The sequence below is a fragment of the Lolium rigidum genome, chromosome 4 (assembly GCF_022539505.1).
Source record: "Lolium rigidum isolate FL_2022 chromosome 4, APGP_CSIRO_Lrig_0.1, whole genome shotgun sequence".
NCBI lineage: Eukaryota > Viridiplantae > Streptophyta > Magnoliopsida > Poales > Poaceae > Lolium > Lolium rigidum.
This window is the reverse complement of record NC_061511.1, coordinates 105,506,171-105,650,349: the sequence shown is the minus strand read 5'-3', so window position 1 is coordinate 105,650,349 and position 144,179 is coordinate 105,506,171. Positions and strand designations below refer to the sequence as shown.

Sequence of the window (144,179 nt, the reverse complement as noted above, 5' to 3'; positions counted from 1 at the left end):
GAGTGTGACAGCGCCGATGGCGAGCGGAAGAAGGAGAGGCGGCGGGATCACTCGGGATGGAGAGGGATGCGATGGGGAGAGGAGAGGCTCAGGCTCGCGCCTGGTTCGCGAGAGAGAGACGAGAGAGGGGAGGGAACCGTCGTGAAACAAACTAGCGGCGCAGGGGGTGGAAGGAAAAATGCCAGAGGCACAGGTTGGGGCTAGGGTTCCCGCCGGGTTGGGCCAGGTGGGTTGCGGCTGGGCCGGTGCAAGCCCTGGCCGGTGGGAGGTCTCCTCCTTTTTTTATTTAAAACTGTTTCCTTTTTTTATTTGTTTCCTGTTTTGTTTAAGAACCATTTCCAAATAGTTTTATATAGGAAAATAAGCAGAGAAAATATATTTTAATTTGATATAAAAAAGAGGGGATTAATTTAGCAATAAAATAGAGTTTAATAAAATAACTTTGGAGTTCAAAAACATGCATGATGCCATGATTATGCATAAAAGAAAAAGAGCAGACAATATCTAATAGGGGTATATCCGGGTGACATAGGCATCCCCAATGGGCCTGCCGAAGAAGGTACCCGGGGTTTAATAAAGGCCCATAACCCGAAGAACAAGAAGGTTCGGAAGCCCAAGATACTATTAAGGAAAGCTAGAGTTGTAATAGGAAGTATTACTTGTAATCTTGCGGGACGGGTTAGAAACCCTCCCGGACTCTGTAAACTTGTGTATTACGAAATCCTCGGCTCCACCTCCTATATAAGGGGGAGTCGAGGGACAAAGAGAGGATCGAATCTACAGTCAATACAACCCTAGTTTTCATATTCGTCGAGTACTTTTCGGCTGAAACCTTCGAGATCTACTTGCCCTCTACATCCAACAAAACCCTAGTCTACAATCTGTAGGCATTGACAAGTTAATACCTTGTCAATTGGTGCCGTCTGTGGGATTTAGAGGCGACAAGGAGCTGATCTCGATGGCACGTTCAAAATCATCGACTTCGTCAGTAGCAAGCAACGCGATGGATCGAGGGAGATGACGCTGGGAAGATTCCGATTCTGCGTCGGGAAAGAAGGGTCATATCGTCTCGAAGTTCCGATGTCGTCGGGATCATCAGCGATCGACCCCGATTTCTCATCAGATGAAGTAGAGACTTCGTCTCCACGCTTCATCATCGCCATGGCAAGTGAAAAGCTCGCCAAGATCTTCGGTGGCATGTCCTTCGAGTCGTCTGCGGACTCTGATATAAGCAGCGACTCAGACAGCATCGACAGCTTCAACTTCATCGATAGATCTGTCGTTCTCGAAAAGGTCCTCACCAATCTATACGATGGTGTCACCAATCCTGATAAAAATCAAAATTCAAAATATCATCAGATCTACGCAATCGAAGAAACAAACCGAGCAGGGCCGGAGACGTCAGAGGCTTTCGACAATTTGGGAAACCCATACGTTGATCCCGCTGATCTCAGAAGAGGTCTAGGCACTAAATACGTCGGGGCTTCACCACGTGAAAGAGTTCAAATCCCGCAAGCAGCATGGGATAGAGCCGCAAGAGCCATGGATGGTACTGAACCAATGACTACAACTGCGACATCAGAAGAATTGCAAGCTTATCAATATAGACTCGCTCGTGTTAGCAGAGAGTTAGAAAAACAGACAGCTGAATTAAATAGAAGAAAATAGGCAGCTTCCGCGTCAAGCAGACGAAGAGCAGAACTAAGTCGACAATCAGGAAATTCGGGAGATAGTCATAGAGAAGCTCGAAGGAGAGCAAGATCTCGACTACAAAATATACCTGAAGCAGAGAGGGAGCATTTGGTTCAAAACCTCGACATGTCTTTTATGACAATCGACACAAGGAGAAATATTATCCCTAAAACACCGGAAGCTGGGTATATGGCAAAGCAAGCTTACATCCTCGCATCCAGACCACCTCCTGGGGATCCGAGGGAAGCGTTGTATAACATGGCAATGGCAGGAGTTGGAGTCATGGGAACAGCGTTCGCAGCTACACCTCCCGAAGGAAATGCAAGGCAAAATAGTCCGCGACCCACCACGAGCGAGTGCAAGATCCACCGAGAGCAAGTGGAGCAAGGGATTCAGCGGCTCAGGCAAGGGTGGATAGAGCGCGACAAGAAAGAAGGGAACATCGGCAGTCACCAGAAGTTGCCGAGGAAGATATGTGTGGGCTCCCGTGCTTTACGAGACGAGTTCGAAAAACTAGAGTCCCATCAGGATATAAACTACCCGAGAATTTCAAGAAATTTGACGGCCTACAGGATCCCGAAGATTGGCTCGTTGATTATCTCGAGATGGTGAAATTAATAGGCGGAACCAGAGCAACAGCCATGCAAAGCATCCAAGTACATTTAAGTGGAGCCGCACGATCTTGGATAAAGAAACTTCCCCCAGGTTCCATCGATAGCTGGGACAGTTTTGAAGATATCTTCGTCAGGAATTTCCGGTCCACCTGCAAAAAAACCGCATCACTAGAGGAGTTGAGGGCGTGTAGACAAAAACATGATGAGTCAATGAGGAAATATATACAGAGGTGGAACATTATCAAAAATTCGGCAGAGGACATATTTGACGAGAGGGCAATAGACGCGTTCGTGGCAGGAATTCGACGAGGAGATTTCGTTGAGGACCTAGGGAGAACCATCCCAAAAACAATTTCAGCACTGATGGAAATAGCAAACAGGTGGGCAAATGGAGAAGATGCTATACATAACAAGCGACATAGGTCGCCAGAGGAGGACCGCAGTCGAAATTTCCAAAATAGAAGGCGATTCTCTCGACAGTTCTATAGTAATGATGCTCCTGGCCATATATCAGCTGGTTTCCGAGGAAACACTGGAGGGAACAGTCGAGATGACTATCAAAGGAGTAACGAGCAACAAGGCGACAACAGGGGTGATACCCGCAATTACAGGCAAAATAGTGGGCCAAGGTTTCAAAGACCATATGTGTCTCCCGAGGATATGATGAACGGGCCATGTCAGATGCATTTTTATCTCGACAATAATGGGAAAAGGCAGCCAGGACATCTGCAGAAGGATTGTCGCAATTTTCAAGCAATGTTGAGGGCCGCAGGGATGGCCAATGCTCAAGCAATGAATAGAAACCCCCAGGGGCCAAGGAGCGAGATCCACCTCCCACCCCCTCCCGCAATTACGGACGAAAATCGGCACCAGCTCAGAATAGCGGCAGCACCACATCCACCTCCGTACGTTGATCCCAACTCCAATGGTGCGGTCTCGATGATTCAGAAAGCTAGGCCATCCAATAGGGCGCAGAAAGTAATCTCGCGGCAAGTGTTCATGGCAGAGAAGATGCCTCCACCAACGGTTGAGTACCTAAATTGGTCGGGGCAGGACATTGGCTTTACAATTGCGGATCATCCGCAGCAAGTTCCTCGACCAGGGCAGTCAGCACTTATCTTACCAGCGGTGATTGCAGGATTCGATGTATCTCGAGTTTTCATAGATGGAGGCAGCAGTTTAAACCTTATGTATGCAGATACATTAAGGAAGATGAACATATCCTTGGCAAATCTAAAACCAACTGATACACGTTTCCATGGAATCACGCCAGATAACCCGAGTTATCCATTGGGAAAGATTAATCTCGACGTTCAGTTTGGGACCCGAGAAAACTACAGGATAGAGAAGCTGGAGTTTGAAGTCGTGGATTTTTCGTCGCAATATCACGCCTTGTTGGGACGACCAGCATATGCTAGGTTTATGGCGGTACCACATTACACATACCTATTGTGGAGGTTACCTGGACCTAAGGGACCAATAACGGTCAAAGGAAGTTTCGCATTAGCTGATAAATGCGACAAGGATTTCCATCGACTGTCAGAAACTTTCGGGATGCAAGCAGAATATATGGCGTCAAGGCTTACAACTGACTATGATGTGTTGCCAGATTCAGGAAGGCCACTCAAGGAGCCAACCTTTAACACTACTAAGGACTCCAAGGAAGTGTAGATTCACCCGACAGATCCAAAGAAAACGACATCCATTGCAACAAACATGGACCTCGCATAGGAAAACGCGCTCGTCGAGTTCCTCCGTGAGCACTGGAAAATCTTCGCATGGTGTCCAGCTGACATGCCAGGAGTACCCAGGGAACTTGCCGAGCACCACCTAAACTTGGATCCAATAGCGAGACCAATCAAGCAACCTCTGCGGCGTTTTTCGGAACCAAACCGCAAAGCCATGCTGTCAGAAATTGATCGACTCAGAGAAGCTGGTTTTATTAAAGAGATATCTACAGAAGCCACTTGGGTAGCTAACCCAGTGATGGTGCCGGAAAAAAAACACGAAAGTCCTTCGCATGTGTGTCGACTTTACGTGTCTCAATAAACACTGTCCAAAGGATCACTTTCCCCTCCCAAGGATCGATCAAATCATCGACTCCACGGCAGGATGCGAACGTCTTTCCTTCCTGGACGCGTATTCTGGTTATAACCAGATCAGATTAAAAGAAGATGACGAAGCCAAGACAGCGTTCATAACACCTTATGGCGTGTTCTGTTACAGAACAATGCCTTTCGGTCTGAAAAACGCGGGATCAACATATCAGCGGATGATGCAAAAGTGCTTAGCAACACAGATTGGTAAAAACGTACAAGTGTATATCGACGATGTCGTTATAACTTCAAAAAAGGGGACAACGTTGATCGAGGATCTGAAAGAAACTTTCGACAACCTTGACAAGTTCTGCCTTAAGTTGAACCCGACAAACTGTTCTTTCGGCGTTTCTGCGGGAGAACTACTCGGATTCCTAGTATCAGCAAGAGGGATCGAAGCCAATCCAGAGAAAATCCAAGCCATCGTAACAATGAGGAAGCCAACAAAGTTGAAAGAGATACACCAATTAACTGGGCGAGTCGCAGCTTTAAGCAGATTCGTCGCCAGGCTGGGAGAAAAGGCGCTACCGTTCTATGTCTTAATTAAACAAGGAGAGAAGTTCCAGTGGAACGAAGAGGCAGATAGAGCTTTCGAGGATCTTAAACGCACAATTTCGACACCACCAATCTTGGTGGCGCCAAAAGAGAAGGAACCCCTCCTGTTATACATTGCGGCTACACCCTAGGTGGTCAGCACGGCGCTAGTTGTCGAAAGAGAAGAAGAAGGAAAACTCCATGGAGTGCAGAGACCGGTATACTTCATCAGCGAAGTTTTATCGCCTTCAAAACAGCGGTACCCGCAGTACCAGAAGTTAGCATATGGAGTGTTTACAACCGCAAGAAAATTGCGGCACTATTTTTCGGCGCATCCGATAATAGTGGTCAACGAGGCACCTCTATCCAATATATCTAAACAGATTAAGGCTGTTGTGATTGTTTTTTTTTTTTGAGAAGTCACAACCGTCACATTATTCAACAGTAATGTTCATAGGGATACAAAATTCATCCGGCATTTGTCCTAGCCAGAGATGACGGCCTGCATCACGCGACACCGAAGACCTTGCAAGTCCATGTGCCTCTGTATTCGAAGCTCTCCGCTCATGCACGAAAGAAGCCTCAGCGAAGTCTAGAGATCTTGATTTAATCTCGTGTAGCACACTACTGAATTTGCCCATATAGATACCATCAAGACTGTTTATCACCTCCACACAATCTGATGCCACTTTGATCCGAGTGAGCTGGAGGTCTGCTGCTAGCGCCAGAGCCTCTTTACAAGCCACTGCCTCAAGTGTGGCCGCATCCATCATGCCATGAATCACCACAGCCGACGCTCCTAGGAAGGCGCCCTCTGATGACCTGCAGACAGCAGCCACAGAGCCTATACATCCCGTCTTCTTCACCGCCGCATCCACGTTGATTTTTGCTACTCCTGTTGGTGAAGCGATCCACCGCTGCGCCGCCGCTTGCGGTGTCTCCAATTTCTGCTTCTTCTTTCTTCCTGGGACGCTTTCTAGATCACGCAGAAAAGACTCCACGAAAGAATACGTGGATAGCGGGCTCTGAAAAATTCCCTCATGGATTGCCTTGCGTCGCGCAAACCAAATCGCCCAGAGCATGACTAGGCATCGAGTGAGATCATTCTGATCTAGGGAATTGATCATCGTAAATATCCATTGCTTGGCATCTGGTTCGGTTGTCCTCATCATATGTTCAGTGATGTGTTCTGGGGCAAGCGCCCAGATGCTCTTGCTCATGTTGCACTCCAACAATGAATGTCGCCAGGAGTCCACTACTCCACACAGGCTACATGAGCTATCCGTAGCCATGTTGCGATGATGGCGGACGTCGCCTGTGGGAATCGAGTGTTTTGCGGGGCGCCAGAGAAAGACTCGGATTTTCGACGGAACCTGGACCTTCCAAAGTGCCGTCCAGTTTCTCTCCTCTCTTTGGTGCTCTGATCCGGTTGCTGTGCTTTCTAGCCACGCCCCCCGTCGTGCTCGACAGTTTATAATCATCCGGTATGCTGACCGCACCGAGAAAACTCCCTTGCGCTCATATTGCCATGCCCAGAAATCATCAAACCGGGATGTTCCAATGGGGATGGACTTGATCACTTCTATATCCATTGGTAAGAAGAATTCTTCCAAACGAGATACATTCCAAGTGGCAGAAGAAGCGTCAATAAAATCTGCCACCATCAACGGTGGATTATCTTTCTTGCAAGCGATTGGCCTAAGCATCATGTCTCTAGGCAGCCAATTATCATTCCACTCACGTGTATGCTCACCCGTACCAATGCGGCGAATCAGACCTTGTTGCAAGATTTCTCGTCCCTCCATGATTGATCGCCATATCTGAGAGGGGTGAGATCCGACCTGCGCCTCCAAAAACTCACCATTTGGATAATAAACTGCTTTGAGGATTTTGGCACTTAACGTCTCTGGATTTTGTAATATTCTCCATGCCTGCCGCGCTAGCAACGCTAGGTTGAAGAGCTCGATGTCTCTAAACCCCATTCCTCCAGCATACTTGGGTGTTGTCATGTCCTCCCAAGAGACCCAACATGTTTTCCTCTTGCCCTCACGATAACCCCACCAAAAATTCCGAAGCAAACCATTGATATGCTCACACAAACCAATTGGCAATTTGAAACATGACATAGAATATGTGGGTATTGCTTGAGCAACAGCTTTGATTCAAATCTCCTTGCCACCCGCTGAAAAGAGTAATTCTAGCCAACCTTGTACCTGTTTCCATACCCGATCTCTCAAGTATTTGAAGGCCCCATTAACAGAACGCCCGACATCAGATGGCATGCCTAGGTACATTTCGCTGAGCGACTCATTCTGGACATTTAACTTGTTCTTGATAGCAGCACGTGTCACCTCGGGACAGCCTTTACTAAAGAAGACCGAGGATTTTTCGAGATTTATCCTCCCTGAAGCTTGGCAATATGATTCCAACACTTCAGAAACTTCTCCCGCTCCCTCCACACTCGCTTTCACAAACAGCAGGCTATCATCCGCGAAAAGAAGGTGGTTGACTGCCGGGGCAGAATTGGCCACCTGTAATCCTTGTAGGTTCAATGATGGTATAACACTTCTTGATTTTAAAAGGCACGAGAGGCCCTCTGCTGCGAGCAAAAACAAATATGGTGAAATAGGATCCCCTTGGCGGATGCCTCGTGTGGGCTTAAAAGCTTCAGTCGGCGATCCATTAAACAAGACTGAGAAAGTAACCGAAGAAACCATTCTCATCACAAGATTAACCCAAACTGGATTAAAACCCATACGCATCATTTTGGCTCGGAGATAGGACCACTCCACCCTATCATATGCTTTCCTCATATCCAACTTAAGAGCACAGTGCCGGTGTTTCTTAGCCTTGTTTCTCTTCATGAAGTGCAGGCACTCGTAAGCTGTAATAATATTGTCTGTAATCCATCTCCCAGGCACAAAAGCAGACTGTTCCTGTGAAATAATATCTGGCAAGATCTTTTTCAACCTATTAGCTAACACTTTAGAAGCAATTTTATAAATAACGTTGCATAAGCTAATTGGACGAAACTGACCAAGCTCGGCCGGGCTTGCCACCTTCGGGATGAGCACAATGAAGGTCTCATTTATTTCCTCCGGGCTCTCTTGGCCATGAAGTATTCGAAGAACTGCTGCTGTCACCTCGACACCACATAAATCCCAATTTCGCTGGAAGAAATGGGCTGGGAAGCCATCAGACCCTGGAGCCTTTGTAGGGAACATCTGGTAAAGAGCAGTCTTAACCTCATGTTCAGAATATGGAGCCGTCAAGCCCTCATTCATTTCCCGAGTAACCGAGGCAGGTACTGACTCTAAGACCTCCTCCATCCCGCTTGTTCCTTCAGATGCGTACAGATCATGATAGAAGTCTCGAGTCATGGAGCTTAACTCCTGCGGGTTTTCAGTGAATTCCCCTTCAGGTTTCTGTAGACGAGAAATTTTATTCTTCTTCTTCCGTCTACTCGCTCGTTGGTGGAAAAAATGTGTATTTCTGTCGCCTTCCGACAGCCACTGTATGCGGGAGCGCTGTCGCCACATCAATTCCTCACGATGATGCAACTCAGCAATATGATCACATATTTTGATTTCCCCATGAGTTGGCGCCATCCTATTCGGCACAGAGCGCATACGCTCTAAAGTCGCCTTGAGCTGGCGTAGCTTTTTCCGAACGCTACCAAACGTATTTGTGTCCCACTCAATGAGGCTGCTCGATACTGCTTTTAGTTTTGACTTCACGTCTGAGACACATGCAGTTGTTCCTTCTGCTTTCCACGTATCTGCCAAGAACGTGTCAAAATGTTCATGTTCCTCCCACATAACCTCGTAACGAAAAACTCGCGGTCCAGCTTGAACATATTCCCGCGGTACCATCCTCAGAAGTATGGGTGAGTGATCAGAGGTAGCGGCCGTCAAATGTTCAAGAGTTGCTAGGGGGTACCGTGCACTCCAGCTTGTGGTTGCAAGAGCACGGTCGAGGCGAGAGCGACAGTACGTGCCACCCGCCACTTTCTTCTCAAAAGTCCATGCTAGACCTGAGTAGCCAAGATCAGCGAGACCGCAAATGTCGATTGTATCTCGAAAAGCTGCAATTTGTGCCGCACACCTCTCGTTTACACCGATGTGTTCCTCAGCGCTTTGACGGTGCATTGGCTGTGGCCTGTGGGCCTATGCTGATCGCTGTGGCCGGTGGACGGGTATCTTTGACCCCCAACCCCCACTAGCATCTTCTCCATGTCTCAAAAAAAAAAAAAAACTCGCATCTTCTTGCAAAGCTCTAGCCTAGGGTTTCTGGCCGCCGCCTATCTCCGGCCGCCAGCCCGCGCAGCCGCGCCTCCTTTTGTTCCCTCCTTCGGCCTCAACACGACCACCACACAGCAAGGCACATGGGGGTTGGGGAAGTGCTGCTCCAGGCGGGGGTCATGGGGCCAAGGTGGCGCCGTGCAGAGGACGAATCGGCGGTTGCAGCTTGGCCTCTCCCGGTGACGCCGCCATGGAGGAAGGGGATTCCGCTATCATGGAGGAGAGGAAGAAGCCCTGCGCCGCTGCAGCGGAGAGGGACCGAGGGAGCAGGCCGACCGGCCAGGGCGGATAATAGCCGGCGCCGGAAGGGACGACGACCATGCCGCCGGGGAGGATGCCCAGCGGCAGCGGAAGAGAGGAAGACGGCGCCTCCACCATCCCGATGACATCTGGTACAACTTGATTCCAGACGCCCACTGAGGTATACCGTTCAGTTTGTTCTCTGCAATTTGACACAGTACGTGTGGTCAAGGTTCTTTGTGTCCAGCGATCATTCAAGAATTGGTATTTTAGCTGCCCCTCGCACTAACATTTGCTACCTTGCCTGTTCTTCATGGGTTCCGAATTAATTGGTTCCTCTTATGCCTAATTCAGTTCAAGTAATTTTTCCAGATTTTAGCCAGAGCTGGTGCTCCCAAATGCAAGTAATTATTGAGGTCAAAATTATTATAATATGTCGCGTAAATAGTACATATATATCATATATAAAAGCTAATCAATTTAGCTCACTCCATATTTATTTGGGTACTGTAGAGAGGGTAATTTCCTTTTATCTGCTCCAGTCGTTAGTTGAGTCGTTAGTTGACACGTGTTTCGCCCTTGGATCTCCGGACTAGGTTGGTCGTGTGTCTCCTTTTTTTTCGAGCAGAGAGGCAACCGGCTACCGGCTGAGGCGTTCTTTTTCTTCCTATCTATGTGGGACTCTCCCGGTTGCATTCCATTGGCGGTCAAAGCGGTGCGGCCCACCATCAAACAATCTGGAGACTCCACGTGTCGTTGCCTAATCGACGGTACCTCGGACGAGGGATCCTCACGAGGGGGAGAAGAAGTAGGGGCCATAGGGCGGAGTGCACACGGGACGATGGTACGCGAGTTACCCAGCTTCGGAACACCTGCACGATGACAGGGCCTACTGCTGCTTGTCTGGAATTATCTGGGCGCTTTCGCGTTGTTACAATGAGTTGTGGTTGTGCCTCTAGGGCTCCCAGGATCCGGCTTATAAAGGCGCACGGATCTAGGGTTTACATGGAGAGTCCTAGCCAGAATACAAGTTGCCTAACTACGGTACAATGTCTTGCCGTGTACGTCAAGGATCCGCCTTCCTCCAAGTACGTGCTGGATCCGGATACTTTATGGGCCGTCACGGATCCGGCCTCCTTCGTAGGTCGGTAAAGATCCGGCTTCCTGTTCCTGGGCTGGACTTCATCCTTCAGGATCTACAGCAACTGGGCCGCCCGATGGGCCACATGCCTCACCACCATCTATGGGCCACCCGGGCTTGCCGGATCTAGGCCATGCCGTTGATATACCCATAAAGTATACCCACAACAGTAGCCCCCGAAGTTCTCCGAGATTCATCATTCCTCCGACTTCATTCAGCTCGGATCCGAAGAGAATCTTGAAGAGCTTCAAAAACTTCTACTTGATTCCGAGTTCATTCACTCGGAATTCCTTCGTCTTCAGATTAAGTATCGCAACGGAGATTCCGTTTTTCCCGCGCACAACCTCCTTTTTTCCCGCGCTAAATTTTCGCAGATGCGAATCTTTAGCCGGAAATTTCGGGAGCGCATGGTCAAGTTACCTCCACGTCGTTTTACCGCATTTGACCTAACACACGTGTCATTCATCCGACGGTGCGACCGTTCCGTTTCCACTGTTGGATCCGAATCCCGAATCTCCGCGCGTGGCCTATAAATACCCCCGCGACTCGGTAATTCCTCATTCTTTCACCGCATCTCACCACTTCGTCTTCCTCCTCTCGCCGCGCCGCCCGTTAGATCTCATCTCCGGCGAGCCTTGCCACGGCGAGCTTCACGCATCGCCGGCCCAGGCCTCCCCTCGTGCTAAGATTGCTACGGTTGAACGGGAAATTCCGTCCGCCGCCGATTCGTGGTCACGCGAAGCGATTCCCTGCACGTCCGGCGACCTCGCCTCCACCGGAGCTCCGTCGAGCCACCGCGCCATTGACGGTACGTGCGCCGGCCTTGTAGAAGAAGAAGTAGCTGTAGCATAGATTTTCCGGTTACTCAAACTAGCTCGCATGGGTGCAGCCGGAAGCATGCCTCACGGTTCTCCTCACTGCACTGGTAGTTCTCCGAGTAACCCGGAACCCAGTGCCGTGGAACCAATTTGCCCGGATCCCATTGCGTTCCTACCACCATATGTTTCCGACATCCGGCTTGCTCAACCATTTTCCGCATCTTCCAGCACCACTCCAGGCCGGATCCCTTCCCTCAAAGAACTCCAAGAAGAACTTGAAGGTCAAGCAAGGATGGCAACCAAGGTGCAGGAAGCGGAAAACAAGAGGGCTTCAAAAGCTCGGATCCGCGAAGGAGAACGGGGTCAATGGTGGCCCTGTGAAACCACTGATGTGGAGCTTAGAGAGCTTCAGAACGAGAGCTGATGAAGTGGTTATGACCAAAGCTTGGGTGGAGCGCGGATTGTCACTCCCCCGTTCAAAGTTTTTCCTCTCCGTCCTCAGCACATATGGGCTCCAGCCGCACAACATTTGCCCAAACTCATACCTCCTCCTCTCCAACTTCGTTACACTTTGCGAAGGGCACCTCGGAATCCGTCCGGATATCAAGTTATGGCAGTTCTTCTTCCGAGTGAAGAAAGAAACGAAGGAAAAAGTTATGGTGAACTGTGGGAGCATGACGTTCATGCTCCGACCTGGACGCATGTATCCGCCTCATGACTCGCACGAATCCGTCCGGTACTGGAACGCCGGATGGTTCTATGAAAAGAACATCTCAGTTTCGAACGTCCACGACGGCCTGCCCAAGTTCATCAACGAGCCTCCGGAGGAACTTGCGAGCTGGAGCTTCGTTCCCTCACTCGCCCAAACTCCAATCTTGGAGAAGGCAGCGCGGAGAATATCTTGGCTAGTCCATGATGGGCTAACCGGAGCTCAGCTTACACTTAGCTGGTTCACCCGGCGGATCCAGCCTCTGCGGCATAACGCGCGATTGATTTGCGCATACACCGGGGCGGACGACCTGCTCCGGGCTACCCGCCACGACCTTCCGGCTGACTCTCTGAAAAGGAGAATCAAGACGCTCGTGAAGATAGGCCGGGGCCAACCGGTCCCGAAATTGATCAAGGACATCTACACCAACGACCAGTGTCCTCCGGTAAACCTCAGTTTCCTTTGTTACTTCAATCTTCACAAGTTTTCAGATATTGATCTTATGCTTATATGCTTATTTCCTCCAGCTCGATACTCTGGCGGAGGAAAACCTTCGCACCATACTTCGTGTTCCTGTCAGCGACGACGGGGCGGAGGAGGATCCGGACGACGAAGAAGAGGAAGAGGAACAGGCACCCCGCAAGGCAGCCCCTCGACCTTCGAAGCGTCCCCGCGCCAAAGCTTCCGGCTCAGAAGCCGGAGCCAGCGGCGAGGCCTCCGCCAAGAAGCCAAAGACCGTGAAGCCCCCTCCGCTAAATTCGAAGAGAGCGGAGCAAGCACGCTTAAAAATGCTGGCAACAGCTGGCAAGCGCTCGCGCCCCATCATCCCCGGTGCCCCGTAAGTTTCCGAGTACGGTACATCTCTATTTGGATAAAGTTGTTTATAACGTGAGCCCCTTCGCTTGCATGTAGGAATCCAAACACCGCCGCCACCCGGACCACCAACCAAGAGCCCATCACCAAGTACATGAAGAAGTCTCCGGCCGTAGGTCCACCCACTCCAGCTCCGCCAAGCACGTCTCATACTGCTCCTCAAGCATCCCCTTCTCAAGCTGATCGTTCTCCCCCTCCTGCCGCCAACACTCCACCGGAAATAGTTCCGATTAGCAGCGAAAAGGTGGGCGGAGAAGATCCCAAAGACAAAGGACCTGCTCAAGATGAAACCGGAGCACAAGGTCAAGGAGAAATTGAGGTTACTTCTTCCGAAAGAACCGGAGCTGGTACTGGCGACGTTGTCGTATTTCCGAAGAACTTTGGAGATCCGAGTGACCTCACCTCCACCCCCAAGGCATACGCAACTAAGTTTTTCAATAAACTTACTGAGGCGGAGAAATGGGATCTTGAACAAGACTTGCTCAACGCCATGCTGGACAATGCCTGGGGGAAATATGATGTCGCCACCGCGGAGATTCAGGACTTCAAGAAGAATGTCGGCCATTTCCTCGACAAACTCGTCTGCAAGCAAAAGGTACTCCCCAGTAGCCCCCAAGCATGTAAGCGGGAACGTAGATGTACGTTAGCGCTTAAATGCTTAGACAAATATCACTTCTGGAAAGATTTTAAGTCGATGCAGTAGCCCCCAAGCATTATGGCGGAAAAGTTCCGGCAATAATGCTTTAAAGGAATCCACTGAAGCAGGCGGAATTCTTACTCCGGTTCTGTCTAACTTTACAGGAACAGCAGGCGCTGCATTATGAGCTGCACAAAAACATTGCCCTTCAGCGCCGCGTTACCCTGAGTCAGGCGGAAAATATCCGGACTCTGAAAGATGCGAATGCAGATCTGACCAAACAACTGGCGGAAACCCAAGGTTGGTTTCCGCCCCGTGCTTATCACTGAATTCGTATTGCGATTTTAACTTGTGTTATTATAGGTGCATCCTCGTCCCTTGCTACAGCCTCTTCGGAGCTTGAGAACCTGCGCTCCTCGTACCAAGCATTGGAGACGAAGCTAAAGGAGGCGGAACTGAAAAGGAACAGGCCGAGAAACAGCTGGCGGAGAAAAATTCCGAGCACGCCAGGGAAAAGGGCGAATTTGTATTGAAGAGAAATGCTGACAGCGAGACCATCAAGAGGCAGCAAAAAGAACTCACTGGGCTCCAAAAATATATGGAAACCGCGGAACATCATTGGGACGTGCTTAGTGAGAACGTTTTGGGTACTATTCTAGAACCTGCCGGAAGACCTTTTCTCCGACCTTTCTCGTGTGCTCAAACTGTAAACTTATATCCGATTATCTCGTGCGGAACCTCTTGGGTATCCGGAGAAGCGTCGGAATTTGTTCCCCGGGACGATCTCCTTCAACTTGCGGGCGATGATTGCAAAGACCTCATTTCCGCCTCCCGGAAGATATGCTACAACTTGTCCATCAAAAGGAGTCGTACTTGCAAAGTGCGCAAGCTTATACAAAAGATGGACGTTCTTCCGGAGCTGGTGACGGATCTTCAAGCATCATCAGCCCGAGGCGCAGCTGCGATGGCCTTGACCATGTGCTTGGCGCATAACCCGGAGCTTGATCTTGACCAGGTGACCGCCGGAGTTCCTTCGGACACGGATGTCAATGCGCTGTTAGATGCAGTAAACGGCTATGACACCCGCATCGCGCGCAGGATCCGGCATGAAGAATTCTACGACAAGTTCGTGCTTCCCGCGGACGAACCCCTGGAAGCAGAACTTCAAGAGAAGCGTGACGCGGAAGCACGTCCTGCGGAATCCGGATCCCAGTTTACCTGGACCAGCTCCAAGGATGCTCCCCAAGAGGAACCCAAGGACGGCGCCGCGTCTTCGTCGGAAGAAAGTGACGAGGACGTGTCGTCTCCGGCAAAGGATGCCGAGAAAAGTGACCCAAAGGGCAAGGCTTCTCCTGCTAAGGGGGAGTGAAAACTTTCTTCCTGCGGAAAAAACAATGCATCATTTTGGCCCCGAAGTGGGTTTGTAATAAGACTTAAATTCTTAAGTAGCTAGGGACGAAAATATTATGCATGGGCGGAAACAACTTATCCTGCTATCCCTTAATATTATTCTGCATGTTTCGTTTTATGTTGGAAAGCAAGTGCTGATGTCGTTGTTTTCCGGCTTGCTCGCTTGACCTTCCGCGAGCCGGAAGACCTTAGCCGGAAACGCTCGCCAGCGGTGACGAAACCCAATGGTAATCCGTCAATAACCGCGGAAACAAGCCCCCAAGCATAGGTGCCGGAAATCGCTACTAGGAATCCACGAGTTCGCAGCAGATAACAATTTAATCAGAAAACTTAAGCTTACGTCCTGAGGGACGATTTTTGAAAATCACAACTTTCATACACGCCTAGGCGGAAATATCCAGCTCTGCGGTTTTAGTCGAAAAACATACACGATCTAAAAATGAACAAGTAAAGGAGGTAAATGACTCATAGAGTGAACCAAAAGCTTTATTTCATTGATCATGTATAATATTGTTACAAGGTATGTAATTCTATGCTAAGTGTGGAAAGGACATAGCTGTGCAATGTTCCAAGGGCGATCTGTCTCGTCGTAGATATCATCCGGATCCTCACGCTTGCGTTTCCGGCGCCAATTAGCAGGTCTATCCCTCAGCTCTCGGAAATCAACAAGGTAGTACGATCCGTTGTGAAGCACTTTGCTAACGACGAAGGGTCCTTCCCATGGAGATTGCAACTTGTGATCTTTCACCTGGCGAAGGCGGAGAACCGGGTCTCCGGCCATGAACGAGCGATTCCGGACTCGACGGCCGTGATATCGTCGGAGCTTCTGACTGGTAGATGGCGGAGCGCTGGTCGGCTAAATTCCGAGCTTCTTCGATCGGGTCCACGAGATAGGCTGTCCGGCCTCGTCGATCTGTTTCTTCATTATAGGCGGAAACTCGCGGCGAATCGTGGATGATGTCGGAGGGAATCACGGCTTCGGATCCGTATACCGGGAAGAATGGGGTAAACCCTGTTGACCTGTTAGGGGTAGTTCGCAAACTCCACAAGACGGCGTCCAACTCGTCGGCCCAAGCTCCGGCTGCTCGTCGCGGCGGTTCCTCGAGGCGTGGCTTGATTCTCGATAATATTAGACCGTTCGCCCTTTCAACTTGACCATTGGATTGTGGGTGAGCCACGGATGCGAGGTCCAATCGAATCCCCATTGTCTCACAATAATCCTTCAATTCTCCACTGAGCGAAGTTTGTGCCATTATCCGTGATTATGCTTGTGTGGGATGCCGAATCTCATCACGAGGCTGCGAGACAAATTTTAGTGCCGTAGCACCGTCGGCTTTTCTCACCGGCTTTGCCTCGATCCACTTGCTGAATTTGTCAACGGCGACCAATAGGTATTCAAAACCGCCGGGAGATGATCTTTTTAACTTACCAACCATATCGAGCCCCTGGACCGCGAATGGCCGGGTGATAGGTATGGTCTTCAGCTCTTGGGCTGGAGCGTTTGGTTGAGTAGCGTAGTACTCGACAACCTCGGCGGGTCTTGACTATCTTGTCGGCATCTTCTTTAGCTGTGAGCCAATAAAAACCTAGCCGAAAAGCTTTTGCAACGAGTGACCTGGGAGCGGCATGGTGCCCGCAATCCCCTGCGTGGATCTCTCTGAGGATTTCAATGCCATCTTGATTAGAGACGCATTTGAGAAACACTCTGTTGCGCTTCGTTTGTAGAGCTGTCCGTCGACAATTGTGTAGGATCTTGCTCGTCCGATGATCGCGCGCGCGAGGACCTCGTCCTCCGGCAACTTCGATCGATGAGGTAGTCCGGGAAAGGCTGTGTCCAAGCCGGAATGGTAGCCAATACCTCTTTGGCCGGAGACACTCGCCACCTCCGGGTTTTCCGGGTTAGCGCCCTTCACCGAGGGTATCCGGAGATGCTCCGGGAAAATTCCGGGCGGAATTGGCTTTCTGCCGGATCCGAGCTTGGATAGCATATCTGCGCAGTTGTATTGTCGTCTCTCCGGACATACTTGACTTCGTATCCTAGAAAGCACTTGGCGATCTCGTCAACTTCGTCTCTGTAAGCCGCCATGACGGAATTTACGGCGTTCCAGGTTCCGGCTACTTGCTTGTGCCACGAGGTCGGAATCTCCACAGCGGATGATGTGCTTGATCCCTATTTCCTTAGCGATGCGCGATCCGTGTAGTAGAGCCTCGTACTCCGCCATGTTGTTTGTAGCTTCGAAGTGGATCTGCAGAACGTCTTGCGGTTCTTCTCCGGTAGGGGACTTCGAGGGTGACTCCGGCTCCTGAGCCTTGATGCTGCTTGGATCCATCGAAGTGCATAACCCATGTCTCCGGTTCCGGCTCCGGACTAGCATCCGGAGCTTCGTCCAATCACGCAACGAAATCCGCCAAGACCTGTGATTTAACCGCGAGTCCTGGCTTTGTAGGCGATATCGAAGGCGGATAATTCAATGCCCCATTTTGCTGTGCGTCTGTTGCGTCGGCGTTGTTGAGAATCGTTGACAGCGGAGCTTTGCTCACGACTGTTACTGGATGTTCTTGGAAGTAATGTCTCAGCTTCCTGCTGCCCAGGAATACTCCGTAGGCGAGCTTTTGAAAGTGAGGGTAGCGCTGTTTGGATTCTTTAAGGACCTCGCTGATATAGTAAACTGGCCTTTGGACTCCATATTCGTGACCTTCTTCCTGTCGTTCCACCACGATGACGAGGCTGATGACCCTGTTGGTGGCTGCCAGGTAAAGGAGCATAGGCTCTGACTCTCCTGGAGCTGCTAGGATAGGTGGGGAGGTAAGTATCTCCTTCAACCCTTGTAATGCTGCATCCGCTGCCTCGTCCCAGACAAACTTGTCTGTTTTCTTCAATAGCTTGTACAGGGTAGTGCCTTCTCGCCAAGACGGCTAACAAACCTCCTGATTGCTGCGACACAACCAGTGAGCCGTTGCACATCTTTGAGACAAGTTGGCCTTTTTATGCACAAAATTGCCTTGATTTTTTCCGGGTTCACTTCAATGCCCCTGTTAGAAACAATGAAGCCAAGGAGTTTTCCGGCTGGCACGCCAAAGACGCACTTCAGCGGATTCAACATCATCTTGTACCGACGGAGATTCTCAAAGGTTTCTGTGAGGTCGCTGATCAAGTCGGATCCTTTCCGGGTCATGACCGCGATGTCGTCGACGTAGGCGTGTACGTTCCGGCCGATCTGGTCCTTCAAGCACCGCTGCATCGTACGTTGGTAGGTGGCACCTGCGTTTTTCAAGCCAAAGGGCATAGTAACATAGCGGTAAGTGCCAAATGGGGTGATGAATGAGGTCGCCTTTTGGTCGGACTCTTTCATCCGGATCCGGTGATACCGGAATACGCATCAAGAAAACACGGAAGTTCCGCCCCTACCGTCGAGTCAATGACTTGGTCAATGCGCGGCGGGGAAACGGATCTTTCGGGCAATGTTTGTTCAAGCCGGAGTAATCGATGCACATTCTTAGTATTTCAGTGTTCTTTTTGGGTACAAGGACGGGATTTGCGACCCAATCAGTATGTATTACTTCTATTACAAAACCTGCCTCTAGTAACTTTTCTAATTCCATTCCTATGGCGCGGCGCTTCTTATCTCCAAAGCGTCGCATAGCTTGCTTCACCGGTTTAGCCCCGGGTTTATGTTGAGGTAGTGCTCGGCGAGTTCCCTTGGTACTCCGGACATGTCGAGAAGGTTGCCATGCGAAGATATCCATGTTAGCGCGGAGGAACTCGACGAGCGCGTCTTCCTATTTGGGGTCCATGTTGGCTCCGGCTGAGACCTGCTTGGAATCGTCGCCTTCCTTGAAGTTGACTTTCTTGGTCTCTATCGCGGCCCTGAAGGAGTTTTTGTGTTCGGAGATCTGCTTCTTGGTGGTCTGCATTTCAGTCGGATCCACCGCGGCTCTGTAGCCTTTCAGCTCTTCTCCGGATATGACAGACTCTGCGAAGGCGGCTTCGCCCAACTCGCACTCGTGAGCCTTTTTGTAGTCTCCGGTTATGGTGATCATACCATTAGGACCCGGAATCTTGAGCTTGTTGTAGATATAGCACGCTCTTGCATGGAACTTGTGGTAGGTGGGCCGGCCGAAGATGACATGGTAGGAGCTCTTGAAGGGCACAACTTCAAACGTGATCTTTTCTTCGCGGAAATTGTGAACATCGCCGAAAGCCACGGGAAGTGTGATGCTGCCGAGGGAATTCGCCTTCTTACCGGAACCACGCCGTGAAACTCGGTGTTGCTTGTGTTTGAGCTGTTCCTTGGTGAGGTTCATCCGCTCCAGAGTCTCCAGGTACATGATGTTCAAGCTGGCTCCGCCATCCATGAGGCACTTGGAGAAGTCATACCCGTCTATGCGGGGACTTACAACCAAGGCGTAGTATTCTTTTGGCACAATGGCGGGATGATCTTCCCTGTCAAATGTGCACGGAACTTCCGACCACCTGACATACTGCGGCACAGCCGGAACTGTGGCGTTCAGGATCCGGGTAGCTGACTTTGTAGCGCGGACTGTTGGGGTTCCGAGGAAGGTGTGGTAAGCCCCCACGCTCCTTTTCTCGAAGGGGTTGGATTTACCTGCGGATCCGGCTTTGGGATCCGGCGAGTTATCATCCTCGTCCATCGCCTCGGAACCTGTCCTCCTCCTTGTCCTTGTTCTTGCCCTTGCCTCCTTTGCCGCGTGGGCGGTGCTTCCGGGCTCGCTTGTATCCTGCTTCCGGGTCGTTCTTTAGGTCGTTGACCCACTTGCAGTTGCGGTTGGTGTGAGTGGACTTCCCTGTAGCCGGATCCAAGTGGGCCAGGCAGGGCATGTCTCTATACTCCTCGTAGGTTTGCGGAGCGCGGGATCCGCCAGCTGTGACTTCAGTGCCATGCTGCTGACCCCTGCCGGCTCCGCCTCCACGGCCGCGTCCTCTTCCGCCTCTTGAACCTCCGCGTTGGAACGCCATGGCGACCATGTCGGATCCGCCACTCTTCTGGTCATCAGGGTTTTTGCGTTTATGGCCGCTGTTGTTGCCGTTATCACGGTTCTTCTTTTGTTGGTGCAGGGGGATTCTGTAGCTGCGATATCACCGCCCGCATCGTCATCGGCGGCAGTGTGGCCACTGGCAATGGAGATCATCTCATCCAAAGTCGGTTTATTGGCGTTAGCCAAACATGTGAGCTTATGCCTCAGCAATCCTCCTCTCTGCAGTCCACCAATGAAGGCGTACATGGCGGTGGTGTGGTCGACGTTTTCGCACTCGTTCTGCATGCCAACCATCGTGTGAGGAAGTTTCTTGAGGATTCTCCCTTCTTCCGGATACAAGCTTGTAGGTCGCTTGCCGTGGCAGGTCTTTTGTAGGTGCCCCTGAAGTGTTTCTCGAAAGCGGTCTTCGGGTTAAACCGGCAAAAGATGGAGTTTTTCTCGAGGTCAGCGAGCCGGATCCGGGCTGGACCTACAAGGTACAAGCTGGAGCATGCGGCGAGCGATATTAGGGGTTCCTCCGGCGAAGGTTACTTGCATTATAGTAATCCTCAATCCGGGTATCCGACCTTTCGGTGCCATCATAATGCTTCAAGTTTCCGGGTAGCTTGAGGGAGCTCCTTGGCTTTGGTTCCTCTCGAATCATCCTGCCAAAGCACTTCGGTCCGATGTAGTCGGTTATGTATTCGTTGAGGCGTTCCCGCGCGTCGCGCGAGCCGTGACGGGGGGACTGTGAGCGAGAGCGAGATCTCCGGCCACCGCCTCCGCCTCCATCTCCGCCGCCACCGCTAGGTGGTGGTGAGGGAGACCTGCGAGGGGGCCGATCCGATCTCTTGCTTCCGCCTTCAGATTCTCCCCGGCCCTCCCGGTGCTGGCTCCGGCTCCTATGGCTGCCTTCGCCGTGACGCTGGCTGCCCTGGTCGTTCCGGCTCCGGCGGGGCTCCGGGCGCGCTCCTCATTCCGGCTCCTCCTAGGCTCGGGCTCACGATCGTTGTTCTGATTCCGGCGAGGTTCCGGCGTGCGCTCCCTGCTCCTGTTTCTTGAGGGCAGCACGTTGTCGCGGATAACAATTCCACCATGCCCCTGAGGCCTGGTGTTTCCGGCTGGACTACGGCGGCGAGGGGACGCGGGTAACCATTAGGCGGAGGAGAGGCGTTGCGGTACTTATCTCGTCCGAGTACATTGCATCCTTTCCCTTTCTCGGATCGACGGTGGCGTCTTTGATGGTACGGGGATCGGATTTGGGTGTTCCACTGGCTTTCCTTCGCGTTCGAGGATCCGGTTCGCGATTCGTCATCTCGATGGCGATCGTCGTGGGCGTCCTTACGCGCGATGGAGACGCAATGCTCCGGATTAGATTCCAACTTGCGCGAAGTGTACGCCTTGCTCTGTTGTTTAACCGGCTGAAGCGACGAGCGTGCGTACGTAGTCGATGTCAATCTCCTCGTTACTTTTCTTCGGGATCTCTGCGGCTTTCGTCATATTGTCCTTTGGGGTTGCGAACGGCTGCTGCTCCGTTGGAGTTGCGAAGGTGATCTTGCGGGGAGCTATCATCTCACGCCGGACCTTTTCGACCTCCTGGTGAGCTTCAACGATCTTGTCCTCCCAATGCTTTCGGAGTTCCTTGACTTTTGCCAATCCTTCGTCCACCTCCTGCTCACGCTGGATGAAGTCTTCCACAAAAACTGCGGCGTGCTTCCTTTCCTCCAGCATGGCGGCTGCGGTGACCTTGAATTTCTTGGATGTGGCCAGCAGCTCCACTCTTTTAGCTTCTAACGCTTCTACGTCTTCGGGAGTGATGGGTTTGTTAAGAATATCCGAGCGATAAACCGCATCCATGCCTGCTTGTGCGACCATCTCTTCAGGCGACAGGAGGCTCTCCGAGGAAGAATCCCTACGGGGCCGCTCCCGCGACATCGGAGATCCGTGGTGGGATGGGCTGGGGGTCGGATTGGGTGCCTGCCTCTTCGATCCGTTTTCTCCCGGCGCCGCTACGGTTGCAAGTACACGCTTTGGCTGGGCGGAGTCAACTTCGAGCTGTTCACCGTATCCATATTCCTTCACCTTGCGATCGAACTCTTCGGTGTCCATGGATTGGGTGTCTCCGGAGATTGGGCTTAGATTTCCCAAAATCGACTCTTCGGCCGGAGTTCCGCTTTCTCCGACGAGCCTCTTGCCGATCCGGAGCAGCGTTGTTTTCCGGGGCCACGACCTGCTCGGGACCAGCTCCGGCTTCTTGAGGGGCGGTTCCGGCGGTATGGGCCAAGAAGTGCACGAAGTGACACCTTTGCTTCTCTAACACACGGGAGACCCGGGCGGATGCGCATTGGTCTTCCACCGTTATTTCCTGCTCAGGGGCGGATTGGGTGGGTTTTGATTTTTTCAGATCTAAGGCGGAATCTTCGCTGAGAAGTTCCTGCGTCTCAGATCGGATCTTCGCGACTGCGTCCTGCTCAGCGGCGGTCGCGTCAGCGCTACTTACCAGTGGGTTTCCGTCGGAATCGACGGTTTCCCCGATGAAGATGTGTATGCCGCCAACCGGGACGATGGAGAGCTTGACGGGGTCGGTTTTAGCCGGAATCCAACACTCATCCGGAGGGACGATCGACAGATTTCCGGCGTAAAGGACACGCCCCACAGCGATGGTGTCGTCGTAGCTTCCCATGGCGGAACCCTCCCGGTTCCGGCCTCCAGACGCCGCAGGCCCCACGGTGGGCGCCAGCCGTCGTTGCCTAATCGACGGTACCTCGGAGGAGGGATCCTCACGAGGGGAGAAGAAGTATGGGGCCATAGGGCGGAGTGCACACGGGACGGTGGTACGCGAGTTACCCGGCTTCGGAACACCCGCACGATGACGGGGCCCTACTGCTGCTTGTCCGGAATTATCCGGGCGCTTTCGCGTTGTTACAATGAGTTGTGGTTGTGCCTCTAGGGCTCCCGGGATCCGGCTTATAAAGGCGCACGGATCTAGGGTTTACATGGAGAGTCCTAGCCGGAATACAAGTTGCCTAACTACGGTACAATGTCTTGCCGTGTACGTCAAGGATCCGCCTTCCTCCAAGTACGTGCTTTGGATCCGGATACTTTATGGGCCGTCACGGATCCGGCCTCCTTCGTAGGTCGGTAGAGATCCGGCTTCTGTTCCTGGGCTGGACTTCATCCTTCAGGATCTACAGCAACTGGGCCGCCCGATGGGCCACATGCCTCACCACCATCTATGGGCCACCCGGGCTTGCCGGATCTAGGCCATGCCGTTGATATACCCATAAAGTATACCCACAACACCACGATTCGCTGTATCAAAAGTTCAAAACAGCAGGTGAACTGACTACTCAAATCCTCCCGATCGCCGCCTCCCGTATCCTCTCCGCGTGCGAGGCTCGCGGCTTCCTCCTTCTCCTCCCTCTGCCACAGGCCGAGTGAGGCACCCCCTCCCGAGTTGGCCTCCGCTCCAGCGGGGCAGCCCGGAGGTCGCACTTCCAAAGCGGTTGATGGCACAGAGGTGGACATCGGCGCCCTCCTCTCCGTCCATAGGCAACATCTCCTTCGCAAGGATCCTCTCCCTCCTGAGGCAGTGCAGCTATAGGAGGATCTGACGTGGCCGATGCTCCCTTGTGGATGAATGTACCCTCTCTCTCTCTCTCTCTCTCTCTCTCTCTCTCTCTCTCTCTCTCTCTCTCTCTCTCTCTCTCTCTCTCTCTCTCTCTCTCTCTCTCTCTCTCTCTCTCTCTCTCTCTCTCTCTCTCTCTCTCTCTCTCTCTCTCTCTCTCTCTCTCTCTCTCTCTCTCTCTCTCTCTCTCTCTCTCTCTCTCTCTCTCTCTCTCTCTCTCTCTCTCTCTCTCTCTCTCTCTCTCTCTCTCTCTCTCTCTCTCTCTCTCTCTCTCTCTCTCTCTCTCTCTCTCTCTCTCTCTCTCTCTCTCTCTCTCTCTCTCTCTCTCTCTCTCTCTCTCTCTCTCTCTCTCTCTCTCTCTCTCTCTCTCTCTCTCTCTCTCTCTCTCTCTCTCTCTCTCTCTCTCTCTCTCTCTCTCTCTCTCTCTCTCTCTCTCTCTCTCTCTCTCTCTCTCTCTCTCTCTCTCTCTCTCTCTCTCTCTCTCTCTCTCTCTCTCTCTCTCTCTCTCTCGCTCTCTCGCTCTCTCGCTCTCGCTCTCTCGCTCCCTCTCGCTCTCTCGCTCGCTCTCGCTCCCTCTCCCTCCCTCCCTCCCTCCCCCCCCCTCTCCCCCTCTCCCCCTCTCCCCCTCTCCCCTCTCCCTCTCCCTCTCCCTCTCCCTCTCCCTCTCCCTCTCCCTCTCTCTCTCTCTCTCTCTCTCTCTCTCTCTCTCTTGTTTCCCAAGGTGTTTTGATAGTAAATGATTAGGTTCATGGACATATACTGTATTTGCTTTGGATGCATACACTGTAACAGTGTAAAGTGAGGCCATCAAGATTCATGCTCATTTTTTTCAGTTTGAGTGGCAACAAACTTGAGGTTGCTGATCCTGGAGTGCGAATGTTTTCAGTAATTTCCAGTCTAGAACTACAGTGGCAAGGCTTTATATACTGCTTAGTTTGGGAACTTCATTAGTATGCACAGAGTAAGAATTATAATCATATAAAATCAATTGTAGGTTCAAGATCATGTACACGTAAGCAACTGCAGCTTTTCTAGATTTCCAGTATTTAAACTACTTACAAAGGATGGTTCATTTGAAGGCATGCTGTATTTAGTTTGGATGGAAAAACCAGCCGGTGGTCTGTTTTATGTACTTTCTTCAGTAAATCTGTTGAAGACTATCTTCTTTATCTCTGTTCTATGTACAGTGTATTGCTGGATGTAGTTGCATTCAATGAATGTATCGAAGGGTGTCCTCTCTGCATTTATATTGCTTTTATTGTTCAAATTATTTTGCTTAGTGATCACCCAGCGTATGTGTGCAATTTGTTCTACCTACAACTCTTCGCTTTTCAATTATCCATCAGAGTACTAAAGATAAACTTCAGTATAATGTACCAAATGAAAGTAAAATTTAGAGTGTTGCGTGTACGCAGAATGATTTAGTTGCTGTCAATAGTCAACAAGAACAAAGTGCGTATAATACTACAGTGCTTCGGTTCCCTGTTCTAGAATGTGTTATTTCACGGTAACTAGACAGGGAAGAATGACATACCAGTAACTGACAGATCAGTTCGCATTCGCTGAGTAGTCCCGTTGATTATCTCCATCCGCCGCCCCTTGATACCACCGAACCGTTTCTTACCAGTCAGGAGCTTGCCGTCGCGATTGGAGGTGCAAATCTCTCCTGTTACCTCCCCCTCTACCACCGTTTTTTGTTGTTGACACGGCTCTGTAGACTGTATCCTCCTGTCTCACCTCCTCTCTCCATCCACCGCTCCTCCGGGCGAGGTTGACCTTATCCACATTTTGTGCCGCAGTTATCTTGCAAGATGGTTGATGGGCATGTTCTTTCGAAACGCATGCTGGATAGGATAAACGGGGGGCACCACCAGGATGGCGGCGACGTTGAGGCAGAGCGTGTGGGCACGTAGTCCGCTTGGTAGGCAGATCCTGCTTTGTATAGTGTGCTCTTTGTTGGTTGTCCAGGTTTTGCAGCTGTTGTAGGCACGCTCAGTAGCTGGCGTTCTGATGAAATGGATATAGGAATTAGGAATGGTGTATTTTCTGTAGCATGGGCATGTGTGACACCATGTATGTCCGGCTGCGGATGTAGCCATGTAGGCATGGTAATATCAGTCTTGGCTGGTTTTATGTATGCATTGGTAGATGCTCTAATTATGTGCGCTACTCATTCAGATCTGCTGGGCTGGTTGTATATTCAACCGAAAAGTTGCATATGCAACATTTTCTTTTGCATGGGTTGCTGATATACTACACTTAACGAACTCACTAAACCCCATCGACAACAAAACTGACTCACTAAACCCTATCGACAACACTTCACACACACTGTGTCTACACCATGAAAAAGGTAATAAACTGAAAGCCGCACAGGTGAACCACATAGGCAAGGCTATGCGACAACGCTTGACAGACGGCGCGGCGAAGCGCGCCTGCCCATCTAGTACTAAACAATCCAGAAGCTACAGGCCGTGTCTCCCTTTGGGGAATAGAACTTTCTCCTCGGGACATCACGTATGAAAAGAGAAAAGCAATAAAGTCGCACATTTTGCCAGATTTCATCGCAGAGTGGATGGAGCTACAAAATACAGGACCCCCAGACCTATGAAGAACTTGGACCATGAACTTCGATGGATCCAAGAGATTAGAGGGAGCTAGAGCAGGCGTAATACTCATATCACCGAAAGGCGACAAATTAAAGTATGTCTTACGGATGATGTTCCCAAACGCGTCCAACAACGAGGCAGAATATGAAGCTCTTATACATGGGATGAAGATGGCGAAAGCTTGTGGCGCAACTCGACTAAAAATCTTTGGCGACTCACAATTGGTGGCTCAACAAGTCATGAACCAATGTGATGCAGTCAATGATAGTATGGTGGCATACAAGGAAATGTATAACGAGCTGGAGAAACTGTTTGATGGATGCGAGGTAAACCACATCAGCAGGCTAAGCAATGATGAAGCCGATGTTCTGGCAAACATCGGGTCGCAATGCCTCGCGATTCCACCAGGCGTGTTTTGGGAAGAAATAAGCGAGAGATCCACATAACCGACGAAACCAAAGAAGAAGGAGAAGGATGAAAAACCCTCGGGGGCTACAAAAGAAACACTGGAAGAAGAAGAGGAACGTGATCTAGTAATGATGGTGCAAATTCCATGGATGCAGGTGTACATCTCATATATCCTAAGAAAAACAATACCCGACGATCCAGTCGAAGCAAGGCGAGTGATTAGGCGTGCCAAAGCCTTCACTGTGGTCAAAGGAGAATTGTACAAACGAAGTATTTCGGGTGTGTTATAAAGATGCGTTACACCCGAAGAAGGAAGGGTAATTCTGAAGGAAGTACACGAAGGAGTATGCGGTCATCACGCAAGCAGTCGAGCTATCGCGGCCAAGGTTTTTAGAGCAGGATTTTACTGGTTGACAGCAATTGAGGATGCGAAGGAAATAGTGCGAACTTGTGACGCGTGTCAGAGATTTGCCGCGAAACCTCACTCTCCGGCGGCAGAGTTGATGCCAATACCATTATCTTGGCCCTTTGCTCAATGGGGACTCGATATGGTGGGAAAGTTACACAAGGCCTCGCCAGGAGGATACGAGTATATGCTCGCCGCTGTCGATAAATTCACCAAGTGGATAGAAGCAAAACCGATAAATTCACCGGACGCAGCATCAGCAATAAAGTTCGTGAAAAGCATCGTTTTTCGATTTGGAGTGCCTCATAGCATCGTCACGGACAATGGCAGTAAATTCACATCCAAGGAATTCAAAGCATATTGTGCAGAGGTGGGCATCAAATTGCACTTCGCGTCAGTTGCGCATCCGCAAACAAACGGCCAAGTCGAGAAAGCCAATGGTATAATCCGCAATGGTATCAAGAAGCGCTTGCTAGGACCACTAGAAAAAGCTCGACATACTTGGCCAGAGGAGCTGCCGAGTGTGTTGTGGAGTATCCGAACAACACCAAATACAACGACACAGGAAACTCCATTCTTTTTGGTCCATGGAGCTGAGGCAGTACTACCGATCCAAATAGAGCATGATTCTCCAAGAGTCACTGAATATGATGAAGAAGCTTCTAGGAAAGCATTGGAAGACGATGTCGATGCATTGGACGAAGCCAGAGACGAAGTACTGTCGCGGGTCACCAAGTACTAGCAGGACATGAAAAATTACCACAGTCGACGTTTGCGACCAAGATCCTTTCAGGTCGGAGACTTAGTTCTGCGACTCAATCAAAATAGTACTGAAAAACTCGAATCTCCATGGCTTGGCCCTTACATTGTCACAGAAGTAATTGAAGGAGGAGCGTAGAGGATAAAGGATAAGAAGACGGGGGATCTCGAGAAAAACCCCTGGAACGTGGCGCAGCTAAGGCGTTTCTACGCCTAGAATCGAAATATAGTCCTCCTTGTAAAGCTACAATGTACTGAAATGCCCGCGAGTTTTCAGACGCACTCTTTTCCTTTTTCGGGGCACCGAGTGGGGCCGGAAAAAGTTTTTAATGAGGCGGGCTCGCGATGCTGCAATATAATAAAGATAGTGGAATTATATATCTTTTCGACAGGCTCAGGGGCTTGTACCCAGAAGATACAATATATATATACACAATGTCGACGAATACAACTTGCAAAATATCTCGCCTTGGTGCAAAGCACCTCGCAAAAATAAAACGGTGACGCAAAACAGTGATCAACATAAAGCTCGGGGGCTAACGCCTGCAAAAATAGTACTCAATATAATTCTGCCTTGGGTCAACCTTGCATTATAAAAAGAAGAGATCGCCATCAAAACGCTCGGGGGCTTGACAATGAAGAACAACAAATCTAGTGACTTTACAATATAGATTATATCTACAACACACAGGATACAATTCTTGGGCAATAAATTTTCAATTGTTTCCCAGTATGTTATCTATAGTCAACCGTTCATTAGTCACAGCACGAGTACTATGTTCAGCATAGCTGCCCTTCACGAAGAATTCGGCGTCCATCCGAAGAAGCTCGTCCATCATGGCCTCTGCAACAGGGTTCACAACATCATCATACTTGCCGAAGTTCCTCTTCCTTTTCGCCATTTTGGCCAGGCACTTGGGAACAATTTGACCCATGTCTAACTTCGGGCAGCAAATCTTTATCATAATCATAGCAAACCTTGCGCCAGCAGCTAATTGAGCCCGCACAAAGCCATGGATTCGAGGAGCATCCCGAAATTTCTCCATCAGAGCAGAAAGGGTTTCTGGCATTTTATTACGCGGAAACATGGTGCCGTAAACTAAAGACAAGGTCCTCGTACAGAAGTCGAGAAACTCGCGGACCTGAAGCGCGCGATCTTGAAATCTGACGATCTGGCGGGTACGTTCAGGTGTGCCCCAAAAATTAGAACCATGCTCCTTCGCAAGTCTAAGAAGCACAGCGGATCGAGCTTCAACACGTTCATCCTCGGTTACAGTGTCCAAAAAAGAACCTGTTTCAAGAAAAGAATTATCAGACAAAGAGAAGACAAGCAAGAGAAAAATTCAGCATGATCAAGTTAATGAAGCATACCTGCAATATCCAAGCTCGACTCCGCCATCAGTTCAAGCATACAATTTTCTCGAGCAGAAGCCGCAGCAGCCTCAGAAACTGCGTTCTCTTTTGCGGCTATGGCGTCTAGAGCTTGTTGAAGCGCAATTTTTTCCCTCTCGGAAGATTTTCGAGATTGTTCCATTATCATAAGCGATTGCTTCTTCACAGATTGAAGTTGTTGGCGAAGTTCTTCCAAGTCTTGTGCCGAAGCCTTACTCGATGAATCTTCAATATGCTCGACAGCCACATGTTTCTTCCTCAAACAGGACGCAGGAAAAGTATCGGAAGGAGGAGTCGCAGTATAGTTGTCAAAAATCAACTGAAAAATAAAGATTCTCGACATCAATCATCAAGCAAAGATAGATTTCCATTAATTCTTAAAATATATACACAGCTATTTGAAAAGAAGGATTCCTAGTGAGCTAATGAAGCAGTTGTCGCCAAACCTACTAAGGCAACAGCGCCAAAAGAGAGTTAAAACTAGAAGAAAAGGCAAGGTGGTCTACTTGACCTCCGGCTTCGACGAACTAGGAGCAGGAGTTGGATTGTATCCGAGATATGCAAGGATCTTCTTCGAGTTGGGCTTGGCAGCCTTAATCAGTGCCTGCCACTTCTTCGTCTCCATTTCCTCCGTGTCGCCAACTTTTGCCCAGTCGACGTCTTGCTGGCTGTCAGCAACCAAGGCAATTGTACCTTCAACGCCAACTTTTAACCCCTCTTGGCGAAGTTGGAGTCCAAGGTTTTCTTGAGAGCTGAAGCACTTAGCGAGAGCGACAAAAGTCGCGAGCACTTCCTTCTTCTTGAAAAAGTATGGAAAAAGCCACGACAGGCCAATCTTCGCTTCAGTAAGGCCATCGCGGGCCTCATCACCATGGATCTCAAGAAGAGAAAGTGTGTCAAGAAGCTGGTCACCTTCGGGACCTTCCAGCTCATATTCTTGATCGGTTCTCCCTGAATAAAGTGAAAAAGAGTTGGTCAAAGGAAAAAGGGAACAAAAACGACATAGGGAAACAGCAAAGATCTGAGCACTTACTGACAAAACGTCGACATTGTGACTCCAAGCGAGTGAGGATTTCTTGTTCACGAGCAGACTGCTGAGTTCTGTTTTCACTCAGAGAAGTTTCTGCGTCGTGAAGTCTTTTTCGGAGTTCTTCGACAGTGACAGCATCTTCCTTAGCCTTCTTGGCATCCTCTTCAGCTTTCTTGCGAGCCTTCTCGCTTTGCTCTAACTTGGTAGCAAGAGCGTCAGCACGCTTGTTGGCCTCCGCAAGATCTCCTGGCAAAATAAACGACAGTCAAATATCATGACAAAATAATGATACACATGCAACAGAGGAGGAGAATAAAAGTAATACCTTCCAGCTTTTTGGTATGGTCACGGTACCCGACGAATTGGGTACCAAGACGAATAAACTCCTTCATTAAAGGCTGAAGAGATGACCAAGGGAGAAAAGAAGTCAATATAGCCAGTATAAATTCGACAACACTTAGCAAAAAACAAAGGGGAGATGGAAGTATTGAAAGGCTTGGAACTTACATCATCCAATGAAGGTGTCGAAGAGCTACCAGGGAATTGGATAGGTCCTTTGGATGGCTTGACCCTCGCTCTCTTTGGAGAAGAAGCTTGGGGGCTCTCAACTGGTGGTGGATGCTCGGTGTTTTGTTGGGGAGGCGAAGTTTCGTCCCCATCAGGTCGAGATTCAGAAACAACTAAAGTACGGGACGTGCTCGTTCGAGCAGTCGCGTCGATAGGTATATTCTCATCTTCGTCGCCACTACAAAAATAAAGCGACAAAGATAAGAAACAAAACAGAGAATTATCGAAAACAAACAAATATAGTGCATCAAAAAACTTACGAGCTGACAAGAGCAGCCCCGTAAGGGTCAAAGGCTCTCTTTCCAGCATCAGGTGCAGATTCTCCGGCACGTGCATCACCGGCTTCGGAAGTGCCTGAATCGACAACTTCGTCCCTCTTCCTCTTGCTCTTCGGAGAAGCAACTGGAAGAGAAGAGCGTGTCGAGGCAGTGGCCTCAGACTCAGCTTCTTTTTCAAGAGAAGCCGCGGATTTTCGAGATCCCGCGACTTCACTGGCAGGGCGCGAGGTGCCTTGGTTGTCATCGTCGACAACGGTACGGTCTTCAACTTCTCCACCTTCAGGAAGAGGAGGAAGAGAAGCAAGGACGGGGTGGTTCTGAGATAAAGAAAGAGTGTCGACAAAAAGGCGTTAGCAAGATAGTAGTCGACAAATAATAAAACTCGAGGAGACAATATAGCAACTAAAAGGAAAAATTACCTCAGGAAGGGGATTGGCGCTACTATATGGCGCAATGCGGCAAGAGGATGGAACTGAATCCTTCTTGTTGAGCGATGAGATTTTGCGGATAAGCTTTTCAAAATCCTTCAAAGGAAGATCTTCTGAGAGCCTGTCGACATCTTTTTCACCAGCGTACTTCCAGAAGGGATTTTTGCGAGCCTGGAGAGGCTGCACTCTAGTCCTAAGGAAATAGGCAGTAATCTCAATACCCGAAAGTTCCTTGCCGCGCGTGTTCTGTAGCTCGTGGATGCGAGTCATCAGCGCTTCTGTCGACAACTTCTCAGCTTCGGTCGCTTCAGCATCCCAGGAACGGCGGCGAAGGATTTTGGCTTCTGCGTCAAAAGGGGCGATGTTGTCCTCCACTGGATTGGAGCTTTCTTCATGGATATACAACCACTTCTTCCGCCAACCTTGGACGGAGTCGGGGAATTTGACGTCGAAATATTCGACGTCAGAACGAACACAGATAACAACGCTGCCAATGTTGTAGGCGACGTTGTGGGAGCCATTACGGCGGAGGCAGAAGATACGCTTCCACAGAGCCCAATTAGGTTGAACCCCGAGGAAGCACTCACACAGTGTGATAAAAATCGACACGTGGAGGATGGAATTGGGCGTCAGTTGATGTAGCTGAAGCCCATAGACAAAAAGGAGACCACGGAGAAATTCGTGGATTGGGGGAGAAAGCCCTCGGATGAGGTGGTCAATGAAACTGACCCGATAATCGATTGGAGGCCTTGGGTAGCTCTCCTCCTTGGGGAACTGGAGCGAGTTCTCTTTCTTGTTGAATCCCATCTTCTTCAGCATGTTGATGTCTTGGGCAGAGATCTTGGATCTCTCCCACTCGGCGCTTCCCAGATCCGCTGTCGCCATCTTCGACTCTGGCGTGCTGTGCCTAGTCAAACAGATGCGAGGCGGCATTAATGGGCTTGGCGGCGAATGGTGTGAGTGCGGTTGAGCGCTTGAAGCAATGGGAGCAATGGAGGATTTTGCAGAAGAGAAGCAGAAGTGCGGCGCGAGCGAAAGGACTAGAGGAGGAAGACGATACCTTTATATAGAGGTGCGGTGAATCGACGCGCCGTTGGATTGAGAGATTGCGGGACAGATGGTGTACACGTGGACAAGGGGTAAAAAGTAATTTCATACATACGAGAAATGACAGGAGCTACAGTACGTGCACCAGAAAAGGTGGAGGACGTGTGTCCCCCACCTGCACGACGTGTCAATTTAATGGGAAGTTTGGGCCCATGTGATAGCGAGAGACAAGTTCTCGCGTTTTCCCGATACAGCGATCGTGGCTATCGTAAGCAATGATGTCACCTTGGCAAGAAAAAATTTCGACAATGAAGCTTGACAAGAATTTCGACAGTAGAAGATTATTGATTATTTCGGAGCCTTTGATCAAATACAAGTTTTTGCCCAAATGCTCGGGGGCTACTTCGTAAAAAAGAAATATTCAAGTATGACAAAATAGAAATGGCGAGAGCCTATGATCAAATACAAGTATTTGTTCATAGCCTCGGGGGCTACTCCCATCGGGAGCGCTGGTCGCGCACCCGATAGATATAAAAAGCTCGAGAAAGGATAAACAAATATAGCGACATGAGGTACTAACATGTTGAGCCTACAACCAAGTACAAGTTCTTGGCTGTAGCCTCGGGGGCTACTCCCATCGGGAACGCTGTTCGCGTTCCCGATGAAATTATAAAAAAAAAAAGAGGAAGAAGTGAGCATATTTCGAGTTATACAAATAACTCTACATATACTCCCATCGGGAAAGCAAAATAAGTCATCAATTGACTCAATAAAATGTGCTATTCCAACAGCCGAAAAAGCACTCGACAATATATTCTCAGAGCGCCAAAGTAGCGAATAATCTCCGAATGCCGCAAAACATTGCGAAGGTAAGACCCCAGATCCGTTCTGAGCGGCGTGGCGCCGTCTCTGACGTCGGTTTGCTACTTTTTTCCGTATCAACGGATACGAAGAAAAATCCTAACGGACGCGTTAGGTACCCGATAAAATATGACTGGGACTCGACAGAATGGTAAGACCTTAAGCGGCACCTGTCGAAGTTTACACCAGTATCCCGAGATCATGTCCAGGGACGTGATCTTGAAGTAGGTTTTTGCGGATTGCCACTAGAGCAGTTAACTAGTACCTGATCCGTCAGATGAACTAGCCCCAACTACCATTATCCATGTACAATATAGATTTGTGTAGATAAAGATATGTGATGAATTCGATAGATGTATTGAATGAATAAAGTTGGAGATTTTCCCTGACTCTGCGATTCAAGCAAAATCTCGGGGGCTACTGACATAGGCATCCCCAATGGGCCTGCCGAAGAAGGTACCCGGGGTTTAGTAAAGGCCCATAACTCGAAGAACAAGAAGGTTCGGAAGCCCAAGATACTATTAAGGAAAGCTAGAGTTGTAATAGGAAGTATTACTTGTAATCTTGCGGGACGGGTTAGAAACCCTCCCGGACTCTGTAAACTTGTGTATTACGAAATCCTCGGCTCCACCTCCTATATAAGGGGGAGTCGAGGGACAAAGAGAGGATCGAATCTACAGTCAATACAACCCTAGTTTTCATATTCGTCGAGTACTTTTCGGCTGAAACCTTCGAGATCTACTTGCCCTCTACATCCAACGAAACCCTAGTCTACAATCTGTAGGCATTGACAAGTTAATACCTTGTCACCGGGGCTGTTACAATCGACACCACTAACAAGGAACCTCGCCCCGAGGTTCCACGTCCAGGTACGGGGGAGAGAGGTGGACTATCGGATCTTCAGGCGGCGTGTCGATCTCCTCGACACCACTAACAAGAAGTCGTTGTTCCGTTGTCGATGATGCGTTTCTGCTGAGATCCTCCGAAGATTGATCCTATTAGGATAAGGGCACAGATCGTCCAACCCGCGTCAGAACCTAAGACTCGGAGAAGCAGATAGGAGAGAAGACTGAAAACTCGCATAGGTAAAAGGAGAAAGAATTTAGGTAAGGAGAAAATTCAGAGCTAATCAGATCTATCCAACAAATTTTAGAAAATAGTTTTGACACTAGACACAACAACGTCCGTTGGCAAGTTTATCCCACAGGTTGGACTAGTGGGGTACCGTCAACCTGAGCTCTGATACCAACTTGTGACGCCCCGGAACCGGTACCATGAGGATCCCAACGACCCCGCCGAAATCCGCACGATATCGATTCAGAGACGCCCTCCGACACGACGTGCGCGGCGAATCACACACGTGATGCCAGAGGAATTAACACGAGCGGTAACATTACAACTGAATTACAATAGAGCCCACAAGAGACATATATTACAACAACGACTCCAACGAGTCAAGATACAAATATACAAAAGATCCAAATCATACAGAAGATCAAATACGTCTGAGTATGGACAAGATACAAATTGGACTAAGAGTCCTGAAGATAACCAATGGCGTCCATAACCCTGCCCATGCCAAGCCGGAAGGGTAACCTTGCTAACGTCGTCTTCATCAAACATATCTTCATACCTGCCCGGTTATGTCCCGTAGAAGCAGCAATGAGTACGGGTTCGTACTTAACAAGACTTCAAGACGTATAAGCATTCGTCAACCAGTCGTCCTTTGTACTTGAGGCACGCAGGGGACTTAGAGGATGCAAGAGGAACGTCATAGGAAATATGGTGAGGTTAAGCGGCAGCGCGCAAGCACTAAAAACCTATAGAGACACTCTACAACATTCGTCAACTCAGAGAAGGTGAGAGAGCGCGTAAACTAACAGTTTTATACTCTGCAAACATAACACATCCGATGTGTTCCCCCCTCGCAAGGAGGTACTTACAAAGGCACTCACACAGTTGACAAGTTTTAACCATGTATTATTAGAGTTGTGCTAACTTACTACACAAGTTATTATGAATGAAGCAACATGTGTAAGTTGTCTATGGTCGAGTCATACAGCTCCAAGTCGTCCATAACCGCGGACGCGGCTTATCGATAAGATTGTAACCCTGCAGGGGGTGCCCAAATATGCCCACACGCACGCTCAACCCACTTACGACAGGTGGATATCACGACTCGCACTCTCCTTCACGACAACAATGTCCAGGAAGCCACCTAACTAAGTTAACCCGTATCGAAGTCCGGCCGTTCTCCGAAGCGGACTTAGCTATTTGCGTCTACGGCTAAGAGGATCAGAGCCCACTAGAGGATGACCTCTTAACAATACGTACAGCATCCTACGAGCGTGCAAGAGACAACGGGGTTACAAGGCACTCACGGCTTCCCAAAAGTAATATCATATCATCTGACCACAAAGAAACATGCTTGCACGCCCGTGAGAAACAAAACGTTCAAACTAGTTGTGGCCACTAGACAAAGCTGTAGATTCCGGCAGTGGTCGAGGGGAGACCCGGTAAGCATACCCACGTGTGGTTAGAGCGTCTCGGAATAGATAACAAGAACTCGGGGTCCTAAGATATTTAGGAAACACAAGTGAGCCATCACAAAACAAGCAGCTGACCCACCGATGCCTCCGCTAAACAATTATCAACAACTAAAGTAACCATGATTCTTCCCAACATATAACCCGATAAGATAATAATAACGGTAACGAGATAAAACAGCACTAGCATGCACTACGACTCGCAAGGCAGACCCGATAACCAAACAATAGCCGTAGGAGGTGGTGGTGGCAATATAGGCTGCTTGAGGTAACGAGTGGATGGGACACGTGACAAGAACGTAACTTAAGGATAGCATGAGGGAGAATGCAAAATAAAATAGGTGAGCGACTCCTGCAGAGACAGGAGTATAGGAAATGCTTGCCTGTTAAAGATGGTCGAGGAACATCCGGAGAACTCGTCGTATCTCACCGCACCACTTCATGATCCTATCCGGGAAGAAGCAAAGCTGGAACACACATCGGATGCAAATCTTACTACTACGGCAGAAGAATCGGCATGCTCATGACATGGTATGCATGACATGGCAACGATGGTGCGATGCAACTTATCCATATTAATCGGAGTCGAAATCCGAACAAGCAATTATTAGGTTCAAGTTGTTTATCTACCCCCGCATATTAAATGTTGTTAAGCATGGCAAGACATGGCATTGTGCGCTACGCAATTTAAATGGAACCGGGATAAGGTAATATAACGATCCCGCACAATTCCATATTTAATTATTAGGTGTATCACTATTACCCGTACAACCACAAGATATGCAATGCGACATATGTTGATATGATGAATGCAACAAGTTGTAGATGACACATTTAACATTTATAAAATAGGATAGGATGGGCTCGGGGGTCTCACGGTATCGAAACATAGGTGGTCGCCTGTTTCGGGTTCGGGGAGGAAGAAGATGAAACCGAGGTCTTCGCCTCGGATCCGTGAAGAAGAACTTGACGTTCCAGCTTTGGCGTCGGTGGCGAACTTGGAATGACGATGTTGAACATGGAAAGGAAGCCGAGGTTGGCGGCCCTGGTTCGTGAGGAAGAGCTTGAGGGTTTCTCGCACATCAACATCTTCACGTCAACATGTAGCAGCACACAAGGTGAGCAACGTTGGAGGACTTGGCGGACCGTGCACGGGTTTCCTCAACTTTACCACAACACATCACAGCACCACATCACGAGTAGGCAGGCACACGAGCAACACGCTCTGGTGGTTTATCGGCGGCGACGGTCTGCACGCGGAACTTGAAGGCGGCATGACGGTGACGGGGATGCGCGCGGGAAAAGCTCCAGGCGAGCAGTACGGGTTCATGCCGGACCCGGACGCGACCGACATAGGTGTAGGCCAACGAGGCGAAGAGGCTCGCGCGCGGTGAGGACCAGGACATGCTTGGGGAAGCTCCCGCCTGCGGAGAAACGAGGTGGCGACGTCCCTGGCGACGCGAGGTGGTCAAAGCCGGAGCGAGGCGCGCGGCGGAGGGACCTGGAGGCGAAGGCGAGCTCGGAACCGTGGCGAGCTGCAGGGCAGCCATGTCGAGGGCGAGCTCGTGGCGGAGGTCAGGGGCGCGCGGGAGGAAGGCAGGGAAGAGGCGGCCACTGTGAGGAGAGCGAGCGGGGATGGGGCGGCAGCCGGAGCGGAGTGTGACAGCGCCGATGGCGAGCGGAAGAAGGAGAGGCGGCGGGATCACTCGGGATGGAGAGGGATGCGACGGGGAGAGGAGCGGCTCAGGCTCGCGCCTAGTTCGCGTTCATGATGCAACCGGTCGGGTCCGGTTTGTCCCTAGTGTTGGACCTCCAAACCTTACAGAAAATTAGAGGTCCACGGTTCGGACCGATCCTCTCCTTGTAGGGTAAAGGGGTATCCAAGGTTTGCCCCTAAGTATCAATCAAGAATACAAGGAAAGGGGAATTGTGGATGTAGGAGTTGCGGTTCCTGCACCGCAAGCACCGCCGGACCGGTGGCGTCGACGGGGACGTGCAACGGCACGGCGTCGCGTCGACTAGCATCCTCCCTGGCGCAGCCGTCCCCGGAGCGGCGCCGGCGGCCACACCGGCGGCGGTGCTCGCAGCGCGCGTCGCAGCAGCGATACGGAGGGAGAGAGAGGGCTCGGAGGGCGCGGGAGAACCGGCAGCTCGCCCTGGTGCTTCGGGAAGGTCGGCTACGGGCGGGGAGGTCGGAATCGACGACGGCGTCAGCGACCGGCGTCGGGGAAGATGGGCTCGGCGGTGGCGATTCCGAGCGTTCCGGCTCGCGTGGCTTGACGGGGAGGACGAGGAAGACGAGGCGGTGACGATGGCGTGGATGGCTTGGCTCGCCGGGGCTCCAAACCGTGCGGCCCCTTTTTTCGGCGAACCCGCTTCGGCTGATGCGGGTGAAGACGATGGCGGCCGGCGCCTCGTATCGATCGAGGAGCGGTTCTACCCTAGGGTCGTAGGGATCGGAACCTGTTGCACCCTAATTTTTTACGGGCCAAACCTATAACCTGATGGTAACAAAATATAGGTGCGGGACGGAGGTCCATTGGGCCGAACCGGACCAGTTACATCTATAGTTCGCGTGAGAGAGACGAGAGAGGGGAGGGACCCGATCGCGAAACGAACTGGCGGCGCAGGGGGGTGGAATGAAAAATGCCAGGGGCACAGGTTGGGGCTAGAGTTCCCGCCGGGTTGGGCCAGGTGTGTTGCGGCTGGGCCGGTGCAAGGCCTGGCCGGTGGGAGGTCTCCTCCTTTTTTTATTTAAAATTGCTTCCTTTTTTTATTTGTTTCCTGTTTTGTTTAAGAACCATTTCCAAATAGTTTTATATAGGAAAATAAGTAGAGAAAATATATTTTAATTTGATATAAAAAAGAGGGGATTAATTTATCAATAAAATAGAGTTTAATAAAATAACTTTGGAGTTCAAAAACATGCTTGATGCCATGATTATGCATAAAAGAAAAAGAGCAAACAATATCTAATAGGGGTATATCCGGGACCGTTACACCCTCTACTTTCCGTGAAACCCTAGTCTACAATATGTAGGCATTGACAAGTTAAACCCTTGTCAGCGGGCGGAGGCGAGATATGAGAGGTATCATGTGGATAAGGCGGAGTGATGATCGGTTGCCGTGGAAGGGGATCATGGATTGGTAGGAGAGCGTGGGCCAGGGGAGGGGAGTGGGATCTCTATATGGGTTCAACATATTTTGAATTTTGCCCGGATATTGGATAGTGACTTGCGTGGATTTTGGGATTTCTTGAGGATATCGTGCAACCTTCCCCTGAACTCATCAGGGAGGAGATTTTGGGCGTGGGACAAGGGATTGTTGGCTGATTTCTTAGCTAGAGTGATCAATAACTGTGGGACCAAAGGATCTTCCTTGTCTCTCAGAGATTCGCTCGTGGGATCGGTAGAATAGAGGTGGAGTTTGGGATCGCCCTCGGAATTGCCCTCAGGGGCGGGAGAGGTCGTTTAATCATATACTATTAAAGAATGGAAACTACAATTTCAACTAGTAGATGGGAACATGCATCTCCAGACAGTAACCTACAAAAAACCTTAATTCGAGAAAAAAATGGATATATCTAGTATAGAGGAATAAAAGGAGGTGATGCAAGGTGTGACTCCGTTCGGCAACCTCCAAGATCTAGAGAAGCAACTCATCAGCATGGGGATGACCAGCTGAATAAGGCATGAACTATACAAAAACCCGAGGTGGGGGAAATGATTATCAGCCAACCTTAGTCAAAGGAGAAGAAAGACGAGTGCCACCTCCGAGCGCCCTCGTCGCCGGAGGGGACATGTGGTCGAGGTGGAGAAAATTTTGTTGGTCAGTAGAAGAACGACTGTCGTAGAGGGTACACGCCGGAGAGGGGGAAGAGGGAGAAGGACCGACGTATAGGGGACGGTCACCTGCAAAAGGTCGTGAGCTGGAGGTGTCGCACCCAGCACCGCCGCCTTTCTATCACGAGAGAGATAGAGAGAGTGCGTGAGCGCCTCGAGGATTTCGTTTCCCACATACGAACTAGCGGATGGTTCTCCCAGGGAATTTTTTCGAACGTCGAAAGGCCAGGGTCCATCCCCCGTCAACACCCAAATAGCCAGGTGGGCTCGCTCGGGGCAATCCGGCACAAGGTTTCACCGGACATGGAAAACCTGGGGATCTCCTCGGGATACCCTGCAACCAAATGAGCCCTTGAACATGTGGTGAATGTTGGTTTGCATGCGAGGGAAAATGGGCCCGCAATAAAATATGTTTTATTTTTATGACATATAGAAATCATATTTCTAAAATGTGGGAAAAATCGAAAAAATACTGCACGTGCAGAATGAATGGATGAATGAATGTATGTCTGTATGAAGTTTGAAACTTAAATACGGAGTATGTATATTTGTGACCTGTATAAAAAGAAAAAAAATACATATCCTGAAGGTAAGTTCCAAAATTTGTAACTTGTATGTAACTTAATGTATTTACTGTTACAGAAAATCCAACAACTCGCATTAAATACATTAGATTGTGCCCCACGATGTTGGTGTTGCTACGGAAATTAAATGCACGAAATGATAAGCATTTTGCATATATCATATACTTGTTGGAGAATATGCAGTGGATAGTGCGTCCACGAAGAAAACAAAGAAGAACAAATGTAAATAAACAAAAAAATTATCACTGAACGGTTACATGAGGATTTATTTTACCTCCTAAAGCGCTTATCAGAATAGGATTTAAAGAATTACCAAAAACTCATATGATTAAAAGAGAACTCGTGACGATTCCAGCGGCTGGTCTGGCAGCCTGACACGAGGCGTCTGAACGCAACTCCCGCCATTTCCGTTCTTCACCCCCCTCCTCCTCCTCTCAATCCCCCTCCGAATGACCAATTCCACAGCTCCAGATCCCCTACATTTCGCATTAGCACCACCACCACGACGGCGACCGCTGGTTCCTCGCCGTCGCAATGATTTTCTGTCCCGGCACCGCCGTGTGGGTGGAACACCCGGAACTCGCCTGGGCTGAGGCCGAGGTCGTGTCCCTCTCATCCCCGTCCTTCATCATGGTCGTTCTATCTAGCGGCGTCAAGGTAATCGAGCGCCCCTAATTTCTTTCCTACAATGCCAACCGCTAGGTGCAGTGTTTGTTGAATTGCCTGACCGTATGGTGGTGGTCTGGTCAGGCCGTGGTCGATGGGAGGAAGGTGCTGCCTAGGAACACGGAGGCCGACCTCGTGGGCGTCGACGATATGACCAAGCTGGTCTATCTCCACGAGCCTGGGGTGCTCTGCAACCTTGCGCGACGGTACACACTCAATGAGATCTATGTGAGTGTTATCCTCTTTCTGCTCTCTCTTCAGCCCTTGCGTTCTAGCTGTCTTAGATAAGTTACTCTTTTGTTCTATCACGTGGCTAACTCATGTGGGTGGGTGGAGATCATGCTTAGTTCAGAAACCGCAATGCTATCTGCTGTGATGTAGCAATTAGCATGCACGTAGCAATAATCTGCAGCCGTTGTGTGATACTTAATACTGAAGGTAGATGCTCCTGGTCAGTAGGTCCGTTATGCACATGACAAGCAAATCTTCTCTCAGTTGCTTGATCATTAGCTGATCTGATGTCGTATGTTTTTTACCTGCTAATTGGATACCTGTCCTGATGACTCCACTGGTATTTGGTAGACATACACAGGACATATCTTAATCGCAGTAAATCCCTTCGCCAAGCTGCCTCATCTCTATGATATGCATATGATGGAGCAATACAAAGGTGTGCAGTTTGGCGAGTTAAGTCCACATGTTTTTGCAATTGCTGATGCATCATACAGGTATAATACAACAGAAACCTGCTTTCATCCTTTCAAATATGGATTATGGAATAACACTATTTATTCTCTTGTAGAGCTATGGTCAGCGAGGGCCACAGCCAGTCCATATTAGTCAGTGGAGAAAGTGGCGCTGGAAAAACAGAAACCACCAAGCTTATTATGCGATATCTTACTTTTGTTGGGGGGCGTGCAACCGGTGATATCCGTTCTGTGGAGCAACAAGTTTTAGAAGTAAGTTTTCAATTTCCCATGGGGGACAATTACCAGGGTTGTGGAAGGTGGGGGGATTGGGAACCATACTCTGCCTAGTTCCATGAAAATAAGACAGAAACCATCTGTTTCTTTCGATAACCTGGGTAGTTCTTTGGGCTGATTTTGGAACAGTGCTTTCTTGTACAGCACATACAGAATACCTGCATGAGTTCATGTTATTGGTTAAGATTTGCAAAAATGGCAGTTCAAACTTCAAGCAAAATCGTACCAACAACCACCAGGCTTTGCAGCCCATGATATGTTTATCGAGTATGTGACTACTTTAGGACTTCCTACCAGAGCAGAAACTATGAGCTTCTGACCAAGCTACAGTTTTGCACCATTAGTTCTTTCTTCTTTGATTGCCAAAACTAGCTGCTGAACTAACAAAGCCTTTTGGTTGAAAACCCTGATGTTGTGTCTTTCCGTATTTATGCAGTAAACATGCTGGAAGAGTTGAAACCCTTCTGCTCAGTTTGCGCTCCCATTTTCTTGATTGTAGCCACCATGTTCCCAGAAAAGAAAAATAAAATATTCTAGCCACCATCGAATGAAACTAAATTGAGGCCCTAGGTGCATGCCTGCAGACCTCTCCAACACAAATCGTTCTGTCCAGATTAACACAACTATTAAGAGATGGAATCCAAGTGAAGAACTTTCACACCGTAGGGGCACCACAGCTTCCAGATAAAGTAGAGGAGATTGAGCATTCTCAAGATTTAAACTTTGGTTTATATCTTAGAAACAACAATAAACCTATTTCAATGGAGGAAGGATGAAAGGGTGTTTGGTGATGAGGGAATACCTAACGGGGTAGGCCCCGTGCGGCAGTATATATACGGAGTATAGGAGGGAAATATATAGGGAACTCCCTCAGTTAGAGGGATACAATATGATCTTACAGTCTTACATGTACTAATTTTTTGTCGTCGTTTTCATGCAGTCAAATCCATTGTTGGAGGCCTTTGGTAATGCACGAACGGTGAGAAATGATAACTCCAGGTGAATTTTGTTTTATAATTTGTGTATTAATTGATTTATCTGTTATCAAAAGGACAAACATAGGTACCTCCGCTTTTCTTGTCTATGTCTTGTGCATTACGTTTTCATGTTTATTTCATTGCAGTCGCTTTGGGAAATTTGTTGAGATTCAGTTTGACAAATCAGGTAGAATATCAGGGGCTGCAGTTCGAACTTATCTCCTGGAGAGGTCTCGCGTTGTACAAATATCTAAATCTGAAAGGAATTACCACTGTTTTTACCAACTTTGTGCATCTGAGCAGGTTCGTTTGTATGCTTAAAGTAGTATTTTCATGTCTCAGACTTATACCCCTGGTCCTGTAATTCGAAGCTGCAAAAAATAAATCTAGAAATCCATAGCAGTCTTGAGTTCTTTCTATTTACCACATGGTCAGAATTGTCCATAGCAGTCTTGTTGCATTGACCATAATGTTTCGAACTTATCTCCTGGGGAATGATAAGTAATAGGAATTAATAGAGCACTCAAACAGCACACAAAGAGTATTTGAGTAACACTGTGAATGTTGAATCATCGAAGAACTACATCAGTGTTTTGATTTTAATCTTGGCACCACCTTTCACCTCCCATTGTGGATTCTTTCTTAAATACACGGAACATCTTTCGATATTTAAAGACCACCTAAGTTCTGTAAACAAAATAGTGATAAGCTGATTATCTAGTTGACATAAAATTGAATCATTCACATCAAAGTTTGGTATTATTTCCATATTCACATTGTTGCATCATCAGTGAGAAGATATATATTTTATTACACCATTTGGAACTCCTAAGAGTGATGGTGCCCACACGTACGGGCAGCAAGTGTCGCACGCCGGACTGCTAGGTCCATGCAGGCAGCTATGGCATGGGAGAGTGGCGGCTGTGAAGGATGGTGCGGATTGAGCAGCCCTAAAACACAATCCTCCTTCTCCTTTATATAGACCTCCCTCATGGGCTTCTATATTAGATGCCCATTAGGACTCCATGGCCAGTCCAATTTGGATCCTAATCCGAATTAGGCTTCTATAGGTTCAGTCAGATTTAGATATGATGTGTTTGTAGCAGCCTCTAGCAAGGTGTGCCAACTGCTAAACGCACAAAATTAGAAGACTATATCGGATGAACCATCACAGCGTTATGTACATGACATTCCCTTTGCCTCATGATATTCGGTCGAGCTCTTCTGCGCATTTTCTAGTCGCGGCGGTCGGCCTAACACCTAGGGTGGCTCTTGCCATGATTGCTGTCGTGTTTTACCTCGTGCCATTGGCTGACGTGATGGTGGTTTGGGGACGAGTTCAATGGGATTACTGGTTGAGAGCATTAGGCGAAAGCTCTGCACGACCCTGATCTGTGCCAACGACGACGCTGGTGGGTGATGTTCCCCTCCTTGGATGCATCACTCAAGGCCCCTGTTTTGTCAACAATCAGTCCTGCTTGGTTTGCTGGTCTAACGTCTTTTTTCATGGTAAGTGATGTGGATGCAAGTGTGGTTAGTTGGACTTTCTCAGGTTCGGTGCCTCTCGAGTGCAACTGAAGACATGGCTTCATCGTTAGGATCAAGCGAGTTTCATATGTTTAGTGCTTAGATTAGCTTTGCTTGTTTTCCCGCATCTTGTCCGGTCTTTATGTTGTGCTATGTGTTTGTAATGTGTAGCTGGTAACCCTAGCATGAATTTGTAATACTCTTGGCTGGTTGTGGCTTTATTAATTATTAAAGCTGGGCTCACTGAGCCTTCAGTTTAAAAATATATTCAGCCAAGCTTCAAGCTGACCTCTCTTTCTTTTTGTGATCCGGAATCCCTTACTAGGCTAACTCTTAACTTTAAGTAGCATGGCCATGAATTTATGGATTCCGACCACTCGCCCAGAGATATATCTCTCTAAAGTAGAGAGGGGCAAACGTTATTTTGACAGACCGAACAAAGAGCATTGTTGCTATGTTTCAAGTTGGATCAGTCAAACCCCATGTGCATAACATGTGCCTACGTTGTTGGTACAACATCGTCATGTCTATGACTTGTGGAACGTAGTCATAAACCAATACATATGGTAGTCTAATATTCACGTAAATCCTCACATGAACTCCGACTAGCAAACTTTAGAATAATGATACAAGTATAGATTTTGATAAACAAGTCATGTGATTCAAGGAACATTCAACAAATCATGGATACAACGAAATACCATCATCTCTATGATTGCCTCTAGGGAATATTTCTAACATCATCTTCACTTTATATTGCACCATGCCACATTGAGAGTTACTTTGTTAATGATTGATGAATTTACGTTTTTCCTTCATCACCAGGTTGCGGGTAAATACAAGCTTGCTCACCCTAAGAACTTTAACTACTTAAATCAAAGCCATACATATGAGTTGCAGGGGGTCAGCGATGCAGACGAATATTTGAAAACACGGAGAGCAATGGATATTGTTGGTATATGTTTTGCAGATCAGGTTAATCCTAATCTCATTCCTTCCCCAGACAAAAGAGCTATTTAATTACTCTTGCTATTGATAAATGCCATGGAATAAAAAAGCTTTCCTGCACTCCCAGGAAGCCATATTCCGAACTGTAGCTGCCATCCTTCATCTAGGAAATATTGAATTTTCTCCTGGGAAAGAGTTTGATTCATCTGCTGTCAAGGATGCAAAGTCTAAATTCCATCTTCATATGGCTTCTGATTTGCTCATGTGGGTAATCTTTCTCTGTTTTTCAGTCTTATGAACCTCCTACTTCTGTCTATCGGAAAATTTACATGTCTGAACAAGTTACCTTATGCAAAATATGCTGCTCTGCACAGTAGGAAGGGGTGCTAATGATATAAGGTCAACTTGAATGATAGTATTTTTCTTTCTTCTTTATTTTGTTTCCCAGGTTATATAAACCATCTATAAACTGTTAGAAGGTGTTCCTGATCCTGCACTAGAACTTATATTCACCTATAGTGCAATTGCCCGGAGTCCCAGATCCAAAGGAATTTGACCCCCTAGTTTATGCACTCAGATAAAAGACAGCTTTCTGTAGTGGGCTTAATTTGTTTGTTTTGGCCCATTACTTAATGAAGAAACTCGATGTTCTTGTGCTTCATATCGTCGATGCTATAAGGGCTTAACACATCATTCGTTTTGCTTGTACTTGTAGATGCATTAGTTTGTGTTATGCATTGCATTTAGTTTCATCGTGCTCATCAACCAGGGCTTTTCCATATGTGAATGCTAATATCCCTATAGCTTTAACAACTTGATTTTATTACTTTATACACATCACGTACATATTTATCCAGAATTAAATATGGCTAAAACATGTGTTTTTCTTACACACCACTGTATACACCAATTCTTGTTTGGTTGCTTGCAGGGTTGATGGAAGCCTTTTGCTTTCAACACTGTGCTATCGCACGATCAAAACTCCTGAAGGAAACATAATTAAGGCAGTCGACAGCTCTGCAGCTGTAGTCGGTCGTGATACTTTGGCGAAGACTGTTTATGCTCGATTATTTGATTGGTAGGACCATCTCTATATGTGACCTTTTTTATATTTTTTAATGTCGTTCTTATACCATGGTCATTGCAGGCTTGTCGACAACATTAATAAGTCCATTGGGCAGGACATGGAGTCGAGGGCGCAAATTGGGGTATTGGACATCTATGGTTTTGAGAGCTTCACATACAACAGGTCAGATTTTTACTCCTTTCATGCAAGCTGGCATGCAAAAGTCCATTTATGTTTCATCATCATCATCAAAATCTTTTTTCTAAACAAGTTGGGTAGGCTAGATATGAAACCCAACATAAACCTAAGGAAACCAAAACAAGGAGAGAGAAAAAAGTAACCCGCAAAAAGAAGTAAACTAAAGATGCCAGCACATGGATCGCCAATTTCCATGCAGTCCTATCAAGGACACTCCAATTCCTCAAGTCTCTTTTTACTGCACCTGTCCATGTCAACCTTGGTCTTCCTCTGTCTCTCCTAGTGAAAGGATCGTATGCCGCACCTAGAGGGGGGTGCATAGGTGCTACCCAATATTTAGTTCTTTTTCAATTAAGGCTTGACACAAAGGTAAATTCTCTAGATATGCAACTATGTGAATTTCCCTAGATGACAAGGTATACAACTAAGCAAGATATAGCTAGACAAGATATAATAATACAATCAAGGATAGAGGTAACCGAGAGTGGAGCACGCGCAGGCACAAGGGATGATTCCCGTAGTTCCTTCCTTTTGAGGGGAAGTACGTCTATGTTGGAGGGGTTTGGTCGCCACAAAAACCTAACCAACGCCACGAAGGCTTACCCTATTCTCCAATGAGCAACGTCACAAAGGCCTAGCTCACTTGTCCACTAAGGGATTTCCTTGAGGCGGAAACCGGGTCTTTACAAGGTTCTTGGGGCACACATCCACAACCGAATTGGAGGCTCCAAATAGCTGTAACAATAACACAACAACAAGATCAAATCAATCACAAACAACTACAGTTTCCAAATGGAACACTAGCAAAGAGGCCCTCAAGTAAATGAGGGGGAAATGTAAATCGCTTCGGTGAAGATGTAGATCGGGGTCTTCTCCTTCGATTCTCCAAAGATCAAGAGCTTTGGATGGTTGGAGGAGGAGATCAAGTGAATCTTGTGGCTCAACAATGGTGGATGAACTTTGAGGGAGTGAGCAACCTGAGCTTGGGGAAGAAGGGGGGTATTTATACCCCCCACCAAATCGAGCCGTTGCAGAAACTAGGGCCGGAAATTCCGGTGTAAGTTCGTGTCGGAATTTCTGGCCAAATTTCGGGGGGGGGGTATACTGAGAGCCCGGACCTTAAGTCCTTAGCCGAATTTTGGGGAATTTCCGGCCTGTAAATTCCTGTTTTCTTCCTTTCTTCTCCCTTTTCAACAAATGATTCTTCCCTTTTAATTCTTCTCATTTCAAACACAATATAGATCATATCTGCACACTAAGCCATATTAGATTATCACCCATGTTGTCATCAAACACACAAAACCATAATTATGGAGATGTTCTTTCACCTAGTATTTTCCATACTCTTGCAGTGTTAACTAGTGCTTCTTGAGGTCTGTGTTGGATATGACCAAACCACCTTAGTCGGTGCTGGACTAGCCTCTCGTCGATTAATGCCGCCCCTAGCCTATCATGTATTACCTCGTTCCCAATCCGGTCATTTCTTGTATGGCCACACATCCACCGTGGCATTAGCATCTCCACAACCCTTATTTGTTGGTTTTGTTTTATTTTAGTGGGCCAACATTCTTCTCCATGTAGCATGACCGGTCTAATTGCCGTCCTATAAAACTTACCTTTTTAGCTTTTCTGTAACCTTCTTGTCACATAGGATGCAAGATGCTTGTCGCCACTTCATCCATCTTGCCTTGATCCTCTGGCAAACATCCTCATTGATATCATCATTGCTTTGCAGTAGTGATCCCAAGTATCGGAAGGTCTTCTCTTAGGCACTATGTGTCCTTCTAAACTAGCATCTCTGTCTTGGAAACCAACACCACCAAAGTCGCATCGCATGTAGTAGGTCTTGGTCCTACTAAGTCAAAACCCGTTTGATTCCAAAGTCTGCCTCTATAGCTCTAAGGGCATCTCAAACCGATGTACACACATTTAGAGGAGTAAACCTCCGGAGAAAACTTACAGGAGTAAAAGTACTACTCTAACCGAAAGTGGTTTCTAATGAAGTAGAAAACTTAAAGGAGCAAATGTGGTGATCAGTGCAAAATTTGATCAAATTTGACCGAGTTATGATTGATTCAAACTGAATTTGAAACCTACTATTTCATTCAGATTAATTTGTACATATTACACCTAAACCTAACCTAATCCTCATCCCAGTCGAAGGAGGAGTCAATGTCGATGTTGATCACCGTCGTTGACGGCCCCGCATCGACGACGTCCTCCTCCTTCACCGCGTTGGCCTTTCGCTTCCACCGGTAGTACGGTGTGGCCAGCACCGGCAGGTAGTACGGTGTGGCCGGCACCGGCAGGTCGAGGATGTTGGCGGAACGGTCGGGCTTCCACCGGCGCCTCGGTGGCGCCAATCGGAGAGGGGAATGGTGGCGGGAACGGGACCGACGCGGGGCTTCCGCGGGCGGCTGCAGCGGAGGCGAGCGCTGGGTATGCGCGGCGGAGATGGCCGGCGAGATGATCCTACCATCTAGGGGTGTGGGGGTGGCTGTGGTGGCGGCTGGGGGCGTCGGTGGTCGCCGGAGGTGGAGGAGAGGATGAGACAGTGTGAACGCGTGAGGGGGTGGGGGGAGGAATCTTTTACTCATCCGAGTGGTGGAGGAGTTAAAATAGGAGTCGGCGACCGCGATGAGTTAAATATTTACTCCGCTAAACATTTTTGTACTCTGGTTCGGTAGTGGTTAGAGGAGTGAAACGGCATCTTTTACTCCTCTAACCGGTTTTTATACATCGGTTAGAGGTGCCCTAACTTCCTATTTACGCTTGGGTTCATCCCGCAGCACCACATCACCAGCAAAAAGCATACACCGAGGAATATCTACTTATATATTTATGCTTGCTTGTCACAAATCAGAGTAAACAAAATTTGAGGTTTATGTTGGTGTTCATTCTTGTAGGAGCTGTAAGATTCGATATAATTCATACTGCAATAATATATGCATTGCCAGCTATTAATATTTAATTAATACCAAGTAGTTCCAACTTCCAACCGCCACCGGGGTTACCAGAACACCAGTGCACAACTAAAACAATACAAACAATATAATGGAAGTGCTGAGATATCATTGCACCATTTAACAAGTTCTTTATTATAAATATACGTAGCTGTAACCATTATGGTATGAAGCTGGTTTCTTGTCGTGAGCTTTGGTTCACAACCGCTATAATAGTCCAAATACTGGGGATAGGGCAGTCACACTTATCAATCTGCACTGGTGATGTGGAGCATCTGAGGCTTAGTTTAACTCTGCTATTTCATTTGATTTGCAGCGAGGTGCATGGCCTCCTTTTTAGGGAACACTGACTTGTCCCTTAAAATAACATCTCTTTCCTAGCCGTAAAATGCAAGGCACACACAGATTAGAGTGGAATGTAATAATGTAGTTCAGTACAATTTTTTAGAACTTATACTACCTGCATCCTGCTTCCCATTGTGAGTTTATAACTCTATTGCCAATGTTGATACCTTCTCTTTATTTAATCTAATTTATCTTTGTGGGATCTCCGATGACCTTTCCTTCTGCTAGCTTTGAGCAGTTGTGTATCAATTTTGCCAATGAAAAGCTCCAACAGCATTTTAACAAGGTATGTTCTTACTTTTGGTCTCTCACCCTCCCCCCCTCTCTCTCTCTCTCCCTCTCTCTCCCTCCTCCCTCCCTCCCTCCCTCCCTCCCTCCCTCCCTCCCTCTCCCTCTCCCCCCTCTCTCTCCCCCCTCTCAGGCACACATTTGATCTATTTTCTCTCCCAACACAGCATGTTTTCAAGATGGAGCAGGAGGAATACAAAACTGAAGAAATCAGCTGGAGCTACATTGAATTTGTTGATAACCAAGATATATTGGATCTCATTGAAAAGGTAAAGAACTTCAAAGACTTTTCAAATTTATAAACTTACCTCTGAATAATGGTTCTGCAAAACTTTTTTTCTTAACCAGCGTGGTATCTTTATCTTTACCTAATCTATACCTACCTAGCAACATGCCTGCACGTTGCTGCGAAAACATGTAAAATATTAATTTAAAAAAAGCAAACATGCTCTTACTTTGCAACGGAGAGAAAAATCTGCGTTTGCCAAGTGTGTATATACTCGCACTTTTCTAAAAATAGAATACATAGAGCTTTTGGTCAAAGCCAAACTATTTAAAATTTGACAAATTATAAAGAAAAATGTATCAACATTTATAGTCTCAAACCAATATTGTTATAACCATCTTAAAGTACACTTTCATATTGTGTTTGTTTGATATTGTAGATGTTTATGTTAACTTTAATTTTTTGACTTTGACTAAAAGCTACTCCCTCCGTTCTCTTTTATAATATATTTTAGCTCTTTTATAGACTTACTTACTTTAGTTTGTGTCTAGTCTACTTTTAGTGTGTAGATTCACTTATTTTGGTTTATATCTAGTTCACTTAAATATATCTAAAGTGTCTTATATATTATTAAACAGAGAAATTATATGCATCCTATTTTTAAAAAGGAGGACGCACTCAATGTTTTCTTAGCCGAGGTGTAAACATAATTCCACACTTGGCGCGGCGCCACTGATACGTGGGTAACATGAAAAATGTATTAATAGATAGATTGATGGCTTGCCACAAGTATGCCCATACATCTATATATCATGTTCGCTTTTACACCATCTTTATGTCCTGTTACATCTTGCCGTACATGATTACAACCGGTTCTAGATCAAGTCAGGTTCTAGTTCAGCCAGAGGAACTTTTCATACGACCAGAACAACGTCATGATGATGGAATGATGTGTCACGTAGAAATACATATGCTATACCTGAATTCTGGCAAGCAACATCGGCTTAGGGCATCTCCAAAGGGGTGACGCATATCGGACGCTCAAAGTGGCCGCGCGCGTCAGTTTGCGTCGCCCCGCAAACAGAAAAATGGTCGGTTTTGACCACGCGTCCGTTTGCGCCTTGGGGTGCCCCCAACGGGCCGACACATTTGGCCCGTGGAGATGAATATGGATGTTCAAACAGCAAAATAAACAGGTTCAAAGTACTCAGTCATAGAGCCCAGGTGCACCGGCGTCTGACATTGCGCTCGTGGAGGATGGAGGCAGCAGCAGAAGCCATGTTCCGCGTCGTCTGGTCAGTAGCACATTTGTGTGAGAATAATTGAGTCCATTGCAATGTTAATGCAAATCAAAGCGGCAACTTTTTGAAGGAGCTCTCCATGTGGTCATATAAAGAAATTGGCTTTTTCGGTTGACCAAGCTACAAGGAGAGAAGTTGCGGAGAGAACAAGAAAAGGAAGAATAAAAAAATAGAGTTATACCAATTTTGAATCGAGTATTCTATGTGGTAACTGCTACACGAAATGTCGGGCTCGACCTGCTTACACACGGGCATATTTTTCTACCAAAACGAGGAAACAAAGAAATATTTTTTGGTGTATGAGTCCTGTCAAGAAAATTGGAATTTCAAGTAATTAAATTAATTATAGCTGAAAAATATTTAATGAAAAACAACCGTACCAACGCTCGGTCTTCTCCCGGTGCAATGCACGAGCAATTTTGCTAGTATGTATGTATATATATATATATATTATAATAAAGAGAATAAGGTTTCTCTCCTTTTTTTCGTCTAACTTCAAAAAATTTCTAAGTTTCAGTGAAAATTATAGCTGATGCCACCACTTAAGTCACAAAATGGTTCACTTCATTTATTTCCTTCGATCCCTTCGTTTCTTATGTTTCCCGATCGATCAGTAGGTGTGGGCTTGTCCTCGCTCGCACCATCATGGGCCTAGCTGCGCAGCTGGGCTAGCTTTGGATCTCTTGAGCTAGCGTAAACCCGTCGCTACATATAAAAGATGCCTTCCATTAGTTCTTTATATAGTGGGCAAGACATGATCAACAAGACGGTAAATCTATTCAAACTCTAATGTGATATCTAAACTATTGTACTCTTTCCTACCAAAGTTGTTTAATCAACTAGGACTCTTATTAAGGGATAGGACTCCAGATTTGATGGGCTGACCCACATAACAATCCACCACGGTCGTGTAGGTGGAGTGTTAGTTTGTTTCCATTTTCTATCTCTTCAAGAAACTAACATTCTCACAGAATATAAAAAAGGCACTAAACAGTTTTGTGTATCAATATTAATATACCATTTCTCACAAAAACTAATACTCCACCTACACCGCTGTCCACCACGAGGTTATGCCCGGTGACGTACTTGGCCTCGTCGGCCGCGAGGTAGACGACGGCTCTGGCCACGTCCTCCGGCTCCAGCACGGCCCCTTGGAGCTCAGTCATGCCCCTCTCCACCATCCTCTTCAGCGTCTCATCGCCGACGCCCGGGTTCGCCCTCGCCAGCGACCGGACCAGGAGCGGCTTGGCGATGGCGTGCGGGGAAATGGCGTTCACGCGCACGCCGGCGCGCGACAGCTCCTCCGCGACCAGCCGCACCACACCCACCACTGTGGCATTGGCGGAGAGCGAAGGGTCGGAGATGCTCACGTCCCTGCTCTTCCAGGCCAGAGGATGCCGCCGCGCGTGCCGTCCGTGGGCAGGTAGACGTAGTCGTCGAAATCTGGGCCAAGTGCCTCAAGCAACGTGGAGGAGTAAATCCACTCCATCTTCGTCTCTTGGAAGCAAGCTATCGATGCTCCAGAGGTAGCGATCAGCGTGTGTATGGCGTTTCGTCGAGCGCGCGCGTTCAAACCCCGTACGTTCCAAATAATGATCTTAAGTCTGTAATCCATGGAAAAATGATTCGACAAAGGAGCACGGGCTTGGCTAAACCCCTATAGGTCTGCCATCGGGCTGCACCGGAAGTGAGCGGTCGAACAGCGCCGTGATCGCTGCAAGAACAGGGCGCGAGATCGGGGCTGCGAACACGTCCTCGTAAGCCTTCATCTCTGCCGCGGTGATGGTTTGATTGGCGCCAATGCGGGCACGTCTCTTGGCTGTGGGCAGCGCGCCGTCCTTGGAACGTGCCGTCGCAGATCGTCCGCGCCTCGGGTTGAAGTTGAGGGGCTACCTGCATGCCCTTCTTCCAGGTGTGGGGAGGACGGCAGAGAGCTGTTTCGTCGCGGTAGCCAGGAAGTCGCCGAGCGTCCAGTTGTCCGGTGCCTGCAGCTGTGGCGGCGATGGTGCGGTCGGCCTCTGCCTCCTGCGCATGGTGATCGGTGGCGTAGCATAGCGCGCAACAGGCCTGGTCTGGTTCGAGGTTGCCCTAGGAGTGGAGTAGCGGCCCATGGGCCTCTGACAGGTGGCAGCTGGCCTGGGAGGCGGAGTCGCTGTTGGAGGAGTGGTGGGCGGGGTGCGGGGCTCATCGTTGTGGCTGCAGCAAGCTGGGTCCCGTCAACGGTTGTGGCCGAGGTAGAGGACAAGGATGGCGTCGTCGAAGCTCCGCTTTGCCCCGACAAGGGATCAGCCTCGGTCGGCGTCTCCTGAGCTTCTTGCGAGTCGGGGACCTCGCTTTGCATGGACACAACGTGGTCCGGATCCCGGGGCGACAATGGACCAGTCCCATCTAGCAGCGAGGTGGAGTGGTGGGTCACATGCGCGCCGGGGGAGTCGTTGGCGTGGGGAGTGGGCGAGCTCTCCTCCACTGGTGGCGTGCCAGCTGTGTCCAAGGCCTTTTCGTCGTCCTACTGGGTGGGCCCTGCCATGGAGACAGGGGCAGGCGCGGCAGCTTTGGCCCTCCAGATTTTGGCTGGTGGTGGCTGTGTTAGACCTCGTCTTTTTCCCTTTTTCGGACGGCGCCAGTTGTTTGAACGCCAGTGGGACCCAGCCTGGCCGAGCCATGGAGCCATCGTACGGGCGGCGGCATGTTCTGCCGGCGGCGCATCCTCGACCGCACGGCGGCGGGAGGTAGGCCACTCGGCTTCGCATGCAACACCGTCGGTGCAGCCATGGCGGGGTGGCATCCAAGCATCGGCATCCATGGCCATGCCGTCGGCCCTTCCCTCAGGTAGGTCGCTGGTGCGCCGCCGCTTGCGGCTCCTGCGGCGACCGCGACCGGCGTTGTTGCCGTCGTTGCCCCTGGAGGTGCCGCCGCCGCGACTGGCATCGTGGCTGTCGCCGTAGAGGGCGTCGACGTCGATGACGGCGCGCATGATCCTGATAGAGATGGGGTAGGTGAGCGTGCGCACAGTTGGGGGTGAGGCCGTGCCTTGGGCGGGGATGAGCTCGACAATCTCCAGGGTGGAGGAGCGCCGGAGAGGTGGAAGATGGCGAGGTCGTCACGCGTGCGAGTGGCGGGGTAGAGCTTCTCGATCCAGCAACGCACCGAGGATGTGTTCCGCAGTGGAGAGGTGCCATGCTTGCGGTGGGATGCCGTCAATCTCCAGGTCGACGTGGTACTCGAAGTGGCCGGAGCCGGCGTGAGCCAGTTTGCACCAGGGGCGGATCGAGAGGCAGAAGCGGGGCCCGTTGATGAAGTGGTCGCCGGCCATCCGATCCAGTGCCTCCTTGGAGTGGAAGATGATGAGGAAGTCTTCCGGGCGGTGTAGGTGAACCGCGAACTCTCCGTCCCGCAGCTCGAAGGAGTCGTAAAGGACGTTCTCCACCTCCCTCGTCGTGACCACCGGCCTGGTGCCAGTGATGGAGGCGACCATGGCCCGGCGCAGGACCTCCTCGGCGCGTTCCATCTCGACCATGCGCGACAGGATGACGCGCGACGGCATGGCGTTCGTGCCCACCGGCGCGGGAGGCGCGCGCGACGGGGCGGCGGCCGAAGGGGCCCGCCCGGGCACAGCAGCACGCGAAGGAGGATCACGCGCAGGGCGCGGAGCCGTCCTTGGCACGGCTGCGACCGTCGGCGCGGCACGCACAGTGGTGGCCTGTTCGTCGGAGTCGCGGGGGTTCTCGCACTGCCTGGAGTCGTGGCCAAGGTGCAGACACTTACGGCAGCGCACATCGCTGGTGCAGTCGCGGACGACGTGGCCGAGATCAAGGCACCGGAAGCAGAGGCCGGCAGCCTCCTCCGGCGAAGGGCTGCGGCGCGCCCTTGGTGGAGGCAGCGGGGAAGCACGGCGCTCCCGGCGCTTCCTGTCCTTGCGGCGGGGTAGCTCAAAATCGTTGCTGTCGACGGTGCACCGGACCCGGTGGATCTCGGAGCGCGGGCCAACGCGGCCCTTGGCTGAGATGCGGGCAGGGGCGGCGCCGCTTGGTGCGGCGGTCGCAGGTGGGGCTGTGGTCGGAGGCGGGGGTGGGGGAGGTGGCGGCGTAAAGTGAACTTACTTCTGCGCGGTGCAAAGTGAACTTACTCGCGGTGTACAAAGTGAACTACTGTTTTGACCTACGTGAATTTGACAAAAAAATTTATTTTTGGCATGTTTGATAAATCTTAATGTGAACTTCCAATAAAATGATGTCAACTTCTAAAAATCTAGTGAAGTTCTGAAAAGTTAAGTGAACTTCCAACAAAATAAAGTGAACTTCCGAAAATGAAACAAACTTCAAAAGGTGAAGCTAACTTTCGAAAAATGAACTGAACTTATTAGGAAAAAGAAGTGAACTTCCGAGAAAAATGAAGTGAATTTTCGAAAAATGAAGTGAACTTCCGAAAAATGAATTAAACTTCCAAAAAAAATGAAGTGAACTTCCGAAAGGAATGAAGTGAACTTCCGAAAAATGAAGTGAACTTCCAAAGAAATGAAGCGAACTTTCGAAAAAACGAAGCGAACTTCCATGCTGTAAAAAGTGAACTTCCGTTTTGACTAAACCGAATTTCGACAAAAAGTAATTTTCTCGCATGTTTACATTGAACTTCCTCGAGGTGCAATGTGAACTTCCGTATGCTACAAAGTGAACCACTTTTTTTTTGACTAAAGTGAATTTCGCCAAAATGTAAATTTCTGTTGTGTTTAAAGTGAACTTCCATGCGATTCAAAGTTAACTTCCTTGTGGTTCAAAATGAACTTCATTTTGACCAAAGTAAATTTCGACAAAAAAGAATTTTCTCGACGTGTTAAAAGTGAACTTCTACGCGGTGCAAAGTGAACTTCCTCGCGGTGTACAAAGTGAACTATTGTTTCGACCTACGTGAATTTGACAAAAAAGTAATTTTTGGGCATGTTTGATAAATCTTAATGTGAACTTCCAATAAAATGATGTCAACTTCTGAAAATAATAAAGTGAACTTCCGAAAAATTAAGTGAACTTCCAACAAAATTAAGTGAACTTTCGAAAATGAAAAAAAAACTTCAAAAAGTGAAGCTAACTTTCGAAAAATGAACTGAATTTCCGAGAAAAAAGAAGTGAACTTCCGAAAAAAGAAGTGAACTTCCGAGAAAAATGAAGTGAATTTTCGAAAAATGAAGTGAACTTCCGAAAAATGTAGTAAACCTCCAAAAGGAATGAAGTGAACTTCCGAAAGGACTGAAGTGAACTTCCGAAAAATGATGTGAACTTCCAAAAAAATGAATCGAACTTTCGAAAAAACGAAGCGAACTTCCATGTCGTAAAAAATGAACTTCCGTTTTGACTAAACTGAATTTCGACAAAGAGTAATTTTCTGGCATGTTTACATTGAACTTCCTCGAGGTGCAATGTGAACTTCCGTATGCTACAACGTGACCACCTTTTTTTTGGCTAAAGTGAATTTCGCCAAAATGTAAATTTCTGTTGTATTTAAAGTGAACTTCCATGCGATTCAAAGTTAACTTCCTTGTGGTACAAAATGAACTTCATTTTGACCAAAGTAAATTTCGACAAAAGTAATTTTCTCGGCGTGTTAAAAGTGAACTTCTGCGCGGTGCAAAGTGAACTTCCTCGTGGTGTACAAAGTGAACTACTGTTTCGACCTACGTGAATTTGACAACAAAAGTTATTTTTGGGCATGTTTGATAAATCTTAATGTGAACTTCCAATTAAATGATGTGAACTTCTGAAAATAATAAAGTGAACTTCCAAATAATTAAGTGAATTTCCAACAAAATAAAGTGAACTTCCGAAAAATGATTTTTTTTTTCAAAAAGTGAAGCTAACTTTCGAAAAATGAACTGAACTTCCGAGAAAAAAGAAGTGAACTTCCGAAAAAAGAATTGAACTTCCGAGAAAAATGAAGTGAACTTCCGAAAAATGAAGTAAACTTCCGAAAAATGAAGTAAACTTCCAAAAAAATGAAGTGAACTTCCAAAAGGAATGAAGTGAACTTCCGAAAAATGAAGTGAGCTTCCAAAAAAATGAAGCGAACTTTCAAAAAAACGAAGCGAACTTCCGAAAAAAAGAAGTGAACTTCCGAAAAAAAGAAGTGAACTTCCGAAAACTGAAGTGAACTTCCGAAAAATTAAGAAAACTTTGGAAAAAATGAAGTGAACTTCCAAAAAAATGAAGTGAACTTGCGAAAAATGAAGTGAACTTCCAAAAGAAATGAAGTGAACTTCCAAAAGAAATGAAGTGAACTTCCTAAAAAATGAAGTGAACTTCCAAAAAATGAAGCGAAGCTCCAAAAAATGCGAACTTTCAAAAATGGGGTTGGTCGGGTGTGGCTTTGGGAAGGGTCGACGATAGGTCGGCAAGAGGTATGGTGGGGTGGGTCGTTGGGAGGTAGGGTGGGTGGGGTCATTGGGACGCTAGGTTGGTTCCCTGGAAGGTGGGAGGGCGGTGTGGAGCAGGTGAGAGGCGGGGTAGGGTCGGCGGAAGGTGGGCGGCCAGCGGGAGGTGGGAGGTGGGTTGGGTCGACGAAAGGTATGGTGAGTCGACGGGGTGTGGGTGGGGTCAGCGGTAGGTGGTGTGGGTGGGGTCGGCGTCGGTGAGGTGTTGTGGTGTGGGGTCGACGGGAGGTGGGGTGGGGTTGGAAGGTAGGTGGGGTTGGGAGGCGCAGGTGTTTGCATCGGGTTTAGAAGGTCTTTAAAGAGGGGTTGTGGAATACCTAGTCTACAACATCCTGGGGGGGGGTTCTAGAATAGTCCTGCTCTCTCTCTCTATAAGCTCAATTGGGGCACCATGGTGCCCAGGCACCATACATCATGACCGTACAATTACATCGTGGTTGCCAGATTGCATCATAGGTGTATAAAGGAGAGAAAATCACTTTCCAAATATCAACAGGAGAGAGAATGCACTTTCCAATTATCAGAAACAGAGACAAATCATTCCCAGTTTGCTGTGCAGGTTTCCTTTTATGATTCGTGGTGCCCAGGCACCATGGTGCACCAGTTAGTTTACCTATATATATTATAACATGCATATAGAGTCTTTATCTTTTATTTGAAGGAAAAGCAACATAGATAAGAGTTTGGGGCCACAGTACTTGTACTTCTCTTAATAACTTCGCAAAATGTGAACATTGCAGTCTTATGGGAGTGAATTATGAAATATGCACCTAGTGCTGGAATTTCCTGCTATTATTATGCTATTTTATCTGTGTGGATTCATTATTTCATTATTCTAATGCTACTATGTCATGCAGAAACCAATCGGCATAATTTCACTTTTGGATGAAGCATGGTAAGATGTTCACTTTTAGTTATCATACACTTCTGAGTTCCACATTCTGATTTCTTTCTAGTCTTGTTCCACAGCATGCTTGGAAAATCAACACATGAGACTTTTGCAATGAAGTTATTTCAGAATTTTAGAGCACATCCAAGACTGGAAAAGCCAAAGCTCTCGAAGACAGATTTTTGCCTCTCTCATTTTGCTGGAAAGGCATGTCCCGTGAGCCAGAGTTTCCTGTAAGGCATGCTTGGAGTTTTGTTGCTTTTGTTCAGGTTAGAATACATGGCTAACTGGTTTAATCATTTAGGTGTTATACCAAACTGATTTATTTTTGGACAAGAACCGAGATTACGTAATTGCAGAGCATCAGAATCTTCTTTGCTCTTCAAAATGCTCATTCATCTCTGGGCTCTTTGCTTGGCACCAAGACGATCCATCAAAATCGTCGTATAAGTTTTCTTCTGTAGCTTCTCGGTTCAAGGTAGCACATACCTTTTTTATATTAAAGTTAATAAATCCCTTCCTCTCTGTCGACTGGACAAGTGATGGTTATAAACTATTGTCATCTCTTAGGGTTCCTTATCTTTTACTTTCTGATCAGTGTGGTACCACATCTTCATTTTATAACTTTTATGCAAGGTGGTAGGAATAATCTTTACCAGCGACAGCACTAGATGTGATTTTTTCATGGCGTTGCCATTTTTTCTTCCATACCCTTTGTTATCGTTTCCCTTTCAAGGTCAAAAGAAGATAACATGAACTCATGAAGACAATTAAGGAAAACAAAATACTTAAACATGTTTTAAAACTTATATGTGCCGCTATTTAAAAATATAGTTTAGGGAATTTTATTTTCAGGGAGGAATATTTTATTGACTTGCAATGTCTGTGCCTGTGCGCGTGTACTGAGGCACGTGGGCGTATGCGTGTGTTCTTTGAAAGGTTCCATTGCCCTCTTAAATATATATCTGTGAAGTTCATTTTATTTTATTTTGCTTATGATGTGCTTATTTGTCTCCTTTCAACAGCAACAACTTCAAGCACTTATGGAAACACTTAGCTCAACAGAACCTCATTACGTCCGCTGTGTAAAACCAAATTCTCGAAACTATCCACAGAAATTTGAAAATGTTAGCGTACTACAGCAACTGCGTAGCGGGGTAAGTGTCCACTGTATCTTCATTCACCTCAACTCTTGTTATGTTCTGCTATGCTTCGCTGGGAGCATGTCATAGCTTTCTTGGATTTACTCCAGGGTGTTCTTGAGGCTATTAGGATAAGTCTTGCTGGTTATCCTACAAGGAGAACATATGCTGAATTCATTGATCGCTTTGGACTTCTTGTGCCAGAACATCTGATGGCACGGTAATCATTCCCATCCCCGAAAAGTACCCTGAATCTGCTTAGCATATGTCATCTTTCAATAGTACTCCCTCCGTTCCATTCTATAGTGCCTATTGTTTTCTGGCACGAAAATTAGCACAAGAGTGTTCTTTACACAAGACCCCCTAGATTAACGATTTGAGATCTGAGTAAAATGAGGGAAATCGGTAACTTCCTAAATTAACATAACAAATCCCACAAATCTCTCTGGTTGACTCTCCATATATGTGCAGCCAGGTTATATTAAGGAAATAAAAACATTGCTTCCTAAATCTAAGGAATCGTTGGGGTCATGCATTAGGAATCTCAATTAGTTGTTTCCTTTTTGTATGGATTTTTTCCACGCATGTAGAGGGGGTAATTGAAAAAGAGCAAAGCTACAACCTTATATTCTGAAACAAATGCCAAAAATCTATAGGCATTATAGAAAGGAACGGAGGGAGTATTAACTTGCTTTATTTACAAAGATAACATGGCGTCCCAGATGTGAGTGCGCCAGGTGTAGTGTAAGACCCCGTGGCTGATTCAATCGCCAGCGTGAGAAACGAGCTGTCGACGCACGCAAGCATGCGATAGAAGAAAGAATAAAGAGCACAAAGCAGAGGGGAGAGGAGATTTTGCCTTGCAATTCTATTCTTTCAACTTGATTCGAAAATTATTGCATCTGCTTCTTATAACCCGCAGCGCACGCGATAGACACCACACACTCCTTGGCACTCCGGCCCCACATACCTTTAGCACCAACACCCCTGCGCCACCGTTATCTTACTGATAACTCTCAGGTGGCGCTGCTCCATGTCTAAGGCGTGACAGGTTCCCCCTCTGAAACTGTTGCTTGTCCCTAAGCAATGACTTCTAGAATTCTAGCTTTGAGAGTATCCCTGTCTTCCCACATCGCAACATCTTCCGGCAAGTGCGACCACTTGACCTGCACCTGAGGGTGTGCTGCATTGCCCTTCTTCACTAATCTTGACAGACGAAGAAGATATATGTTGCACACCCTCCTTCAGCTGAGAAACATGGAAAACATTGTGTACCTTTGTGCCTTCAGGGAGTTCTAGTTTGTTCGATACCTGACCCACCTTGCTGAGTATCTGGTAAGGCAAAACTACCTGTATGCCAGTTTGGGGTATGGCCGATTGATGACAGCGGCTTGAGCATAAGGCTGCACCTTGAGTAGCACCATATCACCCACCTGAAATGTTCGGTCAGTTCTGTTGCGATCGGCGAACAGCTTAATTCGTGCTTGTGCTGCCTCCAGGTTTTTCTTCAGTAATTCCATGTGTTGTGTTCTGTCTGCGATCAATTCGGCCACAGGTGGATCAGCGACAGACTCCTACTCAGGAAATGCTCCCAGACTGGGCTCGTGACCATACAGAGCCTTAAATGGAGAGCAGCCAATGGAAGTGTGCATAGTGGAGTTGTACCAAAACTCTGCGAGTGGTAACCAGCTGCACCATTGCCTGGGTGAGCCGTGAACCATATAGCAGAGGAACATCTCGAGGCATTGATTGACCTGTTCACTCTGCCTGTCAGTTTGAGGATGATAAGCTGTACTCCGTAGTATATTTCAGCTTGGTGCCCAGAGTTTTGAAGAGCAGGTTCTAGAAATTGCTTGTGAAGAGGCAATCACGATCAGAAGTGATGGATCGTGGCATCCCGTGTAACTTCACCACTGAATCAGCAAACACCCTTGCCACTTGTGGAGCTGTATAAGGATGATGAAGAGGACGAAGTGGGCATACTTCATGAGGCGATCGACGACAACAAGTATCACATTGGCGCCATCAGAGGTGGGTAATCGCTCTACAAAATTCATTGTGATGTCTCTCCATGCTTCGTCAGGTATAGGCAGGGGCTGGAGCAAACCTTGAGGATGTGTTGTCGAGTGTTTAGCATGCTGACAAACACTGCATTGCTTTATGAAATCTTCCACTGCCGCTTTGAGTTCATGCCACGCGAACAAATTTTTGATCCGCTGGTAGGTAGCATGCACCCCGGAGTAGCCACCCACAACACTGGAATGAAGCGCAGAAACCAGCGTTGTCTGTAGCGCTGAATTTTTCCCGAGCCAAAAACGCCCTTGGAAACGAATGATGCCCTGTGTGTCAGTTCATATCCATGCTCGTCCTGGTTGAGAAGTGCTAGTTCTGCGAGCCTGCGCTGCGCGTCAGGATCGGTTGCGTAAAAATTGAGCACCTCCTGGAACCATGCTGGTAAGTTCATTGAGCCGCTGGTAATCTATGCAGAAACGCCAGGAGCCATCTTTTTTCTGAACAAGGAGCACGGGAGAAGCAAAAGGAGACATGCTAGGGACAATGATAGAGGCCTTTAGATTCGTGGACACTTGTTTCTCAATATCATCTTTATGTTTAGGAGAGTATCGATAAGGTCAAGTGTTGAAAGGAGCCGCATCTGGCTTCATCGGGATTGCATGATCATACTCCCTAGCAGGTGGCAGTGAAGTGGGTTCCGCAAACACAGTCTGAAATTCAGTTAGCAGCTGCACCTGATCAGGAGTCTGTACATTGTATGTATGTTGGCTTCGTCTGTGTGCACGACAGCCATGGTCCAGATATCATTGCCCTTGACCTATTTGGCAAGCTGTTCCACTGGAATCTCATAGACAGAGGTAGCACCGGACGACTGAAGTCCTTGCAGTGTTACTTGTTTGCCTTTGTGTGGGAATGACAGGAATTTCTTGTTCTAGTCAGTTGCCATTGGGCTGTGGCGCTTCAAGCCTTCAACCAATCCAGGCCCAAGATGGCATGGTATGCACCTAGGTCGAGGACGCGCATTGGTGTCACAATTGTCGCGCCATGAGACCACCGGGTAAATTCTGGCACCACTTGGGTAGAGTGCATATACTATCCATTGGCTACCCTTGACTGCTACTGCCGAAGCTTCTTTCACTGCACAATTTAGCTTGGACAACATTTGAGCATGTACGAAGGAACCACTACTGCCAGAGTCAACAAGGATCAGCAGAACTTGATTTCGCACCAGTGCCTGCAGTCTAATCGTCTCTGCCCCTTCTGATCCTGCAATGGCATGCAGAGATAAGCTGCGCTGTTGTGCCTCTGCAGTGTCATGCATTTCCAGCACCTCCGAGACCATCACTAGGCATTCGACCGGTTCCATGGCATTGAGAGCTGCTGCTGGTTTCTGACCACAGACATGAGTTGGATCAAACTTATCAACGCATTTGAAGCATATGCCGTTTGCTCTGCTATAGTCACGAAGCTGTCGGTCCTTCCGTAGGTTTCCTGTGGCCAGTTTCAATTGTTCGGGGACTTCTGCACGAGCAGGTGCTGCTTCTGCACGCATGTAGGGACGAGGTGCTCTTGCTTTCGAACCATCTAGCATCTCCTGCTGTACGCGAGCAATCAGGAACGCTCGTTCCAAGGCGAGAGGAACTTGCAATTTGACTATGCTGCGTAGCTCCATGTAGCTCCACCTTAAGCCCTTCCATGAACTGAGGTATGAATAGCTGCTAATCCTAGTTGAGGTTGAACATCAGTACAGTGACAGAAACGCGGTGATGTGCTCTTGCACTGCGCTAGTCTGCCTCAGGTTGAGGAGGGCCTTCATCGAACGCCGCTGATCGTCGGCCCCAAATCTACTTCAATCGCGGTGATGAACTGTGGCCACCCCTGGCCGCATTGCCGTCGAGGTGTAGCGTGGCCGTGGTGTGATGTGATGTTGAACACCTGGAAGTAGTCGAGGCATTGGTCGCAACACACTCGTGGATGCTTGCCGGCGAACCTGGGAAGCTACATCTTTTTTTTTCGAAATTGGGCATCCCCTGCATCAATCGATGCATGCGGCTTTCTTTATTAAAAGCATTCAATTATTACAACCAGCGAAAAACATTCGAACATTATTACATATCATGGATCACTCAAAGTTGCTACAAAAACAAGACATCTAAAAAGCACTAGCATGAAACGCATTTGCATCATCATGTTAGCCTTCGATCAGCACGCCAACCGCACTGGCTGTAAAAATTCCGTGGTACCATTTCCTGTTGGTTGCACCCAATATCCATATCAAGGCGCTCCTCCTCTGGCGCCGCAGATAGAACCACGTATGGATCTAGTGGGTAGCCAAAGGTATAACCTGCAAAAATGATGGAAAGTTTTTTTTTTAAATGCAATTATTGCACATGTTCCATATTGCCCACAGCGAAGCACACACTTCAACTTAATGTGGGCTTTGCTTGTTTTGTCTACCCCGTTTAGCCACTTTCCAAACAAATTAGTTATATTGAAAGGCGGAGGTATACTGAAAGTCATATAAACTATCTTCCAAATCAACTTCGTAAAGGGACACAATATAAAAACATGATGTATTGTCTCATCCTGATCAGAAAACAACATTTGGTAGAACCATTCCAATTACGTTTAGCCAAATTATCTTTTGTAAGAATCACTTTCTTGTGGAGGAACCACATAAATATCTTTATTTTTAGTGGCACCTTCAACTTCCAGATGTGTTTCTTGAGAGAAACGGTGTGTCCAGATAAGAGATCATTCTACATGGACTTTACTGAGAAGGACACCAGAAGCCGTTAAGTTCCATTTGAACCTATCCTCACTATCAGTTAACTGTACCATAATAAGTCTGTGTAGGAGATGTGCCCATCTTTCCCATTTGTTGTCATTTAAAGTCCGTCTGAAACTAATATTGAGATGATTTGACGCAAGCACATTTTCAACCGTGACATTTTTGTGGTTAACAATATTATAGAGAGACGGGTACTCTTCCGCCAAAGATGTAGCACCTAACAAAATGTCCTCCCAAAATCTGGTGTTCTGCCCATTACCGACTAGGAAAGAACCCCGAGATAAAAAATCCTCCTTCACTTTCATTAAACCCTTCCAAAAAGGTGAGTCACTTGTTTTTTCTAAAACTTGTGACAAAGTTTTAGAATGGAGGTATTTCTTAGTGAGCAGCTCTTGCCAAATTCCCTCCTCATTCAAAAGTTTGTAAAGCCACTTGCTGAGCAAACTTTTATTTTTTAATCCAGAACCTCAACTCCCAAACCACCCTGGTCTCTGAGTCTACATATAATATTCCATTTAGTCAACCTATATTTTTTCTTGTGACCATCACTTTGCCAAATAAAACCGAGACCGGAAAAAATCTAGCCACTTCCAACTCCTTTCGGAATCTCGAGGAATGAAAGCATAAACATTGGGATACTAGTTAAAACCGAATTAATCAATACCAACCGATCGCCATATGACAAAAGTTTCCCAATCCAACTATTCCCTCCGATCCATATTAATTGACTTCAATATGGATGTATCTAGAACTAAAATATGTCTAGATACGTCCATATTAGAGTCAATCAATATGAACCGGAGGGAGTACTTAATTTTGTCTCAAACCTCTCCTACACCGGTTTCCATTCTCCGTTTCTTAATTTGCGAAAATGGATGGGAATCCCTAGATATCTAAAAGGAACTGAACCTATGTCACAACCAAAAAGAGTTACTCCTTTATAATCATCCTCCACCTGTTTTGCCCGCCCAAGACAAAACAATTCACTTTTATGAAAATTTATTTTTAAGCCCGACAATTGTTCAAAGATACATAGAACTAACTTCATATTAAGTGCCTTTTCAAGATCATGATCCATAAATAAAATGGTGTCATCGGCATATTGAAGAATAGACAAACCCCAGTCAACTAGATGGGGAATAAGACCCGCCACTTGGCCATCTTATTTTGCCCTCGCGATCAAATTAGCAAGCATATCCGCGACGATGTTAAATAAAATGGGTGACAACGGATCCCCTTGATGCAAACCTTTTTTAGTTTGAAAATAACGAACTATGTCATTGTTCACCCAGATCCCCACACTACCTTTCGCTATAAATTTTTCTATCCATGTAGACCATTTAGGATCAAAGCCTTTCATTCGCAGCGATTGTTGCAAAAAAGACCAATTTACTTTGTCATATGCCTTTTCAAAATCGATTTTAAACAAAACACCATGCAAATTCTTCCTATGAAGTTCATGGATGGTTTCATGTAAAATAACTACACCCTCTAGAATATGTCTGCTAGGCATAAAAGCAGTTTGGGTCGGCTGAACAACATTTTCAGCAATTGTGAAAACTCGACTCGTCCCAACTTTGTTGAAAACTTTGAAACTAACATTTAACAAACAAATGGGGTGATACTGTTGTATTTGAATAGCATTTTCTTTCTTAGGTACAAGAAAGAAAATGCTAATGGAAAGCTACATCTTAGGCATATGAACGCACCCACCCGTGTCGCTTTTTGCCGCTCCTGTTCTACCGCCGCCTGCGCCACCCATGCCGCCGCCCCAACGCCTCCCAGTGCACCGCCACCAGCGCCTCCAAATTCACTGCCACCCACTCCTCCAAATCCGCCACCACCCATTCCTCTGAAATCTGTACCGTGCGCCGTGCTTGACGACGCACCCGCCGTGTTCCCCATGCACCTGGGCGAAGTAGTTTCCAGCATGGAGTGGTGTTGACGATGACCCTGCCGCTCTCTTGATTTGGCTCCTCAGGGAAGGTCGATTCGGCGAGCCGCGCTCGAGGATCTGCAGTTTCGCGAGGAGAGACTGCGTAATCCGAGCCGCGATGTTGTGCTTGGCAGTGTTGGACGCAGTCACTGCCTCCTGGTGCTTCATCTGGGCGCGCATCTGCTGCTGCGCGGTTTCCACTCCCGCTGCCACATCGTGTAGCAGATCCAGGCTCGATTGGAGCTGCGCCAGTGCCACTGCCGTCTGCTCGGCCGCCTCTCCCATCGCCTCCAAGACGAAGCGCGTATGTGCCGAGGGATTTGATGGTGCCGTGATGCCCCGTCCACTAGACCGAGCCAACCGGCGTGAGGATTTACTGCAAATCGACGACTCCGATCGAAATCGAACCCGTCAATTCAGAACCCCACCCTGGAATGACAACTCAATATTCAGAGAGGAATTTGGACCCGCAACAAGTCGCCCAACGAATCGCCCAAATCTGATACCAAGTGTAAGACCCTGTGGCTGGTTCAATTGCCAGCGTGAGGAACAAGCTGTTGATGCATGCTGAAGAAAGAAGAAAGAACACAAAGCAGAGGGCAGAGGAAATTTCGCCTTGCGATTCTATTCTTCCAACTTGATTCGAAAATGATTACATCTGCTGCTTATAACACGCAGCGCACGCGACACACACCGCACAATCCCGGGCACTCTGGCCCTACATACCTTGCTGCGCCATTGTCTTACCCATAACTCCCAGGTGGCGCTGCTCCATGTCTAAGGCATGACATGTAGACTATTCAAACTGTTTTTATATTCATCCCATTCAGAACATGTAAGATATCAATGTATAAGTTTCTTGATAATCTCTCTGGTCTTACAACAATGCCTTAGATACTTAAGAAACCCACTAAAAAAACTGGCAAGATATCACACGCTGTCCTAAAGAATTATCCTGTAGGAAGAATCCTTAGTCATCTGTCATTCTGTTCCTATGAGAAAGTTCATATTATATCATTTCTCCAATTGTTAGTACTTTACACAGTAATCTAAAAAACCCTCTACATAGGCCACTAATGATCCATCAATTATTAAAACATTTTCCATATGCAATATATTATTTGTTGTCTTCAGTTGTACTTATCTCTTGGATTCCATTGATAACCTTTTTTTTTTTTGCTTTGAGCAAATTCTCTCAGTATGAATCTAGTTTGGTGAAGTATTTTGAAGTGTCGTTTTTTTGCTGTTGCAGGGTTGATGAGAAATCGCTGACTGAGAGAATCCTAAAGAAATTAAGTCTTGAGAACTTTCAAGTATAGTTTAAAGTTTTATTTTCCATTTTCGTGTGAATAAATTTCCCTTTTCTCTTTACCTTTGGGTTGAGACTATCTAGTCTACTGCAACTCTTGATCATTCAACTAGGACCAGCCAGTCCACCAGTTATCCTTTTAGCGTCTTTGCTAAATTATGATTGCTCAATGGTTAACAGCAGTTGTCTATGGCAGCAGCAGTAAGGGGGAAATTTGATTAAATTGTTGCTAAATGGTTAATGCTAGATGTTCTGTGTTGCAATTTGTGATGAAAAACATAGGTTTTGGTATTAAACGACTCTGGTAAAAGTGAACTTCCGCTCGAATATCTAAACACCCTTTACATCCGTGAATATAACGTATTGTACGGGCCTTTGTGGCTTGAGGGTGTAAACAATTTGTTACAAGATTGTTGCAGCCTTTACCTAGGATAGCCCATATGAATCATTTAATTATTCCATTCTGGCTCTACTCTTCATTAAAGTAAATATTTTACTACATTTCACAACGTCTATTGCAAGTCTGACTATATTATTCAGCTTGGCAGGACAAAAGTGTTTCTCCGTGCTGGCCAGATTGCTGTGTTGGACTCCAAACGTACTGAGATTCTGGAGAAGGCTTCAAGAATCATTCAGGGCTGTTTTAGAACCTTTACAGCTCGCAACAAATTTCTTTCAACTAGGAAAGCTTCTATGTCGCTTCAAGCATACTGTCGAGGTATGTTGGACACTTACATGTTACTTTTCACTGCATTTGAAGCTATGCTAAATTATTTCTGCTAGATAATATGCCTAATTTCGTTATTGCATACTTACTGGTGGTCAGGCCATACATGTTACCAAAACGACTAAAAAAGTAGCATAAAAATATCAGATTAGAGGGAGCAAACAAAGGATTACATCTTCTGCCTGGATACATCTTATTCACACCCTGCCATTTCTCTCTAATCTCGTATAATGTCATAACAAATAAAATGTATGGGAACTTGCTAATCTGGTGACAGGTGCGCTACGTTCAAACATGTCTGGTTATTGTTTTGCAGGTTGTTTAGCACGAAATGTGCTGGAAGCGAAGAGACAAGTTGCAGCAGCTGTTTCAGTAGAAAAATATGCTCGAAGATGGTTCTGTCGTTGTGCATATTGGCATCTACGTTCTGCAGCTATTGTCATCCAGTCTGGTGTTCGATATATGCTAGCAGTTCAGAGCTTGCTTAACTTGAAGAAGGATGAAGCCGCTACTATTATCCAGGTCCGCTCATCTTTGAGTCTGTTGAACCAAATGAATATTAGTTAACAAAGTCTAAGTGTACCCAACTATTCTTCTTCCCCATCTCTTGCACATTTATTTCGACAAAATGCAAAAGGCCTTTGCATGTCATTTCATTGAAAAAGTAGAAAGTGTAGAGTTACAAGTCTCCTAGGAGGTAAGAGGGGTAAAAAACCCCAGGGTAAATCAGTGGATGTCCCAGGGTGCTCGCAGCAGTACTCGTAACCCAAGACAGGACCTCGTGCCAAACCTGCTGCCAGAACGGGCATGCCATGATCAGGTGATGTGTTGTTTACAATTCCTTGTCACATGGGAGGCAGCACGATTGGTGTATGCACCACTCGCGTTTGTAGGGAATGAGCAACTATCATTCACAGGGGGCCAAAGGTCAACACATGCACATGTGTGTCAAAGTGCAGGAAACCGCTTATAGAGTGGGGATATATAGAAAAGGAGACTATACATCTCTAACACCCCCCTCAAACTCATAATGGAACAACACTGAGTTTGGAGAGGAAAAAGCTATGCTGCGCTCTAGTCTGGGCCTTCGTGAAGAAGTCTGCCAGCTGTAACTCTGAAGGCACATAGTGAAGTGCGAGAACCTGATCTTGCACAGCAGCACGCACAAAGGAGGCATCAACACCTATGTGCTTGGTGAGCTTATGCTTCACCGGGTCACGCGCAATGCTGATAACACCAGTACTGTCAGACAAGAGAGGAGTCGGGGCGGCAGCAGAAACCCCAAAGTTCGCCAGTAACCAATGTAACCAAGTCACCTCTACCGTCAAAAGAGCCATCGCTCGCAACTCAGCTTCAGCACTCGAACGGGAGACTGCAGCCTGTTTTTTGGTCTTCCAAGCAATGAGAGAACCACCAAGAAAAACACAGTGGACAGAAAGAGTCCGACGATCCAATGGATCACTAGCCCACATAGCATCTGAGTATGCATGGAACTGTAAGGAGCTGGATCGAGGAAAGAAAAGACGACGAGAGATGGTGCCCCGAAGATAGTGGAGGACACGGAGGAGGTGACTATAGTGGACTGTGGTGGGAGCAGACATGAACTGACTCAGAATATGGACATGATAGGAGATGTCAGGATGGGTGACAACAAGGTAGACGAGGCTCCCTACCAAGTGACGGAGTCAGGGTACATGAGGAAGGAGAGATCCTCCACAGAGAAGGAGAAAGAGGAGGGACGCGGGTAGAAAGGACGGGACTCATCAAAAATGACATCCCGAGAAATGCGCATCCGACGACTAACGGGATCCCTACACTTATAGCCCTTGTGCTCAGGACTGTATCCAAGAAAAACACACTCAGCTGACTGAGCTATCAGCTTGGTGCGTTCGCGTGGGGCAAGAAAGACATAGCAAGTGCAACCAAATAAGCGAAGGGCTGAATAATCAGGAGAGTGGCCAGTAAGACACTCGAGAGGAATACCACCCTGCAGGCCATGGAGGGCTGAAGGTTGATGAGATAGGTGGAAATAGACACAACCTCAACCCAGAAGTGAGGAGGAAGAGAGATGGCGATAATCATCGCACAAGCCGTCTCAAGCAGATGGCGATGTTTGCGCTCAACCACATCATTCTGAGCATGGGCGCCAGGGCAAGAGTGCCCTGCTCAGCAAGAAAACCACGCAACAGCTGGGAGATATACTCACCAGTGGAGTCAGCCCGAAACACATGGATAGGCGTGGAAAACTTAGTATGGACCATAGCAGGAAAACTCTTATATATCGAGAGGACCTCGCTGCGAGAAGTCATAAAATAAATCCATGTGTGGCGAGAGAAGTCATCGATAAAAAGAACATAGTAGCGATGGCCCCCCTTCGAAGCGAAGGGAGCTGGTCCCCATACATCAGAATGGACCAAGTCAAAAGCACGCTGAGACATAGACTCACTAGTAGGATAAGTTAACTGAGTCTGTTTGCCAAGCCTACAACCTTGACAACCCTGAAGCGAGACATCTCCTGAGACAGACCCCAGAAGACCTCTACGAAGTAAAGACGACAAGCGAGAACCACAAAGCTGACCAAGTCGATGATGCCACTGCTGAAAGGAGGCGGTAGTGGAAGCAGCAAGCACATGTGGATCAGTCGGTGGAGTGGTAGTAGAAGGAACATGAAGCCAGTCGAGCTCCCAAAGTCCTTGGGAGTCACGCCACCGAGGGCTAGCCCCAACCAGTGCCCGAGTGTGAGCATCCTTGACAGAACAAGAATCAACATCAAGAATAACCCGACAACTAGAATCAGTGAGCTGAGCAGCGAAAAACAAGTTCATGGTAAGACGGGGAACATGAGAAATATCTGGAATGGAAAAAGAGGAAGTAGAAAGAGTGCCACGACTAGCAACAAGAAGAGAAGTGCCATCGGCAGTAAGAACATTAACAGGAAGAGAAAGAGGTTGAAGAGAAGAGAGAGCGGAACAATCAGGGGACATGTGAAAAGAAGCTCCAGAATCCAGAACCCACGAAGATGTACCTGACTGTGTAGAAGTACCAACCACAGAGGCAGCAGCGCCTGTCGAAGAAGAGCCAGAGGAGGCAAGGAGGCGCCTAAACCTCGCAATGTCCTGCTCGGTGAAGTCGGTGGTGGAGGGTCCCGAAGAGGGAGCACGAGGACCAGTAGAGACGGTGAGCATGCCACTACGCAAGTCCAGCTGCTTCTTGAAGCAATCAGTCTCGGGGTGCCCGTGCATGTGGCAATACCCACACGGCGGACCAGAACAAGGGCGCCCCCGGCAACGGAAGGGCCGACCTCCACGAATAGGTGGCGTGGGCAAGAGCGGAGGGGCGCTGAAGGGAGTAGGAGCTGGTGTAGCAGGAGCCCGAGAAGCAAGGACAGAGTGGACCCCAAGCAGACCAGCACCACGTAGACGAGTCTCCTCAACCCGGAGCTCAGCCAACACCTCTGAGATAGGGACACGGCCTCGAGCAAAAAACTGAGCACGACGGGGCTCAAACTCCCGGCGAAGCCAAGACAAGAACTCATGGATCGTCTAAAACTCCACATCTGAACGCACAGTTCGACAACACTGGCACTCACCCTCTTGAAGATCATGCTCCTGCCGCAATACTGATAAATATAGAGAATCCCCAGAAGGCTGATAGCGCTGACGAAGGTGAGACCACATCTCAGCGACAGTAGCAATGCCCATAAACTCATAAGAAAACAGTGGCTGAACACTCTGATAGAGAACGGCAGCAGCTCTGGCATCCTCATCACATCACTGAGTAAAAACAGCTAGACTATCACGATAGGGACCAAGTGTCTCTAAATAAGCAAGTATCTGCTGCTCATATGCATCATCATCAGCAGCCTCGGCGGTCTTGGCTGCATCCTGAGCTTGCTAGGTAGCATCAGGGGTAGGAGGCACGAGAGCAATGGGGCGCGGCGGACAGGAGACCTCGCCGGTAAGAAACCCCAAAATCGAAGACCATGCATATGGATGTGCATAAAGGCAGCAACCTTCCCATGGTTGGTGCCATAAAAAATCACCTGGCACCGAGGAATTCTAACATAGACCACAGAAGATGATGCCATAGTGGTAGACTCAACTGTCTGATTTTTTTTACTCACGAGCGAATCTGGTCAACTCTGAGAAATTCTCTCACAGAAGCAGATCGCCCACTCACGAACCAAAGGACCAGCTCGTACACGCACGCAAGAATTGAAGCCAGAGAATCGGCTCGCCTAACGCGCACGCAGGGAAAAGATACAGGCCAGGACAGGTTGTGGCCGCGTGGGATCAGCGTGATCCGGCCGGGACATACGACGACCCTGCGGGAGGAGGGGAGGCCAGGACGATCTGCAGTGGGGACAGGCGGCAGAGGCCAGTCCCGCGGCGGCGTCAGCAGAGAGCCGCGGCGACGGCCTAGAATAAGACCGCGAGGGCGACCCAGTGGAGCTCGATTTGAGCTCGGATTTGACGTGATTTGCCAACAATTTCTTGTAATAGAGTCGATCTCGACCAAGGCAGGCGAGGAGGAAGAGAGAGATGCAGCGACGGCCGGAGAGAGGACGGCGGTGGCGCAGAACAAGCACGGAGTTGCTAGGTGCGGGATTGGCCTAACCGGTTCTGATACCATGTTGGGAATGAGCAACTATCATTCACAGGGGGCCAAAGGGCAATACATGTACATGTGTGTCAAAGTGCAGGAAACCCCTTATAGAATGGGGATATACAAAAAATGAGACTATACATCTCTAACAGCGTTGAACCTCCAAATCAGGCGAGCTGTCTGGTTGGTGAGGGCAGTGCGCTTGATCTCACGCCAAAGCCTGAGGTATTGGCCAATCTCGTGGATGCTGAGGGTGCCATGGATGTCACACACTGATCTCCTGTTGATCTGGGTCCTCCCAGAAGTTAGCCACTTGACCGTCTCCCACGACCATGTAGGTGGAAGCGAAGAAGAGGGCGCGCTCGTCGGCAGAGAATTGGAGTTCAAGGCCACTCCAAGAGCGTCCTTCGTCGGTTCTGCTGAACCACAATCAACGCTCCAGATGCAGCAATATTGTTTCGTTCCATCGCACCAATCAATGGCTCCGTAGTGTTATTTTACAGCTGTGCTCTTATCATTTCAACAACTCTGTAGTTTGTCTCAGCTCTCTCTACTGCTATGAATTCTTGTATTATGGTTCATACCCCTGCCGCCACTGTTTGTGGTTAGGCTCATATGCACCTCTGCAATCGAAGTCTTTCGCTGAAATAAACTCTAAATTGAGGTGTTGTTCGTGTGTTCTGAATATTATTATTTAGATAGTGAGTTTCCTAGTCTAAGTGTGACACCACATCCAACGGTGGCGCAGCACGAAGCCGTCTGCTCCATGTGTTGAATGCCAAGGCCACCATGGAAGATGGGTAACTGACCCGACGCCAGTTGACGTGGCAGTTGCCACCATTCGCGTTGATGCGCCCCACCCAGAGGAAATCTCACTGAATTTTCTCAATCTGCTTGAGGATCTACTTGCACATTTACATATGACTGTTCAATCTAAAGTCTGAAATTAAGCCCCATTACTAAGATTCCCAAGACTTCAATAATTGCATTGATGCTTCCCTAGGAGTTTATTCCGATGGTCAAATAATCGATCATGAAGTCATTCGAGGGACAAGTGTGTTTCTTCCATGCTTTGTATCAGATCTTGACTTTCTTACCTCGCCAGAGGAAGTTAACTTCATCGCTTGGTAGCTCATAGTGGTGAAATACTGTAAATTTGTGCATATGGTTATTGGTTCTTTATTTTTCTCATAAACCAGTTCATGTGCATCTCCACCCAAGTATGTTAATTTTTCAAGCCCCTTCAGAATTTCAGTTTCAAGATAACTGACCCTAAATATTCACCTTTATGGAATGTTTTGGAGTTAGTTCACAAAACTTTTTGTTACACTAAAAGTATACCCCCCTTTCTTTAATTTCCATGAATATGCTATGCTTCTCTATTATTTCCATTGGTCCATCCAGCTACTCTGTACTGACAATCTTTTTCCATCTAATGCACAGGCTTGGTGGAGAATGCAGAAGATCCACAATTTCCATAAGCACTACCGACATGCAACAATCCTCATCCAGTGTTGTTGGAGACAGAAGCTCGCTAAAAGGGCATTGCGGAACCTTAAACAGGTATGGATTTTATACTTATCTAGACTCCCATGTTCCTTCAGTGTGATTAAGGTGTAAGTGGGATCCCACCTAAGTCCCACTTATAGTTCATTTTGCATCTGGTGCAAATTTTGCACTTGTGATGTTGTTGGAATTAGGGTTCATTAGACTGTTTGCAGCAGGAAAACCACTAATTCATTATCCCATTCTCCATACTTTGTATTTTTGAAGCTTTATTTGTTAAATGTATTTAAGTAGTGAAAATACATATATGCAATGAATGGACTTTAAAATGTGCCACTCTCAACCATGAATGGTCTATCGATAGAGAAAAATGGCGCTTTTTACAACGTTGAACTATTGCATAAACTTTTTTTCAACTATAAACTCTAAAACTGTTTTTTAACCTTGATTTCCTTTATCCTCTTGGCTCTATCCGAAACGGTTTTGTGCTGACTGAGAGGACACATAGAATCACATGCCTTGCCATGTCAGCAACTTACGTAAAAAAATTATAGATTTATTAAAAGTTGTGATTTTTAATTATTATTTTACCTGATTTGTTGATTTTTTATGTTTTTATTTAGTTTCTGACATGGTAAGGTGCTGACGGGCATAAGTGTCTCACAAACTAGTGAATTAAGACAGATACAAGTTTCAGGATTTGAGGTGTGAAAAGCATAGCAAAGAATTAAGAAAATAGAGAATTGGATGAGAGAATAGAGATAGCTCTGAGTGCCGGCAGCGGCTAGGGTTTGCTTGTTCATATAATTTGGGAGATAAATATTACAACACGGTTGCACCGGCTTTATAGCATAGCTCAAGCGGGACGGAATTATCACGGAAAGTAGCCTAAAATAACAAAATCTACTGAAACAAGAAAATAAACGGTGGGAATCATTAGCTAACATCATTCAAATGGGACCACCCGATGAACCGGTATCTTGCGATCTCCACCGTTCGTTAATTGACGAAGAAGATGTGTTGACACTTGTGATTTCTCTAAGATTCAGAAATCTTCAGATTTGTGACAATACAATACTCCCTTCTGACGATCACACTTGTCCTCACGTGTGGAAGCTGGGAAAGATATCCCTGATAAATTCAGCATCCTCCCATGTAGCTGTCCTAATTGGTAGGTTCGCCCACTTGATCAACTATTGAACCCCAGGCTTGTTCCTGGGTATTGTTCTCCTTTTCAAGATAGTTTCAGGGTAAACTTGGATATTACCAGCTGAGTCCACCAAAGGTAATTCTGGGATGGGTAATACCTTCTTGCCAATATGCTTCTTCATCTGACTAACATGGAAGGTGGGGTGCAGTTGACAACCTTCTGGCAAGAGAAGCCTGTAGGCAACCTCTCCTACTCTAGCCAGCACTTTATAAGGCCCATAGTACTTTGAGTGCAGTATCAGGGATCTGTGCAAGCTGAGTAAAGTGTGTCTATAAGGTTGTATCCTCAGATACACCATATCTCCCACAATAATCTCTCCCTCCTTCCTATGCTTGTTAGCATACTTCTTTGTTCTTTCTTGTGCCTTTATCAAATTGTCCTTGATCAACTCATTTGCCAGCTGCCTTCTTTGTAGCAGTCCCAATGCTTCTTCATTAGAATTATCTGGCAGGAAACCCATACAGATCCTGGAAGGGTGCCATTTTTAGTGAAGTGTGATAAGAGGTGTTGTACCACCACTAAGCAGAGGATAGCCAGGCATCTCAGATATCCTTCTAGGCATTTGTTGACTCTCGGTTTTCCCATTGGTTGGTGGGTGATATGTAGTGCTCAGGTGCAATTTCACTCCCATTGCCTTGAACAAGTCTTGCAAGAAGATGCTGGTGAAAATCGTGTCCTAATCAGAAACTGCTGAAGAGTTATTGGGTTGTTTTGTACCTTACCTTCCTGGCCCATGTGGCCTAGTTAGAGAGTTACCTTAAGGGGCTATGTAAGGGGCTTTGTTTACGGTTCCTACCCTAGCCCCCACAACATATAATAGATCAGGTTTGCTACTTTCTTTGCTCCACATGGTATCAGATCAAGGGGTGATGGAGGTGGCTATGGCGGTGCCGGCGGCGGAGGTGATGGTGACTATAGCGGCGGCCTAAGGAGTGGCCTGAGCTCGGGGGAGGCAGCACTGGTGGTGCTGCAAGTGGGAAGGAGAGGAAGTTTCATGGAGGAGTGACTGCTGGTGCTGTGCAAGATGGGGTACGAGATCACAACAGCTCTTGAGAAGCTGGCACAGCTTCTTGTGGCCAAGAATGTAGAGAGCACTTTCGCTGATGGGGGTGCTGCTCGTGTTCCACAGGCAGAGGTGGTGCAGAAGGTGGAGCTCATGCCCAATGAAGTGAAGCTAGAAGGGATGAGTAACTACCTGGGTTGGTCGAGGCGAGCATTGCTCATTCTTAGGAGAAAGGGCCTAGCTGGGCACGTTCAGGGAAGCGCTGCTGAATCGAAGGATAAGGAGAGTGCAGATTGGAAAAAATGGAGTATGACAGACTCCTTGATCTTTGCCTGGCTGCTGAACTCTTTGACCCCTTCTATTGCTGCTTCAGCTGAGGGTCTTCCAAATGCCTTGGAGGTATGGAGTACTTCGTCAAAAATGTACTATGGTAAGGGAAATCTGATGCTAATGGCACAAATTGAGGACGTAGTGCATGATTTGCGTCAAGGTGAGAAGGGCCTGGTGGCATATGTGGCTAACTTGTAGCGTCTCTGGGCTGATTTGGATCACTGTGATCCTCTTGACCTCCCTCACTCAGATTGTGTGGTTAGTCAAACAGTACGTGGAACGCCGTCGGGTGATGAAGTTTTTGAAGGGATTATGAGCAGACGTGCTGCCTTATGCACCAACCCAAGCTTCCTTCTCTTGACGAAGCTATTGCAGCCATGTCACAAGAGGAGGTTCGTCTGAAATCTGCTGGAGGCAGCGAACAGCCAATGCAGTCCGCCTTTGCAATGACCACAAGGAAAGAAACAAGAGATTGCTTTACCTGTGGTGAACTAGGGCACATAAGCAGATTTTGTACTGCATCAATCAGGGGAAGAGGAAGAGGATACAATGGTGGTTACAACCAGCGAGGTGGTCGTGGTTGGGGTGGCAACACCAATAGAGGTTGTCGTGGCTGGGTTGCTGGTCCTCAGCCTGGAGAAGGTGCTCACAGGGCAAATATGGATGCACCAAGTGAAGGCAAACAACCAGTAATCGGAGAGCCTAGAGAGGGACCAGAAGGTACTACTTCAAGCTTTAGCAATTTCGCCAACTTTGTCGACACAAATAAAGGTAATACAGAGAATGCATCACTAGCGGCACATTGAGTTAATAGAGGATGGGTTTTAGACTCAGGGGCATCCAAACATGGTATTGGAAATCTGAAAGAATTTGAATCCTATATTCGATATCCCTCCACATATCAGGAGACTATACATACAGCAGATGGCACAACAGTAATCCTGTTATTGAACTATCATCAGTGTTGTATGTGCCTGCCTTTCCTGTGAACTTAGTGTCTCTCAGTGCGCTGGTTGATCAAATTGACTGTGAAGTTACCAACAAATATATGTGCTCGATACAGGAGAGGGTGACGAGTAGGAACCTTGGGACTGGGACTAGGAATAGAGGATTGTGGTACATGGACCGCAGCGTGCCTGGCCAGGATGCGAATCAAGGATTAGTGGCTGCAACTTAAGACAAGGAAAGTAGAGCTCTAATTCATCACTGTCGAATGGGACATGTATCTTTTGAAAAAATGTATCAAATATTTCGTGATGTAATGAGTGGTGTTGACAGAAGGAAGCTCAAGTGTGATGCTTGTGAGTATGCCAAACACACTAGAACATGTGAGTAAGGGGATCAGAAGTATATCTCCTTTTGTGTTGGTTCATTCTGATGTATGGACATGTCCAGTGGTATCTATAAGTGGTGCAAAGTATTTTGTAACCTTTATTGATTGTTACTCATGGATGACTTGGATCTATCTCATGCGACACAAGGATGAAGTGTTCCAGTGTTTCAAAAAATTCCATGCTCTTGTGAAGAATCAGTTCATGTACAAATACAAGCTATTCGCACTGACAATGGTACGGAATATGTTAACAAAATATTTGGTGCTTTCGTGTTTGAGCAAGGAATCTTGCATCAGACATCATGTCCATATACGCCTCAACAGAATGGTGTGGCTGAAAGTATTGGGCTGTTTTGTACCTTACCTTCCTGGCCCATGTGGCCCAGTTAGAGAGTTACCTTAAGGGGCTATATAAGGAGCTTTGTTCAGGGTTCCTACACTAGCCGCCACAGCATAGAATAGATCAGGTTAGCTACTTTCTTTGCTCCACAAAAACTATGGAACTTGGAGGGCCATGTAATTTATGCACATGATCAAGGTACATGTCCCACTTTCTTCACGGTGTAGTGCTCAAGTGCAATAAATGGGCAAATTTAGTGAATCTGTCCACAACTACAAGGATAACATCTTTCCCTTCGGACATTGGCAAGCCCTCTACAAAATCCACAACAAAAGAAGCCTGGTGACCGGGTGTATACGTGAGCACGCATCCATTGGCTGACATGTGTCACGTTTAGCAACCCCGTGTTATCATCATTGTTGGGTTAGCAAACCACATCAGCACTAACAACACTTCCAAATCACGTAGGCACTACCAATCATTGAAACGCGGTTCCCACAACCCACGCCAAGTACGCTTAGCGATGCATAAGACAATGTTAAGGCAACATACCCAATTGACTAGAACCGGATCTCAACGCAGATCTTGCGGCATCTAGAGGGTGCTCACGTATACACCTAGTCACCAAATCCTCTCTCAAATCCACAAATATGTGTGTTCATGTTTGATCAGGAGTTTCCAATGGCAGTAATGTAATCGCATCCTCTCTCTCATCCCAACCCAATGAAATACCAGATTCACCCTTTTGTAGGTGGCAGCTTCCCCAGAATGTCCACCTAGAGCAGAATCATGAAAGGAAGATGTGATTTGTGTTCTCAAGCCATTGTCAGTTCCCACAACTATTTTCTCCTTATATCTGTGAATTCCATTCTTCAGGGTTTAATGTGCTTCAACATATCTATCTATTGTCAGGTTCGCAATAATGGCAAGGCAATGCTCATCATTTTCATAACTTGCAATTATTTCACTGATCCATTTTGTAACTGATGTAGAGATTGCCATGATTGTATGTGCTTGTGGAGCTCTTGACAGGCATCTGCAGCTTTGTTCTCCCATCCCTTCTTGTACTCAATATTGTGATCATAGCCTAGTAATTTAACTACCAGCTTATGTTGCACTCCCTCGGTTAATTTCTGTTCACGGATGTATCTGAGGCTCTGCTGATGATTCCTGATAATGAGTGAGGACCCAGGAAAGTAGTGCTTCCACTTTTTTCGCGAAAATGCAAAAGCCTTGCGTTTCGATGCATTGATAGAAAAGAAGGTTATCTATACAATTCCAAGAAAGGACCAACAACACGCCATACAACTCAACCCAGGAAAGCTAATCTAAGGGAGTAGTTGGCGAAGACCCCGGGCCCGTCTGCCCACTGCCGCGCCTCAGCCGTGATGTCCTCGAACAGGGAAGCCACCGAGGGACGCGCATTGTCGAAGACTGTAGCGTTCCTATGCTTCCAAATTCATGATGTAGTGAGCATGATCAGTGATGAGGTACCCTTGTGCAGCTGGCGAGGGGCGGTCCGCACCATAGCGACCACCACTCTGCGAAGTCACCCTCAACTGTGGGTGGCCCTGAGCTGGACCGAATCCACGACAGGACCTCATACCAGATAGTCCTCTAGAAGGGACATCCGGTGAGAATGTGCGCCATAGTCTCCTCGGATTGGTCGCACAACAGGCATGTGGTAGACCACGACGCGCCAGCCGCTCACTCGTCCAACATCTATCGAGGCAGGCCAACCATATGAATAACTTCACCCTAGGCGGCGCCCAGGATTTCCAGTTCAGCTCCCACGAGCCTGAAGTAACCGCCCCTAGAAGAGGGTGTCATAGCAGGACACCAAGTAGAGCCAAAGGGCTAGGCGCACCAACTATGTCCAAGATCCAACTACGCTCCACCAGCGCCTGCTGCTTGGGGATCAACGCATAAACTTCAGGCGCTATCTCCCTGATGGATTGACCATCCACCCACCTATCCTCCCAAAATAGGGTGGACGTCACATCGCCTACCACCATGTAGGTGGAGCCGAAGACATCCAGCTCTGCCTTGGAGAACTGCATATCGAGCCCACGCCAAGGTCGCAAGGGTTCGGTCCGCATCCTCCACAACCAGCAAACCCTCAGGCTGATAGCGGTGCGGGCAAGGTCCGGGATCACCAATCCACCAAACCGCAGCTGGAGGCACACCCTGGACCAGTTGACGTGACAGTGTCCGTCACTCGCGTTAGCCTGCCCGCCCACAAAAATCCGCGTAGGATCTTGTTCACCTGCTTAAGTGCTTTCTTGTTGAAGGCAAGCACTATGAGCTGGTGCAGCGGTATGGCCGCGAGCACAGAGCCAACGAGTCTCAAGCGCCCCGCCCTAGGCATCATGGATGCCTTCCAGGTAGGCAGCTTGTTCGCCAACCGATCCACCACAGGCTGAAACGCCTCACCCAACAGCAGTCTGATCGAGAGAGGGATGCCGAGATACTTCACCGGGAAGGGTGCCAACAGGCACTCCATAACCGCGGCCGCACCATCGTCCTCCTCCTCCGAGCATGCAATAGGGGAAACCGACCACTTATCGAAGTTGGTATGCAGTCCCGACGCTTCCCCGAAGAGCTTCAGAATGTCGTGGATAGCACGCAGCTCCGTCTCATCCGGATGGCAAAAGATGACCACGTCGTCAGCGTAACGCGAGACCGACGTGACCAGCTCCCTCCGTGCCAGGCGCCGAAGGATCCCCAACTCAATGGCCTTAGCAAGCACCCTGTTAAGCATGTTCATAGCTAGCACGAACAACGAAGGCGACAGTGGATCACCCTGTCTTAGGCCTCTCCTATGCCATATAGGGGGGCCTGGCTCGCCATTGAGCATCACCCTAGTGCTCGTCGTGGACAGTAGAATAGCCACCAACTCGCAGCCCAAACCCCATCTTACGGAGGACCTCAACAAGGAATCCCCATGAGATGGAGATGAAGGCCAACACTATGTCCAACTTGAGCATCACCGCGGCTCCTTCATCCAATTAAGGAACCTAGCTGTCTGCTGAACCAACATGAAGTTGTCGTGGATGCACTGCTTGCGAATGAAAGCACATTGGTTGCGATCCACCAGCGACTCCATCCCGGGGGCTAGGCGAGACGCCAAAGTCTTTGCCACTAGCTTGGCAAACATATGTATTTGGTTTATCGGCCGGTAGTCACCCAACGCCGCCGCATCTGGGCGCTTAGGCAGCAGTATGCCCGCACAACGTGAACAACTTATCGAAAACTGCCATGAAATCCTCTTTCACTATCCCCCAACAGCTCTGGAGGAACTCACCCGTGAACCCGTCTGGGCCTGGCGCTTTGCCATGGGGAAGCCGCCTAACAACCTCGCAGATCTCGTCCTCCGTGAACGCAGCCTCAAGCTCGGATAGGTCAGTGCCTTGGTAAAGGCCAGTGCCTCGGTAATGACCAGCGCCTGCTTGTCATAGGCTGACGTTGCAGCTGCCTTTGGGCCAATGGCCTTGCTCATAAAAGCTAAGGGTTTGTGTTCTTGCATTAGGACTGCACCAATAGCATAGCCACATGCATCAACCTCTAGTATGAAGGGCTGTTTGTAATCTGGCGATGCCAGCACCGGGGCTTGAGTAATGATCAACTTGGGCTTCTCAAATGCGTCTTGTTGTTTTTCTTCCCATACAAAGGCATTCTTCTTTAAGGCTTCAAACAGTGGCTTACAGATTTCTCTATAGTTCTGGACAAATCTCCAATAATATCCTGTCAGGCCTAAAAACCCTTTGAGCTGTATCACATCTCTTGGTGCTGGTCATTGAATCATTGCTTCCATTTTGATAGGATCAGTGGAAACTCCTTCTGCACTAATTGTGTGCCCCAAGTACTCGATCTTGCTCTTTGCAAAATCACACTTGCTCATTTTAGCATTCAGTTAATTTCATGGCATCCTTCTGATATGGAGGTAGCCTGTACGGCCTTTTGTTGTCTGGCTTGCTACCTGCATGGAGAACTATCTCGTGATCACACTCCCTCTCAGGTGGTAATTGTTCAGGTTCAGTCAACACATCTTGAAATTCAGTTAACACCTCATATACTGTCACTGATGTTACTGTAGTACTCTGAGCAGTGTCATTCACAGTGTGTGTATAAAGGACTGCTCCCATTGCTCCTTGCTGTAACAGCCCCATGTCGTCTTTAAGCTTGTCAAGAATCAAGAGGAAAAAGGAATTTTACCTGAAAAGCCTTGTGCTTCTCCAACCTGACCTCAGATCCTTGTCCCAAACGCCTCCACAGTTCCCCTAGTTTAGAATCTTGTTCCCCTTGTCTCCGGAATTTTACAGAAGGATGGGCCTTTCAACCCTTGACTAAGAAGCCAACCGATCTAAATCTAGAGCCAAGGTCGAAGCTCTGATACCAATTTGTCACAAATCAGGAAATTAAGACGACAGATACAAGTTTCACGATTTGAGGTGTGAAAAAGCAGAGCAAATAGATGAGAAAATAGAGATAGCCCCGAGCGCTGGCGGCGGCTAGGGTTTGCTTGTTCATATAATTTGGGAGATAAACATTAAAATGCGGCTGCGCTGGTTTTATACATAGCTCAGGCGAGATGAAATCATCATGGAAAGTAGCTTAAAGTAACAGAATGTATTGAAACAATAAAAGAAACGGCGAGAACCGTTAGCTGACATCATTCAAATGGGATCTCCCGATGAATTGGGATCTTGCGATCTCCACCGTTCGTTAACTGACAAGGAAGATGTGTTGACACTTGTGATTTCTCTCAGATTTAGAAATCTTTAGACTTGTGACAAAGTCATCCAAAACTCTTGGGTAGGGCCGAGGGGGTAAAGTAAAACTGATTCAAGAGTGAAAAGTGAACGTCTGCAATATTTCAGGGGTGAAAAGTGGACTCTTTTCTTTCTTTCATTTTTACCGTGAGATAATTTGTGTCATTTACCTATGTTTAAATATTTTTCATACAGTTGAGGTACCCTTTACAGTTCTTATAATGTTAAGTAAAGACTCAGCTCCATATCATATACAGTGTATATATTTGGTATTATAGACGTTCATATTTTTGTCATATACTTGGTCAAAGTTTACAAAGTTTTTTTTTTTTGCGGGGAAAGTTTAGAAAGTTTAACTTAGAATAAAACAAATATGCACTATATTTTGATGTGGAGAGTACTATATTGGTACCCTTACTTCAAGTCTGCATAATCGAAAACGTTAAATACTGAACTTATCTATTTTCAAGGCTGCTTATGAGACTGGAGCTTTACGTGATGCAAAAGGCAAACTCGAGAGGAGCTTAGAAGACCTTACTTTGAGATTCACCTTGGAGAGGAGACAAAGGGTACTGTTCTATGTGATAAAGATTCCTGAAACAGCATTCTTTGGGGTGCCAAATATTTGAATCGCTCATTCTATACTTATGTGTATGTACATAGCTTGCTGCTGAAGAGGCAAGGGAACTAGAGGTCTCGAAGGTTCTTAAAATCTTGGAATCATTAAAATCCGAGTTAGAGGCTACGGCTGAAGAAAAGAAAAAAAGTTACAAGACAATTGCCTCACTCCAACATAACTTAGACTTGTTGACCAAGGATCAAGAAGCACTTCATAATAGCCTTACTCAGATAGAGGAAGTAAAGAGGGAGAATATTTCATTAAAGGTGTTCTCCACCCATTACATTTCAATGTATTTTATGTCTCTCTTTCAAGTTAGAGATCTATCGAATTTTAACACCACCACTCCAAATTTGACGAATGCGTGAATTTTCTTTAGCTCCTAAATGTCAGGCTTATGATCTTTAACTTTTCTTTGAAGCTCAATTTATGATCATTCATCTTAATATCAAAATATAATGGCATTCTTGACCTTGGACTAGCGGTTTCCTGCAATATGCATTTAGGTGCTTGCCACAAATATTAAAAAAATTGCAACCTTTAACGTGGTTGTAAGCTTATTATTCCTGTAAAATAACTTCATATACAAATTCTGGTACCTGCTATTTAACTATTTCATAGGTTTGTTAAATTTTTCTTGTTCAAAAGGTGTTGAACCTTATCATCTGTGCAGGCAAAGAATATAGAACTAGAGCAAGAGCTCTTGAAGGCTCAAGAATGCAGCCATGATAATATGGACAAGTTGAATGGTGTAGAAAAAAACTACGTGCATCTCCGGGATAACTTAAAAAGGTAAATTATTTTTCCTTACAACAATATCTTTTAGACGGAAGGCTCGAAATGAGCTCGGCTTTGAATTAACGAAGCCATCAAAACACCGAAACCTACACAAGCGCACCAAGCGCACACCGAAACCCACAACAGAAGACAACAAATAAAATGTCAAGCCGAAGCGCCAGCTTGATCCATGAAGAGGGAGCCTCGTCTTGTGTTGCACCAGAGCAATCACGACCGTGTCCATACCAACAAACCTCCACCGCACCAGGACTGCAACCCAAGGGGAACTCAACGACGGGCCGACCACCTAGTAGAGCTTGAGGAACCAAAGGAGGGGGTCTTGCGGCGACGCCTCCAAAAAGGTAAATGGCACAAGAATGCGTCACCGTCGTCGGCAAAGAGACAAAGGTCTTGCAAAGTTTTCACCCAGACCCGAGAGCCACCACCCCTGGAGCTCGGGCTAGGTCTAGACCAAAAACCCAACATCTTCCCCTGGCGTTGGGATAGGCACACCGGCAACAGGTACGTCTAGACGCCGGCCTACCAAAGCCCCCAAGGCGCTAGGGAGGACATCAACTACCGCAACAAGCCGTGTAAAAGCAGCTAGGCCGACGTTGCGAGAGGGCTGTGATGGGATTCGTAGCATAGAAAACAAAAAATTTCCTACCGCAAGAACGAATAACAAGCCAAGATCCAATCTAGAAGACGGTAGCAACGAGAAGATCATGAGACTAACCCTCGAAGATTTCCAAAGCCTACAAGATTAGATCTCGTTGTGGATGTAGTCGATCACTTGCCGCTTGCAAAAGCGCGTAGAAGATCTTGACGGTGCCACAGTCGGGCAGCACCTCCGTACTCGGTCACACGTTCGGTGTTGATGACGACGTCCTTCTCCCTGTTCCAGCGGGCAGCGGAAGTAGTAGATCCTCCTCGGAATCCCGACAGCATGACGGCGTGGTGTCGGTGGCGGTGGAGATCTCCGGCAGAGCTTCGCATAAGCGCTATAGGAGTAGTATGAGGAGGGGGGCGGCTAGGGTTTGGGAGAGGGAGCTAGGGCTACGACTTGTGCACTTCTTGGGGCTCCCCTTGTTGCGTTGTATTGTATGACATCTCATACCAACCAATCTGGTACAAATACCCAAAAATTTCATTATGTGACCAAACAAGGAATACATCCATAACATGTATATCATCTATATACACCTGAGCTAGACTTTCTAGTCTTTTCTTTCTTTCCGCCAAAATATCTTTTGTAGTTTCTCTTTTAGCTTTCCTCATTCTCAGAAAACACTTCACCTTCAATAACTTCTAGGTTTGTTGGTCAAATACCAATAACCTTGAAGTTCTTACTTTGAAGTTGATCATCATATGACAAGTGTTCCAGATTTCACTATTAGTAACTTTGTAATATGATGAACAATTTCACTCATAATTTTATCCATCATATCATGACGACTTTCCGAGACCATGTCTGTACATGCTAGGCTCGTAAAGTTTAACCTCGTATTCGCATGTGCAAATCTGGCTTGCACCCGTTGTATGCACACGTAGAATCTATAACACCCGATCATCACGTGATGCTTCGAAACGACGAGTCTTAGCAACGGTGCATACTAAGGACGATCACTTCATGGATATGCGAATATCGTACGTGCCCAACTAGTTGGAGGATCGGGACGCCTGGCGTCTTCAACCTTCGTACATTCCCATAAAACTTATGAGTTTATGTAGTCTCACTAGATTATATTCTATCATCTTGCAATAAGGTCTCAGATATCACATATATCTCATACCTTGCTTATTTCTGAAAACAAAATTTCCAGCTCCTTACTTTTCAAATGGATTTGAACATCAAGTTTCATGGAGACAAGATGATTTTAGATACTAATTGAAACCATTTCTCTTTGAATTAGCAATGTGAGGTTTACTAAAAGTTTGCAATAGGACTTAATCATTTCTTGATTCTTTAACAATACGGTACCAGTCCGTAAAGTTTCTTGTCAGACTTAACAGTATTTCTATCTCAATTACAAGACTACCGCATGGTAGGAAACAGATGCCAATTCTACAAATTTAATTCAAAATACGATTCAGACTATGTTCATGATAATTAGTTCAAGTTTTAATGTAATTACTAATGAACTCCCACTTAATACAACATCCCTCATAGTTGTTAAGTGGTACACGATCCACATCCAACTACACCAAAACCGATCATCACGTGAGATGATGTAGCTTCAATGGTGAACATCAACATGTTGATCATATCATCCATATGACTCGTGTTCAACCTTTCGGTTTCCTGTGTTCCGAGGCCATGTCTGTACATGCTAGGCTCGTCAAGCAAACCCAAGTATTTCCGCGTGTGCAACATGGCTTACACCCGTTGTATGTGAACGTAGAATCTATCACATCCGATCATCACGAGATGCTTCAAAACGACGAACCGTAGCAACGGTGCATACGAGGGGAGAACACTTTATTATCTTGATATTAATGTGAGGGATCATCTTATAATGCTACCGTCGCGATCTAAGCAAAATAAGATGCATAAAGGATTAACATCACATGCAATTCATAATGTGATATGATATAGCCCTTTAGTCTTTGCGCCTTTGATCTTCATCTCCAAAGCACGGACATGATCTCCATCATCAACGGGCATGATCTCCATCATCGTCGGCGTAGCGTCAAGGTCCATGGCGCCGTCTTCATGGTTGTTCACCGTGTGTAGCAACTATTACAACTACTTCGAAATAATACTACAACATGAAATATAAAGACAACCATAAGGCTCCTGCCGGTTGCCACAATACAATAATGATCATCTCATACATATTCATCATCACATCATGGCCATATCACATCACCAAACCCTACAAAAACAAGTTAGACGCCTCTAATTTGGTTTGCATATTTTACGTGGTTTAGGGTTTTCGAGTAAGATCCAATCTACCTACGAACATGAACCACAACGGTGATACTAGTGTTGTCAATAGAAAGAGTAAATTGAATCTTCACTATGGTGGGAGAGACAGACACCCGCAAAGCCACTTATGCAATACAATACAAGTTGCATGTCGAGCGTGGAGCAAACCTCATGAACGCGGTCATGTAAAGTTAGCCCGAGCCGCTTCATCCCACCATGCCGCAAGATGCAAAGTACACGAACTAAAGACAACAAAGCATCAACGCCCACAAAACAATTGTGTTCTACTCGTGCAACCAATCTATGCATAGACACGGCTCTGATACCACTGTTGGGATTCGTAGCATAGAAAACAAAAAAATTCCTACCGCAAGAACGAATAACAAGCCAAGATCCAATCTAGAAGACGGTAGCAACGAGAAGATCATGAGACTAACCCTCGAAGATTTCCAAAGCCTACGAGATTAGATCTCGTTGTGGATGTAGTTGATCACTTGCCGCTTGCAAAAGCGCGTAGAAGATCTTGATGGTGCCACAGTCGGACAGCACCTCCGTACTCGGTCACACGTTCGGTGTTGATGACGACGTCCTTCTCCCCGTTCCAGCGGGCAGCGAAAGTAGTAGATCCTCCTCGGAATCCCGACAGCATGACGGCGTGGTGTCGGTGGCGGTGAAGATCTCCGGCAGAGCTTCGCATAAGCGCTATGGGAGTAGTATGAGGAGGGGGGCGGCTAGGGTTTGGGAGAGGGAGCTAGGGCTGCGACTTGTGCACTTCTTGGGGCTCCCCTTGCCCTCCTTTTATAGGTGGAAAAGGTCCTTGGGTCATCCAAGACCTGCCCCCAAAGTTTGGGAGAGTTCCGGTAGGTTTCTGTCAGCCGAAACCTACTAGAACTAGGACTCTTTTGCCGAATCCGAATCTGCCTTAGGGGAAACTTCTTAACCCTTAAGGAAAACATGGATACACCTATTATGGAACCCTCTGGACTTCCTTAGACAACCCGGGTCGTCCCAGACACTTCCGGAACCTTCCACAATATTCCGGACTATTCCGGTCCTTCCAAAACCTTCTAGAAGCTCCGGTCAAAACACCGGACTTTTTCCGAACTCCGGAAAATGACTTCACATATATGAATCTTATTCTCCGGACCATTCCGAACCTCCTCGTGATGTCCTGGATCCCATCCGAGATTCCGAACAACATTCGAACTCCATTCCATATTCCATATCTACTTAAAACGACATCAAATCTTAAGTGTGTCACCCTACGGTTCGTGAACTATGCAGACATGGTTGAGACTCCTCTCCGACCAATAACTAATAGCGGGACCTGGAGATCCATAATAGCTCCCACATATTCAACGATGACTTCGTGATCGAAAGAACCATTCACGTACGATACCAATTCCCTTTGTCGCGCGATACTTTACTTGTCTGAGGTTCGATCATCGGTATCTCCATACCTAGTTCAACCTCGTTACCGATAAGTACTCTTTACTCGTACCGTGATATGTCATCTCTTGTGACCTTGTCACATGCTTGCAAGCTAATTAGATGTCATTCCACCGAGAGGGCCCAGAGTATATCTATCCGTCATCGGGATGGACAAATCCCACTCTTGATACATATGCCTCAACTCATACTTTCCGAGTACTTAATCCCATCTTTATAACCACCCATTTACGCAGTGGCGTTTGATGTAATCAAAGTACCCTTTCGGTATAAGTGATTTACATGATCTCATGGTCGAAGGACTAGGTTACTATGTATCTGAAAGCTTATAGCAAGTTGAACCTAATGACTTGATCTTTATGCTATGTTTACTATGGGTCCATCACATCATTCACCTAATGATATGATCTTGTTATTAATAACATCCAATGTTCATGATCAGGAAACCATGATCATCTATTAATCAACAAGCTAGTTAAATGAGAGGCTTACTAGGGACTCTGGTTGTTTACACAACACACATGTATTAATGTTTCCGGTTAATACAATTATAGCATGGGGTGTAAACATTTATCATGAACACTAAGATATAACAATAACCAATTTATTATTGCCTCTCGGGCATATCTCCAACAGGCTGCGACACCAGCGAGGGGTCACGGGGTGATCCACAAGACTCTATTAGAGAGGCATGCATGAAGCGAGGCCCCCAAGGAGAGCAGATTGAGGCGGAGGGACGGAGTCCATCACTTCGAACATGAGAGACATCATCGGGACCGCTTCAACAAGGGAGCGACACCCGCAAGTGATGCCATCGCCGGCACAAGCCACAGCCATGTGCAGCTTTCGCCGAGGTCCATACGTGGTCAAAATTTCGGACATCATCATGATGACGTAGAGCTTAGAGCAGAAATCATTGCCGCGCCCCCAACCAAAGCCGCACTATGGACTAGCCCCAACTAGACTCATCCGCAGGGCGAACGCAAACGGTGGCTGGCAATACCCGGCCAGACCCAGATCTAGACGTCACCGACGCTAGGTCGGCAGCAACCCGACGACTCCACCATCCCTAGGGCGACCTGCACTAGCACGACCAAACTGGTCAGTGGGAAAAACATACTACAGTCGTGGGAGCAGTTGTCGTACCGGGCACGCTGCCAACCCGGCGAGCATGCGCCGGCCCAGGAACCCATCCTAGATAGCCAACAAGAACATCGCCCCCAAGCGACGCCAAAACAAAGAACGGCCATCTCGCCATATCTGGGCCTGCCGGGCCTAGATCTGGCCCGAATGCAAACCCACGAGGCCAGCCATGGCGGTGGAGGTCCCACAGAGGGCGATGCCTGGGGTTCCCTATTCCCCGCTCGTTAGCGCGCCGGAGCGGTTCGTCGCCGGAAGCCAACCCCGAATGGCCGGCCCATTAGTTTGTTCGTCAACGAAACAGTACTTTAAACTCTTCTTTCGTTTTGGTACAACAAGTGAGCCATATTCCAGTGGTGCACCTCCTCCGCTCCCTGTCCGAGACTAGGGATCCCGGAAATTACACTTTTTTCAAACTTAAACAGAATTCGAAACCGAGCAAAATTCAAAACCAAACAAAAATTTGAACAAATTTCAAAACCAGGTAAAAATAAAATATGAGCAAATTTCAGAACCGACCAAATCCTCAAAATTTGCCCGAATTTAAAAATTGCTCCAATTCAAAAATTGTTCGAATTTAAAATTTGCTTGAATTTGAAATTTGCCCGAATTTGAAATTTGCTCGAATTAGAAAAATATTTTCAAAATTGAAACAGGAAAACCCGAAAAACCAAAAAAAAGGAAAACAAAAACCGAAAACCAGCAAACTTAAAGAAAACCGAAGAAAAACCGAAAAACCGAAAAACAGAGCAAGATGGGCCGCAGCCCGCTCGCTTTCCGACGCTGGCGGGCGTTAATCTGCCCCGCTAATGAGCGGGAAATAGGCTTTCCGGCGATGCCACCAGCGTGCACATGGCCACCCTCAGATCTTAGGATCCAGCCCGGCCCTGTTAGACCCAGATCTGGGCCCACAAGCGTAGATGTCGCCGCCACTAACCCTAGGTGACCTAGCCGCCGGCGGTCGGAGCCACACCGCGCGCAAGCCCATCTCCACGCCGCGGCCGCCGACCTCGCGGCCCTCCATGGCCGGAGCTGCGCTAGACCGGGCCCTCTGCAAGGACGCGACCCGCCCCGTCGGGCCCCAAGCGCGCGGTGGGTGGGGAAACTGCTGCGGCCAGCACCGCCCGGGCTTTACCCAGCGGCTCCCACCAGCGGCGGCAGCGGCGGGGGAATGGGAAAAGGGACGGGGCTAGAGTTGCACATGTTATTCTTGGTGACTTAAGTAAAAGTTACTCGCGTAGTTCCCTGCTTTCGCTTAATATCTATCCTCTATACGACAAGAAAGTTTTCTTATTAATTGTAATGCCATGTGCAACTCATGTTTGCTGAATAACTTTGGCCTTGTTGTTCTAGCTTGGAAGATAAGATTTCGAATTTGGAAGATGAGAACCATGTACTGAGGCAGAAGGCCTTAAGCCTATCTCCTAGGCACACTCGCACTGGGGTATGTGGAGGTTTTCCTTTGTCCTGATAGACAATACTATATCTTTTTTTGTCTTGGATAATAACTTACATGCTGTTAAACTGAATACATGTTACATATTTGGTCAAGAACTACTAAGCACTGATGTAGATTTTTTCTTTTACTGGTAGAGTCTTCCTTTTGGAGCTTCCCCTTCCTGCCCAAAGTCATTCTTTGTAATAGACAAACCCATCCCTGTTCATTTTCGTTGTTGGATCCTCTCAGATAGCCTTTTATGAAAATTTGTCTTCCTTCAGGAATCATCATCGATGAAACTTGCACCTCTCCCTCATAACCTAACAGAATTGAGAAGATCAAGGATGAGTACCGACAGGCACGAGGTTAAATGTACCCCCCCCCCCCATGTATGTCATTACGTAGTTAATGCATATTTTAAGCGTGAAAAGTGTCCCTTTCAGGAGTACCATGAATTGCTTCAGCACTGCATTAAAGGCGACATGGGGTTCAAGAAGGGCAAACCAGTTGCAGCCTGTATCATTTACAGATGCCTTCTCCATTGGGGAGTATTTGAGACTGAAAGAACAACAATTTTTGACTTCATAATTCAGACAATCAATACCATTTTGAAGGTTATAGTCATATTATACATTCTTGAGTATCTAAATATAACGCTTTCCTTACTGGACTTAGTATTCTGCTTTTCAGACAGAAAATGAGAATGACATTTTTCCGTACTGGTTAGCCAATGCTTCTGCTCTTCTATGCCAGTTGCAAAGAAACGTGAGGTCAAAAGGATTCATCTTGGCACCTTCTCGATCTTCTTCAGATCCCCGTTCATGTGAAAAGGCAAATGATGTCAGTTTCAATCTATTCATCTTAACTACTTTTCAGCTGCCACTTTTCCTTTGTTCACCCAAGATTATATTGATCTTAAAACAGACTTAAACCGTGACAATATTATTCCAGTATCAATACAAGTATACTACGGAAATATTATTTGGTAACCAATCGGTTACTGTAGTCTAACTGGTTTACCAGTAAAATTAGTTCTCACAATTCACAGGTATTTAGAGGTAACTCGAGAAATATATAAAAACACATGAGAATAGCAAGAAAATATATAAACGGTACTTTGTCCAACCAACCTAAAAACCAGCGGATTTTGGGATATCACTTCTTTCAGTATATCAAATGGCGAAGTTCGCAATTTTTATATATGAACAAAATTCTTCTATATGCCTTGAATTTGTTATAGCATGATTAAACTTTCAGGCAGTCAGATCTCCTTTGAAAGTGCTTGGGCAACGGGAGAACATGTCACACATTGATGCTCGATACCCAGCTATGCTATTTAAGCAACAACTAACTGCTTCCCTGGAGAAAATATTTGGGTTAATTCGTGACAATCTGAAGAAAGAGATATCACCTCTCTTAAGCCTTTGCATCCAGGTATGTTTTCTGATACCTCCAATATCTCTCTACTCGCATAGCGTTAACTTTGATTCTGACCATATATTTAGTCTGTTCATATTTAAAAGCAAACATTTAAACCTTACGTTATGTTGGTAAAAAAAGGCACCAAAACTTGCTCGTGGTGGCAGTGGAAGAAGGTCCAGTTCACCTGACGTGACCTTGCAGCAGCCAATAAGTGCGCATTGGGATAGGATTGTCAAATTTCTGGATTCACTGATGGACAGGCTACATAAAAACTTTGTGAGTTATTACATAAAATGTTACTTGTACTTAGTCTATTTCAAGTTATTAGCACTACACAATTATGGGATTTCTTTGTAGCTTAATAGTCATGTAAGTGTACCTGGGAGCTGGCATTTTATTAATTACTTCTCTGTATTGTTACGTCTAACAACTAGATGGAGGTGAACGATAGCTGATACATTCTTATATGCTCTTTTGGTGCGGAAATGCACTTTGGTTCATAAGTGTAGATGCACCCATTGCCTCAAAATTGTATTTCAAAATGTCTACAAATTCCAAAAAAAATATTCAGGTGTGTATCCTGTTTGCACACAAAGTTTCGCAAAAAACAGATTTTTTTGGTCTCCGTGAAAAAGACAATTTTCGGTTCACCAAAATAGGTTTTCACGAGACATTTTTTTTGTGTTTTTTACACACTCCGCAAAAAATGTCTTTGTTTTGCGAAACTTTGTGTGTGAACATAGAATGTCCGGATGTACATCCAGATATTTACTCAGAATTTGTAGACATTTTGAAATCATTCAAAATGCATTTTTCATAATAGGTGCATCTAGACCTATGAGCCAAAATACCATGTCCTGCCTTTTGGTGTAAGTCAACTCAATTTTGAATCTGGAACCCTTCAGCAAGCACATTCATAAGAACATGTAACCACCCCCTGACCATCAGGGGCGGAGCTAGGATTTGAATATCAGGGCGACGACGAACATGACCAGTGCCACAAAAACACACAAAAATAGTGATTTTTATATAAAATTGTTGCCAAAATATAAATTGATATGTTTTGTAGTTCAAAAGTAGCTATATTTTTTATGATGTATTTATTTTGATTCTTTGAAGCAATAAGAAACAATTGGAAAAACTAGACTATCCACTTAATTGCTCTGCTCTCGACTCGTGCAATTTTAGTTTACTATACAAACCATGGTAATCTATCTAACGAAAACTTAAGACCTAACTTGCCTGTACAAATGTAACTGTAACGGTTAATGTACAATTACCTGAGGTGCTCTGTCATGCTGTGAGATTTGAAATGTCTGGCTGATTAATACACTGGCCGTGGCTTCTAGTCAAGGGATGCACAGCAGCTGCCTCGTTCTGGTGATCGGCGCTTGACCAAACGTCTGAGGCCCTGAGCAACGACTGCTGGCTTGCTGTGCTTCATGACCAAGTCACATGACCGTAATTTTTTTTGATGAGTCAATGTTTCACTCTTCTTTCACATGACTTCTCCAAGACACCCTAAACAGAAATATGATGATCGATAGAGGATACAGAAATATGAAGATAGTACAGCAAGCATCATGAAATTGTACAAAGGACTACTAGACCATGACTGGGACGGGACTGAGTAAGAGCCACAAATTTAGAGAAATGATATTTGGATACCAAGTCCAGTGAACCCTTGACTTTATTTGTTATTTGTTTTCTAGCGAATGTACAATTGATGAAGTTTGCACTTACAGTCAGCACCACATCTAGTGGACTAGACGTGAATCTTACACATTCTCTGTTAGTCATCATTTGGTTCTACTACTGGCACCATACAAAGAATATTAGATGTTTATTTGTAGAGTGAACAAAAAGTGTACGATGGCACAATTCTATGATTTATTGATCCGTAACATGTCGTGGGATCTAATATAACAACTTCAAGTAGAGAGCCTTATTTTATTGTCTTACGAAGTGCAAAGACCCCATATTAAACAAATTTGAGAAAATCTTGACTGTACAGAACTTACAAAAGTTAGTCTAGAGGATGCTTTGATCTAATTTCTTTTTGAACTTATCTGATTTGGCTTCTGTCCGTTTTTCCTATGTATTAATCTAAGAAATCTTATTATATTTGCAAATCAATGTTTAAGCTCTCTTTCTGATCTTACAAATCAATGTTTCTTCTGTGCAGGTACCTTCGTTTTTCATCCGCAAGCTAGTAACTCAAGTTTTCTCGTTCATAAATGTACAGCTGTTTAATAGGTCAGATACCTGCATTCCAATGATATTTCAGAACGCCTGCAGTTGAACAAGTACTTGATTTAGTATGTTCTTAATGCCCCAGTTTGCTCCTTCGACGGGAGTGTTGCACATTTTCAAATGGAGAATATGTGAAATCTGGGCTTTGTGTACTGGAGAAATGGATCGTCGATACTACAGAAGAGGTTTGCAGCTGGTGCAGCACTCATTTAATCATTCAGTTAATCATGATGACCAATAGAACACCTAACCTTTTTCTACTTTATAGCATGCAGGTGCAGCTTGGGATGAGCTCAAATTCATCAGACAAGCGGTTGATTTTCTGGTAAAATTTTGTATCATGTCTACAAAACAAGATGGTGATTTTATTGTCAAGCTTCTCACGGGATTACATTAAAATTGCAGATTATTCCTCAGAAAAGCAAGAGGACTCTTGAGAAAATTAAGAAGAATATTTGCCCGGTATCGGACAGTAATATAATTTGCTCGAGTACTCTTGGGCAATATAATTTTACTCAGTGTAGTTCTGTATGATACAGTTTATCCTTTGACTAGAATTATATTTACCATTTTACACTCTTATTTGTTACTTCTTTTTTCCAGGCGTTAAGCGTAAGGCAGATATATCGTCTGTGTACTATGTACTGGGATGACAAATATGGTACACATAGTGTATCATCAGAGGCATGTTCTCATCTTGTCTTGTGCCAGCTATAAGCTGAAGTCATGTTTCCAGGTTTTGGCTAAACTGTAGATTGTTGCAGGTTGTTGCCCAAATGAGGGACATGGTGAGCAATGATGCACAAAATCCTGTGTCGAATTCATTTCTTTTAGATGACGACTTGAGGTTAGTTACTCAAAAGATTAGCAACAAGCTTCAACTTATTGATTTTTCATCCCTTCTTAAATTATGTAAATGATTCGAGCCCTTAGATTATTTTTGTACAATTTTGGTAGCACCTTCCTTTGTAACCTCCTCAAATTGCAGCATTCCTTTCACGACAGAAGATATAGCAGAGGAAGTACCAATCATCGGCATGTCAAACATTGAAATGCCCTCTTCGCTTCGCCATGTTCACTCCGCTCAGTTCTTAACACAAACCTTCATGAGTCACTGCACTCGCCTAGATGAAACTGCCTAGCTTAGTTAATCAGTATCGATGATCTTGGAGTACTCAAGTTAGTGCTAAGCAATAGAAACATAGTGTTTGTTCCTTTATGTTTGCCTGATTCATTAGGTCACATTCATTCATATGTTTTTTGTTTATTTTCCAATTTTAAATGTTCACATGTCATTGTGTCATCTTTACTATTTTCTAGTTAATGAGATATAGAGTTATTTAAGCCCTCTTAGTCTTGAATGCTGCTATCTATATTAATAATGCTGATAATTACTTCTAAAATATAACATGTTCATACTTCTAGGCATGCATTACATTACTATGAAATTTGATGGTAAAACTTGGTTATGTGGACTGCTTGTTTTGTTAAAACATCATATGCTTCTGAACAAAGGAAGTGTAAGATCATAATATGTCATATATATTTCGCAAAAAAATGGCATATATTAGCACCATTAAACAATGTTTTTAAAAAGCAGTCTTTGTGTTTGCTCCACAGGCTAAGTATTTCCAAGAACATCACTGCCTAGTTTAACCAGATACAGATTAGAGGCTTTATAGCTGTACAGAAAATGGAGCTTCACTTTCACTCATAAGCATTATACTAGTGCTAATAATAAACAAATACTGCTACGAGTGGAGATTTTTGGCTCCTGATTTCGCTGTTTTAAAATAATCGAAAATCCCATTTATGAGTTTCAAAATAATATGGAAAAAAAAATCTGAATGTAGCCAATGTTGTAAATGGAAAATATCATTTAAAATACTTTATGTTTTGAGCTACACAAAAATTTAAAAAGTATAATTATGATTATGCATACTTTAAACCTCCACGTCCAATATAAAGAATTTTGCTTTGCGATTTAAATGCTTGCAGGTTCAAAAACATTTGACAAAGGCTTAACCTTGTCAATGCTCATTATGATGGACTTGGGTTTCTAGGAAGGAGGACACTAGCGAATAAATAAACTGGTCAGCCGATGAAAAGTATGATCAAGTGCGAATCGTCGAAATTGCAATACAATAATTTCCGGGGAAAATAATTGTTGATGTAAACTTGCAAGTGTGGGGTACCCACAAACTATTTGCAAACATGGGCTATGCATCCACCATATCCAAGGTGTTAGCATTTATATTGATATGCAGCTACATATGTGTTTATTTTGAGCTTTAGTTCAAATTTGAACTATGGGTTCACTAGTTACAATTCAAAAAATATATGAGAAAATTCTTGGAGAGGTACCGTGTAATTAAGTGTGGTACAACAAAAACTGCTCAAACATGGGTTACGCTTCCACCTAGTATAAATAATGCTCCACACCGACAGTTTGTAAAAATTTGAAAAACAAAATAACAAATGGAGGTTAAAAAATTAGGAACTAGCTAAGACCACAAATGTGAACCAAATTTCGAAACAACCAAAAAAGGTTAAAAACATGAAATAAAAATTATGCATGGTTGGAGCCATCACATGGGAAATGTAGTTCCTATGAATTATTTTATGCAAAACCAAGCTATGTAGGTTTCAAGAGGAATTATTCACAAATTTTGGTCCTATGTGTATGAGACTGCTTGACTTTGTACCCATTTGACCATGGTTCATGCAAGATCCAAAGCAAACTTGAACCATTTTTTCGCAAATATGTGCATCTTCGATCTCGTGGACAGAAACTTTTCCAGCGTAATGCAAGGTTTATTTTTCAATATATATATATATATATATATATATATATATATATTATTTGCGAATTATTTTCAATATATATATATATATAGTAATATATATCATTGTAATGGTTACATGTTCTACTTTCTAATGATATAATTTTTGTTAGATGCAATTCATTTGTTATGTTGGTCAAGACCATTGTCAACATGTTGGCCTTATGATCCCAAACAGAGATATAGTACATAGCTTGGGCCGTCCAAATAACTATTACTACTACTCGTCCAATATCTCATGCTGCTCACGCTTTCCTCGAAACAGTTCAATGCAGCAGATGCACTGTCTAGGAAAATGGAAAAGACATTGCTTCTCGGTCGACATAGAACTAACCTAATTCTCTATCACCCAATATTATGTGCAATTTATGTGCCTTTGTGAAAAAGATAGTTCGGTCAGTTCGTTCTATTCGGTTGTTAGGACTAATGATTGAATTGACTGATGTAAATTTGGTCTGAAATTCGGTCTGAATAAATGTTCACCAATACCAAAAAATTCCATGTGGGGGGGCACACGTATAGTTTGATCTATTTGTTTGTTAGGACTAATGACCAAATTTAATGATCAAAATTCGGTCTGGATTTGTTTTCTAACCATTTTGTTGATTGGTCTTTTCGTGCTCAGTCTATTCAGGTTCTATCTCGGTCTTTTTAATTTCGGTTTTTGGTTATAGGTTTTTATGCCCACTCCTAGCTAGAACCACAAAGCAAATCTTACGGTGATTTGAACTAATAAAACTAGTAACTTAAATATAGAACGGCCCATGACCTAGAAGTTGTACTAGTAGCCAAACAAGTAATATTGAGCACATGTTATCTTTATTTTCTACATGCGATTTCCTCATTAGAGGTTCAAGAATTAAAGAGGAGAGAGATGTTGATTTTTATCTTCCCAATGCAATTGTCTCTCCACTTAATAATCTCCCTTGAAAACCCCGCACGTTCCACTGAGTCAGAAAACCGCCCCTAGTAAAAAAAACACCCCTTAGAGCATCTCCAAGAGCTTTTGTATATTTGGCTAGAATTGCTATAGTTTGAAAATATAGCAATTTGGTCTCAAAATGATGCTTCAACAGCCTTTGTATAAGTGGTCCCCTTACACAAAATTATAGCAAAGCTTTGGCATAGTTGCCCCCCAACTTGGTATATTTGCAAAGTCTCATGTCCACTTCGTATAACACACGGGACACTCAACTGCCACTGTGCGCAGAGGTTGCCGAGCGCGCGCCCGACCACCGCCACTGCCCTGCCGCCTCCCCAGGCGCCGGTCGCCCTGGAGCCGCCTCCCCTGCGAGCCTTGAAGCCCCGACGCTCCTATCCCGCTCAGCACCTCGCCCGTCCGCCACCAAATCGAGCCATGTGTGGCCTGCCACCACCGCAAAACGGCCGTCCGATTCGGCCCGGTGGAGCTCGTCGTCGGCAGGGGAGAAGGTCCGCGCGGCTCCCAGCTTCTCCCGACCGTACTTCGCCGCCTGACCTCCTCACGTGCGGAGCATGTGGCGACCTGCGCCGCCATAGCAACCTCGCCTTGCTCCGCCATAGGCCACACCCGCAAGCTAACGCTCAGTCCGACGAGCTCGCACGCGCCATAGGAGTCTTCTGCGCCGGCCGACGAGCTTGCACGGTCGAGTTAGGCGACAGGCACTCGTTAGTTCTCACCAGCCTGTGAGGCGTTCGACAAATTGTCAGTAAGGTAGATTTCTTGATTTTTTCCCCTTTGTTTGCAAGGTAGCAATTAGTGGTATATGGAGAATCCTCTTTGTTGGAGAAAGAGCGGGGCGGAAACAGTTTGTTACGGTCCAGTCTTCTCTAGTCCAGTTTACACCAAAATGCATTTTTCAAGTTTTATGGAAATCAACTTTTAGTAGTTCAGTTGTTCTCTAGTCTGTAGTTTGATGAAAGTGAAAGATACCTTCTTCGAGAAAAAAGGGAATTGCACAGGCTTGCTTGGTAATAGCACATTGCAAAAGATGGCCGCGCCTTTGCGCATTATGGCTTATGGAATCCTGGCTGATTTGGTGGGTGACAATATTGCAATGGCGGAGAGCACGGACATCTACTGTTTGAGGCGATTTGCTAAGGTAATTACAAAGTGCTTTGGCGAACTGTACTTGAGAGCACCCAATGCCGAAGACACTCGAAGGTTGTTGGCGATCAACGCCGCAAGAGGGTTTCCAGGGATGCTCGGCATGATGAGGACTTCGACCATCATTATAGTTTCCTTGGAAAGATGGTGCAACCGCATGGGAGAGAAGACCGCATCAAGCACTTTCTTCAAGTTCACCATGAGATTCGAGAATCGGCAACTCGTGAACGACTTAAAGAAGATCTCATCAAGGAGTGGTGGAACTGGAGTGGTAATCAAAATAATTGAGTTGGCATGCCTTGTATTTCAGTTTCCATAAACTTTGTGATTTGCTTCATTGGAATTGTGATTCATTGATAAACATTATGTTGTAATAATCATATACTACTTGTTTCCTCTTTTTCCATATTTTAATTTACCCTATTTAAATTTATTAATGAGTGATTCAGACTATACTTGCATACATGGAGGTTTGAGCCTAGACGTTCTAGTTTTGGATTTCTATTATACCAATGCTACCATAGCATATTTTGATTTGGATTGCTAAACCTTCTGATGTGGGCATAACCCTTCGGGTACTCGACATTGCCATACCCGGTGCAAACTATGAAGGTGGACCAGCACGAGGACTCGACAAGCTGGACCTGCACGCGCCTCAACTTGGACTACAAGGAAAGAAGACTCCAATATGAATCCTACTAGGACTCTTGTAAACCCTAGCTTGGCTGATATATAAAGTCAGGCAGGGGCACCCCTTAGGGACACGCACAATCAGAAACATAATCATAGAGGCGACACGCCTAGAAACCGCAACCCGCGGATTAGAACTAGACTAGATCCAACAACTCCGCCTATGGCGGCACCCTGTACATATATTCATATAGTGGATTGCTAGCAGGACGTAGCGATCCTCCACCGTGGGGACGTGAACCTGGGTACGTCGTGTACCGCCTCGCTCCCGGAACTTCCGTCGTCGCTTTTCTCTAAAACCCAAGCCCCTCAAGGTGGGCATTGCCGAGGAACCGCCTCGTCAATTGGCGCCGTCTGTGGGAAGTGCGAGGACTGGATTTTGTCATCCGGGCGAGATCCTTCATCATCTACAGCGTTCAAAATCGCATCCGCCAAATTCGTCAAGGAACAACTTCAACCGTCGACTTGGTTACAGATGAGTTGCCAATTTCGACGACCAATCTATGTACATCAATCTAAACAAGAGCAAGATGATGGCAGTACCACGTACAAGTTCATGGATACTGGAAAAGCATCGAGAAGTTGCTCAAAGCACGTGATGGATCTGGGTGAGGCAATCAATTACTGTGCAGCCAGATCAAGTCTCAAGAAGAAGCAAATATATTATATACATCCATAATTTACGGACAAGAAGGGTCGAAGGATTTGCTGCGTATTTTCTTTTCGACAGCCCTGCCGCGCACACGACACAACACAGTGAAATTGATAAACAGGAAAAGAAGCAGAAGGGTTCGTGAAGCAATCCCTGGCAAGCATACGCGTGAGGAGTTGGAAACCGTTAGCTATTTGCGGGCGCAACTAGTTGCGGAATATCCCCTCTCCTATTTACGTACCATCTTTGGCAAGGATACGTATGGCCGTGTCTGTTCCAAAAATTCTCACGCCAGGATCCAAGGAAAGAGCAACCAGCAAAGGAAAAAAGAAGTCCCGATAAAAAATAATACTTGATTGACTGCCAAGATTAGCTTGCTCGTATCATCAAGGAGGCGAAGAACACGTGCGACTTGCCAATGGACGCTGCCACCCCTACAACACTGGTCACCCGATACATCGATGTGGCAGATGTTTCAGACATTCGATACCAAAAATATCAGCTTCGACTACCCTGCTCGGTTGACCGTGCCCGCCATCGCGCACTCTTCTTACTAAGAGGTTCGCCTGCTGCGGACCCGACATTACGAACCCGATATATTCGGATGCTCACCTGCCGCAGATCGGCCATGTCAACCGTGTCCTCTTCATCGGCCATGTCGACCGCGTCTTCTTCATCGGACATGTCAACTGCGTCCTCTTCATCGATCTGCATGGACTATTTCTGGCTGCGGAATTATTTCGGATGCGCCCGCCGCATGAAGTATCTTGGATGGTGCAATTATTTCGGCTGCGCCAGCCGCGTGGATTATCTTGGATGGCGCAATTATCTCGACTGCGCTAGCCGCGTGGATTATCTTGGGTGGCGTAATTATTTCGGCTGCGCCTGCCGCATGGACTATCTCTGTCCGCGGAATTATTTCGGCTGCGCCTGCCGCATGGACTATCTCGGGTGGCGGAATTATTTCGACTGCATCCGCCGCATGGACTACCTGGGGTCAATGGCTTCATCATTTATGATTACTTGATGGACTTATCCTCTTCGGCCCTGGATATATCTTCTCCTGATGCACTCTCGGGAGCGCTGGAATTACTCGGGGGCTCCTGGTATATCTTCGAGCTATTGCGGTTACTCCCATCGGGAGCGCCGGTTCCCTGGAACCCAAGAAGACGTGAAGACTATTACTCCCATCGGGAGCGCCGGTTCGCTGGAACACGAGAAGACATGAAGACTATTACTCCCATCGGGAGCGCCGGTTCGCTGGAACCCGAGAAGACATGAAGACTATTACTCCCATCGGGAGCGCTGGTTCGCTGGAACCCGAGAAGACATGAAGACTATTACTCCCATCGGGAGCGCCGGTTCGCTGGAACCCAAGAAGATATGAAGACTATTACTCCCATCGGGAGCGCCGGTTCGCTGGAACCCGAGAAAACATGAAGACTATTACTCCCATCGGGAGCGCCGGTTCGCTGGAACCCGAGAAGACATGAAGACTATTACTCCCATCGGGAGCGCCGGTTCGCTGGAACCCGAGAAGATATGAAGACTCAAGTTTTGAAGAATTGCAGTAATTCAGGACACCCGAACTGCATCGTCAGGAACCTTGTTCGTATATTACAACAAACCTCGGGGCTAACGGTCCCTTGAAGATTCGACTGGGCTAACGGTCCCTTGAAGATTTGACTGTGCTCACAGTCCCTTGAAGATTCGACTGGGCTAACGGTCCCTTGAAGATTCGACTGTGCTCACGGTCCCTTGAAGATTCGGCTGGGCTAACGGTCCCTTGAAGATTTGACTGTGCTCACAGTCCCTTGAAGATTCGACTGTGCTCACAGTCCCTTGAAGATTCGACTGGGCTCACGGTCCCCTGAAGATTATTTCGGAGACCTTGCTCTTTTCCTTTGCTATAGATGCCTCAAAGAGTACCGCAAATAGCAAGGATCATGAAGCAACGAAGACCTCGCTCTTTTCCTTTGCTATAGATGCCTCAAAGAGTGCCGCAAATAGCAAGGATCATGAAGCAACGAAGACCTCGCTCTTTTCCTTTGCTATAGATGCCTCAAAGAGTGCCGCAGATAGCAAGGATCATGAGAAAGCCTCTGAAATTACGAGTGCTATGATGCAAAATCAACGAAGACCTTGCTCTTTTCCTTTGCTATAGATGCCTCAAAGAGTGTCGCAAATAGCAAGGATCATGAAGCAACGGGGACCTTGCTCTTTTTCTTTGCTATAGATGCCTCAAAGAGTGCCGCAGATAGCAAGGATCATGAAATACGTACGAAAACGACCCACGGTCAAAACATACATCGGTTGAAAGCAAAGTTGCACATACAACGGGTTTAGCAAGACCTGCAACACGAGCTGATCACTCAAACAATTTGCTGACCAACGAATACACATACGCTTAAACGGGCAATTAAGATTTGCTCCTTCAAAATTTGCCAACGGCATTGACACGGTAAAAGTGCATATACATGTACCTACCAAAAAAATTACAAACAATGGCATCAACGATGCTCAAGGTGCGTTTTTCCCCTTGAAATAAACAACAATGGTGTCAACGGCACCTGAAGAAAACTGTAAACATCGGGTTGCTCGACTTGAGTCTACTCACGGTTGCAAGCATCAGTGCCCAAACTCGGGGGCTACTTCCATCGGGAGCGCTGGATGCGCACCCGATAAAATTATCTGCTCCTCCGGGATATCACCCCAATCATCGGCTCCTCTGGGCCATCACCCCAATCATCGGCTCCTCTGGGCCATCATCTAAATCATCGGCTCCTTAGGGCCATCATCTAAATCATCGACTCCTTAGGGCCATCATCTAAATCATCGTCTCCTCAGGGCCATCATCTCAATCATCGGCTCCTCTGGGATATCATCTGAATCATCAACTCCTCTATCAGTGAAATCATCAGAGTTATCGGCATCATGTTCTCGGAACGCGAGGACATGTACGGTATTTGACTTAGCATTTTTTAACACCCTATACATAACTATTTCATATTTATCTACAGGCTCGGGGGCTACTCCCATCGGGAGCGCTAGTCGCACACCCGATAAAAAATATGGCAACCTCACCAACAAAGAAGAATAAAGTTGAAGACATCGGCATCAACAATCAAGATCTTCGAGTAGTACAACTTGAGTCTATGCGTGGCTGCAAGCACCCGCCCATAGACTCGGGGGCTACTCCTATCGGGAGCGCTTCGCGCACCCGACCAAAAGCAACTTCGACTCTACATCAAGCACAAGATTCAACGAGATGATCAAGTCATTCGGCGAAGACAACTTTAGTCCCTGCCCGAAGCTTCACTTCGGCCAGACACTCGGGGGCTACTGATGTGGGCATAACCCTTCGGGTACTCGACATTGCCATACCCGGTGCAAACTATGAAGGTGGACCAGCACGAGGACTCGACAAGCTGGACCTGCACGCGCCTCAACTTGGACTACAAGGAAAGAAGACTCCAATATGAATCCTACTAGGACTCTTGTAAACCCTAGCTTGGCTGATATATAAAGCCGAGCAGGGGCACCCCTTAGGGACACGCACAATCGAAACATAATCATAGAGGCGACACGCCTAGAAACCGCAACCCGCGGATTAGAACTAGACTAGATCCAACAACTCCGCCTATGGCGGCATCCTGTACATATATTCATATAGTGGATTGCTAGCAGGACGTAGCGATCCTCCACCGTGGGGACGTGAACCTGGGTACGTCGTGTACCGCCTCGCTCCCGGAACTTCCGTCGTCGCCTTTCTCTAAAACCCAAGCCCCTCAAGGTGGGCATTGCCGAGGAACCGCCTCGTCACCTTCTCTCTCCTCTTTGTATACATAATTTTTACAAATTCATTATATAAAGGCTATTTGGAGATGCTGTTACCCATTCGGTGAGTTTACTTCACTGGTATTGGGAGTAGAACATATGGGCACAAATCGAACAACTGAGAAAAGCTAGAACCGCCACACCCATCCTCGCAAAATCAGATTCGACAGTTCGTCCGCCTGGAGCAACAAGATGAAGTGTACGATATCTGATCGCTACAGCCAGACAATGGGATATGGGAGCCTCCACTTCGGACCGCTTGCGAACATCACCAGCCGCTCCGACCTCCTGAGTACCTCTCACCTCTCTCGCGGCATGGTTGGCATGCGTCGAGCAATTTCACAAGATCCGTCCCTGCCGTTCGACAAACCGGCCCTTCTTCACTCAAACCCCGAGGCATGGCCATGGGACCGCGACCCTAAGGTATGAAAGTTGTTTTTTTGCTTGATTTATGATTTTTTCCGCATTATAGAATGTTTGTGCATCTGTTTTAAAAGGATAAGTGTAGCTATTTGCATGCCACTTTCCCTTCTGTCAAAGTCGTTGTTTCTCTAGAGTTTTTTTACTTCCTCCGATCCGTATTACTTGATGCTACTAGTATAGATGCATTTAGACACATTTTAGTTGTAGATACACCCATTTTAGCACACGTAATATGGATCGGAGGGAGTTAATATATCTATAACAGAGTCCCTCAAAAAAATATCGATTGCAGATCATTGATGATTTGCTGATGCCACTCGATAATCCAATAGTACATGCAGTTGTACCTGTTGATGATGACGGACCCGAAACTTCTGATGATGCTGAAACTTCTAATGAAACTGGACCTAAACCCGAAACTTCTGATGATGCTGAAACTGTCGAGGATGATATATTTGAAAGAATGGGACATTGGCTGGGTGCCAATGGAGAATGGATTGCCTTTGCCCAACGCCCGGGTCGCTGGTATCTCCAAAACGTATACACAATGGTACAAGTCGAACTGCCACCCGTGCAGCGTGTCGGGATAGATCAATACGAGGCTGAATGGTACCCCTGCCCCCCTTTCACATACTACTACCAGCACACACATATTGAGTTACTCAAGATACATATAGCAAAGAAACCGAGCAAATTTTGCAAGGAATGGCACTACAACGCTATAGCGGTGTTTGATAAATTCATCGCTATCATAGAATGTCCCTACTAGAAGGACTGAACTATACTGCAGAATGACTATCTTGCTCCAGCAACATATGTTGATGCCTTTTCCATTGGTAACTCCGCGGAATGTATGACTCGCATCTACGCAGTTACAGAGCCACGAGGAGATGTGCTGGTTTGGGAACCAAGCAAGTGGAGTACGTCCATTATATAAGAAGTTAAATATTATGTGTTATACAGTATTATACATGCACTGTATCGAAACCGAGAGGTTTTGCTGCAACCACATTCATCTGGTTTCATCTCTCAATTGTTAGTTGTTTTTGTTTGTTGCGATCATTGTCTATGATATTTTTACTAATTGAAAAGAACACATAGGTTTACTGACAGGACCTCGTGTTATACATGCTCTAGTGATTGAAGAGCCAGCAAACGACCAAGCTAGTGGTGATGCCAATGAAGATCTTGCATCACGGAGCTGGTACCTAGCAGCACTCGGCTGGAATATCCTGTGGATTCATACCAGGGGTGCACGAACCAGCAGCGACGGTGATCCAATATCACACATATGGGAAGAGAGCTTATCTCTTATCCTACTCTTCGCTGCCACGTTTTCTTGAGGAATGCATGGCCGTGGGATGACTCTGTAGCACCTGAGTGGGTTAGACAGGACAATCTGCAAGGTAATTCAGTGGTTTGTTGGAATCAACTTTCCGTTCTTCCTAGAGCCCCCTGAAAATTCTGAACCTGCTGCTACCGATACGAACAAAGTTCACCCAGTCTTCAAACCAGACTGTGTGTTTGCTACACACATGCGCGGCCAGCATCGCCCACAGCCAGTTCCAGATTGGTGCCGCATGCACATCAACGGGAGGGCTGCTGCTATAGGCTCATCGCTGAACTACCAGGCGCAAGAACAGAGAGAGCAAATGTTCGAGGCACCGATGTGGTTCATTGCAACCAACCCAATTTGGTGAAGTGCTAGTCCTTCTTAGTTAGAATGTACTTACTCTGTTTAGAAATGTAAGATGGTGGAGCATTTTGTTTGGTTCATCCACTTCAGTTTGTATATAGTCTATTTTTTGTGTAGATTGACTCACTTTGATTTGTATCTAGTCTACTTTAAAAGTACCTAAAATATCTTATATTGATGCACGGGGGGAGTAGTAGAGCCGATGAATCTGGCGTGCACCCAGAACCTTCCAGTGTCCTCTAGTTAATTTCCTGCTTTAAGATTCGTGTACTGCATCCTAGATTTAGTAAAATGTAACATTTTTATTATTTGACAATTATGCTCGTTTTTTAGAAGGATCCATGCTGGATTGGATCAGGTCTCTTTATTTGGAGGAGAGTTCACATCCTTGACACACACTCTTTGTTCATCGGGCTCAAATATCCGATAAACGTGAAGATACATGATGGTCAGGCTCCTGATGGCACGCTGAATCCATTCCTGAGGACAAACTATGTGTATGGATCGTAAAAGGGTTAATTGATTCTATGTCACTCCCGAATTCACAAGTTGTGTTTATGCCATTACAAAAATTGAAGTTGTGTCTATGACACTCTCAATTCTCAATACCCCTTTCTATACCATTTTCAGCAATACAACATCATATATTGCCTATGTATCCAATATTTGTACCATATACTGCAGTTTGTACATACTCTCAAATAATCTAGACCGTACTTTGCACCTCTGTTTAATGGATCATTTGTGCCCAGAAATGTTTCATATTAGAATAGTAGACTCATATTAGTGTTCTTGACATTCTGTAAAATTTTCAGATTTTCTAAGAAGTTTGAATTTTTGGACAAAATTTTACCAATTTCTAGACAGAACAGAAAATATCAGTTTTTTGATGCAAATCTGCACATAAATGGCTCAAATTAAAATAGTATACTCATTTCAGTGTTTTTGATTTTCTGTCATTTGTTTTAGATTTTTCTGAGAAGTTCTAATTTTTAATAGAATTTGAAATTTTTTAATTTTTTTGCGCCCGAAACACCCAAAATACGGTCCTAATCTGAACACAGGATTATTTTGGTCAATATGAAAGTATCAACTAAAATACGACTATTTACTGAACCGTTTTCATGTTGTATTGTTGAAAATGGCATAGAAGGGGGTATTGAGAATAGAGAGTGGCATGAACACAACTTCAGTTTTTGTAATGGCATAAACGCAACTTGTGAATTGAGCAGTGGCATAGAACCAATTAACCCATCGTAAGATGGGTTTAGTGAGATAGCACATCCACTCATTAGCCGCTGGAAGCTTCGGCCAAGGAAAGAAGAGCGCTTCGAAGTCACCAGCCTTCGGCGGATGGATGGGGGAAATCCCAACAAACGGCGATGTGGTTCAACCCTAGTTTATACAATATCTTCATATTTCCGATAAAGCATGTAGAATCATGTACTACCAACAGTATTCATAAAGCATTTTTTCGAGAAAGGGAATATATTTATATCAGGAGATAACAATTACACCCACCCTCTGCAACCACGCAATACCATAATGGCAGTATGGATGCACACAGCTAAACAAGAGAAAGAGAAAATTAAGAAATAAAAGCCCCGCTACAGTATTTCAGCACCTAGCAATAGCTACTACCACCACCAGACAACACACCTGAGACTCTCCAAAAAGCGAGGCCTCCATGAAGGGAACATTGCACCAGCGCCGTCATCGCCGCCTGATCAAATATCTTAGGTTTTCACCCTAAAGATAGTCACCACTCTCAAAACAATGGCTTCAACATGGTCAACCAATTAAGGTCAGATCTTGGATTTTCACCCTGAAAGGTAGGACTGTGAACTTCACCTGTGTTGCCGACCCCACTTTCATACCAATGTTGGAACACCAAGCAAGTCCCTCAACAGCGTAGAGAATTGAACCTCCATTAGTATTCATAAAGCATGTATCACTCTACATTCCTTTTTTAGACAATTATTGATACCAATCTCTTGTGGTTGTCGCTAATTAGATCACCATGTCGAGGTCTTTGTTTACTTTTATCAATTTTTGGTGCCTGGGTATCCCATTTGTCTTTCGACATCTTGTTGGTGCAGATGCTAAGTGCAATTGGCATGTTCGTGATTTTAATATATATTCCATTTCTTCTGCAGAATTTATTATTAAATCTTGTGTATATGTACGTATCTTCTGACTACTTGGCTATTGATGCAGGCCACCAAAGTTGTCCTAAATGGACCATATTGTTGAGGGCTCGGCTCTACGTAGCATGCCTAGTAGGCCGGGGTGCACGGGTAGCCCAGGTGATAGTTGTTTTGTTAAAAAAGAGTTAGTGTTCGCCTTCGAACAATAGACGCAATGTAGGATTCTATAGACTTCCACTAACTTGTAGGTCCAGACCTCACATGTCAGTGAGACGATGCTGGTAGTTGCCGGTGCACCTATCGGTGTTTGGAGTGCGTGTATGTGCCCACGGTTCTTCCGAGACAAGCGGAACTTATTCCCTTACCACCAACCATACTCCCCTCTCACTCTCATTATCTTCTCTCGCCATCTCGCATCCCTCCATTGACGATCACTTCTACCGAAGCGGCGGTTGGCGGCAGAAATCATCCTACAGCGGCGGATCAGCCCCCATCTCCTCCGCAGCAGTAATGCGTTGTGTATATAACTATGTAATCCCTGAAACCCCGAATCTAGATGATGTGATGTTTTCGGGCGAGTCTATATTGATATGTCTGTAACTCTTCGGTTGTCGGCGGTACAGTCATTGGCTCTGTGCCATCAATGGCCCTTGCGACTCTATCCCACACAGTTTGCGGAAATTGTACCATCTCTCGTGTTTCAGGTTCAATATATTTGGTTCCCAAACCTCGCGCAAGATCCGCGGGGTCGACATACGGATTTCCCGCGTCATCGAATTTTTCTGATGTCTCCTCTTGCGGGGGACTTGTATCTCCTATTGCATAGACTTGATGATACTTTGAACTTTGATCTTTGTCGGGATTGGTGACACCGTCATATAGATCGGTGAAGACCTCTCCAACAATAGTGGATCTGTCGATGAAGTTGAAGCTATCAATGCTATCCGAATCGCTGCTTATATTTGAGTCCGCAGGCGACCCGACAGATATGTTGCTGAAGATTTTGACGAGTTCTCCGCTTGAGGCGAAATTGGTGGAGATTGCCGACGAAACCTCCTCATCGCCAGACTCGAACGATGAAACCGATCCCGATGAATCGGAACCAGCTGCGCCCGATCTCGCCGAATCCGATCTTGCGAGACGATGAGATCCTTCCTTCCCGACACGGAAGTGGAACTTTCCGAACGCCATGTCCATGGGCTCCTCCAGATACGCATATGCATCCATACGGGAGGGTGGGTGAGGAACAAAATCGACTAGAGTGGTTTTGATCTGTTTACCTCGATCCATCGCGTTGCTTGCTACCGAAGATGTTGAAGATGTCGAACGTGCCATCGAGATCAGAACCTTGCCGCCTCTAATTCCCACAGACGGCGCCAATTGATAAGGGATTAACTTATCAATGCCTACGAGTTGTAGACTAGGGTTTAGTTGGAAGTAGAGGGCAAGTAGATCTCGAAGGTTTCAGCCGGAAAAGTACTCGACTGCTATGAAAACTGGGGTTGCGTGAAAACAATGAGTTGATCCTTTCTTTGTCCCTCGACTCCCCCTTATATAGGAGGCGGAGCCGAGGGTTTCGTGATGTACAAGTTACAGAGTCCGGGAGGGTTTCTGAACCGTCCCGCAATAATTACAAGTTGATATTCGTAATACAATTATATCTTTCCAAACTATGTAAAACTTCGAGTCGTGGGCCTCCAGTAAACCCCGGGTACCTTCTTCGGCAAGTCCATTGGGGATGCCTATGTCACTAAGTATGATCTGGATATATCTAAATTTTAACAAATCGTAAACAAGTTTTGTGAGACATAGGGAATACTACGGTAGTACTACAACGGCAAAGCTCTCCGTTGATGTTTAATCAGAAATTATTGCATGTGACTTAAAACACAAAATATCACCAGTTAGATCTCTTAAAATATTATCATACCAGTATAGTAGTTTATATTTGAACTTAATAAGAGGCTCACTACATCCATGCCAACCTTGGCATCATATGCTTCAAATATTCCGAACAAACTAGCCCCTCAATTCTCATGCACTCCATAACAATGCGCCAATGCCTCTTGTGTCTTGCCTCCCCCAAAACTCATGCCTCCATTAGGCCTCGTTCGTTTCGTCCCAACTCGGAGGGGTTCGGGTCGAAATTCCCGTGGTTTAGCCGGGATCAGACCTGCGGGTGTTTAATCCCGGCGCTCTCTTATGACGTGTTCGGTTAAACCCTCCCGGAATTCGACCCCGCCCAGTTTCCCCCCAATCCCCTCCATTTCGCAGGGAAGAAAATACACGACTCACATCCCGTGGATCAGATCCCCGAATCGGTACGAGACAACAGTGTCCCGTCTCACCTCACTCGCCCCGACATATCCATCTCCCGCGATCTCGAGGGGCCGGCGGCGCGGCGGCAGGGGCGGATGGACAGCGGCGGCGCAACCAGCCGAGCAGATCAAGAACACGTGATTCTCCCTCCCTCCTCCCTCTCCAACCGGCGGCAGAGAGACCAGCCGAGCGGCGCGGGGTAGACCCGGAGACCCCACCTCCGTCCGAGCTCGGCGTCGCCCGTGAGACGTCATCTCTCGCGCCCTCTCCATCTCCGGATGCTTCGCACTGGTATGGCCCTACTCTTCTTCCTCCTCCCTCTTGACTGTCGACGATTTCTAGGGTTCTTGGCAATGCCCGACGATCTTTGTTGATGCGTTGGCAGTAGCAGCTTTGTGGGCTCGAATGGTTGGGCAGTAGCGGCATACTAAGTGACAGCATGATTAGTAACCGTATTGGAAGCTTGTTGTGTGCTACATATTCTTGGTTAACTGAAGAGTTCAGCATAGTACACGTACTGTATCCTGCTCCTTTGTAGACTGATCGATGCCGATTGTTCTCACATGATTACAAGTACTAGCAGTAGCTTAGGCCGCTCCCTTTGAGAACAGTTTCTAAAACAGTTTCTAAAGTATGATTGGAACCTGGGTGCTAAACTTACAGTTTCATACACTTGTTAATACACAAGCTATTTTTTTTTTATTACTAGATCACCACACTTGAGCAATATTGGGGAACTAGTGGAGTGGTTGGTGCATTGTTTGGTAACTCGAGATCTGCATAGCTCTAGGCTTTGTATAGCCCAACCAGTAATAAAGATGGATTTCTGGTGATGAATTTCAGTAGCTAGCGAATTTTGGACTAGTGAGACAATTTTGTATAGAACGCATTTGAGATAGCATAAGAGTGACACGATATTGGACTAGCGAGTGAATCTTGTAGGGTTTTTTTCGAGAAAACGCAAAAGACTTTTGCGTTTCATTGCATTGAAAAGATAGAAAGTTTTACAAGCCTCCTAGGAGGGAGAGAACCAAAAAGAAAGTACATCAGTGGACGTCCCAGGTTGTCGGCAGCACTACCCTTAGACCCTTGGCCCCTGCCTTAGCCCACTGAACTGCCTCCTCCATGATGTCGTCCACCAATCTAGCGATCGATGGCTGGCTTCTGTCGAATACGCAGGCATTGCGGTGTTTCCATATGAGCCATGGCGTGAGTAGGGTGATGGAGTCTAGGCCTTTGCGCATGATTTTGGGGGTTTGCTGCCTCGCTTTACGCCACCAGTCGTCCAGGGTTGCGTCGGCGTCAGTAGGTGGCTGGCAGGTCATGCGCAGGCGTGCTAACACCTCGTGCAAGACCTGCCTGGAGAAGGGGCAGGCAAGGGTGAGGTGATGCATGGTCTCCGGCAGCTGGTCGCACAGCAAGCACCTGGGGTGGTGCTGCAGTCCTCGCCGGGCCAGCCTCTCCGCAGTCCAGCAACGATCCATGCTCGCCAGCCAGCTGAAAAATTTGACGCGCGGCGGCGCCCATGTCTTCCAGGTAAGTTTCCACGAGCTGGACATGGTCGAGCCCTGGAACAGCGCGAGGTAGCAGGACTTGGCTGTGTAGGAGCCGCTGTCCGTCCACTTCCAAACGAGTCTGTCCGGCTCCGCTGTCAACGTGGTGTGGGCGATGGCCATCCAGAGCTGGAGGTACTGGCCGATCTCGTGGACGCCGAGGATGCCGTGAATATCGCGGGCCCAACTGTTCCCCTGGAGACCTTGCGCCACGGTCCTAATTTTGCGGCGGCGCTTGGGGATGCAATCATACAGCGTGGGCGCGATCTCGCGAGCAGCCCGGCCATCGATCCATCTGTCTTCCCAAAAGAGCGCATGCTGACCGTTCCCAAGTACCGTGCTGGTGGAGGCGAAGAAGATCGCGCGCTCCTCGGCCGAGAATTGTAGGTCAAGGTCCCTCCAGGCGCGCCTGTTGTCGGTGCGGGAAAGCCATAGCCAGCGCAAGCGCAGGGCCAAGCCAGTCCGCTCGATGTCAGGTATGCCGAGGCCGCCGTGGGTGAGGGGCCGGCACACACGTTTCCAGTTGACGTGGCAGTTGCCGCCCTTGGCCTCCCTCTTTCCTTCCCAGAGGAAACCTCGCTTGATCTTGTCAATGAGCTTGAGGGTTTTCTTTGGCGGTGCAAGCACTAGCTGTTGGTGGATCGGTATAGCGCTGATCACGGCCTTGACCATGGTCGCCCTCCCTGCCTTGGTCATAAGCTTGGCTTTCCAGGTGGGCAGGCCAGCAGCGGCGCGCTCAACCAGCGGTTGCATCTGCGCAGCTGTGGGCCTCCTCAGGGTCAGCGGGATGCCGAGGTAGGAGATGGAAAGATCGACGATGGGGCAGCCAAGCTCTTGGACCACCGGCGTGGCGTCGTCCTGGTCGCAGCGAATAAGCGTCGCCGAGCTCTTGGAGTAGTTGACCTGCAGGCCAGAGGCGCGGCCAAATAGCTGCAGGATTTCGCGCACGGCGGTGACGTCCTCCATCGTGGGGCAGCAGAACAGGACAAGGTCGTCGGCGTAGAGCGAGAACGCGGGGACGGCGCGCGTAGGGTGCAAACGCTGCAGGATGCCGCGGTGGGTAGCGCGATGGATGAGGCGGCCCAGAGCATCGACGCCGAGGACGAAGAGTTGGGGCGAGAGGGGGTCGCCCTGTCTCAGTCCGCGGCGGTGCCATATGGGAGGGCCCGGCTCGCCATTAACCAAAACCCTCGTGCTCGACGAGGAGAGCAGTATCGCGATCCACTCCAGGAAGCGATCCCCGAAACCATAGCGCCGTAGCGCTTCGAAGAGGAAGGGCCACAAGATGGAATCGAAAGCGCGCGCGAGGTCGAGCTTGAGAAGGACCCGAGGTGCTCCGAGCTGGTGCAGGAGGCGTGCGGACTGCTTCACCAGGAGGAAGTTGTCGTGCAGGCTCCGACCGCCGATGAACGCGTTCTGGTTGGTACTCACCAGGTCGTCGAGGTGCGGCGCAAGGCGAAGCGACAGCGTCTTGGCGAAGAGTTTAGCGATCAGGTGGATGAGGCTTATGGGCCGATAGTCGCCCAGGGCGGCCGCGTCCGCACGCTTGGGCAACAGCGTCAACAGCGCCTGGTTGAGGCGGTGAAACCCTCTGCCGCGCAGCTCGAAGAGCTGCTGGAACACGTCGACGACGTCCTGCTTGACGGTGGTCCAACACGCACGAAGGAATTCCGCGGTGAAGCCGTCGGGTCCAGGTGCCTTGCGGGCCGGCATGCGCTTGACAGCGTTCCAGATCTCGTCGACGGTAAAGGGGGCCTCAAGAGCGTCCAGGTTGTCCGCGGGCTCTATGAGCTGTGTGAAATCCAGCGTGCAGTCCCGCGCGACATTGGTGCCCAGCAGGCCGTCGAAATGACCGTGTTGCGGTCAGAAACCCACCGGCGGGCAGCGACTGGCAACACCGTAGAGCCGGGAACAACTAGGGCTGCGGCTGGCCCCAGTCCCTCAGAGCGACGGCCCGCAAAGCCTTCTGGTCACACGTCCGATGCTGTCGCAAGGGCGTGCCACCTGACCTATACCCGGTCGGGAAGGTGTTGGATGATGCCTCGCTTAGTTTCCTGCATGGCATACACGTAAACGTTAAATACGAGCCTCGATCGGCTCTCAGGTTGTCCTGTGAATCGGCTCAAAGAGCCGATCCACCCATGATTCGTACGAGGTGCACGAATATATGGTGGTCCTGCTTGATCAAGATAAAGCTAATGCAATCTACGACGATTTAGGGTTTTCACCGCATAATCGGATCATCCTACTCACGATTGGGCCTCGCGCTCGCGTACGGTGATCGTAAGCCGATCCTAGACAGGGCCTAAAAACCAACACGAGGTTGATCCCCGGAACATCCTCGTCTAGGGCTAGCAAACTCCACCCTACACGCCGCTGGATCCTCCAACCCTTTGTAAGGCCTAACTATTGCGGATATTAAACTAATCCTTGAAGAATAAGGAGCAACCGTAACGGATCGGATCTACTAAACAATGATCAAGCGGGGTGCCGCCCCTACACCTAAGATAGGTGTAAAGGCGGCTAGATGTATAAGGGTTGCACTACGACAGCATGTGATACGAAGAACAATGCTAACCCTAACACATCTAAGATAACTACGTTGCTCGCCATCAAAAAGGCTTCAGCACGAGCAACGCATGAACAACGTAGGTAGGCTTGTGCTGCCTAGATCGCGAGATGCGATCTAGGCAGCATGGTGCTTACCGGAGAAACCCTCGAGACGAAGGAGTTGGCGATGCGCCGAGATTTGTTTGTGTTGAATGTTGGTTGTTGTTTATTCCATAAACCCTAGATACATATTTATAGTCCAGGGGACTTTCTAATTCAGGCGTGCACCTAACCGTGCACGGGTAAAACTCTATCTTCTAATCTAAGATACGACCTACTATATTACAGATACACGGGCAAACTAGCCCAAACTTTGCATGTAAGGCCGATTCACGTATTTCTTCTATATATATATTCTTCAAGCCCATCTTGATCACGGCCCACCTCTGACTCGGTCAAATTCCGGTGATAACACATGCCCCCCTGGTTTTGGAATTGATAATTCCAAAATCACTATGTTTTTTCTTCGTCGGGTCATGTCATGGCAGAGCAGAACCGTTGCAGCATTCCTCATCATGATGCCCTGTCTTCTCAACTATTCCGCGTGATTTGACCGCTGTCTTTGGGCACCGCCTCCTCGGAAACTGCTGTGGCATTGAATTTCTACTATAGCCCCTTTATTTAAACACCCTGAGCAGTTCGCCACTTCACTCCTTTGCTCTGTTCTGGCCATCGGCACCCAAAAAACCCCCAATCTCCCATAGCCATGTCTTCTTCTTCTTCCTCCTCCACCTCATCAGTCTTCTCTGACTCTTCCTCCTCTCGCGAGCCGACGCCGGAGTGGGGCTCGTTGGCGGCGCACGACATTCTCGCCCCGACGACGTGGGACAAAGAGGAACATGATTCCTCCATCTGGTCTGAGGATGACAAATCTATGACCGATGGAGAGGGCGACCTTCAACTCCTCGTCGAAGGGGAAGAGGCGGCGGAGAGCGAGGACGACTGCTTCTCCTGGGACGATTTCACCTCCTCCGAGGAAGAAGCGGAGGAGGACGATGATGACTCCCTTGAAGGTTACCCACCAGCAAAGCGCCTCCGCACCTGGTGGGACGACGACAGCGACGACGATGACGAGGAAGATGAGGCTCCCGTAGAAGGCTACGGGAGCTCCGATGAGGAGCCTATCAGCAGCTGCGCCGGAGGCAGCGACGACGAGGGCAGTAATGGCCCCTAGATTAGGGATCAGTAGTAGTAGTTGGCTTTTGCCCTCCTCTTCCCTGAGAAATCGGCTTTTTCTTTGTAAGAAATCCCTCTATTAACGAAGAAAATATTCCTCAATTAATTTCGCTTTCTTGTCGACTTTGCCGATCGTCGAATGGAGTCGCTGTACAAAGAGCCGATAGCCGGCTCGCATTGCGATCTGAGGCCAGGCTGTTGCCTAACCGCGCGGTCCAACAGGTCTTACTAGGCCTAATCCTCGTCCAAACCATCAGCTTGAACTCCTCATCAATCTCACATTACGACCTCTGGTCTGAACCGATTCCGTTAACTTGCTAATTTGAGCTTATTCCTCTAGAGTCGATATCAGCGTATCGGCTTTGTTATTCTGAAGTCGATGCCTCTGCATCGGCTGTATTTTCATACTGTTATCTCCGTATGTTTTCTCAAGTCGATGTCTGCGCATCGGCTGTGATTTTTTTATTTTTTTACTGGCCGATTTAACATCGGCCTCCATACCCTACTGCCCATCATCCCACATGCTTGGGAAATACTTCTTGAGGTGTTGACCATTGACGGCTACTGGGAACTTCTGTCCGTCCAACTCTTCCAACATGTATGCATTGCCCTTCAAGGCCTGGACAACTTTGTACGGACCGTGCCAATTAGGAGACCATTTGCCATATGCCTTGTCCCTGGTTCCTAACGGCAACACAGCTTCCCATACTAGATCACCAACTTGAAACTCCTTTGGTCTAACCTTCTTATTGTAGGCACGAGCTACCCCGGCTTTGTTCTCCTTAATCTTCTCCAACGACCAAAGCCTAAGTTCTCGTTGCGTCCTCAATAGTGTCACTCATCAGAGCTGCATATTCTTCCGCTGTCAGATCATTCTGAAACGTGACACGTCTCGATCCAGCCGTAATTTCCCAAGGTAATACGGCTTCCTGTCCATAGACAAGCTGGTACGGCGAAGTCTTTATAGCTCCATGGCACGACATGCGGTAGGCCCATAACGCTTCTGATAACTTCTCATGCCAATCCCTAGGGTTCTCGTCAATCTTTCTCTTGATCAGCTTGATTAAACTCTGATTGGACGCTTCAGCTTGCCCATTAGCCTGAGCATAGTACGGAGATGATCGGATCAGTTTAATCCCCATGTCATCGCAGAACTTCCTGAATTCTTTAGAAACAAAGACCGAACCTCCATCGGTCGTGATAGTTTGGGGGATCCCGAACCTATGAATCACGTGTTCTTTCACAAACTTGATCACATCTTCTGATTTCACCTTCTTCATAGGGACGGCTTCCACCCACTTGGTGAAGTAGTCTGTGATGGCCAAAATCCATTCATGTTTTTTACTCGACGCCGGATGGATTTTGCCGATCATATCCATGCCCCACCCCCGGAACGGCCAAGGCTTGATGATAGGGTTCATCGCCGATGCCGGTACCATCCGAATCTTCCCGAACATCCGGCACGCTTGGCACCCCTTGTAGAAATTGAAGCAATCTTCAAGCATGGTGGGCCAATAAAACCCCGAACGCCCGATTAGCCACTTCATCTTGTGAGCCGACCGATGAGTTCCACAGGCGCCTTCATGCACCTCATGTAAGAGCCGATTAGACTCGGCTTGGTCCCGTGCACTTGAGTAGCAACCCTTCCAACGTCCCGTAGAACATGTCGTCTCCTATGAGGACATATTTCATGGCTTTGTATCTTATCCGTTTAGGTGCCCCCGAGCCGAATCTTTTAAGTAATTGAAGATTTCGGCTCTCCAATCATCCTCGTTCCAGGAATTGCACTCGAACTTCTGACCCGTCGGGTATATCTATGTAGCCTCGACGCCATTTGCGCGAGATTGTTGGCCTCGGTGTTTTGGGATCTTGGGACCCAATTAAAGTTGATGTACCGAAACTGTGTCATCAACTCACGGCATTCCATCCAATATGGGAAAAGCGATTCACTCTCGCACTTATATTCATCCGTGAGCTGGTTAATCACCAACTTGGAGTCCCCGAAAAGCTCTACTGCCTCTGCCCCGGCTTCCAGTAGCAACTCCATCCCCTTACGTACCGCCTCATATTCTACTACGTTGTTGGTGCAAGGGGTAGATAATCTGATGGAGAAGGAGTATTCTGCCCCCCGAGGCGACACGAGCAGAATGCCGATGCCACAACCATCGTCGCAAGCCGATCCATCGAAGAACATAGCCCATGCACGTATAGATAGTGCTGCTATATTAGTACTGATTCGCTCGGCTATGAGATCGGCCAACGCTTGCCCTTTGACTGCTTTCGCAGGCTGATACCGGAGGTCGAACTCTGACAACGCAAACATCCACTTACCCAGTCGGCCTTTCAACACAGGGGCCGACAAGCATGTGCTTGACAACGTCCGACTTGCATATGACGAAGATCTCTGCCGTCAAAAGGATGTGATGCAGCTTGGTGCAGGTAAAGAACAAGCAGAGGCACGGTTCTCGACCTCAGGATACCTTGTTTCCGCGTCCAACATCCTTCTGCTTAGGTAGAAAACGACCTTTTCAACGCCCTCGTAAAGTTGCACCACTACCGAGGCGATGGACGTGTCAGCTACTGACAAGTAGATGTAGAACGTACTGTCTTGTTGGGGCGGAACTAGCACATGCGGCGGCGTCAGATACCGTTTAATTTCATCAAACGCCTGCTGCTGTTCTGCCCCCCAGTGAAATTCGTCATCGGATTTAGTCTTCACCAACGCCATGAACGGCTCGATCCGTCCTGACAGGTTAGAGATGAATCGGCGGACGAAGTTGATCTTGCCGGTGAGACGTTGGAGCTCCTTCTTCGTGGTGGGCGGCTGCATGGTACGCACTGCCTCCTGACTTTTCAGGCTGATCTCAATTCCTCGTTCATGAACCAAAAATCCTAGGAACTGACCGGCCGTCACACCAAAGGCACACTTCTTTGGGTTCATTCTCAGTCCGAACTTCCGAGTTCGGTCTAGGACGCGTCGCAAATCTCCCAAGTGTCCCTCCATAGAGACAGACTTGACTACCACGTCATCGATGTAGATTTCCACCAACTTGCCGATCAGATCGTGAAATATATAATTCATGGCTCTTTGATACGTTGCGCCAGCATTCTTCAACCCGAAGGTCATGACCACATATTCAAACAAGCCTACTGCCCTCGGTACTCTGAATGCGGTCTTGTGTATATCTTCCGGAGCCATGAAGATCCGGTTATAGCCGGCGTTGCCATCCATGAAGCTTAAAACCTTGTGGCCAGCAGCTGCATTGATCAATGTTTTCGCCACGGGCATCGGATACTCATCTTTTGGAGTGGCTCTGTTAAGATCTCGGAAATCGATAGCCACACGCCACCGGCCGTCCTTCTTTTCTACAGGAACGATACCGGAGATCCATTCAAGCATACCCGCATGGCCTCGATGAACCCGGCGGCCAACATCTTCTCGATCTCTTTCTTGACCTCTTCTAGGATTTCGGCCTTCATCCGACGTGCTCGTTGTTGGAACGGCCGAAATCCTTTCTTAAGGGGGAGCCGATGTTCAATGATGCTCTCGTCTAACCCGGGCATCTCCGTGTAGTCCCATGCAAAGCAATCTGGGTATTCTTTCAATAGAGCAATCATCCGACTCCCGAGCCGTGGATCTAACTTCCTGCCGATAAAAGTTGGCCGAGGCTTATCCCCGTGGCCGATGTCGACTTCCTCTAGCTCATCAGCCGAGGTGAACCCATACCCTAGCTTTCCGTCACCTGTGAGGTCGACGCCGAATACTGGGAGAGCCGGTGGTGCGTATAATACGGTCCGATCGCTGGAATCGGCCTCCATCTTGATCATCACCAGGATCTTGTGGCAGTGTCGGGGCCGATCGCGTGGACCAGCTCCCTCTTCATCTTCGCTATGAGAGCAGCCGCCCTCGTCACTACCCCTACCAGGGCGGTACCCAAGCTCTACCATGTTGATGTTGAACAAGTGTCCTGGTTGGCCATGGGAGCGGGTTCTGTGGAAAGAGCCGATGAGGTCGGCCTCGAGGACTGCCTTGATCTCGTCATGCTTCTTCTTGAGTTCGTCAGGCAGATCCTCGTACTTGACCGGAGTGCTTTCCGCCATCTCGGATGTAGATGGCGATGCGGTGGATGTCGTAGATTGTCCCACCGGGCGTGCCAGAATGTGTTGCGGTCAGAAACCCACCGGCGGGCAGCGACTGGCAACACCGTAGAGCCGGGAACAACTAGGGCTGCGGCTAGCCCCAGTCCCTCAGAGCGACGGCCCGCAAAGCCTTCTGGTCACACGTCCGATGCTCTCGCAAGGGCGTGCCACCTGACCTATACCTGGTCAGGAAGGTGTTGGATGATGCCTCGCTTAGTTTCCTGCATGGCATACACGTAAACGTTAAATACGAGCCTCGATCGGCTCTCAGGTTGTCCAGTGAATCGGCTCAAAGAGCCGATCCACCCATGATTCGTACGAGGTGCACGAATATATGGTGGTCCTGCTTGATCAAGATAAAGCTAATGCGATCTACGACGATTTAGGGTTTTCACCGCATAATCGGATCATCCTACTCACGATTGGGCCTCGCGCTCGCGTACGGTGATCGTAAGCCGATCCTAGACAGGGCCTAAAAACCAACACGAGGTTGATCCCCGGAACATCCTGTCTAGGGCTAGCAAACTCCACCCTACACGCCGCTGGATCCTCCAACCCTTTGTAAGGCCTAACTATTGCGGATATTAAACTAATCCTTGAAGAACAAGGAGCAACCATAACGGATCGGATCTACTAAACAATGATCAAGCGGGGTGCCGCCCCTACACCTAAGATAGGTGTAAAGGCGGCTAGATGTATAAGGGTTGCACTACGACAGCATGTGATACGAAGAACAATGCTAACCCTAACACATCTAAGATAACTACGTTGCTCGCCATCAAAAAGGCTTCAGCACGAGCAACGCATGAACAACGTAGGTAGGCTTGTGCTGCCTAGATCGCGAGATGCGATCTAGGCAGCATGGTGCTTACCGGAGAAACCCTCGAGACGAAGGAGTTGGCGATGCGCCGAGATTTGTTTGTGTTGAACGTTGGTTGTTGTTTATTCCATAAACCCTAGATACATATTTATAGTCCAGGGGACTTTCTAATTCAGGCGTGCACCTAACCGTGCACGGGTAAAACTCTATCTTCTAATCTAAGATACGACCTACTATATTACAGATACACGGGCAAACTAGCCCAAACTTTGCATGTAAGGCCGATTCACGTATTTCTTCTATATATATATTCTTCAAGCCCATCTTGATCACGGCCCACCTCTGACTCGGTCAAATTCCGGTGATAACAGACCGAAGGCAGCCTCGGCGATGGCGGCTTGATCAGTGATCGTCTGGTCGCCGACGCGGATGGCGTAAATCCTATTATTTTGCCTCCTGTAGGTGCACTGCTGATGGAAGAATGCCGTATTGGCATCGCCGTCGCGGAGGCAGGCCATCCGCGCGCGCTGACGAGCGATGGTGCGGTCTAGGGACGCCAGCCCTAGGTAGGTGGCCTTGAGCTGCTTGTGCAGCCAGATCTCGTGCGCGGAAAGGGCACGGTCCTCCTGGGCTTTGTCGAAGCGGAGGATAAGATCCCTGGCTATTGCCATGCGCATCCGGACGCTACCCATCGTCTTGGAGCTCCAGCTGGTGAGGCTGCGTGCCGTGGCGTGCAGGCGCAGCCAGAGTCACTGGAAGGGGTCGGCATGGTGGACAGAGTTCCAGGCCGCGGTGACCGTGTCGTGGAACCCGTCCAGGCGCAACCAAAACTCCTCAAAACGGAAACGGCGATGGCCTGCAGGCATGGGCGAGCAATCCAGCAGCAGCGGGGAGTGGTCGGAGACGACGGAGGCGAGACAGCGCATGTGGCATTCTCCGTGGCTTTCTTCCCAGTCTGTGGTGCAGAAAAAGCGATCGAGGTGCACGAGCGTGGGCGGCGATTGGCCGTTGGACCAGGTGTATCTTCTACCGTTGAGGTACAGCTCCTTGAGTGCCAGGTCATTGAGCACTCGGCGGAAGCGTCCCATCATGCGCTGGTTTAGGTTGGAGTTATTCTTGTCGTCGTCGCGGTAGATGAGATTAAAATCTCCGTAGAGCAGCCAAGGCCCGGGGCACGCAGCGCGGACCTCGCGCAGTTCCTGGAGGAACGCGATCTTGTCGGCGTCGGTTTGGGGTCCGTAGACGACCGTTATCCGCCAAGGGGAGCCGCCGGGCGTGCAGACCTTGGCGGAAAGCGTGTGGGCAGAGAACTCCGGGTCGGATATAGAGACGGCCGTGCTTTTCCAAGCAAGGAGAATGCCGCCGCGCGTGCCGATCGCAGGCAAGTACACGTAGTCGTCAAACTCGGAGCCAAGTATCTCAAGGACAACAGACGAATAGACAAGCTCCATCTTAGTTTCTTGAAGGCAAACAATGGAAGCGTCAGTGGTATCGATCAGCGAGCGAATGGCGGTGCGACGGGCCCGAGCGTTAATGCCGTGCACGTTCCTGTTAGCTATCTTAAGGCCGTGATCCATGGAGAGGAGATCGACGGAGGTGGGGCACCAGCGCTGCTAGACGAGGACCGGCCCACCAAGGGTGGCGGCAGCGTCCGGCGTGGGAGCGATCGGCGGCATCTCACGGTCAACCAGAGCAGCCATGGCCGTGAGGACGGTGAGCGGTATTGGTGCCACGAACATGCCTTCGTAAGTCTTCATCTCCTCCGCAGAGATCCTCTGGTTGGTCCCGACGATGCCAAGCGAGCGCAGGACGTGCATGTGGGCGCGCCGCTCAGCCGTGGGCGGCGCGGCGGAGGCAGCACATGCGGAGCGTCCCCGGCGTGGCGCGAAGTTGAGCGCGGCCCTCTGTCTGCGGCGCCCCGGCGTGGGCAGAGCGGCGGTGAGGTGTTTGGTGGCCGCCGTGAGGAAGTCGCCAAGCGTCCATGGCTGCGATGGGCAGGGCCTCCGTCGGCGCATGGTAATCGGTGGCGAGGCAAACCTAGCAGCAGGCCGTGGAGTGGGCGTGCATGCAGCAGCAGGGGAGGCCGCCGTGGGCTGCACAGAGGCATGTGCGACGTTGGGGGGCCCGTCGTTCACATCCACAGGAGTTGGACGGCGAAGGATCGTTGGCGGGCTTCCGCAAGAATCGACCCGTGGGCTTGATTGGGCGCTGGAGGCTTCGGGAGGCGTCGTGTCTGGTGTCGTGGCGTTCCCGCCAGCTTTGTCCGCGGCGGCACGGTCAACAGAAGGCTCCAAAACCTCGGTGGGGGGTGACGAGGTAGCAGTGCCAAGGCCCGCCAAGGGATCTGCAGCAGGCCGCGGTGGGTCCAGCGGCTGCGTCTCCAGCACGAAGCTGGGCGTGGGTTGGTCGCCGCACCGATCCCGGGGCACGTTTTGCGAAAGCGCGTCAGGCGCCTCCTGTCCGTGCGCGCAAGCCGACAGAGAGTTTGAACGGGCTGCGGCGTCCGGTGTGCAGGGGACCTCTGATACGGCGAGTGAGGCCTGGCCATCTGTCCCTGGGGCGGGCCCTGGGCACTACGGCACTGGTCCTGTCGGGGAGGCAGCTGTCTCTGCAGCAGGCTCTGGCAGTGGGCCCGTGTCAGCAACCTTCTTTTTCCAGTCCCATCTCTTTCCCTTTTTGGCATGGCGACGAGGGCGGCGGGCCCGACGTTGGTACGGCCACGGATCGATGGTCCTGTCCAGCACCGGCGGGGGAGCGCCGCCGCGCGGCGGCTGCCGGCGGGAGGGCCAGGTCGACATGGCGAGGCCATCGGCCCGAACATGAGGGCCAAGGTCCATGGTGCCCAGGCCGTCAAGGGCCATGCCATCAGCGCGGCCATCAGGGGCGCCGGCGGTGCGGCGGCGCTTGCGTCCTCTCCTTCTGTTACGTGGCCGGCCGTCGCCATGGTCACGCGCATCATCCTGGTTCGCCGCGCCGCCGTTGGCGCCGGCGTCCGGAGCCTGGGTGGCTTGGCTGTCTCCCTCGGCGACGGCGACGGCGTGCACGATCTCGACGGTGATGGGGTAGGTTGAGGGTCTTGACCTGCGGCGCCTAGGATGGCACGCGCGACGGGACCAGCTCAACGACCTCCAGGATGGCATGGGAGCGAATGTCGGCGGGGTTGTGGGCGCGGACGGTACATCGGAAGACGGCGAGGTTGGCGCGGGAGCGGGTGTCGGGGTGGATCTTCTCAATCCAGCAGCTTGGGGCGAGGAGGTGCTCAGCCGTGGATAGCTGCCAAGCTTGGGGAGGGATTCCGCGGAGGGCGATCTCGACGCGATATTCGAACCTTCCCAAGCCGGCGTGGGCGAGCTTGCACCATGGCCGCATCATGAGCGAAAACGCAGGGCAGCTGACGAAGTGATCGCCAGTGATCTGCGCCTTGATCTGCATGCTGGAGAAGACGACTAGGAAGTCCTCGGGGTGGAGTAAGTGCACCGTGAAGTCGCCCGGCGAGAGCTCGAAGGAGGAGTGCAGCAGGTCGGCGACGTCGTCGATGGTGACGGCCGGGCGGGTGCCGGTGATGGTCGCCAGCATGGCGCGCTCGAGCATGCGCTCGGACTCCTCCATCTCAACGGAGCGCGACATGATGACGCGCGCCGGGGCCGGGGTCGCGAGGGCGGTGAGCGGCGCGAGCGAGGAGGCCGGAGGTGGGGGTGGCGGCGGAGGGGTGGCGTGGCGCGGTGGGGCACGAGGCGCCGCGCGCTCAGCCTCGCGCCGGGCCTGGCGTTGTCTGGGCCCGCACTGCCAGGACTCATGGCCGGGGAAGGGGCACTTGCGGCAACGCACTTTGTTGGTGCAGTCGCGCACGATGTGCTCGGGCTCAAGGCACCGGAAGCAGAGGCCGGCGTCCTCCACCGGCGAGGGGCTGCGGCGGGTCTGGGGCGGAGAGCGTCGCGCCTCGGGGCGACGGGGGCGGCGGTTGTGGTACCTGCGGCGCGGCTGCTGGAAGCCATCGGCGTCGACGGCGGGCTCGCGGATGACCCTGTGCACCTCCGAGCGGGGGCCCAGACGGGTGGCGGCGGGCGCCTGGCGGGCAGCGGCGGTGACGGTGGCGGCGCTGGAGGGTGCAGCGGCGGCGGCGGGGCCTGGCGCCGCGGCGGCGCGCGCGACGTCGGAGTAGCTTCGCGCGCTGGAGGACTCGCTGTCAGATCTCCGCCAGCGGAGGCCGTCCGCGGAGCAGGACGCGTCGGAGGTGGAGGCGGGGGAGGCCATGGCGGAGAGGGGCGGCCGGCGCGGAGCTACGGCGGCGGCGGCGGCGGGGTGGTGGGAGGCTAGGCTAGGCTGGGAGCGGAGGGAGCCATCAATCTTGTAGGTTTAGCTACACTTGTGTATAACTGTGAGGCTGCTATCAGAAGTTTGCATGCATAGCTCTGAAAAATGCACTGACAACGCATTCTTGTTAATATCCTACTGCTTGCATAGCTATATGTCATGGTTGCTCTGTAGATTTCTTTGATGAGATATTCTTGAAGTAGCATCGGTATTTGGTGATGCCTTATTGCCTTGTTCTTTTCTCAGTTTCTTCAGAAGTTTTAGAGGGATCATGCCTTTTCGTTAATATAAAATATAAGATTTGTTTTCTGTTGAAAACATAATCTTACTAGGGCCTTTGCATATTACTAATGTCACTTGTCGAGTTTTCTGATTGAAGAAGTAACCTGAGAATTATTTTGTCATTAGTTTCTTTCTACAAGTAAGTTAGTTAAATTATCTTGCGAAAATAGAGCATAGTGTGCATTCAAATGGATCATGTCCTGCTAGTTTACAGTTTCCAGGTAGTTTTTTTTACGACAAAGTTTCCAGGTAGTTTCAGTCGTATATTATGTAATTCTGGATGTCATATTACTATAAGAACGAGGACCTAGCATGCTGGTGTTTCTTTAGTTGTTGATTGCAAGTAGTGGCACTAGAGTATTTCAGCAAGAGGTCCAAACAATGCTCCATTTTGTAGTAATACAGAAATATGCACACACAAAAAAAAGTTATACTCCAGTGATTGTTTCGTACAAGTATGAGTGGGTAACCTTGTTTGCTGGTAATCATTTTATCAGTATCATAGATACGTCAAATGATCAAACTTTTTACCTTGTTTTATCTGCCCATCAATTTATTTACAATAGTTCTAAGATACGTAAATCTGAAGCACCTAATTATTTCTTAAATACAGGAGAAAGGCATGACATGATGAAGAAGCTATTTTAGATCTTGTCGTCTGTCACAATTTTCGTTCGATGTCCAGCTTGTATGATGGGAGATCAAGGATGAACCAACTAGATGTCCAGCTTATATTATGTTTGATCAGATGCCTAGCAAGTTATTTTGATCAGGCTATTTTGTTTTGCGTTTTTCTATTTAGTCAAGAATATATGTGGTGTAATATTGGCAAAAAGACTTCTAAACTTGTGTTTGGTTCAGCCATGTAGTGCAAGCTAGCTTGGTTTAGTCATGTGTACTTTCATCTAGACGTGGCGGTGCACCATGTCCGAGCCGCGAGTTGTGTGGAGATCGGGTGTAGGACCTGAACGATGAACTCGTGTCGGCGTACTCTTTGGGCAGCGCCATCGGTCAGCGGAAGGAGCTTCGGTGACGCCCGAAAGCGGCAAGGTGCTGGTGTTCAATGGCAAGGAGAACCGGAAGAGCTTTGGTGACGATGTGTTCATCGAGGAATCATGGCGACAAAGAGATTCGGATGCAAAGCAGGCCAATAGTGGCAACTGCATATCAAATGGTTCTACGCATGTCTTGGATCGCAAGCACAAGTGTTGGAGCCATCGGAACCAAACAGTTGCTTAGTCATAATATATCCGAAATAAGTTCTGACCGTAAGCATCAACGCTATATAAAATTAGTCCATGCAATGTTGGAATACGAGGATGCGGTGCACTGGGTTTAACCGAATGATACATAAAAGCAGGAATTATGTGGAAAGGGAACAGAGGGAATTGGGGTGATGGGCCGGGGATCACCCAAAACCCGGGCGTGTTAGTTCCGCGCAGGGGTTGGTCCCCATAGAACCGAAGGAGGCCTTAAAGATTTAAAGTAGCCGGGAGCTAGCGTTTGCGAGCAAAGGGAGTTGGGATGAAGTTCGGGAAGAGGCTCAAGAAGCAGGTGGAGCCGTGGAGGAGAGCCTCCCGGGGTGGAGGGACAAGTTCCTGGCGTACAAGCGCCTCAAGGTGCTCGTCCGCCTCGTCTCCGCGGACCATCGCTTGGGCTCCACCTCGCCGCACCGTGTCGCGGTGGAGGCCGCCTTCGTGCGGCTCCTCAACGACGAGGTCGACAGGTTCAACGCCTTCTTTCTCGAGCAGGAGGATGAGTTCATCATCCGCCACAGGGTACGTACCTACCTACCTACTCTTTGTCGATGGGTTGGATATATGTGCGTGGAGAAAATACACGGAAATGTGCATTGTGCAGGAGGTGAGGGAGACTGCGAAGGCAATTGCCGATGATGAACAGCGACAGCCATCGGAGATGAGGAGGGAGATCGTGGATTTGCACGGAGAGATAGTGCTTCTGCTCAACTACAGCGTCGTGAACTACACAGGCTCACCACCTACCTCGATCTTTGGGCGTAGCGCATGAGGTTAATGGCAAGTAAATCACATCCAGAGCTAAACCTTGCAGGGCTGGCCAAGATCCTCAGGGCTGGCCAAGATCCTCAAGAAATACGACAAGCGCACCGGGCGGCTCCTCCGGCTGTCCTTCATCGGGGAGGTGCTCAAGCAGCCCTTCTTCACGACGGAGCTCGTGTCCAGGCTCGTCCGCGATTGTGAGGCAACCATGGAGGCCATGTTCGCCTCCTCTGCCAGTCATGATCCGTGGACGAGCACCAATGCCGAGATGGCTCCCATTGCAACAGAGCAGGGCATCTTCAGGAACACCGTCGCAGCGTTGGTGGCCATGAGAGAGCTCCGCAGCTGGAGCTCTACCTATGGGCACTTCTCCCTGCCACCATTGGCATCAGAGCCCGCCCTGCCGGAGCAAAGCCTGCTACTGTCCATCCAGGTCGCCGAAATTTTCCCTTTCTGAGGGGCATGGAATTGTCCAAGTGCACGGACAGAAAAACGAGTTCAATTGTTGTAGCTAGTACATTTTTTATGGGCACTTACCGTTGCAAGATCAATAGGTTACTAGTAACGCAATTCGCATGTATTAAAGAATGAACTGCTCCCAAGGCAAACTTTTTGTATCACGGTAAACATAGTTTATGCATGGTATTCATTCATCTGAAAAGCAGCGCTCTCTTGCACACAGTTTGAATCTCCAAAACCAACACAAGCAAGTGCGAAAGTATAATGTTTTTCGAAACGCAGCCACCAAAATATGTGCTAGAGCAGCTCTCCGCTCTTAGAGAAACTGCAGTACTGCGCACTCTGCATCACATATATCTAGCTTCTATAGTTTATACAGTTCATTCATTAAACGGCTGAGCCCTGCCCCCCATTGCCTCAGCGGTAACACAGAAAAAAGCCATAAAGTTAACTATCTCAAGGAGCATGCTTGCATTTATCTCCTTCAATCTGACAGTAATTACACAACTGAACTTGGAGGACAAACCAGCAAATTCCACTTAAGAGGGCAGCCTCCAACTCTACAGGCAAAACAGCATACTGCGACGAAGTGCGGCAACGTTGCTTGGGTTTAACCAAGATCCCATATTATCTTCATAATGATAACACACTGCCTTGTGTTCTTTCAAGACGATGACATCCGCCGTACTCCCAAATCATCAGCTGAGTAGTACTCAGAAATAAGCCGGTATATATATGATGGACTGTGCCCACCACTGTTGAGGAAAGATTGGTAAGGATGTTAGCAAACAGCTTACAGAAAAAAAAATGGATGAGTCATTTAGTGTCCCAGATTTAATTTTCCTTTCAGAACATTAAACAATATATCATCTCTTTAAATAGGACAACAGATACCCTCACTACTAGCCACCGGCGCACCAAAAAAGGTGCTTGCCGGTGGTATTTGCCACCAGCGTACCAAAAAAGGTGCACGCCGGTGGTATTTGCCACCGGCGCACCTACTTTATGGGCGCCGGTGGTACTCAAATACCGCCAGCGCAGCAAAGGATATCTGCGCCGGGGATAAGAGTCGGCCAGGTTCGGGCCAGCCCAAAAATCAGAGGCTACCTTACCGCCGGGCGCCGGCGCACCACCACGTTGGTAGTACAAGTACCGGCGCACCAGCGGTAAGGCGGGCACAGATTTTTCCCTCCACACACAACACCACCACCCCTGTGGATCGCCTTTTCAGTTTTCGAAAAAATAGAAGTAAATGATAGAAAATTCAAAAAATAAAATCCTTCGAGATGCCCATGTGTTATGTCATCTAGTTTCAGCGAAAATTTAAAAACTTGAATTTCGATATATTATACAAAATGGCATCATGTTTCGGTAAAACGGGATTTCTGGTTGCATACGACCTCCGATGAGTAACTTTTTTATATCAAAATGTATGTACACAAAATTTCCTATCCGTCATTTAGACAATTTTTGGATTCGTCAAATTCAAAACTGGATTCATCAAATTCAAAACAGAAATAGGACTTCTTTCAGCTTTTAGATTTTGATGAAAAAATTAAAAAAATTTACCCCCAGCGCACCGGCGGTAACCGCTGCTATATATGCAAAACCAGCCCACCGGCCTCTTCTTCTTTCTCACTCTCTCTCCTCCTCCTCTTTCCCTCCTCCTCCTCCTCAACCCGCACCTCCTCACCCCAGTGACCACCTCAAGCCGGCGAGCTTCCTCCGGTGACCACCTCCCTCAACCTCGTCGGGACCTCCCTCCGGTGACCACACCTCCTTAACCTCGTCAGGACCTCCTTCCGGCGACCCTCCGATGACGACCTCCTCAAGCTCGCCGGCAACCTCCCGTCCGGTGACCCAACTCCACAACCCTCGCTGGCCACTATGAAGAACGTGAAGAACACATCACGACGAGATCTAGATCCAGATTCATGTTTTTTTTTTAAATTTGAAAAATATACCGCCGGCGCACTAATCATCTTTCTGCCAGCGGACCAAGACATGCGCCGGCGATAAGTAGAGTTACTGCCGACGGACCAGGTGGTGCGCCGGCGGTAAGGCGATACCACCGGCGCGGCTTGGTGCACCGGGGATAGGCAATTTTGGTGCACCGAGGATAGCCTAATTCCTAGTAGTGCCTCATCCGAGACGAAGAGGAGTTAGAATCTACCACACCACACACATATAAGACATGACCCATTCCTAAATTTCTAATTATCGATTGTAAATCATAGTTCTTAGTTCCTAAAAAAAGTTAAGTTAGTACAAAAGGATATTACAAAATATAAGTATGATTTCATGACACTGAAACTACACAATATTCTCACTGTGTATTCTTCCATACTTAACTCCCAAAGCAAGCTGCCACAAACATAACTTCTTTGCAAGAGTAGAGAGGTGTAGAAGAAACTTTGTTTGCATGCTAACAAATAGGTGCAGAAAGAACTTACCTATCGGTGACAAAAAGGCTGACGAGCTTCGGTGGCACATAGTCGAATGTTGGATTGACAACATCTAGGAGAGGAGTACCATCCTGAGTACTGAAATTCATGCAATTCGAGAACTCGCCGAAGTCAAGCAAATCAGATGGTGATTTAAGCTCATTGAGTAAAACCTCTGGGTTGTGTGGATATAAAGGACACAACTGCGAATTGAAGAATATTAAGTTTCTACTGTGAGACATAGAAGTTGGCAAAAATATAAAAATAGAGGAACAGAGAAAAAATCAGACAAACATTATCATACCACAGACTGGGTTAATGCAACTCTTGCGCTTTAACTAACTACACTCTTACTAACAGGAATAATCATAGGTTTTAAAGCATATAAGCCTTCTACAGATGATTTAAGTGGGGTAGCTCAGCAGTCAAATACTGCTTGGTGTTGTCATCTGTCAGAGGCCACAAGGTTATTGCTCACCAGAGCAAGGTTTAGTTGACAACTGGAGAACACGAAATCAGGTTGTCTAGTTGATATGCTAAAGAAAACCATTCTCCTGAATACATTAAACCAGACAAGAAGAGCAAAGATAACAACTAAAGAATCTAAAATAGAAGTATTAAAGCGAAGTCCCGACAGCTGATATTGCCAGAACATGTGCGGAGAAGAATAAGTGACTAGTTCACAACACATTTGTTTGTTGGAATTTAATGCAGTGATAATATTTGGTTGAGGCACAATTACAATGATATTTTGCTGACATGCATGCTGTCGCGCCATTACTAACCAACTTTTACCCTCCATGTTACTAGACAATGGAACAAATTGCTTTAAAGCAGTAGAACACACACAATTTAATCAGAATCCAAAGAAACCACAACTGATATTGACCAGAAAATAGGCCTCCAGAATAAAGGAAAGCATATATCATTATTTTTAGTTGCTTAAGATGAAGGGTCGGTTTGGTTTTTGCCCAAGATTTCCCTAACAAATTTGGAAATTTGGCTAGCCAAAAAATTTGTTGTGCTTTTCCTTGCCGACAAGTTGGCCAACATTTGCTAAAATATTAACTAGAGTTGGTAGTGGAGCACTGGCATCCCAAAAAGTTGGCAACTATCCAAACCAAGGATTACGAGTCGAGCCGAGTCGTCCGGTTACCGGCTCATAGACTAATCGTGACTAGTCTATACTGCCTGACTAGTCGACATGTACTTCAACAGTGCCTAGTACAAAATACTAGGAAATTTAATAACTAAAATTGACATAAGCTCAACACAAGGTACATAACATAACAATGCTAGAACCTAGAGGTTCATGTCGTAGGCCTCAAGTTATCTTGTCTACATGATGAAATGATGTCTTCGAACTTCAGCTTCATCCTACGCATCAAAATATTGCTCCATAGCTCTAAAATTCCTTGTATTTAACAAGTTGCGGATTTTTTCTTAATTTCCATGGATGCCTCTAGACATTTATCCATGCCAAAATTGAGTCGATCGGCTCAAATACCACAACTAATCTATACTAGTCCACGACTAGTCGCTCAACCGCTCAACTGTATGAACTAGTCGAGTTGAACAAGCTAGTCGACAGTCAAGATAGGGCTCATAGACTAGTCTTCTGACTCATAATCCTTTATCCAAACAAGAGCCAACCTTTTGGTCATGACCAAAAAATGGGTACGGTATAATTCGGCCCACGATCCAAACACACCCGAAAACATTGCAATAGACATGCCAATTCAATTCATAGCATATAGAAATAAACCTTATGACTGCCAGCAACCACAACAAAGGGCACAGCATGCCTTTGAGCAGCAAGAGCAACCATATTCATCCCAATTGGTGCAATGACTCCACCATTTGCCATTATTGCATGAGCTCCAACGATAACCTACAAGATGGATCAGGAGTTAATTGAAGTTGTAATAGAAACAAAGATGTCTAAACAATAATAATAGCCCTATATACATACCATGTTCACTCGAGAGATCATAGCAAAAACAGCTGAATCAGTTATAACAGTAGTCTGTACCCCTTTCTCAACCAGCTCTTTCGCAAGAACATGTCCCTGGTACCTGATTAAAGCATTGAAACAGCAATAGTGAATCAAGCGATAAGATTTGAAGCACAAGAAATAATTGGTTCACAATGGCAAGGTGCACAACCTTGGAGCACCTTCAGCAACAAATACACGAAAAGATCGCTTCTTCTCTTTTGCAGCATACAGAAACTCTTTCACGGTTCTCGAACGACCTAGAGTTAGGATGACCTCACTGGAAAAAACAAAAATATTAATTAGGCACAATTGGTATTTGAACCATAAAAAGAAAGATGTTTCAGATGATCATAGGTATTAAAAAGTGTCGCTGTATATTTTTATATATTAATAAAGACTGAAGAGCGTTATAAACTTAGTTAACACCTACACAGCAACCAAGTCCAAGCGAACTTTGGTAGGTTAAAATTAATCTTTTTTTTTGGGGGGGGGGGGGGGGGTAAAAGCTTATCTATTGAGATAGAGTAGTACAGGACAGAAGAAACAAAATAGACAAGATTGCTGCTTTGGATTGATTTTTGTAAGAGAATGTAGTGTAATCACCTAAATAATTAAGAGGAATTTTACCCATTTACCACTGGGCACATGCACTTTCATAATACACATGTCAACCTTATCGACATTGCTATGCAAAAGCTCAAAAATGTTTTCCATCATTTAATATTTCACATACTACTGATTAGTTAATCTCAACGGGATCGTACTTTTGGTGAATAAGTTCAACCGCTTGCTCAGAAATCTGGTCATAACATGTATCTATCTCCTCAATAAGGTCACCAATGGCAGCAATAACATCATGCTTTAGTTTCCGAGTTTTCAAGCTCTTATCTCCAGCTGCTTACATGGAAGATGCAGAAGTTCAGTGTTAACAGTAACAAAAATATTGGAAAGAAAAAGCCTGAAAAGGTGTCATAAACTTGAGAATATATCGATAATTTGATGATTTCTTAAACACAAGATGAATCCAAAATAGATAAATAGAAAAGAACACCTGTTCAGGTAGATTATATAAGTAGATGATTCAAAAATAAAAAGAATAATAACTATAAATGCATGTTCAGATGTGGTATAAAAAGAGAACAAAAATTCTTGAGATCATGTATTTACTTTTCCCATCAGAATCCCCAGCTGATGATGCAGAGTGTGAAAGGGCAGTGCTCACAGGAATATCATCCAGGAGAGTCTGCAATGAAGGTGCCCGAAGAGTGTTTCTAGCATGGGACGCAAGAACAGCAGCCGATAAGGTAGGACGGTCATCATTTCCACTGTCATATTCATCGTCACTGACAGCAGTTACAGAAAGACCTTCGATACCAACTGCTGTAGAAGATATGTCTTCCTCTTTTATTATATGCAAGACACGTCTCACAATGTTTCCAACAGCAAGCTCTGCAAAAAGACAAGAAAGATTTCAGAAATATTGAAGCTAATTTTAGCTGCTCCACAGATTATTCACTATACATGAAACTGAAGCTGCACAATAAGTGCTAGTGTTCCACCCTCTAGTAAGGGAGTAAGGGTACAATTTGCTATGACGAAATCATCCTTTGTTTTACCATTGCCCGATTCAGCAACTGAAATATCCATGAAAATTGCAGACTGATATCTAGCTACAGATGAAATGTTAACGGCCTATACTACCAGAACTATCTTCTAATAATTAGTTCTCAAACTTAGGATTTCTATGTTTAGTTAAAGAAAGTATGCAAGTGCCCTACTAGGTTTCTGCATGTAGCGCAGAAATTTACTTTGGCAGTTTACAACGAAAATGACAACTACAAATTAGAACTTACATATCAGTGAATCAAGTTCACATCAATCTAGGGTTCCGTCCCCCTCACTGAAGATGCTGCCAGTTCACCCCGCCTCCGGTGGCCTTGGGGCCTTGGAGGTGTGGCGGACAACAGCCTCTCCCAGGCGGGGGGTTTCCGTTCTATTTTTTAGATATTTGCAGTTTCTTCTTCAGAATGTTGAGGTGGCAGCTACGTCCAGAAGTCAAAATAAGGTCCTCCCTGACCTATCTCTGTTCCGGCGGTGCGGCTAGCGCAGGCGGAAGGAGTGTGGAGTTGTCTTCCAATCCGGTCAGTGTTCGTGCCAGTTGGTGTGGTTGCAAGTTTGGCTCTTCCGATCTATGGTTCTCGTCTTTAGTGATGGTAGTGTGTTGGTCCTTTGGGGTCTTAGCATGATGACTTCCCATTTGTCTACTATCAACAAGCTCTACTACGAAAAGCTTCGGCAAGCCTTGGGCTTGCTTTATTGCTTGTAGTCTTCGCTAGGTGGTCCAAAGACCTATTTGTAATTTTTAATACTTTTAGATGATTATTAATAATGAGTACCATCTGGTGAGCTTTGTACTACTGTTGATGATTACTAATAAATCGTTGGATTTTTCGCAAAAAAAAGTTCACTGATATGTCACATAATCACTCATATCTAGGGCATTGACCATGCAACTGGTGATATACTTGACCAAATTTAAATTACATGACACTCGGAAATACCCATCATGGAAAATTAGATTTAACAATGCAAAAAAGGCAGTGTACAAAGTACGGAGATTTAGGTGCATTTGTTGCAAAGTTTCTACCATTTTCACCATATGGTACTCATTATTTAAAATTCGAAATAGATTGCAAACAAAGTTTTAAGAAGCTGTCAATAAGTCTAGGTTATATAAAAAATAAATTCAAATTGAGCCAACCTATATAAGCTAGAAGCCAGCTATGCCGCAAGGTATATGTTTCCCATAGCCAGGACCCAAATGATTTAATGGGCTGATCAACTCAAAGGCAAACATAGGAGAATCTAAGCTTGAGAATAAAGATGTAAACAATGCAATACATTATTTAGATGAACACACACTAAACACATTTTATAAAAGGGCATCACAACTGAAAATATTGAAATGTTCCCACAGATAAATCAATGGAGTTTGCACTTGGATCAAAGAAAAAAAAAATCACTAGCACAGCAATAAATTGCACTGAACCGGGTCAAGCAACAGCAAGGCAATGATACACAAAGGAAATAAGCAAGTCCGAAAAAAACTAATAACATCCCAGTTTAACAGCAACGTTATGGGGTCACAATTCGAAAAAAAATAATTGGACACACCGATGGGATTGGCTGCTATGAGATGCTCCCCGACGGCACGGATGGCGTCGGCGAGAGCGGCCGCTTGGTTAGTGCTGCCCATCCGGTGCTGCGACACCACTGACCTCAGCAGCTCCGCCGTCTGTCGCGCCACGGCATGCGACCCCTCCACCTTACTGCCCACACACAAACACACAGACTTGATTCATGAGCACACCAGAGGAACGCCTGTTCGGCACGGAAACGGACGCGGAGGTGAGCTGCTTACCGGCGCTTGAGCTTGAGGACGAAGTCGCTGACGAGCGGCTGCACGTCCGGCATGGCGGCGCGCGGCTGGGGCCGGGAGACACACGGGTCCGAATTTGGGGTCTGATCGGCGGCGAGACGGAGGAGGGGGTTAGGGTTTTCAGATAGAAGGAGAGACGCTGTGCGTTTACGAAATTCGCAATTCCGCCCTTCGCCTACACAAGTACGGGTTTACTTTTTTTTTTTCTTTCATAACACAAATTACGGGAAGGCATAGAGTATTTTTTTTTTAACTTTTTTGAAGAGGCAAAGAGGAATTTGGAGTGTCGTTTACGGATTTAGAGGGTTACCGGTGTCAGCAACAACGTGGAACCTGCACACAACACAACCAAAATATTTTATCCCAACTTATAGTGAGGTTGTCAATCTCACCGGTTTCGCTGAACACAAAGGATTATATGTATCCAGTGGAAGGAGATGTTTGCAGTAATTAAAGAGAACAGAGTTTGCAGTAAGTAAATATAGCAGGATTGCAGTGGTTGAATTTATCAGTGTAAAGTAAAGGACTCGGGTCCACAGTTCACTAGAGGTGTCTCTCCATAAAGATAAATAACATGTTGGGTGAACAAATTACAGCTAGGCAATTGATAGAATATTGACCATATATGACAAGATGATTACTAGGAGATTCGTTTGAGCATTACAACATAATACTTAGACCGTAATCCAACTACGTCTATGACTAATAATCCACCTTCCGGTTATCGTCTGAACCCCTTTCAGTATTAAGTTGCAAGCAACAGATTATCGCATTAAGCAATGTGTGTAAAGTAAACAACAGAATTACCCTTGGATAAAATATTGTTGTTATCTCCCTAGTAGCAACAACACATCTACAATCTTGGAAGTTATTATCACTCTTCTAGAAAACTAGAGGCATGAACCTACTATCGAACATAAATACCCCCTCTTGGAGTCACAAGCATCTACTTAGCCAGAGTATCTACTAGCAACGGAGAGCATGCAAGATCACAAATAACATATAACATGAATATATAATCGAGCTCAATAGAGTATACAATATTCATTGGATCCCAGCAAACACGACATGTAGCATTACATAACGATGATCTAGATCATGTAGGGCAGCTCACAAGATCTAAACATGAGGCCCAAATTGGATGTAGATTTCCCCTTCCGGTAGGGTGCCGGGAAGAGCTTCAGAACCCTTCTGAGCTAGGGTATGCAATGGTGGCCGCGACGGAACTTTTCGTGGATGCAGGCTCGGATATTCAGGGTTTTCCCGAGATCGTGAATAAATAGGCGGAGGGGCGATGTCGGTGGATGCCAAGGTGGCCCACACCACCCCTAGGCATGGGCCAGGGCTAGGCCGCGCCTAGGGCTAGCGCGGCCGCCATGCTGCCCCCTTCGACCCCCCTCTGGATTATGTCTTCGTTACGGTAAAATATTGACTTCGGCTTTTGTTTCATCCAATTCCGAGAATATTTATGTACAACTTTTCTGAAATACAAAACAGCAGCAAACAGGGAACTAGCACTGTGACATCTTGTTAATAGGTTAGTGCCAAAAAATGTATAAAACTGCAACAAAGTATGAGCAAAACATAAATGAATTGGTGTAAAACAAGCATGGAGCATCAAAAATTATAGATACATTTGAGACGTATCAAGCATCCCCAAGCTTAACTCCTACTCGTCCTCGGGTAGGTAAGTGATAACAAAATAATTTTGGAGGTGACATGAAGCCAACACAATCTTGATCAAGCATTGTGAGCTGGGATGAAAGTACTCTAAACATAGGCATGATAGATATAATTCTAACAATAGAACTTAGAAACTATGTTATAACATGAAAAGTAACTCAAACAAAAGATCATGAATAATAGTGCATTGAAAGCAAATGTTTGTTTATGAGCATAGACTAAACATAAAAAAGTGGTACTCAACATGTCTTTTATGAAGTAGCAAAATGTAAATGCTATAGGACACCTTCAAAGTTCAAAGGGTGACTAGATACAAGTAATTTAAGAACAAGCAACATTCATAATCATTAATCAATCAATAATAATTTTGGGACTATGCACATTGCACTAAGAATAACAACTATGCTCTCTCAATCGGTGCATAAAGTAGAAGATGAAGACTCAACATAAAAGTAAAAGGGAGACTCTTTGCAGAGTAAGCAAGATTAACAAGTTTTATAAACCTTCCCAAAAGTATGGTACTCATTAGCTTTGAGCTCTCATTGCTCCTACCATAAGCATCTTGAATGGTTAAAGCTAATGTGAGGCAAATATGAGCTATATGCTTGACAAATCACAAGTTGAAAATTTCATGCCCCTTGAATACGAGTACCTAAACCTCATGCTACTCAACTTAGTTCCCAAATAAGTTCTTGTCATTGTAAGTATACATGTATCATTGAGAACCACCAACGGGGTACCTCTTGCCCGATGATATGGAAGTACTCTTGTAGGAGCAATACCATGCCAAAATGACAAGACAAACAGACAATGAGCATCTCAACAATTTTTTATTTACTATGGGTATAGCTTTTTATTAAAAATGCTTCATAGAATGCTCACTATGGTTCGCTGTAAATTTCCACAATGAATGATGCATGGCTTAGATTAGCGGCCCAGGCGTTTTTCTAACTCATATACAAACTCCATGGACTTACAAGTTTCTATTTTATTTCGCACCGCTAGGCATCCATAAGCAAAAGAACATGGCATCAACTAAATATGAATACGTGCAATGTTGAAAGCGTTCCCCATGAAAGAATGGTTGTGCTAACTCCCAACTTGCAATTTGCAAACATATAAACTTCATAAGATTTTCACAATGATCAAGTTTATTAAGTGCAAGAATGTAAATGTGCCATCAAGTTCGTGAGACCTTTACTAACTAATTTTCTCATGCCAAAATTTAATTTGGAAGATAAATAAAAACATGATGAATTTACTTGGCATAGCAATAATGCTACTAGGTAGATATGGTGGACACAATTGGCAAACTTTGGTTATTGGTGGTTGGATGCACGAGTAGAGTTCATACTCAGTACAAGCGGAGGCTAGCAAAAAACTCGGAGCGACCAACTAAGAGAGAAGGAATGGCCATAATCATGCATAGCGACAAAACATTATCAATCAAAGCATAAAGTGATATTACAATTAAAAAACTAAATGATCATATAGAGGCTTTAGTGGACTGGTTATAGTCATAACATGGTATAAGCATGCGCCAAGTCAACCCAATAAAGCATCAAAGGAGAATACCACGATATTATGATTTTATGATGGAAACAACACATGATTCTTTCAATGACACATTATGCACTCCCAACCATTTGAAACAAGTCATGCTAAAACAATAAATACTAAGCATATGACAAGAATAACATCGAACATGACATGCCAAAGTCTATGCCACAGTCTAGACAAGCTTCCTTTTGCATCACTATAGTCATGAAACATTTACTCGTCTCCAACACCAATCGACTTATTTGAAATAACTCTCAGAGATGAAAATCAATATGGATCATAGAGCTAATCATACATAAATAAAGAATACTAACGAGCTCTGAACAAAATTCGAATGAAAGAACAAGAGCTAAATGTAGTACCAGAAAACTAGAACACTCGCAAAACAATAAGAGCGAAAACTAGAGCGTTCTATGCAATTAAAACGGAGCACTCTCGGTGTGCCTTCAAAATAATTTATCATCATATTATCAAGTAGTTTTGTTGTAGCCCCCAAAGTAATGGACATAAATGTACCTCCAGTAGCTGAATCCAGGAGATTTCTTGAAGAAAATTTTAGTCCTACATAAAATTTTTGGATGATGATCCAAGTAGTCAGTTCATGAGTGGGACAATTCTTTACCAAAGATTTCATTCTTTCCCAAGCTTGAGCAACATGTTCATTATCAAATTGTCTAAATTGCATTATGTTGCTTCTCAAAGATATAATCTTAGCAGGAGGATAATATTTTCTAATAAAAGCATCTTTGCATTTAACCCAAGAATCAATACTATTTCTAGGAAAGATAGCAACCAATGTTTAGCTCTACCTCTCAAAGAGAAAGGAAAAAAATTCAGTTTTATAATGTCACCATCTACATCCTTATATTTTGCATCTCACAAAGTTCAACAAAATTATTAAGGTGAGAAGCGGAATCTTCGGTACTAACACCAGAAAATTGCTCTTTTCATAACAAGATTTAATAAAGCAGGTTTAATTTCATAGAAAGTTGCTTCAGGAGCAGGTGGAGCAATAGGTGTATAAATAAAATCATTGTTGTTGGTGCTAGTAAAGTCACACAACTTAGTATTTTCAGCGGAACCCATTTTAGCAAAATTAAAACTAAGCAACGTAAATAACAGCTATAATAGAAACTATATTTTGTGTTTTTGATATAATGGAAACTATCAAAGAACTATTTTTTTGTGTTTTTTATATAATGACGCAAACAAAACAAAATAAAGTAAATTAAGCGAAACAATAACAAAGTAAAGAGATTGGAGATGAGGGACTCCCCTTGCAGAAATCCTCTTTCTCCCCGGCAACGGCACCAGAAAAAGTCTTGATGGCGTGCAGTTATACACCATTGGGGAACCCCAAGAGGAAGGTGTGATGAGCACAGCAGCAAGTTTTCCCTCAGTAAGAAACCAAGGTTTAATCTACCAGTAGGAGAAAGGCGTGACTTCTGAAGATGTTGCTAGCTAACTAGTGGCAGGGCGCACTACCTGACATAGGTATGCCTAACAGACATGCCGAATAAAGTACCTTGGCTCTATAAGAAAGTATGAAGCCCATGGACCCGAAGCTTTGGAGGCCCAGAAGGTCAAGGATCTTCGGGTCAGGAGAGTAGAGTTGTAATACGAAACTTGTAGCAATATAGGAATAGTTTGTAACTTATATGACATGAAAAGCCTCGGCTTCGCCTCCTACATAAAGCGGAAGCCGAGGGAAGAAGAAGGGTGGCTTACCCCGAAGACGACACGTGGCAACATCTGCTCTGAAATAAATTAACATCGTTGCGACAACTGTGCCACTAGATCCCTGACACGTGGCAGTATAAAGTATGTGGGACCCACATGACATGGGCCTTGAGGCCCGTTAGGCAATGGGCCTTGAGGCCCGTTAGGCCACGGGCGTTGAGGCCTGTTAGTCGATGGGCCTTCAGGCCCATTAGACGATGGGCCTTTAGGCCCGTCAGTCGATGGGCCTTTAGGCCCGTTAGGCGATGGGCTTTAGGCCCATTAGACTATGGTCCTTCAAGCCCATTAGTCGATGGGCCTTGGGGTCCATCAGGCGATGGGCCTTGAGGCCCATTTTTTAATGGGTCCTGAGGCCCGTTGGTTGATTGCCCTTGGAGGCCCGTTAGTTTGTGGGCCTTACGTCCCGTTACTCGGTCGGTGTTGAACCCGTCAGCTTATGGGCCTGATACGTCTCAAACGTATCTATAATTTCTTATGTTCCATGCTATTTTTATGATGATACTCACATGTTTTATACACATTATATGTCATTATTATGCATTTTCCGGCACTAACCTATTGACAAGATGCCGAAGAGCCGATTCTTCGTTTTCTGCTGTTTTTGGTTTCACAAATCCTAGTAAGGAAATATTCTCGGAATTGGACGAAATCAACGCCCAGGGGCCTATTTTTCCACGAAGCTTCCAGAAGTCCGAAGAGGAAACGAAGTGGGGCCACGAGGTGGCAACACAACAGGGCGGCGCGGCCCAAGCCCTGGCCGCGCCGGCCTATTGTGTGGGCCCCTCGTGATGCTCCCTGACCTACCCTTCCGCCTACATATAGTCTTCGTCGCGAAACCCCCAGTACCGAGAGCCACGATACGGAAAACCTTCCAGAGACGCAGCCGCCGCCAATCCCAACTCGGGGGATGATACGTCTCCGACGTATCGATAATTTCTTGTGTTCCATGCCACATTATTGATGTTATCTACATGTTTTATGCACAC

At 47.1% G+C, this 144,179-nt stretch overlaps 2 protein-coding genes and 1 pseudogene across 5 annotated transcripts; 2 read left to right on the top strand and 1 right to left on the bottom strand.

The window, feature by feature from the left end:
- The first annotated feature begins 40,902 nt into the window (after positions 1–40,902).
- LOC124650251 (protein OPAQUE1-like) lies at positions 40,903–97,627 on the top strand. Of its 4 annotated transcripts, none has more exons than XM_047189796.1 (38): positions 40,903–41,084; positions 41,178–41,321; positions 41,676–41,821; positions 41,896–42,052; positions 43,017–43,075; positions 43,200–43,356; positions 45,406–45,555; positions 45,656–45,792; positions 46,460–46,606; positions 46,676–46,777; positions 50,329–50,386; positions 50,556–50,657; positions 59,191–59,228; positions 59,303–59,429; positions 59,527–59,700; positions 60,248–60,379; positions 60,475–60,584; positions 68,357–68,417; positions 68,954–69,131; positions 69,457–69,662; positions 75,189–75,308; positions 84,710–84,808; positions 84,903–85,124; positions 85,532–85,650; positions 92,507–92,597; positions 92,747–92,791; positions 92,873–92,956; positions 93,035–93,205; positions 93,282–93,431; positions 93,849–94,025; positions 94,152–94,289; positions 96,199–96,269; positions 96,352–96,451; positions 96,535–96,591; positions 96,672–96,728; positions 96,870–96,950; positions 97,031–97,113; positions 97,255–97,627. In XM_047189796.1, exons 1-38 carry the CDS (start codon positions 40,962–40,964, stop codon positions 97,406–97,408), a joined length of 4,527 nt encoding a protein of 1,508 aa, XP_047045752.1. In that variant the 5' UTR covers positions 40,903–40,961; the 3' UTR covers positions 97,409–97,627. The 4 variants fall into 4 exon arrangements, 2 of the variants coding, with proteins under 2 accessions (XP_047045752.1, XP_047045751.1); XM_047189795.1 differs by having other exon boundaries at positions 96,672–96,794; XR_006986936.1 differs by lacking the exons at positions 97,031–97,113; positions 97,255–97,627 and having other exon boundaries at positions 96,542–96,591; positions 96,870–96,928.
- Positions 97,628–129,378: 31,751 nt separating this feature from the next.
- On the top strand, positions 129,379–130,329 carry LOC124647405 (annotated as a pseudogene).
- Positions 130,330–130,583: 254 nt separating this feature from the next.
- On the bottom strand, positions 130,584–138,341 carry LOC124650250 (translation initiation factor eIF-2B subunit beta). The gene is made up of 9 exons (XM_047189794.1): positions 138,193–138,341; positions 137,946–138,100; positions 135,939–136,220; positions 135,536–135,665; positions 134,941–135,048; positions 134,748–134,850; positions 134,541–134,666; positions 132,785–132,978; positions 130,584–131,086 (listed from the first exon to the last, which is right to left on the bottom strand). The coding sequence occupies exons 1-9, from the start codon at positions 138,243–138,245 to the stop codon at positions 130,996–130,998; spliced, it is 1,242 nt and encodes a 413-aa protein (XP_047045750.1). The 5' UTR covers positions 138,246–138,341; the 3' UTR covers positions 130,584–130,995.
- Positions 138,342–144,179: the final 5,838 nt, after the last annotated feature.

Excerpts from the sequence above, each read along its gene's own strand:
- LOC124650251 (XM_047189795.1), top strand. The coding sequence starts at position 40,962 with ATGATTTTCTGTCCCGGCACCGCCGTGTGGGTGGAACACCCGGAACTC. Across the intron at positions 50,387-50,555 it reads TCCAACAGCATTTTAACAAG|CATGTTTTCAAGATGGAGCA; the intron begins GTATGTTCTTAC and ends CTCCCAACACAG. Across the intron at positions 97,114-97,254 it reads CTTTTAGATGACGACTTGAG|CATTCCTTTCACGACAGAAG; the intron begins GTTAGTTACTCA and ends CTCAAATTGCAG.
- LOC124650250 (XM_047189794.1), bottom strand. The coding sequence starts at position 138,245 with ATGCCGGACGTGCAGCCGCTCGTCAGCGACTTCGTCCTCAAGCTCAAG. Across the intron at positions 136,221-137,945 it reads CATAGCAGCCAATCCCATCG|AGCTTGCTGTTGGAAACATT; the intron begins GTGTGTCCAATT and ends GTCTTTTTGCAG. Across the intron at positions 135,049-135,535 it reads GTTGAACTTATTCACCAAAA|TGAGGTCATCCTAACTCTAG; the intron begins GTACGATCCCGT and ends TGTTTTTTCCAG.